The sequence below is a fragment of the Cavia porcellus genome, unplaced genomic scaffold, assembly GCF_034190915.1.
Source record: "Cavia porcellus strain 051 isolate PalLab524CR breed Dunkin Hartley unplaced genomic scaffold, mCavPor4.1 scaffold_19, whole genome shotgun sequence".
Classification (NCBI taxonomy): domain Eukaryota; kingdom Metazoa; phylum Chordata; class Mammalia; order Rodentia; family Caviidae; genus Cavia; species Cavia porcellus.
This window is the reverse complement of record NW_026947502.1, coordinates 27,955,213-28,099,391: the sequence shown is the minus strand read 5'-3', so window position 1 is coordinate 28,099,391 and position 144,179 is coordinate 27,955,213. Positions and strand designations below refer to the sequence as shown.

The window sequence follows — 144,179 nt, the reverse complement described above, 5'->3', positions numbered from 1 at the left end:
GAATCAGTTTCATTTAAGTCTTAGACAACTATACTTTCTATGTCATTCCTGCTATATGACATCATACACAATAAAGGAGATATATATATAATATCATATTGTAATTAATTAATGGATTAAAATTTGAAACCAAGAATATTGTCATTACTTGTATACAACAATATCTTCCTAGCATACCATACAGTACACAGAACTCAAAAGGGACATCAGTAAATAAGGAATATAGATATGTATATCATTCAAAAATTAATTTCCTTTAGCACATAATAATTAATTATAGGTATAATTAAAGTTTCTCTTTATAACAAAAACAGCACAATACCACCAAATATAACACTCATATAGTAGGAGTAAGAAAAATTAAAGTAGTAAATCTGTTACTAAATATATCCCTGAAAAATAATTACATTATTGGACACTTACTGGCATAAAAAGATTTCCAGTAACTAAGGTAAAGTGAAAATTATTGCCATGGTGTAGAGGGTAAACTCTAATGCTATTTCTGATCTGAGATGCAAGTACAGATGATCCTCAGTTTACAACAGGTCTACAGCCTGATATGCCCATTATAAATTGAAAATTTCATTTGTTGAAATGCATTTCTTGCAGCTAATTTACTCAACACTGTATCCTAGTTCAGCGTACCTTACAGCATTCAGAACACTTACACTCACTACATTTGGGCAGACTCACCTAACCCAAGTCTATTTTATAATAAACTTCAGGATAGCTCCTGGAATTTATGGAATGTTTACTGAAAGTGAGAAGCACAATGATCACACAGGTCCACAGTGACTTCTTTCCATGTGCTGGTGACTGAGAGTTAAATCTCCATGCTACCACTTGGCATTATGAGAAAAGATTACATTATATATCAGATCGCTAGCCTAGGAAAGGATTCAGATTCAAAATTTGAAATATAATTTCTACTTAGCATATACCACTTCCCTACCATCATAAAGTTAAAAAAATCCTAAATCAAGTAATCTCAAGTTTGGGGCCATGTGTACATTTGTATGGGTTTAAGTATATTTAAGTAAAAAAGAGTCCAGAAAGTACATGCTAAACTGTTTACCAAGGATACTTTGGGGATAAAATTGGGATGGAGAAGGGGTGTCATAAAATGTCTTGCTTTGCTTTGCATCCTCCTAGATTGTTTTAATCTTTCATGTTGAAAAGGTGTTAATGTATTTCTTGATTTCATACCCTCCATAATAACAATTCACAAGAAAAAAAAAAAAACAAGACTTTTTTCATATATGGTGAGAAAGACCCTGATGCTTGCAAAACTGGTCTGGAGCTGTAGGGAGTTCAGGAAGCTCTCTGAAGTGATCCTCTGTGTTCTCCTGGCCTGGCTGGCTGTCCCCAGGCACAGCTGGCCTCCTTAGAGCCAGCTCTGTCTCTGGTCTCCTGAACCTGCCCTCACTTGGATGCCTGTCTGGTTCCTAGGATACTTCACCTGGACTGCGTTCCTCAACACCCCTTGGCTTCGTCCTGACTCCTCTCTGAGTGCCATCTCCTCCAGCCAACAGAGACTCAGCCTTCCACCTGAAGTATGCAGAGGGTAGATAGCAAGATCCTGGTATCTTTGCCACCAAATAACAAGCAACAAGGGGCCCTGTGCTCTCCTCTCAAATATCCATCCTCATCTTTTGTCATCATTCCCTGGTTTCTCATATCACAATCATGCACCAAACTGTTTCTCATTAAAATGAAGGTCAGCAGGGACTTCATATTTGCTCTTTGCCATCTATGTTCAGCACCTGGAAGCACATCTGACCTCTATCAATCACTCAATAAATAGCTATTGGATGATTTTAAGAAGTCATGTGATTGGTCTTTAAATTCACCAAATGTGATAAACTTCACATACTTCTGGGGATGTAGACACTGAACAAATATAAAAGGAGCCATTTCCTCCACCCAGCCCAGTCCAGAGTGACTGCATCCCTGTAACCCTCATATTTAGAGACCCAGTTGGAGCAGACCCTTTAGTTTCTATCTCCCAGGATTAGACGAAGGACATCCTTCTCTGTCCTTGCAGGTGCCATCTCATTCCTTAACCACAGAGGTTTTAAACAATTCCCGAACCAACCATCTTGTGAGCCTCAGGCCATTTTTCTTCTCTGAGCCTCCATTTCCATTTCCTGAATAATGTAATCCCCAAATTTCCAAGTCAAGGCAAGTCAGGACTGGCTATCAGGCAGGAGTCCAGGAGTAGGTTCCAGGACAGCAGTCATGGGATTTGCATTTTTTCCTGCAAGCTTGATCTCATAAATTCTCTCTGCACACCCTAGCTGAGGATTCATCGGACTAAAGATTTTCTATATCTCCTTTCCTCAACCAAACTCAAGGAGAATTGCTAATGCTCTGGCCAGCCTGAGTGTTCCATGGGTTTCTAGCTCAGGGTTTTGCTTCACCAAAAATATTGATTCCTTGAGGAAAAAGCCACAATTGATTCAGCCTTCCCAAAGACTTTAATGAGAAGAGTGACTGCCAGTCTAAAACACTGACATCTGCAGCCCAGCAAGAATCTAAGAGGACTTCTTACCGGACACAGCCAAACAGAAGCCCACAGGTGGGGGCTCCTTGCTCAACAGCTTGCTGGCACTGAGTGAAAGAGAAAGGCAGCTGCAGTGTGCAAAGCAGAAAAGAAATATGGAGAGGAGGAGCACTGCCTTCATAACTCATGAGAGCTTGAAACAGCGAGTGAACCTCTCCAGCAGGGTCTCCATCTCTTCATCTGTAAAATGAGCATCGTTACACTTCCCTCCTGCCGTCCCAGGCCACTACTTTAAACAATTACTGTGCAAGTCCCCGACCCAGAAAGGGAGCCCTGTTCCTATTTCCTTTCCCTCTGGACTTTTCCTAACTAATCCTGTAGCTAACCCTTCCACCAAGAAAACAAGCATGCCACCATAGAGCTGTGACATGTGCGTGCATGTGTTTTATATGTGTTATGTGTACATGTGTTTTATATGCACACACATAAGTGAGAAAGTATCAATTCAAAGATCTTTTCTGAGCACAGGCTCCATGCTTAGCACTGGGTCAAAGCAGGTAGTGAGAAAATGAGAAACCTAAGTGATGCCTAAAAGTTTATTATTTGCTTGAGGACTTAAAAGTGCTTGTTGCCACTCATGCCCTGTCCAGATCACTCACTCACAGGAGTCCTATAAACAGTGCAGCCTGCTGCTGCTCACTGGATGGTGTGTCCAGTGACTGTGGCTCATGAAGCCTGTTGCCCTCTCCATAGAAATGGCTTTATAGTATCTGCCTCCCCCCGCAGGGGTTGTCACTAAGCTTTTAAAAAGCATAAATAAAATCACATCGGTGAAACATTTAATAATGTGCCCGGTGTGCAACAGACACACAATAAATGTATTTTGAATTTTATAAGAAACAATCCAGGGATAATTAAGTACAACCACAGTCAATAAACAACCTTAAGAGATGGAGCTGAGTGTAAAATGCCTGGAATCCCAGCCCTGCTGGGCTGTCCCCATGTGATGATTCATGGTGGCTTTTATGGCTGCCCTAGATTCCTCTGCAGCCACAAGGCAGAGTGCAAAACTAAGGAGACAGATGCAGGGAGTGAGACACATTGGGATCCTAAATTCAGTTTCACAGTGATCTGCTGTGGTTTGATAATGGTTTCTCCCCCATATTCATGCAGGAGTTCAATCCTCAAAGTCATATGTTAATTATGGCGGAAACCTAATATATAACTGGTCCTTAGAGATGGAACCTTTGAAAAATGATTGGGATTAGATAAAGTCATTAGGGCAGAAGTTCGTGACTGAGTCCTTGTGGCTTTGTAAGAAGGACAAAGAACAATCACACACACACACACACACACACACACTCACACATATGCATGCACGCTCACATGCAGGTATATGATCCTGTGGAACTCTGACAGCAAGAAGGCCATCACCAGATGAGGCTACTAGCACTGTGGCTCCAGAACTATAAGTTAAACTAAACTCCTTTTCCCTATAAAGTAGCTTGTCTTAGGATATTTTCTTATAGTAATGGAAAATTAACCAATTCATCAATTTTCACAATCTCTACATTTCTGTCTATAAAATGGCAGTAATAATAATCAATTCTTCTCAAGGTAGTTGTGAGGATAAGATAGTGTGGGATGCATGGTACTTGGGAATGGTAAGCACCAACAGATGAGAGCAAACATCATCAGGAGTGAGATCATTCCCAGCAACATGGTGAGAAATCACATCCTGTCTCTTTCTAGAGATGGAGTTTCCCAGGGTGCTCATGAGAATCAGGGAACAGATGGGGGGGGGGACAAATGGGCTGCGGGTTCCTCACACAAGCAGCATGAAAGCATCCCTGGGTGACTACCACCTCCCCAGCCCTACTCAACCTTAACACCTTGCCCTGCTAAGTGCCTGGTACTAAGTCTTCCTAAATACGTGAGACATTCATGGGACTGTCACCAAAAAAAGATAAACAATGCTTCAAGGGCTACTGGCCATTCAGTGCCAAGAAAAAAGCACAGACAAACTCAGAAAAGGCAAGACATCAAGACTAGAAGACAGAACAAGAGAACCGAAGCATGTGTCTGGTGCCCAGGTAACGGATGGTTGGAAGGCAAGTGGTAATAATCATGATGGTAGCTAACTTTCCAAGCACTCACTTCTACAAAAACTGTAGAGTTTTCTTTCTTTTGTTTTCTAACTTCACAGCAATCCTCTTACGCAGATCCAATCTCTGTGCCCATTGTGCAGTTTAGAAACCTTAGATTGAGAGAGGCGGCTTGCTCGCCCAAATTAGCCCAAGAAACAGCAAAGGTTGGCGGGCCAAATGTCCAAGTTCTGAGTTTAACTTTTACATCCAGAAATTGGCAGAGGGATGAGTCCCATGTGAGGATCTTGTCTGTTGGACCCAGAAGGAGAAGTATGGGCTCCAGAATGTCCACCACCAGTCCCCAGCCCAGTGTACCTGGAGGCCCATTATAATCAAATGCTTACCTTCAGCACCAGCTGTAGTGAATGAAATCTAAGCTAAAATTAAGCCTTGCCTAAGCCTTTTTGTATTTCAGTTATAGAGTTATTAAAAGTAAAAAAAAAAAAAACCCTCCAGATACAGAATCATTGACCATATGCTCCGTGTACCCCAGCTCCCGAAGGCATGTTTGCACATTTTGCATTCTCCCTAGCTCAGTTAAAATAGTCATTTCTGACAATGGGTAAAGAACTCTCCCTCACCCCACAAGACCAGTTTTTGTCTATTTTCAAGAAAACAGGACAATTATAAGAACCTCATTATCAGATTTTTCAATAAAACATCAGGCTGTTTGGAGCTATGTTTGTGGTGTTGGACTGAAAGGCACCCAAAACTACTTGCACAATATTATAATTATCACCATCAATCATGCTACCCTTACAGTGCTAAATGAAGACCTCTTTTTCTAGAAGGAAAACAAAGAGAATGTTTTTAAATGGCAAATAATTAACAGGAGGAGAGACAGTCAGCTTAGTGGTCTGAGTCAACATGGATCAGACCATTCCCAGTCTATCCCTGACTAGCTGGGTGACCTTGGGCAAGTCACTTAACCTTTCAGAGTCTTAGTTTCTCCACCTATAGAAGAAACTATGGGATTAAAATGATTTCTAGCACATGGATATGTGAAATCAGCAAAATAACACATGTGAAAGTAAGCTTCCCCATATGTTGCCCTAGGTAAGCATTCCCAGCATGCAGCATTATTTTTGTGTTATCTTTAAAATTATTTCATTGAACTAGGATGATGTGTTCCGAATGCTATAAGTTGTGAATTCTTCTTCTCATATTTTTATTCATTTTCCAGGTAAGAAGTTCACTTTGTAGACCAGAGAAAGTCTTTCTTTAGAGAAACCCAGATCATAAAGCTCAAAAAGACCACCGGCTCAACTTTTTGAAACACAGTTTGTTATCTGTGAGACAAACTGATGATCTCAACCTCACTGGCTTGTTGTGAATATGTTTAAAGAGCATGAAATACCCTCCTCAGTGCCCAGCACATGGTCACTGCTGCATAAATGAGCTTTATCCTTCCGGTGCCTACTGGTGCTCTTCACCACTCTCCACCCTGCTAAGATCCTGGCTCTTCTGGACCAGGGAGGTGAACTGACCTCTTTAAGATCACTAATTACATAAAGCTGGAATGCAGATTCAATCTCAGGGCCCCATATTTGTGCTTTTTAGAATACATCACAACCATCTCATTCACTCACTCTCAGAAAACCTCCCACATGTTTCTCACACCCTGGGCAGCGGGCGGTCAGTAAGTGCACAGTAAAGAGCCCCAGTCCGGATTGACTTAAAGGCCTGACCGAGGCCAGTGGCAGCAGAGAGCTTGCCGGGACAGCTTTTGGGCTTCCTGTTTCTGTGCCTCCTCCTCCCTCTTCCCACTTCTTCTGCCTCTTTCTTTTCTCCAGAGTTTCCCACCCACCTGTACAGCCAGCCACATTCTGATGAAGTTAGTAATCAGGATGTCAGCTTTAAATACCAGCTAGTTCAAGGGGAAAATCCCACCTGCCAAGGTGGGGGGGGTGCTAATGCGGAAAATTCCAGTTGGGCTAACCTAGTCCCACAGTCTGAGCCACAGTTACAGCACCTACACATTTGTTCATTCTCAGAGCAGGCATTTATGAACATTTGTCAGGTTTAAACATTGCTCATAGCCAGAGATCAGTCAGTTCTGCTATAAATAACATGATGGTGAAAGCTAAAGCCTGCAAGCTTCTGCTGTGCTTTGTGTTGCTACGACTCCACACTGCTCTATGACATCAATAATACACAAACAAACAGGGGCAGGGCTATACCAATAGCATTTAATTTACAAAACCCAGAGTTTGGCTTGAGTTTGCCCACCTCTGCTCTAAGCACCCAGATCAGCATGAGGATTTTCCTCATGGAAGTCCATGTTTGAAAAATAAAGACAGACCATAAGGGTGTGCTGTGATCATAGACAGGGTAAAGGTACAGGGTACAATGACAATGATAACTAGTGGCTCATTATATGTCTACTTCAGACATTTTACCTAAATGGTTTCATTTATTTTTCCAGTAACCCTGTGAGGGCGATATTCTCTATGAATGTTTAAAGACAAACGTGAAGCTCAGAAAGCTGACCCAACTGACCTGGACCATCTAGCAATGACTGATGGAGCTAAGGCTTGAAGAGGCATGTCTGATTCCAAAGCTCATATTCTTAGAAGCTGCATCCGTGGAGGCTCAGAGAAGAAAAGAGGAATCATAGAAGTCTTAGCCAAAGGGTGATGCTTACGCTACAACTTCAGGCATTGCTGGGCAGTGAGAGGGGGAGCGGGTGGCACATGCAGAGGCTGGGAGTGAGAGCAGACAGAACCTCCCAGCGTGAGCAGGGGGAGGCTCCTCCCCTTCAGGTCTTTGGATGAAGGCAGCACTGACTGGAGGAGCTTGCTTTCCACTGAGAGCATGTAAGCATGGGTGAGCTGAGCTGCTGGGTAGTTGGCTCTTTGTTTCACCAAAGGACACATGGGGTATTTGATGAAATCAGAGAGGACTCCTCACATCCCTATTTTCCCCTTCTCTCCCTCATCTTCCTGAAAGATTTCCAGCTGGCACATTTACTCTCACTATGATTCTCAACTTCCCAGTACTTTCCAACTTACGCTCTACCCTCAGTTGCCATCAAACACCTGATTCCTGAGGCTCAACAAACCCAATTCTACACAGTGCGTGGGGCAGGGGACATTAGTATCCTGGGAACCACATGGCTGACTGAAGACAGTCCCTCTCCAAGGAATTCCCTCTTAAGGGACCAGGTTCTTTCCAGACAAGACAATCCACATAAAGTGCTAACACTGTTTTTGCCACTCAATAAGTGCACAGTAAATGGCACATAATATACAACAGTGTTTGGCCTGTACAGTTACAGTTACTTGAAAAGAAAGTGGATGCTACTTATTTCACTTTGACAGAACTCTTCCCAACCTATATCAGTGTAACTCGTGTCCTCACAACAATTGGAGAAGTAGGTATCATTATTACCATTTTAAAGGTGAGAAAATTAAAAACAACTGAAACATTTGACAAATGTCATTTCATTTATTCATTCAATATTTTATTAAGTATTAAACCTATGGTGAACCAGGAGCCAACAAAAGGACCGGGGATACAGAGATAGACAAAGTCCCTACTCTTGTGAAATTGACATTTTTGTGGGAAAAGGCATGCAGTGAACAAACAGAACTGTGATATATCTGGTGACAGGCAAGTCAAGCTGAAAGAAGAGGACTGTGGTGAGAGAGGGCTTGGGGACAAGCGGAAGAGAGGGGTGAGCACCTGGTACAGGCAACAGTATGGACAGGGGAAGATGTCCATCAGCTGACTGTAATCTAAATTACAGAGGATCAAGTAGGTCATTTTTCAGACTGTATGATTTATTATAAGCAAGATAAACAGTCTCTAAAATGCTTTGTTAAGAGGTTTTGAGCAGGCAGGAAGGTTCAGAAATAAGCCCAATCTTTCACAGCTCATGTTGCCTCCACCCCCACAGAACCAGGTGTATGAGGACACGCTGACTAGGAGTCATAGCTGCGAGTGGAGAGTGACCTCAGAAATACCGTGTTCCTCCGTCTGTTGCACACAGAGAAAGCTGCACCAAGAGTGAGCAGGCTCCCCAGCAGCAGCCAAGTCAGAGGAGAGGTTGGAGTGCATGCCAAGTTCAAACAAAGAAGACCATATCCTCACTCCCCTTGACGGAGGGGAGGCAGGGCAGGTCACCCGGCCTGCACAGGCGTGTGCAGCTTCATCCTCAGCTATCACAGAACAAGCTTGGAGAGGAAGAAGGGTACCCTTTAAAGAAACATCCACAAAGAAACATCCATTGTCTAGTAAAACCTGACTGGTAAAGCAAAAGCAAGGAACACTTCCATAAATAATGTATCACTTTCATCTTTTGTGAATCCGTTCTGATTTCATTCTTTCCCGATACTACTGACAAGAGTGCATACAATAGCAACCAGCAAGGCGTGTTTATTCTTTTATTTTACTAAGTGGGTATGAATGATAATCAAGGTTTTGGCTTATTAAAATTAGTTTTTAAAATTTATTTTAATTAAAAAATGCACAAGTCAAATGGAATGAATCATCTCTCTGTTCACCCTGCAGTGGCACATTTATAAGCATCCTAGGAATGAAATGTAGTAACTTTTGATCGTATGTTATAGGGTTCCAGCCCGTAGGATTGATAGTGTGCAGATTGCTTTTTCTGAGACACATGCCACATTGGGATGGGTAAAGAAATGAAGGAGAGAGGGCTCCAAAGAGGGACACATTTTAAATCATTGACATTGAGCTCGCTGCCAATCTGTTTCTGAATAAATTCATGTGTGTGCTATGGAAATATGCAAAGAATTTTAAAGAGACGGGAAGCAATATATTCCTTTTGACAATATCTGAATGTCTTAAATAGGTTTCCGGACCCAGGCTCAGGGAATGGGCCCAAAGTGTGTCATTGCCCTTCAGGGATGCTAGCTGAAGAGACCGTGTGCGGTAGGGTTTGGTCTATATGCAGCAAGATGAATTTAAAACACTCATTATCTCAATTCTTCTCTTGGAGGAATAAAGCAAGCTGTCAGCATGCCAGAAACTGTAACTGTATCTGTTTGCAAGCTTTTTCTTTTGTGTGTTTATTTAAAGGAAAAGGAACACAAAGGAAGCCTGAGCTTATCCCATTGCTTCCTACTTGCATGGCTTTGTACATACTGCTCACTTTGTCTAGGGTGTTGTTGTCCACTATTTCTGCATAAAGAGCTTCTCCTTAGAATTCAGTTTAGAAGTCACAGTGGTGGTGAGCCTATGGCACTCGCTGCAACTCGCTGTTCGTTATTGAAATCTCTAAAAAGTTTGCCATCACTGAATTAGAGGTTGTTAACTCCTAGTAGATACTCATCCTCCCAGAAACAGCTACAAACTGTGGAAAAAATGTTAACAGCAACTGCACAAAAGACTGCAGAGAGATTAAGAGCAAGCAAAATTTTGGAGGAGAGTTAAGATGTGAAAGGACTAGAATAGGGTCAGTCCCCACATTTTTGCAGCTTCATCCTGGGGATGAGCTAGGACCTTAGAATCGTGTGAAGAACTTTAGCTGCTAGAAAACCCACTACCTTTCTGAGGAGCTGGCGTACAGAGCCTGGGATGGTCCCAGTCACCAGAAAGTGAGCCAAGAGACCTAGAGACGGGAGCTCTAGGTTTTCTCTGTTAGCTTTGTGAAAGAATCTGACCAGCTTTGTGAGCCATACATGCATAAAAGACTCAAAGAAACTCAAGCAAGCTTTAAACACTGATCTAAAAAGTGAGCTACCAACTTTACAGGCAAATCAGAGACAATAGTTTAAATATTAACTTTCTACTACAGCAAAAAATCAACGTTTGGTTGAAATGTCACAAAAATCTTAAATTTCTGTAACATAATAATCAAAATATTCAGAAGTAATTCATATGTGAAGAACAATAAAGTTATAATTTATTAGCAAGGGAAAAGAAAAATCAGTGCTGGTAAACCACAATATGCTTCCAGTGTGTATCAGAAAAAATCTTATTGTACCCAGTGAAGTATAAGACAACATGCTAATGGATAAAAAGGAAATACATCAGAGAAAGTGTGTGTGTGTGTGTGTGTGTGTGTGTGTGTGTGTAATAAAAAATTCAGGCCTGGAAAACACAGAATCTGAAATTAATAAAATATTAGCTGGATAATGTTGGCTTTCCAAGTTTAGCTTAGATATATCGAGCTGGAAAGGGCACTCATCTCACTTTCATGGAAACAACAGAATAACAGCCTGTCTTAAAAATTACCACTTTACTACCTGCAGAACCTGAGGAGATCATATTCAAACAACTGAAAATTTAAGATAAAAATATCTTGAGGGTATCCAGAAGGGAAACTACACATTTCCTTTTCATGTGGTGAGAGATTAAAACTTAAACAAACAAACAACAACAAAAACCTCCACAGACTTCTCATTAGAAACCATATGACTTAGAAGACAGTGCAGTAATCAGTGTGAAATGCTGAAATCAAGATGTTGCTAACAGAATTTTTTACCTAGCAAATATCTTTCAAAAGATACATTAAAAGCCAAGAGTTTTTCAAACAAAAGCAGACCATTGTCTTCCAGCAGACCTTCCCTTCAATAAGTTTGTCAGACAGAAGGAATATGGTATCAGCCAAAAATATGACTCTACAACAAAATATGTAAAATATGGAAAGTGGAGAAAATAGTTAAATATAAAAATCATTTTGCAGAACTTTAGCTGATCAAATGTTAACAGACTATGCAAAGAAACAATTGTAGCAATGTATAATGTGTAGCATAGTTAGAAGTAAATTGTATATTATTAACAGTATAGTAGATTTGGAAAAGACTCATAAGATCGTAAAACTACAAGCAATATAATATTTGAAGACAAATTCTCCTGATTTTTGAAACACTGTTAAAACAGCAAAAGACAAGCCACAGAATGAGAAAAATAACTTGCAAATAATGCAACGTGATCAAGGACCTGAACTTAGACTACATAACAAAACTCAACAATAAGAAAACAAATAGTCCAAGAAAAAAAAACAAATAAAAAATGTGAAGAAACATTTCATCAAAGAATACGTACTGTGGGCTAATAAGAATATGCTCAATATCATTGAAATTATCAAGGATAGCAAGTTAAAGCCACAAGGGATATCATTACAAACTTACTAGGATAGGTAACATGGTTATTTTAAACTTACTAAGTGTTGGTAAGGAAGAGGAGCACCTGGAACTCTTACATATTACAAATCAGAAAATGTAATGGTACAGCCACTGTGGAAAAGGGCTTTACAATATGCTCTAAAGTTAAATATACAGTCATCGTAGGACCCTATAAATCTATTTCCAGATATTCATCCAAGTAATATGAACTGTGCATACAAATTTTAATACAGTGATACCTTGGTTCATGAACTTAATTCCACTACTCTGGTTGTGAACTGAGTTGGGCACAGACCGAATCAAATTTCTCCATGAAGTTCAACGTAAATCAATTTAATCCATTCTGAACCATGTGTGCTTTTAACCACAAAATATGAAACAGTATAGTACTGTAGAGTACAAAGAGAGAGGACACTAATCTTGCTTGGGGTGACTTCCGATGTGGAGGGTGAGTCCCTATCCCTAAAGATGTCAGGGAAATCATCAGAGATTTCTCTTCTTTGTCTCTTGTCTGTATGGTCAGCTTTGACAAAAAAATCTGTCTAATGCTCTGTATAACTCTCCAGAAATGACAGTCTATGATATTGTTCATCAGATTCAACATTCTGTTCATTCTACTTGCATTGGTGGCATGTTTCTCAAAGAAATGCTGGCACTCACTCCATTTTCCCTTATTGGATTTTATAACATCACTGCTAACCTCCTCCCTGTCTTCCTCTTCCTCAGTTGATGCTCCTCAGCAAGTGCCTTTTGCTGCTCCCTCTGGAGTTCAGCAAGTTCTTCCATCATCAGGTCCTCCTTATGGTCCTCCATAAGCTCACTATATCAGCCACCATCGACGTCCAGACCCAAACTCTTGCCCATGGACACAACCTCCTCCACTGTCTGGGCCTCAGACCCTTCAAAATCATCTTCAGTGCCACATGCTGCCCAGTTTCCTCCAGGCTGACTTTAAGATCTGGTATCTGACATCTACCCAGGCTTTGTGTATGAGATTGATACAGGGGAGGACATTGCGTGTTTCTTCCAAAACTCTTTCAACATTTAATTTCAGTGAAATTAAATCACCTGGTGAAGAGGACCTTTGGGTACAGACTTCTGATGTTCCAGATCATTTGCTAGTACACAGGTGCAGAACAGGTGGCATGTTGGGGTGGGGGATGGAACTTGACCTTTATGAATTCGTAGTCAGTATCCATATCATTCACCAAGGTTTGAGGATGTGCTGGGCCACTGTCCATCAGAAGAAGGCATTTCTTTCAGGCAGTGTTGTCATAAAGAGATTTCTTAATGGGGGGTGTGAACGCCACATGCAGCCATTCCATGAGCAAATGCTTTGTGATCCAAAGGATCACACTGACCCTCCACAGGCAGTAGAGATTCATTCTCATTCTGTTTCTTGAATGCATGAGGGGTCTGAAAATGGTACACAAACAGTGGTTTAGTCTTAGGTTGGTGCTTGCATTTGCACACAACAAAACGGTCGATCAGTCCTTCATGCCCTTGTATCCTGGCAGTGCCTTCTCCTCCTGTGTGACCTCAGTTCTATGTGGCATCTTCTTCCAGAAAAGCCCTGTTTCATCGAAGTCAAATGCTTGTGGGAAAATGTAGCCTGCTTTCCTTCATGAATCCCATGAAGTCTTTCTTATAGGCTTCTCCAGTCTCTTTGCCAAAACTGGAGATCTCACTGTCTTTTCACGCTGTGTACGCCACTTCTCTTGTGAAATTTATCAACCGCCCTCTAATGGCTTTGAATTCATCATTTGTGGCACTTGCAGAGGGGTTTTCTTGAAGCAAATCAGTGTGCGGTTTCCTGGCTTTTTCATGGACCATAACTTCATTAGCGCTATCACCTGCCAGCTGTTTCTCATCTGACCACACGAACAATGGTTTTTCCACCTCCTCCAGACTTGTGTGTTCAGCTTGGTTGATATTGTTACTCCTTTTGCCACATCAGCTCCTTTGATGGGATCTTTATTCTTCCAAATAATTGAGGTTGTTAACTTTGCTATCTTATACTCTGTGGCTAGATCAACCACACGAACGGCACACTGATGCTTTTTTACAACTTCCTTCTTCAATTTAATGATTATTTTCAAAAACCTCTTTCTTATCACTTTTGTTCTGCACTTTCTTATTAGCCTCCTTAATTCTCTGCCTTCTTGTCTTCTTTTTCACTGCTTTTCACATTCTGGTTGCCTTCCTTTTATGACTCTGTGAGTTTTTGTCCATCCTTTACCACTCGGGCTTTCTCTCCACCATCATACTGCTCTGCACATTTTTGGAGCCATGCTGGATGGAATACTGTATATGCTAAAAAGCACACAAAAAGTGTCACAGTAAGTGTTCACAGATTTCTCTGTGACCAGATCTCAACTAGAGGAAGTCTCAACCATGTGTCAGAGCAGGGAGGATGTCTGTGGTTGTGTTTGTGTAGGAAAAATGGTTATCGTTGCATTCATGAGCCAATGCAGAGTTTGTGAACAAAAACAAAACTTTGCCAAACACTCTTGTTCATGAATCAAATTGATCACAAACAGAAGTGATCATGAATCAAGATATTACTGCAATGGCTTTATTTGCACTCAGCAAAATCTAGATACAGTCTTAAAAATATTCCGCAACTGATAATGGGGTAAACCAAACTTTGGTACCTTCATGTAATGGAATGTTACTTAGCAATAAAAAGAAGATAACTCTTGATGCATGAATGTATAAGTAAATCTCAAATTCATGCTGGTAAATGAAAGAAGCAGACTCATTAGACTTTGGTAGGTAGATATTCTGAAAAACACAAAATTGTGGAAACAGAAAACAGACCTTTAGATTCCAAGTGCTTAGGGTGGAAGAATGACTAATAGTGTCATAGGGGAATTTGAAGGTGGTGAATGGAACTGCGCTATATCTTGTTTGTAGTAATAATTGTACAATTTGAGACATTTTTCAAAACTTACACAATCACATGCTACAAGGAATGAATTTTAATGTACGCATATCTTACTTTAATCTTTAAAAATTAATATTCTGATCAAATTGTCCTATAAATTCTGCATTATTCCATTTAATAAAATTAAAGGAAAGTCAAAAATGCATAATAATTATAGCCAGATCAACAACACTCTGAAATAGTTGGGAAGGTGAAGGAAATAGAGATTATAACAATAGGGGACCTTTTTGAAGCATTGGAAATGATTCTATATACTGACTGTGACACTGAAATCATAGATGCATAATCTGTCAAAACTCATTGAATTTTACATTTTAAATAATGTATTTTTTATACTCTGACTTAGTTACTTTTCTCTTGTTTCTGGGACAAAATATCCAACACCCAAAATGAAGGAAGGAAAGACTTATTTAGCTCTCAGCTGGTGGAGGTTTCAGTCCACAATCAGCTGGCTCCAAGGCAGCGGGGCACGGCACTGGAGTAACATTTCAAGGCAGCAGCCAGCAAAAGCAGCCAGAACAAACAGAGTGGGGGAAGAGCAAGCCTCTTTTCCTCCCTTCTATTGTAAGCAGGTTATTCCCCTATGGTGGGTGTAGCACTCACATCCTCCCTATGCTCTCCTCTTGAACAGGTTTAGGAGTTTTACAAAGTGAAGACTCTAATATTCTGCTGAGTCTCTTAGTTAAACTTCTAAACTTCTCAAGTTGACTGAATGTATCAATCATTACAATCCACCCCTTGTCAACTTGGCAACCAGTAATATTTCTTTAAACCAGTTTCCAGATACAAAGACATGCTTATTTATCATTTCACAGCTTAAACAATGTAATATGTTTGACAACCCTTAAGAACTAGTATTAAGTCTGTCAACATTACATTACATTACAACCATAACATTTCATCTCTGGCCCCCCCCCAAAGGCTAATGCACATCTCTTTATGCAAATAGTATTTAGTCCATCTCTAAGAGTTTTTCATAGTCCTAACCATTTCAGCATTGCCGAAAAGTCCAAGTCCCAAGTCTCCTTTCAGATGTGAAGCAAATTCTTAGCTGCAAGCCCCTGCACAAATGAAAAGTTAACCCCTTTCAACATTCAATAATAAAAGATAACCATTTTCATTCCAAAGGTTACAAACGGGAATACAATGAATTGCATCAAAGCAAGTCCAAAATTCAGCAGAGTATACATTCAGTCCTGTAGTTTCAAGTATAGCATCTGTAGCAATCTGTGGCAAATTGTGACCACCCAAGGGCTTCTGTGCTTCACTCCTATGGGTAGTGGCTTCTCTCTTAGACTCACTTTGCTCCTTCCTTGTAGATTTCTTAGATGATCTGTGTTCCTGGCTTTTCCAAACTTCTGGGATCTCCACTGTACCTGTGGCTTTACACAGTTGCACACATTGCCCTCTCAGAGGCATGTTGCCTGGCTTCTTAGACCTTCTGAAATCAGGATGGGAGTCTTAACCCCACAACTCTTGAATTCTATGTGCACCTAAAACCAGCACCACTTGGATGATGCCAAGGTCTGCTGCCAGCTGAAACAATAGCCAGAATTCCCTCTCTCTTGGCTGTAGGATTTGAGTGCCCAGATCACTAAACATCCTGAATGCAATTCTGAGAATGTATTTCCTATGCTGTAGCCATTCTAAAACATGGTATGGCCATCACCATTCTGAAACATGGTACTCTGTGGATTTCTCCTCAAAGCAAAGTCTTTCACTTTTGCAATTTTGAGAATGCAAACAGTGGATACTTGTTGCTTCTTGTGATGCTTTCACACCATCTTTTGTATTCTCCTGTTCCTTCTCATCAATCAAGCTCTCTTTTGCTCTATTTTTATAGCCCACAGTCTTACTCGAGCTGCCTTCTTGGCCAAACTCACATTTTAAATCATCCTATTGGGCTCTGTGCTCTTAATTTGCAATACAAATCTGGCTAAAGATCCCCAACAATAATCTTACCACAACCTCAACATTCAACTGCGTTAAAATTTCTTCTGCCAGAACAATTAGTCCACCACCTTTAGTTTCAGTCTCAGATAAGGACTCTGGACATGACCAAAATGCAGACAAACTTTCTGCCAAGCCATGGCATATATCTTTTGGAGTCCAACAATCAATGCTAGTCTTTCTTCCCAGCAGAAACCTCCAAATCCTAGTCTCTACTGGCAGAATTTCTATCAGCCTTCTGATCTTCTGAGTGTAACCAGAATATCCCATACAGAACAGCTGAAGCTGTTATAGAGTTACTTTTGCAGGCAGCATCTCAAAATATTTTTAAACTCTCCCCACAAGCCATTCCCAAAGGTTCTTGAATCACATAGATGAGTATAGTCACAACAAAACCCCCACTTCTCTAGTACCAGATTCTATGATGGTTACTTTTCTCTCATTACGGAGACAAAATACCAACCAAAAAAAATTAAGGAAGGAAAGATATATTTAGCTCACAGTTTGTAGAGATTTCAGTCCATAATCAGCTGGCTCCAAGGCAAGGTGGTATGGCACAGAGACAACACTTCAAGGTAGCAGAAGCCAGCAAAAGTAACAAGAACAAAAGAAAAACAAATCTCTTTTCCTCTCTAATATTATGTTTAGGCTACTGTGATGGTTGATTCGTTGTGTCAACTTGAGAACTTTAGAACACTCAGCAGGGAGCGGGTTCTTACTTTGTACATATACCTCCTCCTGTGAAAGAGGAAGGCAAAGAGATTTTGTGAGTGTGACAACTGCCCTTGAGGAGTTGGCCTTTGTACAGAATAAGGGAGAAAAAGATGCTTGCTCTACCCCCTACCTTTTTTTTGCTGTTTTTGCTGGCTGCTGTCTTGAAGTGTTACCTTAGTACCATACCACTCTGCCTTGGAGCCAGATAATTGTGGACTGAACCTTCACTGAGAACTAAATAAGACTTTCCTTCCTTCATTTTGGGTGTCATATATTTTGTCCCAGCAATGAAAGAAAAGTAACCAAGACAGCTACCTACAGGGTGGGTGTAGCACTCAGACCATTTCCATGCTTAATTTTTTTTTATACCGGAAATCAAACTCATGACCTTGTGCCTGTCAGGAAAGCATTTCTGCTGCTAAGCTAAATCCCCAGCCCTCCATGCCCTATTTTGGAAAAGGTTCAGAATATTTACAAAGCAAGGACCATGGAGCCTTACTGAGTCACTTAACCTTCTAAATTTCTCAAGTTGACACAATGTATCAATCATTACATACACCAATCAAGTTGATTTTTAAATGATATCAAGTAATATCATTTAAATTTTGTCTCCTCTGTGAAGCCCTCTAAGACCTCCCCTACATCATGAAGTTTTCCTCTTCTGAATTCCATAAATATTTTGTATGGCCGCCTCTCACTGCACTGGTTATCTGACTCTAAAATCATTTATCCTGTGTCCCCAGCTTCTCCTTCCTCTCCAACATGGAACACAGAGCCTGGAATTCTTTCTTTCAAGAAATGTGTAATGTACACCTCTTATGGATAATGGCTGTTCCTTTCTGAAGATTACAGTACAGCTAGAGAGAAAGGTAATAATCTAGAAATGGGTAAAATTAATGTTTTTCAGCCTCTATTTCTCCATTTGTAAAACAGAGATGATAAAAACCATCAGGCAGTTATGAAGGTTATTATGGAGTAATAAAAAGTTTCTGAAATGTAGCAAACACTCAGTATGTGTTAGATATTATTTTTACTGAATATTGAATTTATTTACTGCTGCAACAATGAACTGATTCAGTGACAGAAATCATGAAAATAATTATTTTACAAAGGGTAATCAGGAGGCATCATTCCATGATGGGACACTTAAACTGGAATCTGAAACGTGAGCCAGCAAGTGGCCAGGTGAAATGTGCTCTTCACAGGTGGAATAGCCTGTGTGATGTCCCTGACTCAGGGAACTGATTGACCACTTGGAGAAACTGAAAAGCAGCCAAGGAGTTCTGATCAGGGACAGAAAAAGAGAGTAGAGAAAATGAGACAAAGGCTTCTTTGAAACAGCCATATTGATTTTGCTCAATGCCGGGAGACGGATGGATAGATGGATATATGGACAGATGACTCGTCAGAACTCATGCCTATGTCAATATAAGCTCTGTTTGCCTGTTAGCAGGTACATATATAAACTAAGGAATGTATATTATGATGTTCCAATCTCAGCTTCCACTACTGAAAGCAGTGTTTATAAGAATAGCAAGCCCAAACATTTATTAAATTAAATAAGATCACCTACAGAGTCTACCATTCAGGAATCTTACTCTTCTGTCCTATTTCATGTGTACATGCAAAATATACATGCATGTTCATGCACACAGTGTGCCATATGCTCAAGAGCTAGGATTCAACTTGCCAGACACAAATGTATGGCTTGGCAAGGCCAGTTGGAGTTGACAGGCTCAAACTCATCAGACTCACACAGAGAGATGTATAAACCAGAAGCCATGTTCTGTAAAAAACAGAACTCTAAAAAAAAAGAGAGAGAGAGCTGAGCCATCAAGTAGAATACTCTTGCAAGTTATCAGAAGGGCAGTGCAGATGAGAGCCAAGGAATCGATGTATCTGAGCAGCAAAGCCAGGGAAAGGAATAGACAAGATAAACAGTGAATATGCGTTGATGTCTTCTTATGATGGAAGCACTTTATACGCTGATTTTCTAATTTTATCCTCAATAAAATTCTAGGAAGAGAGTGAATAACAGAGATTTATCATCATTCCCATTTCATACCTTATGGAAACCAAGTACAGGAAGATTATGTCACACTGCCTCCCTAGGTTTTCTTGTTGGGTTAGGGTTGTACTGAGGTAGTATTTATGCCATGGAGGGAGATAATGAGAAAACTCTCCCTTTTTCTCCAGGATGACAAATAAGTTTCATCATTTGGTGAGTGCCTTGATGTGGAAAATGGTAGGATGCACCAAGCTAGTTAATTCATTCAAAGTACTCACCTACCAAAGGTAGGCGGGAGATTTGAACACTAATAGCCAGGACCCCAGCAATGCCCTCCATGATAAGGAAAGCCCAGCTATGTACACCCTGGTCCTGAGTTCTTATTCCCTACTCCTACAGTCAGGAATTTCAAGGAAAACAATTACATACATGACATATAATTTATACTGCTATTTTATAAAAAAAAATCACCCAAAGAGTCAAATAAAAAAGAGTACAGGAAATCTATCCACACACTAAGACCCAAGGAATCTAGCTGAGGGCCTGAATCTCACAGCAATGTTCTGCATGAGTCCAGCTGAAAAATGAGAGCCCAAAACACAACACCTCCCACAAATCCAACTGGAGGCCACAACAATGACTCATGCAAGTCTGTTTCATGAATCTGCTCTGGGAAGGTCCCAATGTCACTGGTGGAAATCAGAAAGTCTGTGCCATGGTAATGAAGGATCTGTGCCAGGAGGCTCAGGGTTCCCCATCTGAGCCAAGAAGCAATGCTCAAAGTAAGAACCAGAGGTCCCTGAAAAATATCACAGTCATCCGCAGCAACAATGAAGTCCTGAGCTCCTCTAATTGTAACAGCCAAATTCATATCAGGAAGCCAGCATGATGAGCTCCTTCTGGAGACTGAGCAGCACACCACTTTTCCCTGCAGAACCAGGAAGCGATGCTCAACATCAGGACCAGAGCTCCCCCAAAGGGAGCCACAGTCATTTGCAGCAACAACAAGGTCCTAAGCTCCTCTGACAATGAGAACAGCCAAGTTCATATCAGGAAAGAAGCTCAGCAAGCTCCTCCAGGAGAGCCAATGGTACCAGGGGAACCAACAACACTTCTTCCCCAGTTCTCTGTTTATGCTGGCAACAATCCTCAGGAGGGCCAGCTACACTCAGCACCACGTTGATTCAGTTCAGCTGGTGTTGAAAACTATCAGTTTCCAATCCATCACATCTACTTTCCTTTGCTATGGCAGATGCAGTCAACCACGGTCCTATTCAACCTTCACATAGTTCTTGTACAGAAAATGATTCTACCCACTGCACAGATGTGAAAACTGCACCATCCCTTATACTCTTTTCCTGCTCATCAAACATTGTCCAGGAGGTGCCATGTCTGCCTGTGTAGGACACGGGCATAAGGCTTGGAGCACATGATGCTTAGAATCAGGTCTGTTCAACTTAAAGAGCTAATCACTAACAAGTATGTTGGGAAACTGCTCTTCCCATGCACTTTTCCGAATTTCTGGAGCTCTCTTTCAGCAGCTCTTTTGTAAACCTCCTGGACCAAGACCTTAGCCAGCCTTCCAGGTTTAGCTTAAATGTCCCTATTTCGTCCCATGCTAGGAAGAACTAATGACTGTCTCCTCTTCATGCACCATCCTCCTGGGGTTACAACTAGCTATGCATCAGCAGCACCAAGTACAAGAAAGAAACTTGGGTTGGAGATAGAACCAGAGAATGGAGGTTGTGCACAGGGCTAGTATTTGTTGGAAGATGGAGTTAAGAAAATTTGGTGACTAAGTAGGGAGTGTATTAGACGAAACAGGCATAGATATGACCCACTCTGATGTAAACAAGGAAATAAGATGGTGCAATTACTGAGGGATGAAAGCATGCAACTTAAACAGGAGGTCAGTTAGAAGGTAGAAGGTAGGTAGAAGTCTCACTAGTGGGGAATACCAAAAGATGGTGATTTTCCGGCTACATTCCAGCTAAACCCCTTTCCCTCAAATCACTTATATTCCAAAGACCCCAATTTCAGTGTTGGAAGCACTTAGAAAAAATAGCAGCTCTTTCCCCTCCTTTCTAGCCATCAGAAATTTTATTTTAGGTGAGTTTGGCAAGATTCAGCTTGCTTGAAAAACCACTGCTCATTTTGATTCCAAGTGATGCCTAGGTAACATCCCTGCTAGTTGTACATTATGCAAAAGGGGAGATTTAACAAAAAAGGCAGAGTCCTGGGTATGTAAAGGGATGGTCTTGGATGTAGAAGGTCTCAGGGTCACCTCGAACAATAATAATAAATTAGGAGTTCACTTCACTTCTCCAGGCCCTTTCATGTGAGGTACCCGGGCTTGCCTGAGAATTCTCTCTGTTCTGTTTCTAGGCTAATTTCTGTAACTCTTATCCCCTTCTCAGAAGGCAAGACACTCCCCTTATTCTCTCCTCTATACTCTGTCCATTTGTTAATTACAGCAGCTGTTTGATGTAATTATAGCTATTCCTGGTCAGTATCACAAAGTGAAAAAAAATTAGGAATCAGATGGTTTGGGGCTCCCATCTTAAGCTCTACCTGTCCATGTGGAAGACCTTGAAGAAACTGCTTTGCCTCTTTGAAGTTTCATCATCAATTGTGGTAAGAGTTTAAACATAAGAAAAATGCGCATAAACTGTCATCATGATGAGCACATGCTAAATGTGCAATAAATATTAGGTCGTAGTATTAGTCACTTTTCTATTATAGGATCAAAATACTTGACATACACAACTGAAGCAGTAAAGGTTTATATTATTCAGTGTCAGAGCTTTCAGTCTGTGTTGGCTCCAAGGCAGAAACATCAGGGTGGAAAGACCTGGCACAGGAAAGCTCCTCGCCTCTTGGCAGAAGGAAGCAGAGAGACCAAGAGAGCCAGAAAAAGAGAAAGGGACTGGGGACAGGTTATATCCTTCGAAGTCACACGTTCACTGATCTGCTTTATCCAAATGGGCTCTATCTCCTAATAGCCGATTCAGCTATTAATTCTTTGGTCCATCAGTGAAGCCAGCGCACCCATGATCTAGTCACCCCTGTGGACCTCACATCTGCCATAACATGAGGCTTTGGTGGCACTTTATATTTGAACCATAGCAGGAATCTTCCATACTGTTTGTCTCTGAGGATGTGGACTTCACACCAAACTACACTCATGGTCTGGTTCTGCCACTTACCAGGGAGATGAAACTAAGATCATTTTACTTCCCTGAGCCTCAACTATGAGAGGGTGGCTTTTGTTAGGAAAAACACTGATGACAAATATGAATAGTTTGGTGGTGTCTGGTCTCTAGCACTCACTCCAATAAAAGGTTTGGATTGTCGATCTAAACCTCTTAAACGCTTGGATCTACCCTATTATAAACTTGGAGAGAGTTTGCAAAGCCCACTAGACATCTACTGTTTAAATTGTTCTCAATAAAACTTGGATGCTTGTATACAGTCATGTGGCACTAATGACATTTGGGTCAATAACAGGTATATATATATGACATTGGTCCCATGTAAAAACAATGGAGATGAAACATTCCTATTGCCTTGACCTGTGCAGCCAGGGGTCCAGAGACAGTGATGGGGGATTAAAAACTAGACACATATAAAGGGAAAACGGGCTGAGTGGGACCTGACCTCCCTGATACAGATGCAGTGACAACCCAGCAAGGTCTGTGTCTTTATTTACACAGTATAGAGAGGAAGCTCACAACAGGGCTAACAGGGCAAGGTCTTGGTGTTTTGCTGAGATGACTAAAGCAAAGCATTCTCAGAGCTAGCCATGCTGTACTTAATGGGGAGGAACACCAACACCGGACACGTGCTAGACTGGCTTTGCTGTAGTCCCAATAACTTGTTTAGATGGCCTGCCTCTGTGCTCTATGTTCTCAGGGCTGGCCCTGTTCTAGCCTTGAATTTGTGTCCATCTCTAGCTCCATCACTCCCCACACCTGTCACCTTGAGATGATAAAGCCATCTTAATCTGTAGCACAATTCATTACTCATGTGTACAGTACTGGCAGTTACATAAAGGCATAGCACATGCAGGTCAGGGTGTAGTTCAGGGGTACAGCGTGCTTGAGGCCATAAGTTCCAGCCTCAGCCCTGAAAAATAAAGGAACTACAACACATAGAATGACAGGTTAAATATTTTTGATAATGATAATAAACACTCTTACTGGTTAATGCATTTATTGTACTATATACTTTTTACATTATCTCCCGGCCACTTATAAAAATCCTGCCACAGAACATCGTGCTTCTCTATGTTGGCAGCAACCTCACAACACATCTCATGGTGGGGTTTTGTTTTTGTTCTGGGGTTTTTTTTGTTTGTTTGTTTTATTATCTGTACCAGGAATCAACCACAGGAGCATGCTCTTGCCAGGCGTGTGCTTGTACTGCTGAGCTGTATCCCCAGCCCACAACTCACGTTTACAGCATTGCTTGATCATTTTCTCTTGTGCTCAGTTTAATCTTGTTTTTCTCATTGCAGCCTTAGTAGCAACAGGTGTGTGTGTGTGTGTGTGTGTGTGTGTGTGTGTGTGTGTGTACACGTATATAGCCCAGGTGTATAGTAGGCTATCTGATCCAGGTTTGTGCAAGTGCCCTCTATGACGTGTGCTCAGTAATGCAATCGCTTCATGGTACATTTCTCAGAACGTGCTCCCAGTGTTAAGTGATGCATGGCTGTACCTGAATGAATGAGGGTCAGGTTCCTCTGGAACACAGAGATAAAAGCTTCCTTTTGTGAAAAGGAAATGAGGTTGTAGATGCACAGATAGAAGTTGCTCTGATCCAGTGGCCCGGAAGAGAAGGACAGGCTCCCCATGGCCTAACCCTGAGCTAACCATCCACCTGCCCCTCCCCACTGCTGGCCAACTGCTCCTCTGGTCCCAAAACTCTCTGGCTTCCCTCTCTGGATGTCTGCTGCTCCACTTTCTCAGAAGAGCTCCTCCAGCCTTGGGATTGTCTGGCACCATCCAGGCCAAGAAAGGCCCCGCCCCCAGGGGACAGGCTGAAGTGGGCAGGGCTGCCTTGCTGAAGAGGGTGAGGGGATACAAGCCGTGTAACCCGCCTCCAGACTTGTAACTCAGCAATGAGCTCTGGTCTGGGCTTTGGCCCCACTGAGAAGGGTGGGTGAGAGGTGAGCGGTGGTTGTTCCTGGCAGCATGGAGAGAGGGCTGGTCCTGGTGCTGAATGGGCTGCAGCTCACTCTGCTGCTCTCCCTGTAACTCACCCTCCCTGTTTTCCACACTCTTAGGCTCCTGCTCTCTCACTGGCCTTTTCATTCTCTGGCAGATGCTGTCTCTAAACTGATGGTATCTGCAAAGGCTGGTTATGTGAAAATGTCACTGCTCTTATTTTTGTGTGATTTCATTTTTAAATACTCTTCAGAGAACCCTGTAACTTCATGGCAGAGCTGTGAAACCAAATAAATTCTGGCTTGTATCCGCTCTGTGAATCACAAGTTGTACTACCTAGACAAGTCACTTCCATCTCTGAGTCTCGGGCACCTCATCTACAAAGTGTACTATCACAAGGCATGAGTGCTTCCTTAGTGAGATGCACTGGTCCTCAGCACGATAGCCAGCTCATAACAGAGGCAGATTAAATGCAAATTCACTGCCTTCTCCCAACTCAGACAAACACTTTTTCAGATGCTCATTCATTCAAAAAGGCTTCTCCTGTGAACCAAGTGCTGGGTCAAGTATGGGAATGGATAAAGTGATAAACAAGATGAGAAATCTTACTGTCTTCTAAGGGAAAGTCAGGTGAACAGCTGTCCAGGTGACCTGGAAGTGCCTTTAGCCTTGGGAAGGCTGACAGAAGGGGAGGTCTAAGCTGAAACCTGAAGCAGGAAGGGGACTGCCAAGGTCAAAGTGGGGGCATTTCCTTGTCTGAGACAAGCAAGACCAAACTTTTAGAGCAGAGGAATCAGGCACAGAAAAGAGTGAGAAGCAAAAACAGAGAAGGACCATCATGCCATCACAGACTGCACACTATTGGCCACATCCAGCAAGACTATCTAAGGATCTAGACTTTGTCCCGGGGACACTGGGCATCTGTGGGAGGGCTCCAGCAGGAGCTCAGAATCTCATGTATACATAATTTCTATCTGATTGCTTTGCAGAGAATTAGTTGCAATAGACAGTGAGTGATGAAGGGAAGAAATCAAAACCTGATTCCTCTTCATCATGAGCCTGAAATAAAATGAAACTGTGTTTAAATGTGATCATTACTCCTGAACAATTAGGTGGACTTCAATAAGGCTATTTTCTCCTCTATGTCCTGAGTTTCTTGTCTATAAATAGGCGTCGTTTAGAACATGCACCTTGGGGCTGGTATAAAAAAATGAAATAGTTAATCCATGTACAGATCTGGCACAGAACAAGCATTCGATAAATAGGACCTATTGTTGGTGCAGCTTTCCTCTCTCCATCACACACATGCACAGTCCTTGCCCTGAAACACCCTGGCACTGGTGCAAGAACCCTTCCTCATTGTCACAGTCAATTCCAAATCAATCACTGCCAGCAGCTCTGGGATAAGGGGTGAGTGAAAGAAGCCACATAGGATTCATGCTGTAGCTCTGTTGCCTAGCAACAGCATCCACATCTGCATCACTGCAGAGCCTTGACTGCCTGGCTGCAGTCAAAACAAAGGAAGTAAAAATGAGTCACAGCCAGTCCCTGGGAACTGGTGGGAGCAGGGCCTTGTTTCTGGCAGAGATCAGATCCACCCAGAATTTGGCTTTAGGGAGGATTCAGCCCCCAATTCCCCATTGAGAACCACACTCCTCACAGTTCCTTCTGGTATAAGGATGGTTGGTTGGGTGCCAACTGTTTGCTAGAGTACTCTGCATACATTATGCATTCTAAATCTTCAGAATAACACATCCCCACTTTACAGCTAAGGACAATGAGGCTCAGAGAGGATTAACAATCAAAATTCAAATTTCAATCTGCCCTGGAAAACCCCATGCATTTTACCAAGCCACAAGCATACTGATGTCTCTCCGGCCCCATACCTCACCCTGACCTCTTTATAGAGCTTCACATCCCAAAATCCAAACTCTCTGGGCCTTACCCATGGTTGGATCACAAGCAGCTTTTTGGAGGTGATAAAAGCTGGGGTTTCTACCTGCCCCCATCCAGCTCCTTCTTTTTCTGGGTCCTCAATGGGGATCACTTTATCTCAGAAATCACCCAATGCTAACAAAGTTGGTGTGATATTAGGTGTGTTTGTCATGTCTCCTATTTAGTCAAGAAACCACCCACAATAGGGACCTTCACATGTCCTCCTCTCCATTCTCAATATTAGCCTTGGTCCCCTGGACACAACACTCTCATCCACTGGGTCCCTTCTCCTTTCCCATTCTCAACACTGGAGTTCTTCCTAAATGTTAGCTATGGCCTTGAATTTCCCTTGTTTAAACATCTATCATGGGTCTACCTCTTCTGCAGCCCTAAATCCCAAATCCTTCTAGGAGCCTCCACAAACCTGCAATGCCTACTTCCCAGCACACACACACACACACACACACACACACACACACACACAGACCCCACTCAGCCCCTTTCCCCTCAGTGCTAAGTGAGTGAGCTCCTCTCTCTTCCCTGAGAACAGATGAACCGAGGGTAGCTTGTGACCTGGGCAGCTGAAGCACCTTCTAGGCCTAACTGTTCATGTTCCAAATTCCAGGTCAGGAATAGCTCATCCCTGATTCTGGATGCTTCAGTTACCCTCAGGTGACGCTGACTTGTACTGTGAATCTCTCCAACAGACACCACAACCTTAGGTGCATATGCAGCAGAAAGACCCTAGGCTTGTGGGACAGGAGGAAAAGTTAAAATATCTGCAAGGCCCCTTACTAGTTGTATGAATGTGGTGATTTTAAAATCGTCCACAGAGTTTGTTACAGTCTCTTCAAAGATTAGGAATTAATTATGCACCTTCCTCCCAGTGTCTGCTGGATAGAATGATTTTTTTCCTAATAAACAGGACAAAGTGGAAGTAATAGCATGTGACTTCCAAGACGTCCTCGAATTGGGTCTTTGCCGCCTGTCTCAGATCACTCACTCGGAAGGAGAGTGTCATGTCATGAGATGATCAAGCAACCCTGAGGACAGTCTTGTGCCAGAGTGTGAAAGGACTAACCCAGCAGTGAATTTTGGAGTCCACCAAACCCTCACACACTGGCAGCACCACCTACCACCTTCATTCCATGCCTTTGGGATATCTTGGCCCAAAGGCCTGTGAAGTCATTCTTACTTTCCTGACATGCAGCAGCTTTGAGATAGTAAGTATATGCCATTATAAGCTGCTAAGTTGTGAGGTCAGCGAGGAGTAAACAGTATCCTATGGTAAATCACCTAGCCTCTGTTTGCCTCATCTGTGACATGGGCTTACTAACAACATGTATATAATGATGTCAGAAAGATTAAGAGTTCATGACTGGAAACCACTTAGCACCAATGCTAAATATCCCATAAATATGACTTTGTTATGTTTATCATAAAGTGTGCCTTTTTCATTTCTAAAGACTCCAAGAAAGACTAAAATCAAGAAATTAGCCTCCTACCCACACAATTGTCTTCAGCACCTACCACTTGAAGCCTAGATATCTGACAGCTTGAAAGTCACTGCCATTGCTATGCTGAGAAAGAATTTCAGCCTAATGAGTTCTAGCCAAGACAGTGCTGTTTTCCCTAACAATGGCTAACTGCTGTCATGCAGAAGTCCTGTTTTGCTTAGGTTGCTGGCAACTTCCCTGACCTCGCATTACCCACTGCCTGTATCCCTGCTAGGCAAAGCAGATGCACTGAGAAGGGTACAGTCAGTCCCTCAGTGTCACCCCTGTTTTGCTAAGTCCAGCTTTCCCCCTCCATCCAGGTGACATCCTGGGGACAGCTATCTATGACTGGGAACCAATCCTCAAAGGTTTTCCAAAAATCCATGTTTTGTGACACTTTGTCACGGAGATCTCATATCTCAGGCATGACAGGTTGTGCAGGATGGTGGTCCTGGTTCTCAGGCGATGCTGAGAACAGCAGTTCTCTTCCAAAGCAGTGCACTTCCCATAGAACTGCTTCCCCACCCAGCAGTACAGCTGCCCTCCCCGAGCTTGTGCAAAGGGCAGGCTGACTAGTTTGCTGATGTCACACATAAATGAGGACAGAGGGCCTCCCCCATACCTGGAAGGGTCTTCTTCACAGCCTTTATAATGAGGAACCCAGAACCAAAGAGGAGAGTACAGAGGCCACATGTTACCTGTGACCGAATAACGCCCTCTATCACCTTGTCAAAGTGCATAGCTTCCATATCTACAGATACAGAGCTTACTGCCCGCCAAGACAGTCCTCTCTGTAAGCCAGGATTTGGAATGAGGCTCCTAGGTGGATATTAGTTTCCACCATGTGAGTGCACCAGCCCCATCACCCCAAGTTCCCCCTCCCTTTCCATCAACAAGGCTCTTTATACACAGGACTACAGAGAGACTCTGATGGCTGTGGTTGTACTTTTGAAACAGCAAGTTGTGTGGGAAGGTGAGACTTATTTTTATCACAATTACTGTTATTATGAGGACGTCACATAACACTAATTGTTCCAGAACTTCCCCTGATATTGAATCCACATTTGCCCTTCTAGCACCTACAAACTAGGCCTTTCCACCCGGAGGGTAATGTGCTGATTGGAGTGAGAAGGATAAGTTGTAAGGTTTGTTAAAATGTGGCTCCAACCTAGGAACTGTCATGCTGGGAAAATATGGATGGAGAAGAGTGTTTGCTAAGGGTCTTGTTGCTACCGGTCATAGGCCAAGGGCATTGCAGAGGGAGCGCTGAGGCATCCCTCCCTCTTCTCTCTTCTGTCCACAGCATTCTCTGTCTGCTCTGATCGATAGAGACACAATTTCTAAGACCCCTCAATATACATCCCACACATTTCACCCTAGAAACAAACAGTTCCAGAACTAAATAATTTGTAAATCTTAATTTGTGTGCCATCCCGAGTGTCACGGAGAAATCATGCGTCATCCCACACTGTCTCCTGCTGATTTATTTCCGTGTCTAGAGCTCGTCATCATCTGACAGTTTCCCACTGATCTGCATTCATTTGCTCTTCCTTACTCTTCACTTACCCTTCACTTTCCATGGTTTTAGTTACCGAGGGTCAAGGCTACCCTTTCGGGGATTATTTCTATAGTTAGTTACCAAGGGTCAACTACAGTACAAAAATATTAAGCAGAAAATTCCTTCCACTACTGAGACACTATTCATAATCAGCAAGATGTGGAATCTGTCTCGTGCCTATCAGCAGATGAGTGAACAATGCAAAAGCATTCTATGTGCATAATTGCATTAGTCACATTTCATCACTGGGATGCAATAGCCAACACCCACAGCACCCTCACAGCCTCATGAATCATCCTCCCTGGTGCACTGCCTGGCCTCCCAGGTCTTCCTTTGAAAATTCTGAAGCATCCATGACCCCATCTCTCTTGCACTCTGAATGCTCCAAAACACAGCCTCACAAGAATGAGGCCAAGGACTGCTGCCGGCTCAAACAACAACCTGACCCCCTTGGACCATGGCCTTCTTCCTCTCCTTCTCCTCCTCCTCTTCTTCCTCCCCTCTTCTTCTTCTTTTAGTGCTAGGTATTAACTTATGGCTATACTCTCAGCCAGTTTTCATATATTTATTTTGAGATGAAGTCTCACTAATCAATACATTGTCCTGACTGAGATCAAACTGGCCATCTTCCTGCTTTGGCTTCTGGCATGTGTCACCATGGTCAACTTGGCTTCTTTTAAATGACATTAAACTTACTTCACAACCATATCTTCTGTGGCTTTAATTTCCTACGTGCTCCCTTGCTACCAAACTGTAGTTTTCACACCTTTTGTCTCTGTGCTTTTGCTCCTGATTCCTATTGTAGATCCAGACAAAAGAAGTCCAGAGTAGCCATGCCTCAGCCTGAGTTCTGGACTGCCTTGAAATTTTCTCTGTAAGATTACTTCATTTTCCTCCTTTAAATTTAGTCACCTGAAAAGTCTGTGTACATTAGCAAAATGCAAACAAGTTCTTCGCCAGGATGTAGAACAAATTGACTATAGTCCAATTTCAAACAGACTTCTCCTTCTTATCTGCAACGTCATGAGCCTGAGCCTGGCATTTATCGTCCACACTCTTATTATGTTAAGTCCCTAAGTAACTAATGAGTTCTGTTTAGGGAGAATGTTTGTAAGTTGGATTCATTCCTAGGTCTGACAAAGTTGAGTCTTACATACCAAGGAAAGAAATATGCAATATATAATATACTGTTGGAGACCACTATGAAGGGGCTCTGAGTAGGATTTAAATTTTACTAATTGGCTTTCTATGTTTATCTGTGCATCTGTCCTAGGCCTAGGCCCCTTGCCTGGTGACTGGAGCTGATTCACAGTAAGTGAACCTCTATGAATCACTGGTCTTGGCTGAAGCCTGTAGTGGCGTGTAAGGCCAGAGATACCTCAAAGGGCAAGATAAGGCCACAGCTGCAGACATTCTGGCTCCAACCCAAATTAACAAGGTAGAGTCTGCAGCTGCAAAGATCACTCCTACAGTCTCACTTCTACCATGTCTTCATGATAAGACAGTGCTACTGAATTGACTTGATGCATGACTTGGAGATGTCCTTGAAGTGACTCCCACGGTCCTGCTCATTGCCTGAACATTCCTCAGTCTCTATGCCCTTTGTCCTTGGTCCTAATATAAGTGGACTGATCTAGAGAATCCTTTGTCTTTACTCTCAAAGCCTCGAGCTTAATTAAAGTGTTTTGACCCTCCTGGAGCCCTAAAAATCATACAATTAGTCTCTTTTTATTTAACCTCCGCCATACACTCATTTGGGAGATCAGGGATCTATGACAGAACCCAATAATATACATCGTAAAACATTATACTGTGCAACTTCAGTTCACGAACTTAATTTGTCCCACTATTCTGGGGAAGAGCTACATTCGTGTTCCCCCAAAAAAGATAGCCATGATCATGTTCTTCACTGGATGCAGAATTCATGAACAAAAATAAAATTTTGTCAAACACTTCTGATTGTTTGAAAACAAAACCATTCATGAACCAAGGTGCCAGTGTACGTCTTGGGCCCTGATTGAACACTGTACTACTGTACACTATCGTACTATACAATAAGCACAACTGTGACAATGCCTTGTGACACACAAGCTACTTTGAGGATTAATTTGCATCTACAACATTCATAATACAAGGTCCATCTGTATCTGTATTCAGGAGACTTACTGTATTTTCTTATCTTCTGAAAAGATCTTGGGTCAGAATTATCCATCCAGCTCTCTTAGAGTATTCTAGGGATTCATCAGTCTCTTCAAACTTTACCAAACTCTTCAGTAAGCCAGTTCCAAAAGATTCTAAATCATATGACTAGGATCTGTTATAACAACAACCCCACTCTTGATACTAATTTTCAGTATTAGTCGACCTCCCTTCACTGAGATTGAATACTTAAAACTTAAAAGACAGTTTTATTTTGGCTCAAGCTTTCAGTAAAAGGAGAATAAAAGGATAAAGAGAGTCTGAATAACAGGTTATACACAGAGTTAGGTAGAAATAATAAATTATAGTGTTCTACAGCACAGGGATGGTTGAACTTCATAATACTATTTGTGGTATCAGGCACCTAATAGGGGTCTTAGAAGTACTCAACGAGACAAAGAGAGACAACTGTATTTGTTTACCTCTCTTTACTCTCTTGTTGAAATAGGAATGCCTTCCTAGGGAGCAAGAACCTTGTCTGAGTTACTCTCCACGGAGTTCCCAGTAGCAACCTGGGACCTGGTCTACAAAACACTGAATAGGTGTATGCTGACTAAATTTCTAAGAAAATTATATGAAAGCACAATTTCTGCATCCTACTATCTGGTGGAGTGACAGATTAGTACACAAAAGGTATTGATTCTGTGATACAAGTTCCCTGAGAGCACATGAGGAAGGAAAAACGGAGACAAAAAGAAAAAGGAGAAATGCTGCTTCAACCGGAAGCAAGACAATTCCCTTAAGAGAGACATGAGTTGGTTTTGAGGCAAAAGTAGCAGTTAGCCAGGCGGACGTAGAACTAGGTGTGCAGAGAACCAGGGTGACAAATGATGAAGTGTCGCTGTTGGACATTCTTTCATTATGGCTGGAGCACAGAGTTCATGGGGCATCAGCCAAAAGAAGACTGATCTTAAGATGAGAGATCAGGATGACCACATCTGCTTTCAAGAGCAACAAGGAACTCTGAGTGCTTGGGAAAGAAGCAGGATGAGGTCAGATTTACAAGGGGAAACTCAATTTAGTGCTATGGGGAGAGGTGAAGGGAGGGCCTGGAGGTGGGAGACCAGGCAGGAGAGAGGTGAGGCCTCCAGACTGGAGAGGGGGCAGGAAGCTCATTCCCCAGAAGGAGGAAGCACAATCAAGTGTGTGGAGTCAGGGAGAGAATAAGTTAGGAGCAAGGAGGACCTCAGAGATCTGCAACTGAAAAACCACACTGTTTCATCACAGTGTCACAGCCCTGGATTCCCAAGGAAGAAAGGAAAGGCATGGAATGTCACAAGTTGATATTCACTGCACGTCACACATTTTACATCCATTGCCTAATGCAGCCCATGAGCTGGACTTCTTATCTCCATTTAACAGATGGAAAAACTGAGGCTGAGAGAAGCTGAAAACTCTTTCCAAATTTCTACATATTGGAAAGGAGAGGGAAAGGCATCAAACTCAGTTTCTCCTAACATAAAAATCTGGCTTCCTTTTATTATACTGTCATTTGCTAAAAGGTTTGGGGAACAAGTTTGAGAAGAGGGAAACAGAAAAAATAGTAGAGCACAAAACCATGGCACCTGTGGGGCTTCACCCCCATGGCAACTTTACTTTCTCTTTGTCATACTCAGTCCGTCTAATGGTAGTAGTAAAGTGAGCAGTCATGCTGTTCTCTATGCTGACTTCGTTAATATCAGAGCTTTCTTTTAAATCCCCATCCCCGCACTCAGGCACCATTTCCCTTTCATCCGTGGTAAATGCCTGAATCCTGACCTGCTTTCCCTTGCTCTTGTGGTACTAGTCACCTAAAAATGTAGAGCAGGTTTGCAAATGTGAATTTCAGAAAAGACACCCCAAGCTCCTGAGAGAGAAAGAAAAGCTCAGGCATTCAGCACTCTAGGGGAAGCGATCATCTCTCCTACCATCCTTAGGAGATCACTGGATCATGGCATTTCATCATTCCCATTTGATAAATGAAAAAACCGAGTCAGAGGTGGAATTTTTCACACAGTTACACTAGAAAGCAGAGACGATACTGTCAGTGCGGCTCACCTGGATGTGTCATATAATGGGGGTCACTTGGTCATCACAGGGCACAGTGTGGCCACTGTGTCACTGGCATGCTTGCAAGGTGCCTCATGTACAGATCGATGGATGAGGGCAACCTTTTCACTCTGACACCAAAGTGTGTATCTCTATTTTCCCTTCCAAGCACAGTGCCTGAAACCTAATGTTTATTCCTTCGGAGTTTGTCTGGAAGTCATGCTCCAATCAGCAGAGAAAGCAGAACAGTCTCACAGGGATCCCAACTTTACATTCACAAAACAGAGCAGCCTCCACCACACACAGCCCTTGAGTGACAGAGGCTGAGTGCCATGAAGATGGTCACATAGGGCAGCTACAAAGGGTACAAGTGTGCCCCCATCAAACCCATTCCCACCAAAGCCAGGCCCATGTGCCTGGAAAAAGAAATCAGAAAGCAAAACTCTTGAGGCAGAAACGGGCTCATTTTGCATTTCAGAAATGATAAGGTTGTGAAACACACACGTATATGGTTTGTGTTCAGTAGAATGCTGTATAGCCTTCAAATGAAGACACTCCTGCTGTTTGCAATATGAGTGACTCTGGAGGATATTGTATTAATGTAAAATTAACTGAGTACACAAAGGCAAATACTGCTAATTTCACATGTAGGAAATACTCTAACAGAAGTGGAAGGTAACAGAGGCTGGGGAAAGAGGAAAACAGGGAATCATTCAATGTGTGCAAAGTTTCAGCTACACAAAATGAGTAAGCTATGGAGATCTGGAGTACAACATATTCTTATTATTAACAAGATGGTATTGAGCACTTGGAGATTTGTAAGACGGTAGATCTCTTGTTAGCTCTTAATTTCACAAAATAAAAATAAAAACAGACAAACTCGGAAACGTTGGGAGGTATGGGATTCTGATAACAGTAACCTCAGGGGTTTGCAAGTATTCACACTCCTCAAATTGTGTGCCTCAGATATGTGCAATTCTTTATCAATAAAAATTGTGTAAAAATATTTTTTCAGATCCCAAACAATCTTTTCCTTCATTTTGTGGGTGTTGCAACTGATGTCCCACCCACCCCGCTGTTGCCATTATTTCCCATGCTTGTTGCTTCCCTGTCACCTCAAATTTGGACCCTATTCTGCTGCCTCAGGGAATGGACATGGGTGCTTAAAGCAGAGAAAACGGGAGATTCTTTCTCACACTTCAATTCCAGTTTCTGGAATCCTAACTCCTAGGGGAAGGATCCACACAGCACAAACACAGGAGGCTGTAGGAATAAGGTTTCCTCTTCTGTTATAGGTGATCACCTCTGAATCAGAACAGAGTTCTCTAGACTGAAAGCAAGAGATATTCAGCAAAAATTAAGAGACTTTACATGGGTCTTAAGGAAATAACTTTGATCTTTCCTCTTGAGTGAGTCTCAGAAAGACAGGCAATCCCCAAGGGGTGTGAAGTTCCAGAGCAAAGAGCATGCATACCTTATTTCTCATGGGAAGCTCAAAAGAAGAAAAAGAAACCACAGAAAAGGATGCTCAGTACAGCTACTGGTGACAGACACTGCAGAAGCAACAAAATGGTTCTGAGCACCCTAAGTGTGAGGTGTGCAGCCAAAGACCTGGCGAAGAACTCTGAAAGACAGCAGCCTGGAGAGCCCTGTCTCTGTCTCTCTGTCTTCACCTCCCCATCGTATCCAATCTAGAGGAAGCCTTGGGCTGGTCATTTAAAACACAAGTACAGCCACATACCACATAACAACACTTCTGGGCAATAACAAGCCACATAGACAGTGATAGTTCCTAAAGATGATTACAGAGCTGAAAACTTCTTTTCACTGCATGACACCCAGCTGTCATTACAGCCTGTACAATCCATTGTTCATAAGTTTGTGGTGACAATGTTATAAACAAAACCAGCGTGCTGCCATTCATATAAAGGTATAGCAGCAATATAATTATGTACGGTAAATAATATTTGATAATGATGTTGCATGACTATGTGACTGACAAAGATTTACTACACCACCCTTTTAAACCATTAAAGTAGACTCTTGCTTATAAAAGTAGCTTACTGCAAGACAGCATACCATGTTACACCAGTCTGAGCCTCACCCGGGTGATGTTCACTGCACCTCTCAGCCACATCAAGTGGTTGAGTTGACCCGACACTCAGGCAGGTGGGATCAAGTGCCCTCTGTGATGATCACATAATGAAACCACCCGCTGATTCGTCTCTCAGAATGTGCTTCATTCTTCAGTTGTGTGTGATTGCACGCAGGAGATTGTACCAGTAGTTACTATTTCTGCTGTCATGCTTGTCAGCATCTTCATAACTCAGACTCCCCCAAAGCCATCCCACCACCTCTTATCTAAATTGGGACACAGCATCCTTGCTCACTTCCACCCTCAACCTGTTATAGCTTTTCTTGCCCATAGCAGTTAGTGATCCTTAAAAAAAGAACAACTGACACTCCAAAGCGCAGAATCCCCAGTGACTGCTCCTTGCCCTCAGCTCAAAATGCAAATTCCCTTCGCAACCCACAAGGGTTTACCTACCAGCTCCTCAGATCTCATCACAAGCAGCCTCCCTCTTGCGCCTTTTACAAAGTTTCCCTGCCTTTCTGGCTGTTCCTCCAACACACTGAGCTAGCACTACACCTCACAGGGTCTTTGCATATGCCCTTGAGTGCTCCTAGGCGATGCAGGACTACTTTGAAGTCTTGGTTCAGTATTCTAAAGTCATCCTCAACTGGCTTCTCTTCATCATTTTAAATGCTTTATTTTTCCTGATAGCCCTTGTCATTATCTATGTTCAGTTGATTATTTTCTCCCCTCCATTGGAATGTAGCACCAAAGACATGGCTTTGTCATATCTATTTTTTAATGTCTGTCTCTTTGGTACTTCAAGCCACTCCTACCACTTCCTGTGTGATCAATGGATAGTTATTGCATCAACCAATGACCTGTGTTGACCGATGGCAAAGAAACAATAAAATAGAATCTTAAGTGGGGCTTAGCAAAGATTTTGAGAGCTATAGTTTTGATTCTTGGATAGTAGTTGAGTTCTCCATATCTTACATGCAACTCTAGGAAAAAATGGGGTTTTTTAAAAATGTAATGCCCCACCCTGGAATATGAGCCAAAAAATAACATAAATTAGTGAAAATGAATTTATATTTCTTGCACTAACTTAATGGTCTGAGATTCATAATAGGTATACTTTCTTGGAAACAGAACCCCTTACCAGCGAGCCTCAGTGGCCTTGTGGTTGGATCAGCACCTACTTTGCTTTCATTTCTGAACATTGCAAACAGTGCTGACTCCTCTCAGTGTCAGTACCGGGTCTAGAGGGCAGTAGGTGACTATCAATAATGACTGTGAACATTCATGGGACATTCACAGTTCCAGAACCAGGGCGAGTGGCTCTTCCTAGATGCTCTGTTCTAATCTTCCCCACTCATCTCCAAGGTCTATATGACTTACACTGTTACCAAACACATGTTACAGATGATCCCTGACCTAGAAGCACTCCAAGTTTCATGGGTGAAGATAAAAACATGAATCAGTGATGATCACATGGCACAAGCTCAAATAGAAGAAAGCAGGATGCTGTAGAAATGCAGAAGGGAAGCTGACGAATTCCCTTCAGGATAGAGGTCAATGAAGTCCACTCCTGCAGCTGCCAGAGCCCCATACACTCTTTGCTGTAGGGCTGCTAAGCATATTGTTCTCTTTCATGAGATCTCCTGATCTTGGCTCTTCACATGGTTGGCTGCTCCTCAGGAAACCCAATCACCTTCCAACACCTTTACCAAAAATAAGACCCCTTCTCCACACCACTGATGGTAGTTAGTCTATTTCCTAATTTAGTTTGCTCATTTCCATTCTCCTCTCTAGGAATACAGGCGCCCTAGAATGGAGACCTGCCCGTATGGCTCATCACTTTATCCCCAAAACCTAGAAAACTGATTGACACTGCACTATCTGCTGAACAAAGACTTAGTTGAGTGTGTGAGTGAATTTGTTATGGGCATGTGTTGATTATCAACAGGGACACATTTTGAAAAATGCACCATTAGGTGACTTTGATACTGTACAACTTATTTGAATACACTCAAACAAAGTAAAGCATTTGCAATGTCAGTAGGCCATAGCGTTTTACAGGACCACCTCAGTGTATGGACCGTCACTGACTTAAACCATCATTATGTGACACATGACTGTCATTGAAATTTCAAGACACATAGTAGCCTTCATGAGAAGAAGAATATTCCAGACAGAAAAGACTAGATGGGCAAACTAGAGAGGATTTGCCTGATTTCACAGTGGATAGGAGTATAAAGATATTCTTGGCTTTCCTTTGTGTAGGAAATCTTATAATCAGTACCATGAATTCATCCCCAAGATGCCCTGCAGCCAGTTTCTGAAAGCACACTATATTCCTCCTGAGGATGAGGGAATATGTGACCAAGAATTATTCCAGCTAAGCAAAAGCAATAACTGTCTGTGTTGGGGCTGCCTCTCTCAGCAATCCTTTCTCAGTGAGTCAGATTACTCTTTTTCCCAGCGGTACAATTGTTGGAAGTCCTAATATGAGGCTTAGTTAGATTGGACCCCCACTACTTTGAACAACTTGCTAAGTCACCAAGTCCTTGTTCCTGTACCATAAAATAGAGATAGTAATTCTTTTGATTGCTGTATTAAGTGACGGGGATCTGAGAAAGCCTCTGAGTAATGGGTGGGACATAACAAAGAATTTGGTAAGGGATGAATCGGTTGATTGGTGGATGAATGGATGAAGAATGAATGATGAAAAAGAGGGTGAACTGGCATTTTTATTAAGGCTCTGTCACTTAGGAAATGGGGACAACTGGATGTAAGAGAAGCTACACATTCTCCTTGCCAAGCATGGAAAAAAATGGCATTTCTTGAAAAGTTTGGATGAGCCATGCAGGAACCTTACCCTTTCACTCAGCCCCTTCACAGAACCACAGGAGTTGCTTGGAAGGGCACTGATGTACAGATCTCTATCATCTCCACTCTATGTTCACCCTTAAGATGGGTCAGCCAGCACAGCTGGAAGGATGTCCCTGGTACATAGAGAAAGGACTCCTTAACACAAGAGGAAAACTCAGGGGCTTGAACTCATTCCCCAGAGAGCGTGTGAATTTCTGCAAACAGAGTTCAGGTAGCCAACAGTGTGGCCCCAGAGACCACCTGTCCAGGTTCTGCAGTCTACTCTCTCTATGCCAATAGTTTCTGGATATGCATCCTGAGAATAGTGATAGCACCCAGCTCATTGGTTTATTGGGTGGGTTAGTGAGTTCACATGTGGACAAGCTGAGAAAACCTGGCCTACTCAGATACCAAATATATGCTGGCTGAAAGTAGAAATAAAAGGATGTAGCATTACATGATAGCCTTATTTAATATCTGCTCTGTTACAGGTCCTAGAGCCAGAGGATAGAGAGATAGTGAGATGTGATTCTAGCCCCCATGCTGTGGCATTGCATAAACAGAGGGAAACAGCTGCATAAACAGACTGGACCCCTACAGACATCAGTGTCATGACAGAAAATCAATTAATTGGCTGTGGCCACCCATGACAATGCATCTAACCCCACCTAACAATCCACAGATCTTTCCTGAAGGAAGTATTGATGCTCAAGTAGCCAGGAGGTCAAGAAGGAAGAAGACAGAAAATTACTCTGGACAAAGGCAATGCAAGTGCAATTGCCTTGTGCAGAGGCACAAGAGAGCGTGGCATAAGAGATTGGAAAATCTATGGGTAAGAGGAAATACAATCATGGTTGGGAATTTGCAGGCACACCACGTGTAGGAAACCCTGTACCAGGAGTTTAGATAAAAAAAGAGACAGGAGCATCTCTTCAGAAGCGTACACTGTAGTAAGAGAAATGATAATCTAGATAAGCAATGGTAATACTTGGGTCACAGTGTAGTGGTGGTTACGGACAGGGAATAGAGATAAGGATGTGAAAAGAGCTTTAGAAGAATTCTTGGGAGGTGGAAAATGATAGATAATATATGCTAGTAGGAAGTGCTGTGACATAAATGAAGCAGAGTGATAAGATGACAAGGAACAAGGACAGGCAGACTTGATGGTGTGCTTTTGAAAGGCGTTTTAGAGGAGGTGACGTTAGAGCTCATTGACTGAGGATGAGAAGTGAGCTGGGGAGAGTGAGTTCTGGATGTCTGTGGTGGCAGGCATAACGACCCAGTATGAGTACATGAAAATTCAGTTCAGGCCTTCCCACCTGAAAGACTTCCAAGACACTGGATGGCAGCTTGGCATTTTATAAGATAAGAATGACCACTATGGTTAGAGTCAGTTTCATGAAATCAAGCACAACAGAAGCTGAGGTGAAGATTACAGGGTCTGCAAGTGGGATTGGAGGAGTTGGAACTGCAAGATTAATGGATGGTGGCCAAGTCCAGCACACAAAAGTCTCAGAAATGTGCATTTGGCTTACTCACAGCCAAACTGGGGTTTAATGTGGAGAATGTGGATAATGTATGAGTGGGATTTGGAGAATATTCTGGTCTCCACAGTCAGAGGTCAGAGGAAGGAGTGGTGGAGGATGATGAACCCTAATAAGATCTGCCATGTGCTCCAATGGGCCTTGAGTTGCTATTCAAGCTCAGCTGGTTAGAAGCCCCAACCTGGATGAGGACAGTAACATGACATGAGAAGTAGCTAAAGTCGGAATCCAAACACATTAATATCTACATTAGATAAAAGATACCTGCCAACTCAGAGCAGTCCTGGAAATGTAATTGGACTTGGTAAATTCTTCCCAGGCCTTTGTGTTTGTAATATAGAATAGCCATAGAGTAGCCACTATAAGAAACACTATTCAGTAGCCCAGTATTTCAGCAAATCATAATAAAGGCCCATTGCTCATTTGCACAGAAGTTTGAGTGAGGAGGGGACGTTATCTTTACTATATCAAGCAGCAAGCAAGTTGTCAAGGTTTACGTCGGTGGCCTCCAGGCCTCATGCATTTACACTTTGCATCTATGATTGGTTCATTGTAAAATGCTTGGATTGATGGTGTCAGTGCTACAACTACATATGGGTAGAGCCAGGATGTGATGTAATGGCAGGAAGAAGGCATGTCTCACTCTTCTGCCTGTTTCTGCCTTGTTGTTTGCAGCCGCCATGAACTGTGGTCATGCCATGCCACCCTGTCTTGGAGCCAACTGAGTATGGATTGAAACCTCCAAAATCTGTAAGAAATAAACATTTCCTTTCCCAAATTTGGGCATCAGGTATTTTGTCTCAGCGACGAGTTAAAAGTAACCAAGACACAAGTGCTCTCTGCTCAGAAGTGGATATCATCTTAACCTTCCAAGCCTATTTGTTATACAGGCATCCTGGAAAAAAGTAGTCTAGAACAAAATCTGTTAATCGCTTTGCTCATGACACATGCAAAAATAGTAGAGCTCCACGTGAGACTATCTCCAATGACTCAAGGGTCCTGGTTCCTCTTCTGATGTATCAATAACTTCTTTCAAGGTCTTAGAATATTCTTTATGCATCTAGAGGATGGGAAAAATCATAGAGTATTAGCAGGAGGAAAGAGCAAGCTAGAATTGGTGTACCCATATGGTATTGGCCAGAACTTGGTCACCAAGTCAGTACTGTCCATGAGGTACATTGTGACTGTGTGCCTAGAGGAAGAGAAAAGTGTGCTTTGACAAACCACTAGCAACTCTGCCATTCTTTTAATTTCTAGGCTAAATTCCACAAAATTGTTCCGAAGGTTTCCGGAAATCTGTGACGTAGGAGTATGGGATAGAGCGTAGGGACAGGAAACAGAAAGAGAAGGGGAAGGACCATATTTCTGAGTCTGTAGTAAAATATTCATTTGACAAGCACACAAGATTTGAAAACTTACACGCACAGTTTTAACCCTGCAATTATGCTTTCCTGAGATACCAGACCATCCCAGACTAAAGGGTTTCCTGAAATGTAGAACTTTGTTAGTCTTTTCTCTGATGCCGTAACAAAACACATGAGGCTGGGTAACATATAAAAAGAGGTTTATTTGGCTAGCAGGTTTGGAAGTCATGATCATGATGCCCAGATTTTCTGGCTTTAGTGGAAGTTTTTTGGCAACATCACAATACAGCAAATAACATCATGGCAGAGGTGCATGAAAGAGAGAGAGGTCACTTGGGAAACAGGAAGTTAAAGAAAGGGGAGGGGCCAGGAATCCACACAGAGAATCTAACTGGAGTCCTTTAAGAATTGTTAATCCCTTTCAAGGGCAGCATCCCAAGGACCTGTTTACCTTTCACTAAACCCCATCTCGTAAAGCTTTCACTATTTCTCCATACTGAGCTCTTTGGGAGACACACTCAGACCAGGTCCATACCAGAACAGGAATTTTCAGTGTCAAAACTGACATTATCTCAGTAAACAGAGACAGCTGTTTGCCCTATTTTTTTAATCTACCCCATCCTTGTAAAATCATGTCTCCTTTTGGAACTTTGTTTTCTCACTTTCTTCACTTAGATAGTGAAGCCCAGTCACGTACTTCCTATCTGATGAACGCATGGTGAGGATTCATCAAGGTCATGAATAGGAAAATCTTCGTAAAGGATCACAAACAGGTGATCTGATCCATTTCAGAGGACAGGAAGGTTAGCAGTGGAATAAAGAAACCTGGAATCAATAGAGTAAAAGCTCAAAATCTCCTATCTTTGAACTAATGTGTTTCATAAGTGAGGAAACAGATGAGACTCCAAGAAGTAAGTGAAATTAACTCACCTCAAAATCTTCAAACAAGTTTTGGCATAACTGAAACCCAAGCCTCTTTGCAGTAAGTTCAGAGCCCCAGCCTCCCATTTATTTTTCATTCTTCTATTCCTGACATCTGTAAGGTCTCTATGGAACTTAGTAATTCAACGATGAAGCTTACTTACCTTCAAGTCACTATATATGGTCAAACTGGCATTCCCCCAGCCCCCAGTCCTTCTATTTGCCAACTGCTGCATGAACTGAGAATTTGGGATATGAAATCTTTGTCACTGTCATGAGGATTTATTTCCTTCAATAAACCCTAGCATTGTATTACAAAGGCCCAGCATATTGATATTCATCATGTTCAGCGTCAATGGGAAATAAAATGCTTTGCGCAAATCCCAGCTTATAGTTTAGAAATTTAAAAATGAAGTCCAGCATTTCTGATTCAAACTAGAAATGCAAACCTCTTACTCAGATTGAGTCTGCCCAAGTCCTGACCTTTGCTGGGTATAAATACTATTTGTTCTCTTCTTCAACCCAGAAATTCATTTCACTACGTCATCCTAGCCATTCTGAAAGGTTAATTTAGCACAGCAGAATATATGGTGCTAGGCAGGGAACCTGCTGCAATGTGTTGTCTAAATGTTTATCTGCACTAGAGCATTCACACACTTCATCATGGTCACACCAATGATTTCATTCTACATTGACTACCAGAGAGGAACTCGCTATGTTCACCCCACACCTGGTGCTTCTTTTGAATTTCATGTCCTGGTAATGCCAGCACAGTCTACTTAGCTATCTAGAAACGCAAGAAATATTCTAGATCCTTTCACCACAACCATCAACATTCAACCCATTGAATGTTTCATCATTTCTGTTCCTCTCCTAGATCTCTGAAATCCACTAGTATCACTACATATCAACCTTTACTGAAATAGTTCAATGCTTATCTTCTTTCATCCAAACTATTCTAACAGCCTCTAATGGCCTCTCTGTCCCATCCTGCTCTTATCCCAAAAACATACACAGCCTGCTGTTCAAGCAAACTTTGACAATGTGTTGAGCTGCTCTTTTTCTTTATTTTATATTTCTCCCTTTTCTCCCTGATTGTTAGTATTGCAATACCTGCCTCCTATATGGGTCTCATATGTGGCCTGAAATAGGCACTGATTATGATCAAATAAGTAACGTTGCTCTGTGTATTTTAATGTGAATATATAGTATCATGCAATTAACTTTATTTGGTTTCCCACTTCTGTCTCTCAGTTTTGTTGTATGGACATCCTTCAGTGTAGCTGTGTGCACACCTTATTTGTTGCTCCGGTTCTTGCATAGTATTCTCCAGATGAACTCATGACATCTACTCGTTCTTACCTTTTATGATGGGCACCCAAGTTGCCTTCCATCCTCACCTCTCTTTCCACAGATCTGGGCAGTGTTTCTTCTAGCACATGCGCCTTTACTGACCTTGAAAATGCTGTAGACCTAGGAAAGTGTTAACTGGGGCATGTGGCAGAGTCATGCTTAATTTTGCTTACTAATACAGACCACTTTTCAGAAGGATTTTGCCAATTTACATTTCCACTTCTGCCAAGAGAATCCTGGGTTTCTCACATCCCATCACCAGTTCAAACTACTCACTCAATAACATTTGTGATATTAATAAGTATAAATTGATACCATGATATTGTTCATGCTGCCATTTCCCTGATTTCTAGTGAGGTATTGTTTAGCCATTTGAACTTTTCCTTCTGTGAAAAAGTTGATCTCTACTTTAATGTCAAATATATCAATTTTTGCTGTATATTCTGTGGTAACCTCTTTTTTCTGTCACCACTCACTCCTTACCCCAGTCAGGATGTAGTGTGGTCATGCACCTCAATGTCATCGTTGCCTTTGTACAAGCAGTTAGTGCAACTGCTTATGCCCGACCTGTAGATACAACTGCGCGTGTGAAATTGGAACCAAGAGCAAGTCAGTCAATCACTTCCTTGGTAACTTCACAATTTGGGAGCTGCTGCTGATCATTTTCTGCTATGATTAAGCTGCTATGCCGAGAGATGCCCCTGAATACTCTATTCTCTGGTTCCTAAGGCATAGCTGCTTCAGACAACCTAGTATCTTCTTGACCTGCCTGTTGTGGTTTAGATCTAAAATGTCCCCCAGAAGTCTCATGTGTTCAGAGATGAACACGTGAAAAGTCATTGGATTATGAGAGTGATGCACTCTTCACTGAATTAATCCATTGCTGAGTCCATAGATGTATGTGCTATTGGAAACTGGGTCTGGCTGCTGGTAGGTCCCTGGAAACATGGCCTGGAAGGATACATTCTTATTCCTATTTCCTCTCTTATTCCTCTCTCTCTCTGCTATGGGTTGAGAAGCTTTCCCTGACATACATTTTCCATCATAATGCTTTTGCCTTAGAACCAGCAAACATTGACCAAAACTCCTAAAACTGTAAGCCAAGGAAACCTATTCTCCTTCATGTTTCAGGCGTCAGGTATTGTGTCTCAATGATAGTAAAGTTGACTAATACACTGTATTTCCCAACTAACTTTCCAAAAGGTAGTAGTATTCTGGCATATAAATACTGCCTTTATCTTTGCTTTATAAGGCCTTTACCAGGTGGGCTATTATTTATTTAATACTTTTTGACTTAATATTTACTTAATACTTTTGACTAGATAGAGGTATTTTCTTAATTTTTTATTTGAAGAGGAAACTATATAATTTTATGTAAACATAAAACTAGTACCATCTGCTATAGCTAGAGGTAATAGTGAAATAAATAGAGTTAAAATAATATAAATTCTACTTAGGTACACTCACATCCTCAAAGTAAATACAGTAGAAATATGTTAAGAAAAAGTAGATCTAAAGGGAAATCTTCTCCTTAATAGAATCAAGATACAAAAAATTTTAGAAAAAACTAACTTTTTTGGTGTGACTCATATTATTTAACACTCTTTCTTCAATCTTCTAAATGCATCTACTTGCCTCAATGGTATCTGTAAAATCTAGTGTTCTTATAGAGCCTTCTTTTCTTCTCTTTATTTCCTTTTCCTTAACCTACTAATAGGTTTCTAATCATAAAAAAGCAAAAATGTCATAGCAAAATGAAATGTTTTCATAGACCAAATAGACAGGAAAACAGCATCTTAATTTGTCATTAAGAATGAACCAGATGAAAAATGGGCTTACATCATTTTCTTCTACATTTGATTGACAAAATTTAGTCACATGATGCCCTCCTAGATGCAAAGGAATCTGGGAAACGCAGTGTATAGTTCAAGATCTGCTTCCCTGCAACAACTGTGCTCCATCAAAGGAATGCATGAATCAATCCTTCGTGAACCATATCTGCCACTCACTGTCACCAAGAGCTAGCACAGGAGTGGTGGAATATGGTATAAGAAAAGGAAAAAAGGGTCCCAGACCAGAAGGCTCCCTACACTTTTCCTTTAAGTGAGAAAAGTTCTGCTCATTCTTGAGTCTTTACTCTTTTGAATGACTCTGAACTACTTCTCCCACAGATGTACTGACAGAGTAACTCAGTGAAAGCTTCAATATTACTTACTGAACAGCTTCGTTTTCACTCTCAGTATCAAACTACATCACATATAGGTGATTCCTGAAAGATCTCTGGAAAATAGATTTTAAATGTGATTTACAGGCATAAATCACATCCCTGGCCTTCATTATGCTACTAAGTCAAATTTCTCTAGGAACGTATTTCTTGGTCAAGTCATATTAAAAAATTCAACCAGAAGTATGTCCCCGACTTAAATGTACATGTGCATACATAGTATTCAAACCAAATAAAATGCCTTGACACTAAGAAATACTTTGACTTTGTATTAGCTTCCAAAAGCTGCCGGAACAAAGTGCAACAAACTGGATTATAAAGCAACAGAAATGTGTCATCTATGAGTTCTAGACTCTGGAAGTCCATGATCAATACATTGGCAGTATCCTGTCCTTCTGTTGGTTGTGAGACTGCATTTCACGTCTCTCTCCTGGCTTCTCGTAGTTGACTGTCATTCTTTGAAAGACCTTGAGTTTTATATATCATCTTAATCTGCATTTTCATATGGCGTTTTCCCTAGTGTGTGTTTGTCTCTCTGTCCAAATTTCTCCTTTTTATAAGGACCCAAATTATATTGGATTAGGGTCACTCAATGTTCTTATCAACTTGAAGTTAATTATAAAAATTATTTCCAAACAAGGTTGTATTCTGGGAGGGTATAATTCAACCCATAATGTTCATTTGCTTAAGATCAAAATGTTCAAGAACAAAATAAGGGAACAAAATCCATGGCAGCAAAATCTCTGCAGAGACTTCATGGTTCAGATTTAAACAACAGGATACAGTTTTGCTTTTTCCAATCTTAGTCCCCAAGATATAAAATAGCCATGACCTCTAAAAGATGAGTCTTTAATTTGGTGAGATGACTTAAGTGTGAATGTTAGAGGTAGACCGTGTTAGGGGTCAAATCTTGGCTCACATGGAGACAACTATGGGAATTTGCACAGCTATTTTATCCTTTCTGGAATGCAGAAGACATATACATCACAAGATGTTATCATTCAGTGATCAAAATGCTTGATAAATATAGCTCAAGCATTTCAGATAGTTTTTAAAGTAGACTTTTTAAACATCACTGGTCTTAAAAGTGTGTTGTGGACTGCTGTGTGCCATCACCTAAGTGTAACTACCACTTTGCTGTGCTTCTCATGTCTCATTTCTCTCAGTCTGCTGTCTCTTCTATTCATATACTACTCCATCTTGATTTTCATTCATTTCTAAGTAAGTTTCAGACATCAGTACATGTCTTCTTAAACCTTCCAGCATGCAAATCATTAACTAGTGTTTGACATTTTTTAAGTTCTTTGTTTGAGATGAAATGTAATGTAGTGAAATGCATAAATATTTAAGTGCCTGAAGGTGGGTTTTGGCAAAAATAGCCCTGCAAAATGCAAACACCTATTCAGTTGCAAAATACTTGCATCACTAGAGAAATTTTCCTTGTCCTTTCCCAGTTAACCTCCACACCTAGTCACCTTCAGGAGCAGCCATTGTCCTGATTTCTAACATTAGAGACTGTCTGCCATTGGTTTGTCTATTGCAAAACTCTGTAAATGGAATCATCCAATATGATTTTAATATCCACCCATGTCATTGCATATGTCAGTGACACATTCTTTCTATCGTTGATTATTATACAACTTTATGACTAGTGTGTCACAGTTCATTTGCTCATTTTTCTTCTGTTTTTTTTTCTCATTTTGATCATTATGTAAACTGCCACTGTGGGTAGTCTTGAATTAGTCTTTATATAAACATGTTTTATATATCATGGAATTGTAATTGCTGAGTCATAGGAGAGGTATATGTTTAGTTTCATTTTTAAAAAAGTTCCAGAAATTTTCTCAAAGTAGCAACATCATTCTATACTCCCACCAGCGATTTTTTTCTTTTTCTTTTCTTTGAAAGGAAATAAAACAAAACAATAAAACAGAACAAAACAAGTGAGGACAATGTTGGATTTCAAAAACAAGGCAGAAGAAAATCCCCTGTAGTTGCTCTATTGCATATTGTTATCCTTTAAATAGATGCTCAGACTACCAGCTTTACCTACAAAGTCAACCAGACAATACAAACTTGGAATTGTTTTTGTACTTCAGTTGCTATCAACTCAGACTGTGTTCCTCCAAATCAGCTTGTTGCTTACTTTGTTGGAGGGGGGCTCTTTTTGTCTCCCAAGTATCAGGTGGATCATGGTAGGCGTAGGTTGGCTTCTTGTTTCTTCTTCCAGCTTGCATGACTGACACTGGCTCATAGGATGGGGTTGGCTTCTTGGTTCTTCTCCCAGCCTGTGTGGCTGTTGCAGACTCAGAGGAGGACCAGTATGGCTTCCCAATAGCGATTTCTTAACATTTTGAAAAAGACACCACTCTGGTGTCCCAGAGCAAGACATACCAGAGGAAAAAAATCCCAAACAGGATGATAAGGAGCTGGAAAGATTTTGCACTATCCCAGAGAAGGATGACAGAGTTTAACATGTACCTACCCTATCAGAAAGACTTTTCTCACCTTTTATAAGTATTTGAAATGTGGCATGATTTTGTTTCTCTGTGTATTCTCAGAATAATTCCAAACTACAAAGATACCATATAGGGGTTAGAACGAGAAGACTTAATTCTTAACTTGGATGGTAATATCTTCAGACAAAAAGAATATACAGATGTAGAGTGTTTTAATACCAAGCCAGTACTTCTGTTCTTTTATTAATCATAATAGTTCAGCCTATTTAATACTAGAGGGGACTACTGAAGTCTGAAAGGTAAGGACATTTTGGTGTTTTTTCTCTATTCTTTTCTACCCTACATCAACATCCTTGGCCATTGGCCTTTGTACCAGTTCCCACTGCAGCATGGTTCTGAGAGGTGTCCCAGAAAGCTAAGTCTGAAGCTGGGGTCTCCAGGTCTTTCAGGCAAAATGTAATTCCCTTAGCATACTTTATTCAATCACTTTTCCTGCTGACACTCTGTGAGACTTTGAAGTGGGAGGACAGACTCTTGGAGGATGCACAAAGAGTGGGTTTGTTGGGGCTGGGGATTTAGCTCAGCGGCATAAACACCTGCCTTGCAAGCAGGCGGTTGTGAGTTCGATCCCTGGTACTGATAAAAAAAAAAAAAAAAAAGAGTGGATTTGTTTTAGAAAATACATTTCTAGCTCTTCGGTTTCCAGAAGCATTTGCTTCTAAAATAGGCCCTCCACTAAATTCCATGGGCTACCTGTTTTTCTTTCTTGTCTCCCCTGAGACAACCTCTCCTCTCCCACTTAGCCACAGTAAGGCTGGCTTCTCATCCATCCTTGTTATTACCACAGGGGCTTTCCAAAAAGAGCAAGAAACCTGCAGGCCAAAGGAAAAGGAAAAAGAATGGCTTTTGAGGGGCATGCACTGTAGCAGGCAAAACTATCTGTGGGAAAGAAAGAGATGAGTTTCTTTCAGGCATCTCTACTGACCAGCCTCATTCAATCGCATCCCTGTCTATCTAACATAGGATTCAGAACACAGATACATGTCTCAGAGTAGAGTTTATTTGAACTAAATAATGTCAGGTGTTTTCTGACATTTTTATTTAACTAATGGCTTAAATAGATAGCCTTACCAGTTTGGGTACTTAGCAGACATTTTTAAAAACTGAAGGAAGTTTCTAGTGTTCTGTACCTGAGTAGGTAACTATACTCCATACCAATCTGTAACATATGACAAGATAATTATAAAAAAGAAAATATGGAAGCCCTCAGAACATAGAAATCATCAAAATTTGAAGAGATGGAAAAGCTTATTATTCTGATTTGATCATTATACATTGTATACATGTATTGAATTGTCATACAATACCCCATAAATGGGTATAAGTATTATATCTCCCCCAAATAAAAAGATGTAAAAATATAAGTTTCAAAGCACATATTTAAGTCACATATTTTAGGGACATATTCAGATACCATAAATAGTAAACTATATCTTTTACAAATGCTCAAAACTTGTGATTTAAAGAATGTACATATCATCTTAATAGTGTGTAAGGAGAAACATTTGTTTTAAATTATTGTTATTTTAGGGAAATTTCAAGTAAACATTTTTGAAGACTATTGCCTTATGGTAGCACCTGTTCCTCCACTAGCTTCTTGAGGCATCCATGTCAAATAAATATAGTGCTCTACTCAAGAGGAAATCTGAATTGAATTCTCTTCATCTCATTGCATTAGGGGAGAAAAGCAAGCTCCCCATTTGCTTGTGGGAAAGGAAATTTATTTGCAAATATTTCAGTCAGCCACAATAAAGCTGTCTGATGAATCAAGTGAAAGACAGGCATATCAGGAAGCCACAGAGTCCCATGGTGCTTTCAGCTATGCATTTCCTAGACCTGTGCTGAAAGTTGTTTTCTTCCTAGAGCTGCAGGACGATATTGCATACTAATGCCTAACCAAAAAGTGCTATTTGTTGCTTCTCAATAATGCCAGGTCTGAACTCTCTTGGGGAGATGGGGGTGCCTTGCTTTTACCAAGGAGGAAGAATCCATACCAGCAGCCACATCTCTGCTTACTTAGGAAGTGTGGCACAGAGTTTGGAAGAAATTGGGGTAGGATTCAGCCCAGATTTCATCTGTGATGGTGAGAAAAAGTCAAAGAACAACTAATTAAAAGCACCTCTTCTTGTGCTACAGAAAATACAATAATGATTTAAAAAGATTTTCCAGTATTTTCATTCCAAATGCAATTAAATGTCAACTACCTTTGCTGTTTTCAAGCCCAAATTACTGATGCATTTTTATCTGACTCTGATGATTACAAAAGAGATTGAAAACTGGCAGAAAATATGTGAGAAAAAGGTTCATTTTCCAGCTCATCTAGTCCCAGTGTAATTTAGCTCCTATTTTCCCCCCAGCTAGCTAGTTAGTGGTGGTTGTGGGTGTTACTGTGGGCATAATGGTTGTTGTTACTGACTATGGACGGTGCTTCCCTTCAGTGCACTGCAAAACCCCTGGGACCACACCCGTGGAATATTTCCTTCATTTGATCTCCAAATTTTTTGTTATCACATGTCCTGTCTCATGAGTATCAATCTGGGAGTTTTGTAGGGTCAGGACAAGATCCTTCCCAGCAGTTCATTCAGGCAGAATAGGCACTTAGTGACTGATTGTGAGACATTTAAAACAGTGAAAGAGCGTCACTTTGGGGCTGTGTGTATCTGACATGTGTCACTGTCATCTTGAAGGTGAGGTCTGCATTTTAGTTATCTCTCTCTGAACAGTCTTTAGCAGGTACTCTGCATGATAGTAAAGGCTAGACTTGGATAAAACACTGACTTAGATAAACTCATTTGATTTTGTATGTATTTATTACGATATCTATACATGAACACTATCACATGCAGTTTAGGGCATAATATTCAAACACTGTATTAGTTTACTGGTTATCATACCAAACATCATAAATGGTGACTTAAAATTTAAGCCCAAAATTTATTGTTTCCATCCTGGATGATAAAGTATAATATCAAGATGTTAGCCCGGTTGGTTTCTTCTGAGAGTTGCAAGGAATAATCTTCCTTGCTTTTCCTCCAGCTTTGGGTAGTTTCTTGGCGTCTTCAAGGTGCCTTGGCTTATACAAGCATCACCTCAAAGGCCTTCACAAGACATTCACCCTCTGACCTCACGAATGTGTCCAGTTTTCCCTTTTCTAAGGACACCAGTGCTATTGGATCAGAGGCCACTTTAATAGCCTTATTTTAATTTGATTATCTCTGTAAAGAGCTTACCTACAAATATAGTAATATTCTGAAGTTTTGGGGGGTAGGGACCTTAGTACATCTTTTGTGCATTACACAATTCAGCACATGACATAGTTAGAGAGACCTACATCAAACCATGGCTCCATGAGTTTCTATTAGTGTAACCATGGGCTCTGGAGTCCTTAAGAGGATATCTGAGTCAAAGTGTACAATCTGCAAATTAACATAATAGAATATTCTTCTCCACTTCCAGAGCACCTTAGAGTTCAAACAGCATGTGTGTATTTTCTCAAATAATCTTTACAATAACCCGGTAAAGCAAAGATTAATATCCTTACTTCTGAAGTGTAGAAAAGGAGGCTCAGAGAAGAAAAGGACAGCCAAAGGGCAATGGACTGGGACTCCGAGGTAGGTCTGCCTGACTCCAAATCCAGGATTCTCTAACCCTTGCCAACTTGCTGACAGTTTCTTCTTTTTTCTCTTTCAGGAACTCACTGGTCTGAATTGTGTTTTTTTTTTTTCAATGTTAATTGGACAACTTGCATAGAAGGGAATAAATTACTAACATGGAAAGAAGTATCTTCCTAATCAAATGTGTTTACTTAAAGTTGAAGACAGGAAAAATCAGTCCAGAGGAGATGTCAGTCCTGAGCAGGTGCAGATGGTGGAGGCCTGCAGGGAAGGTGGAGGCAGATGACTGAAGCATGCAGACTCCGTGCTAGGGCACAGGGGTACGTGCCCAAGCTCTACAGCAGCAGAACTGAGTAAAACCCGGCACTCAGTCTCTTTGAAACTCTGTTTCTTCATCCATTAGATGAAATAATAATATGACTCTAATTTCTACTTTAAGTAAGCAAATAGTTGGTTATAGCATCTTCTAGTTTAAGGGACACATGAAATAAATCACCCTAGGAGCAATTGGAAACTTTTGGTGAATGTGTTAAGTCTAAGGTGCCCAAAAGGATAGCCAGTGGTAACTAGCAGAGAGAGGTGTGGTGACTGTAACATTCAGGAAAAAGACATGGATGATGGTAAATATTTAGAGGTTACTCACATATAAATGTTTTTGTTCACTTATCAATCACCATCCACTCCAGGAACCTACATACAAACAGTGATAAAGATTGTGATAGTTCTGTGACAAAGGAACATAAGGATCTGGGATGTCTACAGGGCAAAATCCTACCCGCTTAGTTGAGAGAGGTCAGGGGAAAATTCATGGAACAGTGATACCTGGTCACTGTTGATGTCCAAATGCAAAACAGATTTTTACTTGTAAATTTGTCAGAGCAATTATTTCCACTGTAATATATAAAAACCAAAATTTCACTAAGAATGAAAAAGTCGATTTTTACTTAGGTAATATGAGTATAAAAGGTTTGTGTCCTATATGGAGACTCAGGGATCCAGGCTCCTTCTCTCTCACGGCTCCATCGTTCCTAGAAGCCTGAGAGATTTTTTGCTGCAGACACTGAAAGAAAAGAAAGCAGAGACACTGTTCCTTGAATAAAAAGTCCCAACCCAAAAGTGATTCACATTACTTCCACTCATGTTCAAATGGTTATTGTTAGTGTGTTCAGTGCCTCAGAAGCTTTAGGCATGATAGGATTGCCTCTGATCGCAGCTACTAAGAAGGCTGAAGTTGCAGGATTGCAAATTCAAGCCAAATCTGGGTAAATTAGCAAAACACTATCTCAGAAAAAATATTTTTAAAAATAGAAAATAGGTTAGGTATGGTAGCACTTGCCTATAATCCCAATAGTCCGTGAGGCTCAGGCAGGAAGATCACAAGTTTGATCCCAACCTGGGCAATTTAGGAGCTTAATGAGATCTTATCTGAGGATAAAAAATAAAGAGCTGGAAACAGCCCAGAGTGAAGGCCATAGGCTTAAATCCCAGTACTGTGAAAATTAAAACTAAATTTAAAATTAAAACTAAATGAATAAAATAGCTCAGAAACAAGAAAGGCTGTGGAAGATAACTCCCTACCAGTCAAGGCCGTCTTGGTGACAGCTCTGCACTGGAAAGGGATGGTGGAGCCTTCTAAGGAGCCAACAATCTCAGTTGCTATCAGCATCAAATGGAAAGGCAGAAGGAGGATAAGGAATAAAGTTGGGGAAGATGATTTGGCTGCAACAAGGCTCAGTGCACAAGAGTGATGTGAATGATTTGCTGAATCTGCCATGGTGAAGACAGAAAAGTTAGAATGTGTGAGCTATTTACCTACAACCCGAGCACTACAACCCTTGCTTAAATCCGTCCTTCAATGTGCAAACCCTCTGCATTGATGAATGGGTCCCTTATAGGATGAGGCAGAGGTTTAGGGTTCAATGAATAAAATAAAAACACATAAAGAACTATCTTTGTTGGAACATGATAGGGCATAGGAGATACAAGCAGTCCTACAGTACACCCTTCATAATAGACTGAAATTCAAAGGAAATGGAGTGCTTCTTCCTTTACTCCTCCAGAGCCTGGGACAGCTGGAAATTACAAGGATTCTGGAGCAACCACAGAGCCATCCATCAGCCTGAGAACATCTGAGGCATCCGTGGAGCTCAGCTCAGCAGGTATTCACTGGTTCGTCAGCACACGTGAGACTCTACCTGGGAGCTCCCAGAAACACCTGTAGTAATCTGGGAAGTGATACCCTCACAAAGAAGTCAGGATCCTGCACAGGCAGGTGATGGTAGATGTGAATGACACTTACACCATTACGATTAATAAGATTTCATTATTGGTCTCAGTGGTAAGGTCTTTGTAAATCCAGGTATAACACCATGCATTACCTACCACCAAAAGTGTTAACTTCAGAAAATAAAAGTTCCTTTATGTATGAGTGCACTCTCTAAAACACAGTGCTATATGCCCCCAAAATTTGTCTGTAGTAATGTCCAAAATTCTAAATATCAAAAATTGTACATATCTGAAGCAACTTTATATATATATATACAACTACTGTGGATAATAAAATCATTTTTCCTAATGTCCATGAAAGAAATGACAAGCAAGCAAAAGGTATTCTACAAGGAATTCTATGGTGGTGCTACAGTTGTGTTTGGAGTAAGTAAGTAAACACATATGAATTTGAGATGGCTAAATGGATAGAAGGATGGTGAATGGCTGGATGATAGGTAGATAAATGATAGATAAGTAGAAATGTAGCTAAGTAAATAGATCACACACATATGAGAGAGGGAGAGAAAATAGATAGGCTGACTTGATAAATGATAGATGGGTAAGTAAATAGATAACAGCATATGGAATTCATATTCATAATATTTAGCTCAGCCTAATAAGCTTGCAATCAAGGACATCTATATAGTAATAAAAGGAATCAGGGCTGTTTGGTGGCATGATCAATTTCAGGCATGATCAATTTCAGGCATGATCAATAGGCTTATGTGATAAGCCTAAAAGATCTTGTGATGCAAATAGATAGATGATAGATAGATAGATAGATAGATAGATAGATAGATAGACAGATAGACAGAGATAGGGGCTAGCATAAAACAGCTCTTAATGACAAAAATCAAGACAATTTGAGGAACAAGACAAGATAATGTTGAATTATAACCCCCCAAAAAGTAAAGATTCGTGAGTTTATACTAATATAAAGAAATGAATGGAAAAATAAAGGAATGTGGAAGAGGGACAATCAATGTAGAAGAAAGAGGGGAAAAGGAAATTATTATTAACTTTTCAGTGTCATAATTGCTGCAGGAAAAATCTGCTGATAAATACTAGAATGTGCATGTGAAAATTTAAGGAGAAACAAGTTGTCTTCATTGTCCTCAGATTTTCCATAATTATGATGGGGGAAATGGTAATATTGTAATAGACAAGCCTGACAAAGATCACTTCAGCAAACACATTAAGGAGAACATCACCAATCGTAAGCCCTTGACATGAATCAGTGTGATTCTCTACCCTGAATACACATCTTCAAGGTAACATGGGAAAACATCAGACACACCAAATTGAGGGACACTATGAAATAGCTTACCAGTACTCTTCACCTAAATGCAATGTAGAATCTCAAACTATATCCTGGAAGAGAAAGATTATTTTAGTGGAAAAACTGGTGAAGTCTTCAGAGAGTCTATGCTTTCTTGCTTGCTTGCTTGCTTGCTTTTATTTATTGTTTTTTTTTTTTTTTTTGCTTTCTTTTTTCTTTACAAACATGTGTGTAAAGAGTTTTATCAAAATTATTTCAGGATATGTGATGAGAACTGAAGCAATAGTTTATAATAAAAAATAATATATCTGTGTCACTGAATTTAGCAACTAAAAACTATTAGTACACAACAGACATGGAGAACTGGAGCAACCGTTAGCTTTGTGCAAAGATGCATGTGACAGATCATGGAGGAGGAGCCAGGGCCTGGGACTGGGGACCCATGAGCTTCTAAAGGCAGATAGGAAGTGATCAGTTCCTATGTTATAGACACTTGAAGGCTGTTAGTTATATGTTATCCCATGGAGACACTATATAGGGGCTGAGACTAGAGTGTAAATAATTCTAATCTGCAAATGAGGAACCTGGGACAGAGTAGGAATTTTATCCACAGCAGCTACAATGTCAAATGCCTGCTATAGGTAAATCTCTAAATATCTATCATAGAATCTTCACACAGTGATGAAGGATAAAGACAAGGAGGCTGATGTACAGAGGGAAAAAGGAGTTTGCCAAGGCCAGACCTAGGGGTAGCTGCCTTCCTTCCAGGGCATCTTCCCCTTCTACCTATTCCCCCCTCTACCCAAAGCCCAAACTCAGCACAGCATTCATCACTGGAACATCAGGGCATCTGAACACAATTCTCTTGGAAGGGGACAGAGAAAGCCAGAGATTAAGAAGGCGAAGAGACAGAGGGAGAGTAGAGAGGCCAAGGGTATTCCGAGAGAATGTACGGCCATGTTTAAGAGCAAATTTAACTAAAGCAATACTGACTCTGTGTGCCCAGGGACAGATCATCTCTGACAAAAGGACAGAGTGGGATAAACACCCCATTGTGCTAGAGTGACTCTGATCTATGGGAAACAGCATTGAAGTCGCCATGGAAACTAGCGCTTCTCATTGCAACTGTTCAGGAGCACTGTTCTTTAAATAAATGGCATTGTATGCATCTTGAAAAATTGCTTGGGATCTATTTCTTCTTCCATTTGACTCCCCAGTTGGATCAGATCACACTGAGGACATGGAGGGCAGATAAGTCAATCCATAATAGTTCCAATAATTCAGTCTTTGAATTTCCAGAAAAACATCTCCTCCTAAATGTCTTCTGATCTGACCGACTGCTGGAACCAGGCACCATGATGTACCTGGGCCACCATGATTGCTTCTCCTCAAAAGGCATAAATTGTTCCTTCATTCATCCCCCCCCCCGCCACCTCTACCCCACCGTAGCTTGGGCGATGAGCCCCAGAGGAGCAGAGGCAGCTTCTTTTTGTTTTTCAGCTTTGCATTCAGCACTGGTAAAGGAGAGCTATACCACAGCCCTCATGAAGGAAGCCCTGGAGTTCCCTCCTTCACATCTTACACTTCCCATTTCTCCGGGAGGAAGGCATTACAATGTCTTTCCTCCGGGCTTCCTGTTGGAATGTGACCTGACCTGCAAGGCTCAGTTCAAAGGCCAGGTCAGCCCTGTTAGGTGACACACTAACATGCTCTCTCCTCTTAGAAGTTCCAGAGACAATCACAACCTTGACTCCATAGCCTTGGTCCTGTATTATCTGGGAGCCTTTCAGGATCACCTTCCATTCATGGTGGAAAGATTCAAAAGTGTTCAAAAGTCACAAATGCAGTTTTTCTACTAACAAAGGTGCTGTTTTTATGATCATTCTATGTTTATCCTGGCTCCCTTGTCAGCCAGAAGAAACTCTGCACAACTCCGCTTTCCAAAACTCAGAGGAGCTTCCTCTTCACTAAACTTGCTTTGGTTAAACTCTTGAGTGATCTTCCACTCCTTGGATATCCATGTGAGGAGTTAGGCAACCTCCTTTATCCTGATATGAAAATTACAATTCTGCCAGAAATAGCACATGGCTTCAGGGTCACTCTTGAAAACAAATAGCTTCACACATCTCCTTACCCTCCCGTCCTCCTTTCCTTCTATAACACACCCATCACCTGTTTGTTGCCAAGTAAAGTTAGATTTAGTTTGTTTTTAGAGTGAGAAATTTATGACCGAATGTTTGAACATCTATTAAGTCTTTACTTGACTTGGTTTAGCTGAACAGGACATTGGGTGTTTGTATGGTGGCTATATGGATCAGTCGGTCTTTGTGATAGAGATGCCAGACCTGATCCTTGCCTGGGCCTTTCCAGCTCAGTTCACCTTACCATCTCCTAAAGACATGCTGGGTACCTAAGTCCATATTGTGTGCCGAAGGTTGTCTGATGCTTGGTGCTCATAGCCTGTGTAACCCCAAAGAGCAAGAGATACTGTATCTTCTTTCTCCCCACTACCACCCAGGCCCAACTACACACCCCCAGTACAGCAATCCGTTTAGAGCCTTTACTCTCGGCCTACCCATACCACTTCTGCAAATGGCCTGACATCTAACATAAAGAAAATGGACACAAACTATGAACTTCAGAGCAAACCACGAACTATGGGTGGTACAGTGGTATGACATTGGTTTACCAAACTGCACAACTTGGAATCGCTGCTGTGCCATTTACTAACCAAATGGCCTTAAGCAGGCTGCTTTCCTATTCTGTCTCCATTTCTTCATGTAGGGCTGTAATGGTGATGCTTGTGCTGATGGTGCTGAAGACGGAAGTATTCATCTCCTGGAATTTGTGGGTAGCTCTGTGAACATCAAACACTTGACTACTTACTGCAGAACACAGATAGTTAGGTGTTTGCTCTTTTGACATTAACCACTGAGACTAATTTCTGGCCAAGAATAAGTGAGTTTACTTTTATGATAACTACAAATTGACTTTATGAGGGATTAACTGTGACTCTGACAGCATTGCTTGAGGTTTTACACAGAAGAGGCCGAGAGAAGTAAAAGCACCCCTCAAATCCAGGTTTAGATCCCAGCTCTCCTACCATCACCCTGAAACAGTTTCTTCATACCTCTGAGCCACAGTCTCTACCTGTTTAATGGGGGTCAATGACTCCCACATGCCCAGGTCATCCTATCCCTTAATTATGAGGAGAGCCCCATTCACAGTTCATTATCTTCCTTCTCAGGCTGCTGGCTGGCCACCAGCTGCCTGCTATCAAAAGTAGCATCAGACCCTCCTCCTGCCACTATTTTACATCGTTTTGTTTGCAGACTTCAGAGTCACCTTTATGTGCTATGACTTGAATGGGTTACCCCAAAAGCACCTATTAGAAGTTTAAGCCCCAATGCAACCGCGTTGAGAGGTGGGGCCTATGGAAAAGTGTTTAGGTCATGAGTTCTCCCCTCATGTGAGTGGGCGATGCCCATTATAAGAGGGTTTGAAGCTGCCAGTCAGATCTCTTGCTGTCTCTCACCTTCTCTTTGCCCTTCTGCGTTGGGATGATAGTTGAAAAAGACCCATCCTTTATACAGGATGCTGGCTCCCAGGCTCCCGAACTGTGAGAAACGAATTTCTTTTCTTCATGAGGAATACAGACTATGTTCAGTTGCCACAGAAAAGAGACTGATGCACTCTACTCTTTGACATCTAGTGCTGAATGCCCCACACCCAGCTCAGCCTGGTCCTCTGGCTGACCAGCAGAGGCTCAGAGAATGAAGGGCAGTGGACTGCAAGCCCATTGGCCAGGTGCAACTCTTCATCCGTGCTTAGGATCCCAGCATCATCTCAGGCCCCAGCTGCCTGGAGATGTAGGGCCTGCATGTCACTCTGCCTCACAGGTCACTCTGTCCCCAGGGCTCATCCACCCTCAAGGCCCTTACCCCCAGCATCTTCCTGGTCATCTCACTGAGCAGAAGACAAAGAAAGTTGCAAGGGAAGGTCAAGACTCTCAGACACATCTATCTTTATTTGTTTTCTGTCAGAAAATTTCAAGAATTACACCAAAAAATACTTCAGACTCTGCTACCTACTGACAAAAATACACCACGAAATTATAAAGCGTTCAGCAGTTTTGCTAGGGACAACTTGTCATTCTGCTTCAGATGACAAGTGAATTTACAGGTTACTCAAGGTGATGGGAGCATGGAGGAGGATAAAGGAAAAATCAGATAAGAGCGTTTGGCAGGATAGTTTGAGCTATACTAGTCTTATTTCCCAGCTGTTGTGTACAATGATTTCAGCAGCATAGCAAGCCACAAAAAATCCCTTTTAAATGGCCTATTGGAGACTCATGGGGAAACAGTAACACATCTCACATCACCAATTCTCCTAATCAGTTCTGGCCCTGTTGGGCCTAGAGCCAAAACCCGCACAGAATGGGCCTCCCTGAAACTGTGAGAAGGCCTGGGCTGCCCTGTATGTTTCCATGGAGCAGGAGGCCTGGTCAATGCCGGATGCTGCCTCCTTGTCAGGAGCATGTAGAACTTGATTGAGAAATTTGGACCAATATCCCCTGTCAGTACAATGCAGTGAACAAGTCACCTCTTCCAATTTCTTCCAGAAATGAGTTGGGATTATTGCAGCCCAAATCTTCAGGACTCTTTCTGGATACCGCTTGAAGTTTCTGCTTGTAATCCAACTGTCACTAGTGCTGTTAGCATTTTGGGAAACACAGATAAAATTTTTAAAAATTATGTGCCTGTGCTTCTGACTTGGCCAAGGCTCATAGCCCTGCCTTGTACCTTCTTTTTTCTCACCTCCTTACCTCCCTTTCTCCCTCTCTACCCTTGCTGTCTCATAAACAAAGGTGATATCCAGGCATAGATCTAGAAAAACAAAGCACTGAACAAAACCTGCCCACATCTCAGTGTCTGCTGAGGCAAAACACACTGCCACTGGGTGAGCATTCAGAGCCCAGGCCATGAGGGGTTGGCCTAGGCCATGTGGGTCTGCCCAAGCCCTAGCATCAATGCCCAGCTGAAGTTTGTGCTCATCCTGCCAAATGTACCAGTGATCAGTACATTTGGCTCCAGGCCACTTGCGTCCTGGGTTCAGAAATGCCAAAATCAGTTCTTTTCTACAACTCAGCCATTCCCAGCCTCCAGGGCTCCTATCCTGCAGACTGGAAGCTCAGTCCCTGTCACTCACATGTTCCAAAGCCCACAGTGAAGTTACAAATTCTTGTTTAAGAAGCCCAGACTCTGTGTTCTTTACTGCTGTCTAACATCTTCCAGGTGGAGCCTGTTTCATGCTTTCTACTTACTTCCTTGTATATCTTTTCTGTTTTTAAATTTTCCTAACAAAGAATAAGCAGTGGCTTTGAAAATATCTTACATGGGACGATCAACACGAAACATGCCTTTGTACATGAGCCTGACTTAGGGACGAATCAACAATACCAAAGGACAAAAAGAAATATCGATTCAGACAACTCCAGTGCACGATATTTTCGGAGAGTGCCACCCCCACCCTACCCTGCCCCGCCCCCACCCCCATATCCCAGGAGTACAGTGTTGTCTTGTAACTCAAGCTTGGCTTAGCCGATGGGGAAGGCCCCTGCCCTATCACACCACCCCCATTCTGGCTGGGGTAGGCCTCTAATGGCCCTGGGTCTTGGGCGGCTTAGGCTCATGGATGACAGCGGCTGCCGACAGCCACGGCCCGATGGCCCGGGCAGTGCTCTGCTTGGCCACACTGTAGTGGCTGATGACTGTGTAGAAACGGCTTCTGGAGTTGGGGTCCTGGGATGAGTAGTAAGCATCCAGGGAGGCTGGGATGCAGCGCTTGTGCTGGGGAAGAAACAGACAGAATCAGGAGTAGTTTAGTGGGCAACTTCCAACCCCTCTTGAGACATACTATCCTACCAAGGAGCCCTCATTTATCAGGCTGTCATCCACACTGGCATGTGGTAACACCCCACTGGGCCTGGCATACAGCAGAGAGTCCAACATCATCATCATTATTCCATCACCAGAGCTACTGAGCAGAAGCCAGAAGGAATGAACTTGGCGTTGGCACTGATTCAAGGTCAGCCTTATCTGCTCATTGACCTTCCCGGTAGCAGACGTGGTTGGTGCTATCTAGGCCCCACTTGCTTCTCTGCGCTTTGTCCACGGGCCACAGCTCTTTGTGACTCTACACTTCCACCTCTTGTTTACATCAAGTATCTTGGTTCCTATCAACTTTAATGTGGTCATGCATTTTCATTCTCCTACAATTTGTGTCCTACAGAAAAACACAAATATTCCTACTCAGAATTAGCATACTAAAGGAATTCAGGTATTTCTCTACAGAAATCTGTGTCTCTAAGGTACAGACAATCCAGGGTTTGACTGGCTGACTTTTTACTTTATGATGACATAAAGTACCTTCAATGTACTAGTCAATAAACTCCATAACAGATCCACACTTTATTATAAAGTAAGTTTTGCATTACATGATTTCACTCAAATGTAGGGTAATAATGTAAGTGTTCTGAGCACATTTAAGATAGACTGGGCTAAGCTATGGTTTTAGTAGGTTGGGTCCACATAAGTGCATTTTAACAGGACATTCTCAATCAGTGATGGGTTTATCAGTCTACCCTACCATTGTAAGTAGAGGACCATCTGTACTTAAATCAGAAATGTAATTGGAATTTTCCATTTGCACCATGACTAAACTAAGCTATGATGTTTGGTCGACTAGATATATTCAAAATGTTTTCAACTTTTGATGTTTCAGCTTACAATGGATTTATCATGTCATAACTCCATTATAATTTGAGGAGCATCAGAATTTTCCATGACAGTGTAAAGTCAAAATCCTGCATTCTACAGTCATTTTAAATTTATTTATTTTCTTTGTAAACATATGTCCTCAATGTGATATAGAGCCAGCTTCTTAGTTTACTTTGTTTTTAATGTGTATGGTTTATGTTTCAAGCATATATTTATTTTTAAATATGACAACTATTTACATGTTTTGAGAACAGACATATAACAAGGTATATCCTGAGAAGCCTTGTTTCCATCTCTGTCCGCTGTTCCCTCTCTTCTTCCTGGGTAATCAATTTTACTGATTTTTAAATTTATCCCTCAAAAAATTTCTTTCATAAAAAAAGAAGCAAATATTTTCACCTCCTCTTTTATTCACATGAAGGTAGACCTTTTCCTCTGTTTAACCAGATCATCTTAGAGGATTTTCCACGTTTATGTCTCAAGGCATTCTTTGCTTACCTTCACACAGCTGTAGAATTCTAACTTGTGAATATTTTATTACTTTATTAAATTGTATTTAGTGATAGCTGTTTTCAGAACTTTCCCATTAAGAACAAGGTCTTAGGGAATCATGTAACAGAACAAAAGAGGACATATGCTCCCGAGTTGAAACATCACCCATTTGATCTTCTACTGTGGAATTCTCAAAGCTGTGATGTCTTGGAAAACCTTAACTAAATGTTTTTAACATGTATTTTCTCATATGTAAAATGGGAGACAATAAAACTTACTTTGCAGAATGGTTGTGTGGCCTGAGATAATGCTTATAAAAATGTCTAGCAAAGGGCCTGACACATAATACTTAGTAAATGATAATTATAAATATTAGTGTAGGAAAGAGGAAGGTAAATCTTTTATAGGCTGGGAATTTTGGGAATTCTGGGAGGGAAAGTAAAAATAAGAGGATTAAAATTTGATAGCTACAAGTACGAACTCCTCATGGTGAATATATTCATTATCTACCACAAATATGTAGCAATAAAAATAACTTTAAAAAGAGACCATCAGGTCATGATTCCAGCTGCAAAACTAAAGGAGGAAAGCTCAGTAGTATAGTTCCTTCTATTTACACTTCAGGGCCAATGTGAAGGTTAGAAACCAGCCGTGTATCCATGAAGACTAAGTCAAGGCTCAGAGCATTGCGAGCAGAGGTTTCTAAAGATGGAAAAGCCAATGCCCAGTGAAGTTGAGGTCACTTCACCACTGATAAGCAGTTGGCAGCTGGACCACCTCCCAACCCCTGGGAGAGGAACTCCACGGTCACTGAGTCTTTCAGGAAAAATTCTTTTCCAAACCTGTTGCATTTTGCTTTTTCATTTCTCTATTTTATGAAAAAAATGAATCAAATTTTGATAATCAAGTAATAAAAGAATACCATAATTATTATACTGCTTATCATTATGTTCAAAGTACTCAGTGCAAGACCTGAACCAAAAGTATTTCTTACTACAAGGAAGAAAGAAATAGACAATACCATGAATAGTCTTTTCAATGATCTAAGAGAATTTAAAACAGACTGGGAAGAAGTTGTCATGCCCAAACTTGGGGCACAAACAAAGACATGAGGATCCTTTCATACGGAGCTACAGTCAGAGCCCCTTACCTTATACACAAATCCCTCTGGGCAGCTGTGGTCATAGGTGAAGGCTTTGTAAACCACCAGGAACACAATGCAGGCAAGGAAAGCAAGGGCCAGGCTGACAAGGATGGTGACCTGGAGGAAGATAAAACTGAAAGTCATCCAAGTTGTTTTTTGCTTTTAAACAATTTCTTCCCATTTCACAATATCTATTGTATACGTTGGATCTTATTTACTCTCAGTTTCTCACATCAGGGAGAAAATACAATGCTTATTCTTGTGAGTCTGATTTATTACACTGATGAATATGGTCTCAAGTTGCATTCATTTACCTAAAAAAGTCTCAAGCTGATCCTTCTTTGTGGCTGAGTTCTATAAAGTCCATTCTATAAAAATATAACATCTTTTTAAACCCTTCCTTGTTGATGGGCATTTGGGTTGTTCCCACGATTTATCTATTACAAATCATGGCGCTATAAGCATGAGTGCACATATATCACTTGGTACATTTTTAATTCTTCTAGGAGGATATCTACGAGAACAGCTGGGTAAAATGGGATCTGTAATCCTAGTTTTTTTGAGTAATCTCCACACTGATTTCCACAGTGGCTGCACCAGTGGAAAATGATTTCTTTTTCCCTATAGACCTTCCAGAACTTGACTGATTTCTTGATGTTAGCCATTCTTTCTGGGGTGAGATGGAATCTCAGTGTTGCATCTCTCAAATGGTCAGTGATGCTGAATATTTTTTCATATATTTATTTGAATATATGTATTTCTTCATCTGAGAAGTACGCATTCATCTCAGATGCCCCTTGTTTTATTGGGTCTTTGAATTTGGAGGAGGTCTGATTTTTTTCAAGTCTTTACATTTTCTAGGAAAAATGCAAGTCAGTCATGCACTTAGTGTCTCTTAGTTCATTAAAAAGAAATGTTTGTGTTAATATCGATTGGAGACATTTTTATTCTCTTATCTTTTTTCAAATCCATTTTATTTCAAAAAGAAAAAAAATTTAAAACACGTCAATCAGATGGCAACAATGGTACATGCATTGCTCATTGTCATCCCTAAAAGCACAAGACATCTGCATTCAATTTCCCAAACAATACCAGCACAAATCTTTCTCTTCAATGAACTCAGAGAAATCAGTAGTATACCTATCTTAACTATTTTATACACATATACATATGTTGTTTCTTTCAGCTTCTCATACTAGTGCATGATGATTTATCTCACTTATGAGTATGGTCTCAAGTTGTATTCATTTATCTACAAAAGTCTCCAGTTTATCATTCTTTATGGTTGAATAGTACTCCATTGTATAGAAATACCACACGTTTGTATCCATTCTTCAGGTGATGGGCATTTAGATTGTTTCCAAGACCTAGCTATTACAAATTGTGCTGCTATAAGCATGGATGTACCCTGAGTAACTTGTACCCTGAGTAACTACTTTAAAGATAACATGTAAAATATTAACAATTGTTATTTTCCTACTATTTTGTTATGAAATTTTGTTTTACCTTTTTTCCATTAAATAAAAAATAAATAAGTAAAAAGTTGAAGTCACTCAGCCTCAGCACACCCACCTTTAGTGCATGTGTGCAGCCTTCAAAGCCTACAGCTCATAGGCAGCATGGTCACGGTAGTACAGAAAGAGGAGAGGGTGTGGGATCCAGTGGATGGGCTCTGTACTGACTTCATCACTCTCAGTGTGGCCACCACCATCTACAGTCTTTGGGTCTTATTGTCCCCATCCTACAGGATAATCTATGAAGTTCTTTCCTGACATGACAACATATGGCTTCCCCCTTGTTTTGTTTTTCTAGTTAGCAATGTGTGCTAGTAGAGGAGTAATTAGTAAACTATCCCTTCCTCTTCTTCCCGCCTTCCATCACCACCACCTCACTCATCAGCACTGAATTCCAACCTCAGACATCAGCTGCTGGTTTCTCCTCCAATTGAACACTGAAGATACACTTGACCACATTCCTCAAGCCACTGTTCTCCTCCTACTCCAGCTGTGCTCCACCTGCATTCTTTTGCATGACGAGAAACATAGGCTCCACCTTTGGGAGGTCTTTAGACAAAAAGCTTGAAGTCATTCTTGACTCTCCCTCCTTCTCTCACTGTATATCCAGCCAGCCTGTCTGGAGAACCCATCATCTCTGCCTTTAAATACATCCAGAATCTGGCCACTTGTCACCACTTCAGCCACTCCCAAGAGGGCCCAAGCTATCATCCTCTCTCAGCTGCAGTATGAAAACAGTCTTTGGCTGGCAGATTCTTCATACTCTGGTCTACTTGACACACAGCAACCAGAGAGATATTTGGAAATCTAAGGGAAGGCACAAAATCATGCCATATAACCTCAAGTTTCTTAGAGAAAAATTCAGCTCTTGATTATCTATCTTTAAAAATAAGCACAAGCACCTGCCTGGCAAACACGAGGTCATGAGTTCAATCCTCGGTAAAGAGAGAGAGAGAGAGAGAGAGAGAGAGAGAGAGAGAGAGAGAGAGAAAGTAGTTGTTTAAAATAAAATACTAAGGTGGAGGCTCCATCAGTATTTACCAGAAAGGAATAAACATCTAATATCAGAAGTACCTTCAGGTTTCTATTGGTGCCATCCCACCATCTGACGCCCATATTTGGGATAAGCAGAATTTTTAGCTATGCTATTTTAAATGCTGATTCTCCTTTGTGTCAATCAACCTCGAAATGTGACAAAATCCTTTTCACACAGAGAAGGTTCCTTTGGACTAAGAAGAAAAATACAATAAAGCTTGAGGAGCCAGATCACATCTCCTTCCCAACCCAAGACATGTTTATAAGGATAGGAGAAGACCGGACTCTAATATTCCAGACAGATGCAATTCCTTGTTGGAAGCTTTAAATACTGGATGGGAGGAACGTGAAAAGGAAAGGGGGAAGATGGAAAAGGAGGGAGCCAGTCTGTACCCTCTGGGCAGACACAGTCTACAGTAATCCCCCCATGTGTGGGTAGTTTTAAACTATTGTTGACACAATGCGTAGCCCACACCTCCCACCTGCTGTTACCTCCAGTCTTTGGCTGAAACCTGTTGTACACACAGTGGCCTCCCGCCAAGGATTGGGGTGATGATAGTGCAGGGTGAGATGATAATCAGACCAGAGTCACCCAGGCTGCCAAGATGTGGAGCCCAGATGGCTAAGTCCATGGACACTGAATCTGGACCAAGAGAGGCGCTCAGGACACTTCACCCTTCTAGAAACCCCAGGGATTGAACTGGAGTAGTGTAGGGAAGTAAGATAGTGGCACTGCTTACCTACTGAGGCCCCTGGCACCTTAGAGCAGCAGATGTTGGAATATAGATATAAATAATCTAAAAACTGCCAACATTTCCAGTAGTCAAACTGTAGGAAGATCCCAAAGTCCTATCGAGTGATGGACAGCCAAATTGTTGTATAGCCAGTCCTCCATAATCTATGGGTTATACATTCACTGACTCAATCAAACACCTCCATGGATTCAATCTATCGTGATTCAAAAATAGTTAAAAACATGTAAGTTGGAAAAACATATAAATTGCTTCTACACTGCACACGAGCAAACTTTTCCCTCATTACTCCCCAATAGCAGAATAGCACTTATTTTATAACATTTATATTATGGGTTATAAAGAATATAGATGATTTAAAGTACATGGGAAGATATACATAAGTCATACACAAATACTATGCCATTTTATATAAAGTATTCACAAATTTGAAGTCCCCCAGAAACTTTGAGGTATGGCTCTGTACCTATAGAATGGAACATGATTCAGTCAGAAAAGGGAATGAAGTATATACTACCAATGTTGATAGACCACAAAACTATGCTAACCCAAAAGAAGCTACATACAAAAGGACACATACCATGTAATTTCATTTGTGTTAAATATCCTGAATAGCTAAATCTAAATTTCCAGGGCTGAGGGTAGTGTAGAATATGGAATGTCAATTCATGGGGTACCAGGTTCTTTTTACAGGGGTGAAACATTTTTGGAACTAGATTCAGGTAATGATTGCACAGCACTGTGAATGTGCTAAGTGCCACTGAATTGTTCACTTTAAAGTGACTAACTTTGAATTATGTGAATTTTAACTTGTTTTAAAAATAAATCCCCAGAGCCCAGGCAGCAACCTGGTACTTACAGTTCTAACCCAGGGTAGGAAGATTTGTTCCTAAGTGACTGTGGCAAAGGAACATTAAAATGCCACAAGCATCCCTTTACCTCACAGAGTATTACTGGATCCAGCCAAAAGGGTTGCCCTCAATGCCAGGACACAGATGCAATCACAGGTACACTCAGGGCAGCAAAGCTGCTGCAGACTTCATGCATGCTAAGGAAGGAGCAGAGAGCTGCGGCCCCACTGTGCTGTCTGTCACAAGTTAGCCTGATGCAAAATGTAGGGGAACTCCCAGAAAATCTCTCATCCTCCCAGCCATTCGCAATCCTATTTACTGAGCAGAGCTCCACACCTCTTGGAAAACTCAGAAGCAAGGCAAGATGTATAAATGTGGGGACAAGTACGTGCATCATCAGCATTGCTCCCCAGCCAGCAGCAGGCTAGTGAAGAGGGCTCAGCAGCTTCCCTCACAAAGGTGGGCTTTACATTCCAAACAGTTCCCAAATTAACAACCTCCTCTAGGAGAAGCAGGGACTGAGTCACCAAAGTGTCACCAGAGCTTGACAGTGTGGGCAGAGAGGAAGCCTTCAGCAAATGCCGCTGGGAAATGAAAAGGTGGAAAGAGACAAAGGGAGGGAAAGATGGTGGGTGCTCTCTATAAGTGCAATGCTTTTAATTTCTGTTTACATTAGACATATCTAAGGGACCCTAGATGCACGGATCTAGGTTGCTGTCACCCCTCCAAATTCTAATTTAATAGGCCAGGGGTGGGTGGGACTGGTAGTTCAGCATTATTATAAATTATCTTGGTGATTATAATGTGTAACAGGAGAAGAGAGCCACTCCCCAAGGATGAGTGACTCTCAAGCTGGCTACACATTGTAGGATCACCTGGACAGCATTTTAAATGATCCTGATACTTTAGCTTCACCCTGATCAACAGCATCAGAATCTCTAGGTGTGGAATCCTGCTCAAAGGTGTCTGGAAGCCCTGAGGTCGTTCTCTACTAAAGAGAGTGTGGAATGACTACTAGTAGATGCTAGACAGGGTGACGCCTATGACAGTCACCATGGAAGACTTAATGCTAAGTGGATGGATTCTGCATGACATGGGGCTGCAACCACAACCCATGTATGGGATTCTGCCCAAGCAAGACTAACTTATGCCAGGCTGGACTACACCCCTGGAATTAGCGTGAATGGAGGTTGCTTTGATGAAGGAAAAGTTTGTTTCCTTTCCTGAATTTTGGTAATTTCTGCAACTCACACCAACCATTCGCTAAGAGCCAAGGAGACCAGAGAGTGCACTGCAGTGAATCAAGGAGAACCCAACTTGAAGCTCAGTCTACGGGTGAGGTGGAGGTCGAGTGAGGGACACGGGCATTGTAGCACAAGGGGTGACATCATAATTGAGGAAATCTGCAGAGGGAATCCTAGGCTTAACCACCCTGGGGGTAGAGGACCAGGAAAGGCCTCCTGGGGATGTGACACCGGAAGTGACTTCCTGGACACATATCAGAATATGGGAGGCAGAAGCCACCAGGAGAAGAAAGTGCAGCTGCCTTAGAACAGAAGCTGCGGGGAACATGGGCAGATCTGACAGCAACACAGGGGGAGGGAAAGGCTCTGGGGGCTGAGGAGGACAGGAAGAGGACGGGTTAAAACTTGAACTTTAACTCAAGGGTGGTTGGGATAGGGATAAAGGAATCAGGGGGCCAGTGGCAAGGCTGATGCAGTAGGACCAGCTCCAGAGGCTAATGCCAGACTTGTGTGATGCCATGGAAAGAGGTGGTGACTTGAGGAAGCCTGGAGGTGGGCACTGTGCTGTGAAATAGGAGGAAGGGACTGACTCACAGGAGGAAAGTGGGTAGGTGAGCTAGGACTGGATTCTTAAGGAATACATCTGGCTTGGTTTTTGGAGCAGGTAAGGAGTTGGTGATTTCTTATTTGGCCCAAGAGGGGCCTGCAGGCCATCTCAGGAGGCACCCTGCAGACCTGATTACCCAGAACCTGCCTCTCTTTTCTGGCAGATTTGTGGAATTCAGACCCTTACATGCTTGATGAGGCAGCAAAGCTCCTGGACACAGAGGGTCAGAGCAAGAAACTCCTACTTCCTCCAAAGCTCCTTGGAACATGAAAGGCTGACTCCACATCAATATTTATTGACTCAATTTATATAAACTCGCCCCTTGGAGACACTGTAAAGGCCTTAGCTTCACCACTTGAATTTAACAACCTGAGATTAGCAATAAACTGCTGTTAGTTTTCTGGTGCTAGATGTGAATGTTTCAGTAGTCATGACCCCACTACATGAAAATCCCTCTCTGTTCCCCGTCTTCCTGCTCACTTATCCTCCCTCCTCACTCACTCAGTATGGATTCATCAGGAGGTCTTCTCTGAGCCATATTCTGTGATAGTCATAGCCCCAAGGAGTTTATGGTGGGCATAGACAGGACCTGAATGCACAAATAGCCAAATAGTGACAGAATGGGAACTGGAGCAGGATCTAGAACAGAGACTGCAAAGGGAAGAGCTCAAATAGGGATCACAAGAAAGGAAAGAGAGCCAGATACAAGATGGCCCTGGGTGGTAGTGGAAACCTTGAAAAGGAGAGGAGCACTGGGTCCCAGAGGGCCTGGAAGGAGCACCTGGCTGTGACAACGGGACAAAAAGACACACAGCCGAGGATGGGGACACAGCAAGACTCATGAAGCTGCAGAGGCTGACAGCACCCTTGTGCCAGCACCCTCCCTGGTGCTTTCAGTACGACCATCCCACCAAGCCTGGCCCCCTCAGCTGCTCTCCGGCTTGTGTACCGCCCCTCCCCAGCTAACATTTTCCTGTCCATGCTTTGGCTCGGCCTGGAAATCCCTGTGTATCCTTCCTAGAGCATCATGAAGAGTGTCTCTGCTGCCTTCCTGCCCAGTCCTGAGCACCTGACTCCTCTCTGGTCAGGAGCTGAGGCTCTGTTTAGCTCCTCAGTCACCACCGTCACATCCCTTGGGATCCTCCTTTGGCTAGGAGCTGCCTGGGCAGCCAGCAAGTCTCACTTTCTGTCTTCACCAAGCTTAGGATGGCTCATGCAGGGTGAGGACCAGCAACAGATCCTGAATTGCAATACTGAATTGCATTCAAGGTAACACACATAGGTGCGCACACACACACACACACACACACACACACACAGATCTACGCACATGTGCCCTCTCCCCATAAATACACTAGCAGAGATGTGAAACCTGGTTCACACTGCTTTCAGGTGGGATGGGGCATGAAATGTACATACTTCACCTTCTATTATTTTCTATTGCATCTTTTCAACCTCCTTCCCCTCAAACCTATACATACAAAAACTGAAAACAAAAACCCATTCACCTTGGGAGGAAGAGTGAGGGTTTGGGCTAGTATCTGCTCAGACAGACCCAAGAGTTGTCTTTAAACGCTTGAGTCAGAGAGAGATCAGAGAAAGCATTTAGAACTGAATTTAGACTCGGCACATCTGGCACATCTGTGCTGAGACTGGAATCATCGTAACCCCTCCCATGATCCACACATCTGTGGAATGATAATCACAGTAGTCAAGGTAGTGATAAAAGTAATAATAGATGCTAAGACTTTGGAGGAGCTTACTGAATACTCAGATCGCAATCATACAGCATAAAGTGTTTCACTTCGGTCTACAGTTGGTGAAAGTCCAGACAATGAGCTGAGATGGCTCGAGGGTCCCCTAAACTCATCGTGTGCACATCCAGCCTCAGCCTCTTCCTACCAGCCACTAGGAGGCTGCGCTGCCACCCGCCCTTGTGGATGGCCTCCTGCAGCCACCACACTCTCTTTGCTCCCAGAATCTGTGCCTCCGACTCGCTTCTCTATCTCTCCCACTACTTGCAGCCTGAGTCCCCATCCAAGACCGCCTCTGCCACCTTGCCCCTGGACATGCCACCTCTCCCTGCTCCCAAGTCTCCTGGCTCCCAGACCATGCTGGATTTTCTAACAAGCCAACTTGGCCATGTTGCTTTCCTGATGAATAAGGACTTCACTCCTAGATCACCAAATCTTGATACTGTAGATCACACCCTACCCCACGTAACCTCTCTCACAGCTGCTGTTCCCAGTCCTGGAATGGCATTCCTGCCTCCCACACTGCTAAGTCCCTGTTCTTTATACAGCCAGTTCAAAGTATCAATCTCCCCCTGCCCTATATTCCTCCAAAGCCCCCAGGCAATATTTAACCCCTCCCTGTCTGCAGTTCAAAGTATCAATCTCCCCCTGCCCTATATTCCTCCAAAGCCCCCAGGCAATATTTAACCCCTCCCTGTCTGCCCGTGGCTTTCTCTAAGTGACCACCTCCCAGTAGGCAGTGTACTGTGACAGCACTTGGCACTCCACTTACTATGCACTGACTGCTGGCCAGGCACAGTTCTCAAGGCTGTGCGCAGATCTGCTCTTACAAATCCCACATCAGCCTTACAAGATAAGTACTACTGTAGCCTCATCATCTCAATAAGGAGACCAAGACTAAAGCATCTTTGTCATTTTCTCAGACACACAGATTTTAAGTAATACATTCTGGAGCTCCAAGAAGTGTGCACTGGGCACTTAGTTTATGGTACTTTACTTATATAGTGTATTTATTGATTTCATTAACTGTGCACCTGCATACAGTGTGCTAGAGATAATCCCACATGCTAAGCAGATACTGCTAAAGAGGACAAGAGATGCTCTGTCTGCCTTTACTGCTTTGGAATAAGTTCTCACTTTTATCTCTCAGAGTTTATAGGATTAAATCAGATAATGCACATGAAGCCCTATAGTGGGTTGAGTGGTGGCCTCCATACATAAATCCACATCCTAATCTCTAAAAACTATAAATGTGACTTTGTCTAGGCTATTTTAAAGGTGTCTGTGTAGCTGAGATTTAGTTAAGGAATTTGAGAAAGTGCCCGCCTGGGAGATGGATGCAGGGAGGCGAACGTGCAGGGGCAAGAGAAGAGATCCGAGTGACGCATCTGCAGGCCAACGAGTACCCGGAGCCACCAGAAGCTAGCAAAGGTGGAAAGACATTTCTCTGGAGACTCCAGAGGGGATGTGGCCACTGCCAACACCTTCACCTATACTTCTGGCCTGCAGAACTGTAAGTGAATAAATTTACGTTACCTTAAACCACGTGGTTTATGGTAATTTGCAATGGCAGCTCCAGGAAACTAGCACAATGCTGTCCCACAGTGCTTACCGTACCTGCTACACAGCTGAGCTGTGAGCTCTTCCCTTCCTCCATGTCACCTGCCTCCTTTCTCAGCATTGTGTTAGTTTCCTGGAGCTGCCATTACAAAAGGTACACATGACGAGAACACAGTAGTCTTTAGAAGTATTTGGATCTTCTGAAATATATACTGAAAAGCAAAGCAGATGACATGGAGAAAGCGAACTCATCCATATAACACACACATTAAGCATATACTTTAGAAGATCCAAATAACTTTTCAGCTCTTGCTTCTTTGGTGAACTCCTACTCACACTTCAAAATACAACACGCCACATATTACCTCCTCTGGGAAGCCTTCCCTTGCCTACTTGAGCTCTCATTACATTTTGTGCCTCCCTCCACCATGCAGCACTGTGTGCCACAGATGCAGAAATCATGTCTGTGTCCCTCCAGTCCTGGTTCCAGCTCCTGCCCTGGCAGTATGACCATACATTCCTCACACCCTACCCCTTTCATTGTTTTTGGCACAAAGCTGTGAGCTTCCAGAACCCCTCTTACCTGCTCCACAGCCTGGTAAGGAAAAGAAGGAAGAAGAGAGAGGGGAGAGGAGGCAAAGAAACAAAGGAAGAGCAGAAACAGCCCAGCTGAATAAAATCAGTGCATAAGGTCAGCTGAAGTCTAGTCCGGCTACAGAACAGACCCCTGGAGTGGGGTCCTTTTCTTCCTTCCTGCAGCGCCCCTAAAAGATAGGAAGCTTCTGTGCACTGGGAGAGCTGGACCTGCCCTTGCAGACATCTGTGGGCAGTTCTCTGATGTCGCTATGGGCCACACTCCATTCGGGCTCCTCCCTTGTTTTTGCTTCTAATGAAGTGTGTGATCTTGGGCAAGACACTTCATCCCTCTTAATCTGTTTACTCATCTGTCAAATGGGGACAAAAAAAATCGCACCTTACAGGGTTGATGTGAAGATTCCATGAGATGACGTCTATAAATTGCCGAGTGCTGTTCTGACTCATGGGTGGAACAGATAAGAGAAACCACTTAATGGCTGTTGAATAACAGGCTGGGTGCTATGGAACAGAATGTTTACGTAGTCTTTCCTCTAAACTTCATAGTAACCCATATAATCCTACTTGACCGCTATAGAAGCTGAGGCCAGCAGGACCTCAGCTTCGTGACTATCAAAGGAGCAGGTCTTAATAGTATGTCCACAGCAGCTGATGCTGAAAGCCCTAATCCCAGCCCCTGCTGTGTGCTGGCCTGTGGATAGCACTTCTCTATCCCACAGTTGAAATCTCTTTCAGCGTTGCAATGCAACTGATGCTATATGCAGGACATACTCTAAATTTATTCATGGGAGACCCATCATTGCATATGTGGAAATCCCAGGAGTCAGGAAGAGAGCAGAGAAATATAACACCCCTCCCACTGTCTAGCCAGGGAAGCCACTTATTCAGGACCCTCAATACACTAGGAAACATGAATATCATTAACATTCAGGTATGCCACCTCTCAGCACCACGACACCAAATAAATAAACCTCCTTATGAAGAATACAGATCCTAGAAACCTCAAAGTAACAGAACAACTCAGAACACATTCATCTTCCGTACATGGCATCTGGAGTCTCCAGAGACAGAACCAGGTGCTCAGTGCCTTGCTCTTGACTTGGCCCCAACGATCCTGACGATAGGGCTTGAGTGGAAGGGGTAAGAGATCACAGCCTCTGTAACTTACGACACCCTGGTTTCCTCATCCCTTTCCCTAGAACAGTAGTGAACAAAGCAGAGCTTTAGGATTATGAACAGAAGCCCCAGGTCAGCCACTGTCCATGTGAACCTGAGCAGGTTGCCTGCCTCTGGGAACCCTCAGCTTAATTCTCTTTTAAATGGTAGTGATACTGGTAGCTTCCTTACACTAACAGTGGACAGGCACATCATGGTAGTACATGCCCCATCTTGCATGCTCAGCCACTCATGAAAATGACCTTGGCACACATAGTATACAACACATATGACATCACTCAGGGTCCTCACAGCGCTGGGTCGGGCAGGCACCAGGGCCATTACTTTGCAGATGTTATTTGAACTCAAGTGTGTTTAACCCAACTGCTATGATTTAAAATGTCCTCCCAAAACCTCATGTGTGTGGAAGGCGAATGGGTCAAGGGGGATAAACCCACTGATGCATTCAGTAACTGAATTAGCTGTTAGGAGGTAGGGCCATGTTAAAGGTAGCTTACTTTGGGCAAGACCTGAAAGGGCATATTCTTGCACCTAGCTCCTCTCTTCTCTCTCTGCTTTCTGGCTGCCATCGGATGAGCAGCTGTCCTCTTCCCAGGCCTTTCTACTATGCCATTTCTATCTGGCAGCCAGCCAATCATAAACTGAAAACATGAGCCAAAATAAATCTCGCCTCCTTTGAGTTGTGGGTGTTGTGCGTTTTGTCACAGAATGAAATGACTAAGACACTAACCATAGATTAGAATGCCTACGAATCTCTAATACACTAGTTTATTGGCATTAAAAATATATTGCAGCTGGGAGCTTAGCTCAGTGGTAGACACTTAGCTACCACGCCTGAACTCTTGGATTCAAATCCCAATAATATCAATCAATCAATCAATCATGGAGCATTATTTTAAAAGCAATATTGGAAATCTAAGAGGACATCTATAATAATCCCCCATTATTCTTAAATCATTTTACACACTTGCTTCTTGTTCCTTTCTCTATATACTATAGCGTGAATCCTGAGCCCTTCTGTTTCATCTCACTTTACATACTTGTGTTGGCTCCAGCTTCCTGTGATCACACGGAAAATCCTCACAACCAAGTGTGGGCCACCTGAAAGCCTCAACTTTACCATCTGTAAAATGACTCTGAATCACTACACTAATCTTCATCAGACTGTAAGGAGATAAAACCAACACAAATAATGCAGAAGAAGAGTGCCACATCAATTCTAACATTATCAGCTAGTGATTCTTGCTATTGTTATTCTGGTTATCACTGTGCATCAGCAGGGGTGAATTTGGTTCTGTTGCTGCCTGGGCACCAGGGTCATTAGGTGTTACAGTATCACCTTCTGTCTGTCCTCTCAGCTAACTGACACCCTCTCAAGGGCAGGACCCATTCCCAGTCTTTGAGATTCCCAAGTCCCTGAGGGTCCTATCTTTAAAAGTATTGACAAGCCAGAAAAAGCATTTTGGGTATGTATCTCTTCATTGGCCCTTCCTGTCTCCCCTGCCCAGTCCATTTGCCCTGACCACTGAAGGATCTTCTTACTTTTCTCAACATTGGAGGTAAAACTGAAAACGTTCCCTGACTTCTCACCCTCTAGCACGGTGGATTTGTGGTTTCACTGAACATTGGAACCATATAAGGAGATGGATCAGGTGCAAAGCCCTGAGCACTACATCAACAGCTCCTGCTAACTCTGCCCCAACATCCAGAAATCAGTATATGTTACAGCTACCCAAGTTACTGGAATCACGTCATTAGCTCAAGCTAAAGTCCAATCTTCTTTGCCTGGCATTTTAAAAGGAAAGGTCAAGGAATTCACATCCTTTTGTTATCATATATAGTTGTTTTTACCTATCTTTGGGGACTGGTTCCAGGACTCCCAGTGGAATGAAAATCCTTCAGTATTCAAGTTATAGTATTTCACGACATTAATGCTGCTGCCCCAAGAACACACACACACACACACACACACACACACACACACACATACACACACAGAGTCCTTGTTCTTGGAAGTTCTAAACTTTCTACTATTGGTGTGCCTTCTCTGCCTTCCCTTTCAAAGGTACCCCAACTTTCCTTCATGAGTAAGGTCTAGGTGGGGCTTCCACGGCTACAAGTCCTGAGCATGCTGGTACACTACTCTATAAGACTGGGGTTTCTTGACCTACCAGCTTGTATCAGCAGATTGTGAGCTTCCCAAGAGTGGGAACTGTACACCAGTGACCTCTCACTCAGTTCTTGGCCTGGGCTTGGCATGCATATAAAGGACTGATACCCTTTAGCTCCAGCCAGTCCCCATAAGCCCTAGAGAAGAGCCAGGTTGTCTCTTCCGCCTACAGCACTCTTGACACAGTTGGCATGATTGGAGATACACAATCATCTCACTGCGTCTCAGTCAGTCTGCTGGTCTAGGCTCAGTCTGTACTCTCATCTCCATGGAGACACAAATTTTCTTGCCCAAATGACTTGTTCCATTAAGCTGCTTTCATTCCCCGATCCCCTTTCTTGGCAGAATAGTTACTGTTAAGAAAAAATAAAAAAAAGACAATGAAAACTCAGGTCAGTGAAACTTGTTTGAAAATTTAGAAATCATTTCCAAATTTCAACAAATAGTGCTGGTAGGCATACCAGTGAGGGGGTTCCCAAACCAGATAAACAAATCGAAGCCTTCTTACAATTCCTACTAGTGTGAAAAATAATGCCTGTTAATGCTGCTATCCAGCCCGTACAGCAGCACATACGTCCTCTGCCTAAGTCAGCAGTGTTGGGGGCGGGCAGATTTTCAGTCCTTCTACTCAATTTTCTACCTTTGTCCATGAACAGGAAAAAATTCTTCTGAATCTTCTACTTTTTCATGCTTCCTTCTCCACACAGGCACGCAGATAACAGATACTGTACTTAGAGAGATGATTTGGAGGGTTAACAGAAAAGAGCCCATATGCTGGTCCTATGACTTTCTCGCCTTGGCAGGGTCTACTTTTAAGGCTGGCCTAGCGGGGGGCCTGGAACTTAGAAATGTTTCCACCATTCCTCAAACAGTAGTTCCCAGTGACTAAATTGGACACAAATATGTAAATTCTCCTTCTTTTCAGGAGGCTGGAACTTGGGTATTGCTGATCAGAGGGTAACTGTGAACCAATCCTCAGTAAACAGCCTCAGCACTGAGTCTCTAACAAGCTTCCCTTGCAGACAGTGCATCACCCATGTTATTAAAATTGAGAAAACTGAATGTTCTATGTGTCACACTGCGGGAGGACTCTTAGAAATTTGTGCTTAGCTTACTCTGGACTTTGCCACAGTTTTTCCTTCTTTTGAATGATTTTTCTGGGAATCCTCTTATGGTAATAAATCACATCCATGCATATAATTGTACACTGGATCTTATAAGCCCTGGTGAAGTAACTACTGACCCCAAGGATGGTCTTGGAGATCTTCAACACAGCCCCACCCCTGTCTTCTTTTCTGATTTTCCCCACAGAACAATGTCCTATGTGTCCTATTTTTCAGAGCCTGGCAGGCAGTTAGCCAGACTTTATTAGGGATCCTGTGCCTTAAAGAGTATTTGTCTTCCCCTTTCTGCCACCCAGGGTTCAGAAACACTGACATCTCTTCCTTTCCTTCTTCCCTCAGGGGTCAAGATCAAGGTGAAACTCCTATTCTTTCTGCATGATGGAGCTTGCCCATCTGCTTTACAGTCTACCTCTCTCCTCTTCTGCAAGATCCTGACCTAGGCTATCACTTGATGAGTCTCGTGCTAGAAACTGGGAATAAATGTACTTTCTCCTATGTTTTACCATAGATATTTTTGTCTTTGGTGATGGCACTTCTCTGGGCTACCACTATGGTCTGGATATGGTCTGAGTTCATGTGTTGGAAGCTTTGTCCCCAGTGATATTAGGAGATGGTGGAACCTTTAAGAAGTGGGCCTCATTGGATATGATGAGGATATCTGAAGGATGTTACCTTTGGAAGAGATAAGATAGTTCTCATGGGGCCCTGGTTTGTTCTCCACAGAGGGATCACAGAGGCCATCAGTCTGACTGAAACAGTACTTTGCTAGGTAATACCTAGAAGCTGAGTTTTCCTTCAAAGCCTAAGTGTTCACCAGTCAGCGTATATATTTCAAAGTGATCTCAGGTGGAGTCTTTCCATCAGTTTGTTCTGTTTTGATAAAGGCAGAAAAACAAGGAGGTGACCAGATTCTTGGCTTTTAAACCAGAAACTTCCATACTCACACTCCAACTCTCTAACTTTCTGGTTCCCTAATTATATTTCTGTGACCTCAGCTGTCTCCCCTGGGAATTGGGATCATACCAGCTGCCCAGAAGCACTGATATACAGGGGAAATGAGATCACTGTGTGGGAATGCTGAATGCGGCGCCTGGCACAGAACAAGAGGCCAGAGACCAAAGAGCAGGGAGGAATAAACATACATTAGGATTTAAATCTTATTAGTATTGTTTTGAGTCTTTTTAATGGCTCTAAGATTGCATTCATTCAATGCAAATGAATTTATTCTAACTTGGATTCATCAGAGTCTTACACATACCTGGAGGTAAAAGATAACTAAAGTGACCATGATATAGTTTTGGGGCTGTTTTTTTTTGGTCTGTTTGGCCTAATCAGAAGAAAATAAATAATTTCTTGGGACTTTATAAAATTCTGAGATAAGGCTAAAGATAGATATGGCTACTAGCCAGAGCTGGGCTGAACCAGTACAGACTCTGAAGACAGACGTATTCTCTAAGAGTCATTTCTTACGGTAATTTTCATGATTTTGAACAGGTTTTGTGACATCTTTATGCCTCAGTTTGTTTACCTATAAAATGGGGATTATAGTGATCCCTGGCATTTGAGGATTGAAAGATGAAATGGGACCACAGAGGTCAACTGTCTGGCTTTAGTCTAAAAGTATACAAGTTCAACTAAATGTCATCCAGCTCAATGTATCAGAAAAATATCTAGAAAGATACTATTTGACTAGAAAATTTAATCATAAAATGACAAGACAGATCTGGGAGAGAGCATCTAATAGATGGCTCTGTTTCCTGCCTGTTGTTTAATTCCTCAGTTAAAGGGAGATTGGCTTTGGTCTGCTCTGCGGTAGCCAAAACTACATAATTGGAATTTTTTTTTAAAAAAAAGCTTAAAATGAACATTACAATTCGTTAAACACAGTGATTATTTTGCTTTCATTTCTTATTAATATTTTTAAAACCAATACTATGTTATAGGTCTTATCACTTTTTCTGTTTTATAACTGAAAATAATGAAGCCCAGAGCAGTTAAGTCAACTGCTCCAGGAAACTCAATTTATTGAAATAACAGAGATTCAAATTCACATCCAATGCCAAGCCTGTGTGTGCCTTCCATTCATATACCTCCCTATCTGTGGGGTGACTGCTTCTAGAATGGCTACCTGGAATACAGAGATTCTCTTTATCCTCAAACCAAAAAGATTGTGTTATCATAATGTTTGGCCAGCGCCCAATGGAAGCCCCCAAAAACTCATTAAAGAACCCCATTCCCTAGGGCCCCAATGAATCCTGCTGAGTAAATTGCCTTTTGAAAGGAAAAGAAAAATGAAACATCTGTGGCCTCAAACTTTATATGAGCAATAATTCAAGAGTCGCTTTCAGAACTCAGAGAGGAAAATTCCCCACAGGATGGAGGAGGTGGTGTAGAAGTGTGATCCTGAGGTATAGAGCCAGGAATTCATTAATATCTGTGGAATCCTTGAAAGAGAAAAAGCACCATTTAAATTGGAACATTCCAAAGCAATAACTCATTTCCCAATTTAATGTGCTATTGGCATAATCATTAGAAAGAAGAAATGAGGGTCTGGGGCCCTGCTTATATAGGAGATAAATCTCCAGTCTCCTGAAGTATTTTTCATTTTAGAAGTTCAAACCATCACTCAGTTTGGGCCAGAGGGTATTTGACAGTGAAGCTCTTATAGGGTGGAGGAGCAGAGGCCTTAATCTACAAGGTTTATCTTTATAAAGCAAAGGTAAAAGCAAAATATATCCAAATATGTTTATTCATATTTTACCAGCCTATCAAGATGTGCAGAGCCGACCTCCCTGGTCATCTCCTCTGTGCAGGCAAAGAACAGAGAAACAACATAAATAAGTAACGGGCTAGACAGGGGGTATTAGACATGCTGGAGAGACTGAAGGGACCCATCTCCAGGGCACAGCAGCTGCTCTGCTTCAGAAAATATATTGTCAAGGATGAAAATGAAGTCCTACAATAGCTGACCTTCTGATTTTTTCAGGAAAAGGCAGAGATAATGTACTTACAGGAAATTTCCCAAATTTTACATTGGGGGCAACAGATCCAAAAATGTTTTCAATGTTTTTGTTTCATTATTCATTTTAAATGTTTCAACAACTCTATAAATTAGAGTTTATTACTTCTATGTTATAAGGAATAAGCTTCCAGATGTGGTTAGTACAAGGTCAGATAATTAGTAATCTGTCAGACCCGCTAGTCTGTTTCCGACAAAGTTCCTGTTGAGGTAGGGAGTTTGACTGGCATGGAGTTAAGTGTAGAGCCAGTTCTTGAGTGGCATCATTGATGCTATCATCAATTACTACATGAGACAAGGTAGGAAGATAAAGGGGTCTGGAGCATCTATTCACAAAACATCTTCAAATAAGTATAGGTCTACCACCTCCTACCACAGTAGGAGAGTATTCAGGGGGGAGCATAAAATTTATTGAGTACCTACTACAAATTTATTGAGTATCTACTGCAAATTGGGCACTGAGTTTTACATGTACTACTTTAAGCTCACAACAATCATGGTCAGATGGAGATATTATGCTTGTCTTACTAAAGCAAGAGGCGAAGACTTCCCAGGATCACACTCTGATCAGGTAGGGCCTCTTTTTACCTGGCATTTGCTCAATATATGTGGGATGTCTTCTTTCCAGGGCAGTGAAATTACACCATAACCTTGTCTATCACCAGTTTTTCGAACAAATGGGCCAGACAAGAAAAACACCCACGGGTCTTAACACAGTCATCTTGCACTATGTGCAGCTCAGGATATTAAGAAGTCATACAGCCTTGTGATTTCTGCAGGAAGTGATCATAGTTACAAATATTCCCATCATGCCAGCAGGGGGGCTTTGAGAAGCGAAGTCAGGAAGTTTATTTACTGCTTCCAATAAAATGATGATTTTAATTTATTATTAAGACAATGAAAGACTGCTGAAAATTCAGGCAGGGTACAGGTGGTGTGGAATTTGGTTCTGGCTATTTAGAGGCTGGGAGGCAATAATTTACAAAGGATGCAGTGGAAGCTGGGAGAAGGAATCAGGCTCTGACATCAGACTGACCTGAGATACAATGCCTTTTCCAACATTTACCAGCTATATTACCCTAAATAAGTGGTGCTATCTCTCTAAGCCCATCTCCTTATCTGCAAAACCAGGTACCTGTCTATCTACCAGCTATATTGGGAAGACTTCCAAAGGCAATGAATATAAAGTTCCCATAATTGTTGAATTTCATTATTGTCTTTACTGTGTAAATATATTCCTGAAGCAAACATCAATAAAGTCAACTGCTTCACTTCCTATCACAAAAATAGCTATCTGCCTGGCTTCATTTCATTAAGATGGCCTGGTGAGTCACAGCCATAATCAGTTTTCCCATGGTTTTACTGGCACAAGAATCAAACCCTTGCATTTCCTTCACTCTTCCTGGCTGTAAGCAGTGGAAGTGCATGTCCTTGTAAGCCATTTTGATCTAAGACATTAGAAAATCATCCCATAGACACAGGATGACATATGTAGCAACCCTACAAGCCCATGGCGAGGCATCTCCACACAGCATTTTCAAAGCAAGGCCCGGAATCTAATGAAATTTCTTTCCCTCAGTGAGCTCCCTACATTGGTCACAATTTGGGTACCTGAATTTTGTGTTTGTTCAACCATGACTTCCACAGCCCTGGCAGGGTAAGGATAGCACCATGGCTGCAAGGGAGGAGATGTGTCCGTGCTGTGGCCTTTATGTGAAACTGTCTTTAAAGGACTGTGGCCAAACCACAGGTCTGGATGTGAGGTTCTAGCCAGGGATCCTTTCTCTATGCAGAAAATAAAGGCAGACAGGAATTGGAGGGAATGGAGAATATGCTTTGCTACAGGCTCCATGGGAAAAATTCAACCAGCTGGTTGAGGTCTGTTTGGCATTGGCTTGGGCCAGACCTGTGTTCACTGGCCTGTGTACTCCCTGAAGAGTGAGGCCTTGGGGCTTCAATTCAGAAGCCCTCCTGTCTGGCCAGGACTTGGTTACAGTAGGAGATCAATAAATCTGTGCTTAGGAAATAAATGTCACCTATCTTCATTCATCTTAATTTTTCTTATACACCCATCTTTTCCAGAAGTGATGTAAGGCAGCTTTCTAGGCTATGTGACTTACTAACATCTAACATTCATTGAGGGCTCATCTCATATCATGCTCTGCCCTCAGTGCTTTAAATGGCTCCCCCTCCTGCCTTCACCATATATAGAGGGAGCATCACTAATCCAAACTCACAATACTCCAAAACCTGAAACTTTATGAGCACCAATATCATGCCACAAGTGGAAAATGCTAAACCTGACTTCAAAGGATGAGTTGTAGTCAAAACACAGACACAGTAAAACTATTGTATAAAATCATCTTCAGCCTCTGTAGAAGGCATATAAGAGGCATAAATGAATGCTCGGTTTAGACTTGAGACCCTTCCTATGGTATCTCATGATGAATGTGGAAATATTACAAAATTCAAAATCTGAAAAACTTCTGTTGCCTACATTTTGGGCAAAGGATACTCAAGTTGTGACAGGTATTATTAAGGTAATGAGGTAATTACAAGGAATAAGAATGGATATAAATTGAAGGAAGGTAGGATAACAGTGCCTGCACTAGAATTGGACAATAAATTAGCTCAAGGTTTTCTAGAAACCTGCCCAAAAGTGAGAACTAGATCAGTGATCAATTTACACAATGGAGAAAACAAAATCAAACTGATTTTTCAGAAGGTGCACAAAGGGCTCCTATCTAACTTGTATGGTCTTGGGCAAGCCACTTCTCCCTGTCTGTTTGTCCAAAGGGAGGGATTCTAATAATGTCCCCATTTCAGGGCAGTTACAAAGCACAAAGGAGATGACAAATACAGGAAGCACAGGTCCTGGAACTCAGAAGAGGTATTCTGTCAATATTCGTCTCCTTGCCTTATTCCTGGCTTTTTTCTCTCTCCACTTATTGAAGGAGATGTCATGGAGTGTGGGTGTTAACTGTAAAATCACTAGCATTACTGAAAAAGAAGAAGGAGCTGTGGAAGAAGAGCTTTTCAAATGCACCTGCTCCTGGATTTCATGAGCAGTGGGCGGCTGAATGGTTTGATGAATTCTAGTCCAGGCTCCAACTGAAATATGCATTTAAATGAAAGGGGCAAATGGCTAACAGAAATATGAAAAAAGGTTCAACATCAATAAGCATCATGGAAATAAATGCAAGTGAAAATCACAGTGAGATTTTACCTCACCAGAATTTGAATAGCTTTTATAAAAAAGACAAAAAAATTCTGGCAAGAATGTAGAAATAACGGAAGTCTTTGTAAATTACTGGCAGGGATGTAAATTAGTACAGCCACAGTGGAAAACTCAAAAAACAAAAACTGTCACTGCCATGTCATCCAGCTGTCCCACTACTGGGGATAAAGGAAATAAAATCAACATGCCAAAGACACAGTTGCACTACCGTGTTTATTGCAGGATTATTCACAATAGGCAGGTTAAGGGATGAACCTGTGTCCATCAAAAGACAAATGGATAACAAATACAGTATTTATACAATGGCAGATTATTCAGGTGTCAAAAAGAATGAAATCTTGTCACTTATGATACATGCATGAACCTGGAGAACATTATGTGAAGTGAAATGTCAGGCACAGAAAGACAATCATTCACATGTGGAATCTAAAAAGCTGATTTCCTAGCAGTTGAGAGTGAAAGAATGATTGCCAAAAACTGGAGACAATTAAAGCAAAAGGAAAGAGGTTGGCACTGTTACAGTTAGAGAGGAGGAATAAACTTTGGTGTTTTATGACACAGCAGATAGATGCACAGAGTATGGGATGAACTAATCATTAAAAATGATGCAAGCTAAAGGTGATGGACATTATATGAGGTGATTATTTATGCAACTCAAGTATACAATATATATGGATTGAAACATCACAGTGTACTTCATAAAGAAATATTAAATGTGGTAACCAAAGCATCAAATTTTAAAAACCTAATAAGAAAAACCAAGAAAGTGATTTAAGGATGTATGAATGACTGATACTCAAAAGATTTAAATTATTGTAATGGTATAAAGAAGAAAGAAGTCTCCAGCTCCTAATCATAGTGCTGTGCCCTGGATCTGCTCAGGAAGGGCACACTTGTCCATCATCACCTTCAGCTGAGAAATGCAGTTGATTTTCATTTGCTTTAATGGATAATTTCCCCAGGCTTCTTGGAGAAGTAAAACGGAGAAATATTCATACTTTACCATGTACCCCAAAGCCTAGCCTTCTAACAAACTATAGATAAAGGCTGAATTCCTAACTCATAGCAAGTCTAGAGTCAGAAGTATGGGATGCAAAGGTGATATACGCAGATTTTTGCTCTCAGACAAGACATTAGAAGGAAGGAGAAGTAATGTAATGAAGATGACACTCCTGAGCCAGCCTGAAGCAGAGGGGATAGGTCAGTCCAGGCAGAGAGAGCAGACTGCCAAAGGTATGGGAGTGACCACAGCACATTTCAGTAAATGACGGAACCTCAGTGGTAAACAAAGGCAGTATGAAGTCATTAAGCCTCAGACTAAAGAGCCTGACAACTAATAGGTGTTTAATATCCAACGCTCACTGACATGGTTTCATTGGAATTTTAAAGACTACTGTGGTAATTAGGGTGGGAATTGAGGTAGAGGTGGTAAATATTGGAGGTAGAAAAGCCAGCTGAAGGTGTTAAAAATAATCCAGACCTAAACAAATATTCCACAACTCATGGTCCCTTCACAGCTCAAGACTGAACCAGATGTTTAGGGAGGTATCAAACCAAAGAAGTAAGGGCATATTTTCTGATGCCAACTGCATTTAAATGCATTATATGTGTTGTCTAAGCATCCTGAAAAATAAGATTATTGTCTCCATCTTAAAGATAAAAGAGCCAAAGTTCAGGGAGCAAGAGAAATGACTCATACAGGCAAGGCAGGTCTGATGTGCTCTTGAACGTAGAGACCAATATGGCTTTCCTCTTCAGAACAGCATCGGAAACCAGAGTCAGATGCAAACATAAAGGAAAGACAAGTTGTTGCATTCGTGTGTACAGCCTGGAGGGAGGTAATTTGCTTTACATCTAAGAATGACTAGTGGATGTCTAAAGGGGGATCCGTAAATACAGAACCCCAAGCTTTGTTAATCTATAATGATAAATGATGTTCCTTTGGAATCAAATTCACTTAATTGGAAGTTTCCACTGTACAATAGCATCCTGAGAACCTCAGATTGTGAACCCTGCCTTGTGTTTCTATGAATCACCTATACTCAAAGGTTTGGCACATGGTGCCAGCCATTCTACAAATATGTATTGGCTGAATGGGGCCATTTGGAGAGAAATTGCCGAAGAGAGGTCTAATTAAGGGAATGACAATGGTGCATTTCAAAATGTAATCTTTCAAGTTTCATATTTACTGACGATTACTATATATCCCATACCTACTAACTCAAATAATTATATTGATTAATTCTATTTTGGGAAAAAAACTTAAACATATTATTTACTCTTTCAAATTTGGAGCCAAAAAGAAAGAAATATACCTGTAATGCTTTTCAAAGGTAGTATAACCCTATACAAAACAAAGATAGCACAAAAAAATCCTCATAATATTGCTTAAACTAAAATTTTAGTCAGTGTATTAGCAAATAGTTCTCAGTGGTACACCATGAACAAAATGACATGTAAGAATGGCTTAATATTTGAAAATCTACTGGACAAATTGACCAAGACAAATACAATAACCATATAGTCATCTCCATAAATGCAGAGAAAGCATAGGGGAACAAAGGAGAATCCATCAAAATTTAATCGGTAAAACATTAGAAACAGCAGTCCTGAAGTTACTGACCAACGTGATTAGACATGAAAGTGACGACGGGGCCCAAATATTTGAAAGGAAAAATAACATAAGAAAATATTAAATGTCAGAAAAGGGGAACAACAACAGCATTACATTATAATCTATATCAAAAATCTAAAGACTCTAAAATTTTAAACAAATCATTAGAAACAATAAAGAAATTGATAATTGCCTGGGAGCAAATAGGTGTACAAAATTCAAAAGCAAAGTAAAATACAAAGAGCAAAATAAAGGATGGATAGAGAAAACAAAGAATAGAAATCTTGCAAATGAGAAGGGGTTCCAGAGACTGAGGATGAGGAGAGAAGCACAGGACAGGGACAGTAGGAGGACTTAAGATACGCCACACACAGGAACCAATACCCACAGTGAACATAAACATTATATGTCATAAATATGAGCTAAGAATAATAACGAGAAAATGGAAATGGAGAAAGAGAGACAGATGGGGAGGGTATTAAAAAAGAAACAAGTTGCATTATGTACATTTATCCACTCCCCGAGATGAACACAAGCTTCATGTATCATAGGCCAGTACTAATAAAATAAAAAGAAAGGACTGGAGATGTAGCTAAGTGAGGATGTCAGCATGTGTGAGGCTCCAGTTTCAATCCCAGCACCAAAAAATAATTTTTATATAAATACAATAATAACTAGTTAGAAATATAAAGAAAGAGAAGATCCATTTTAAAATATAAAAAGAAGCAAATTCTTTGGAACATTGTAACAAGAATTTAAAAGATAAGCAAAGTATGAAAGCAAACACCTGTAACCCTAGAACTCAGGATGCTGAGACTGGAGAATGAGGAGTTCAAGGCCAGCCTACAGTACACAGTGTGACCCTGTCCAGAGAGGGAGAGGGAGGGAGGGAGGATGGGAGAAGGAGAGAGAGAGAGAGACAGAGACAGAGATGCAGAAAAAGACAGAGAGAGACAAGAGAGAGACAGAGACAGAGAGAGAAAGAGCGACAGAAAAAGAGAAAGAGGGAGAGACAGAGACAGAGAGACATAGATAGGGATAGATGCAGAGAAACAGATGATTTTAAAGCCCAACCAAGACCCATGGAAAAATTCCACATATGCAAAATGAAATTTCATTTACAGTTGAAGTTTTAATATTTTGAGGACACAACTTCTTCTCATCTTAGTCTATAAATTTAAGTAATCCAAATCAAACAATAGCAGGAGTGCTTTGGCAACTAAAAATATGGTAGGACATCCAGAAAAGCAAATGTGCAAGAATGGGCAAGAAGTTTCTGCAAAGAATCAAGAAATAACAAGAAGCCAAAAATAAAGAAGTATTTTAAAACTATTAAATAGAAAATGAATTGGGATGCAATGTCAAATAAGTGTCAGAACTATGGAAGAAAAGAGATCAGATGTAAACTCAAAAAATATGGAAATACAGTCTCGGTATAAAAAATGTTTGCACGTCAGGTTAGAAAGCAATGGGTTTTAAGCAACTGGCAAAGAGCCACTTGAAAGCAACTTGGATTCCCAACCGACTCTTTACTCAAAGACAAATTTCACATGGATCAGCATTTTGATATAAAACATAAAATGATAAAAGCATCAGAAGAATACATGAGTTTAGGATGGGAGAAGACCTTAATCTTTATATATCAAATGTATCAGTATTTTCTTTCATGCCTTCTGGAGTTTGTGATTGAGTTAAAAATAAAATCTGTGGGATTAAAAAGGAAATTATACTATAAACAAAACCAAAAGGCAAAGGATAGCTGAGAAGAAACCAAGAAAGTGAGAAAGACTAAGTTTATAGCTGGAGGAAGCAGCCAGGCAAGTCAGTACAAAGAAATTATTAGTAGTCTACCCAGATAGGAAGCTTTCTGCAAAGACCTAAAGGTCAAAGAGTAAATATGAAGCTAAAACATAACAAATGCTAGAAAGGATATGGAAAAAACAAACTCTTATGCACTGTTGATGGGAAATGTTATTAGTACAGACATTACACACAACAGAATGGAGGCTCCTCAAAATACCACATGACCCAGCTGCCCCATTTATGGGAATATGTCCAAAGGAAATGAAGACAGTGTATTGAAGAGACAGTGGCACTCTTATGTTTGCTATAACTATTCGCAATAGCTAAGGTATGAACTCCACCTAGGTACCCATAAAAAGATGAATGGATAAAGAAAATGTGATAGATAATAGAAGATAGATGATTGATAGATAGATAGGAATGTTATTCATCAGCAAAAGGTAAATATCTTATAATTTATAGCAAATACAGATAGGACCACAGGGTATTATGTAAAAGGAAATAAGCCAGACTCAGAAAGACAAGTGTCACATGTTGTGTCTTATATGTGGAAGTCAAAATGTCAATCTGAGGGTAAACTAGTGTTACAGAGTGCAGAGGTTGGGCTTGATGGAGGAAGGGTCGATCAAGGGAGGTTACATTTGATTTTATTTTTTTCTTGACAAGATCTTGCTATACATTTCAGGAATCCTTGAATGCACTATGTGGCTCAGGCTGGCCTCCTACTCATGGTGATTCTCCTGCCTTAGCCTCCCAAGTGCTGGAATTACAGGCGTGTGCCACCACATCCAGCTTGGATCTTATCATTGCTTACTGTCTGCATGAGCGGAAATATTACTGAGCCCTGTTTATAAATTCAGTTAGCATATGTTAAGCTAAAAAAAGAGATGGGAAGAGGCTGAATTTCATCAGTAATACAAGATAATGCAAACCTTTAAAATGAGGTTTTATTTTCTAACTGTATTACTGGAAAACATTTAGTCTTAGTCTTAGTCATAGTTTTAGTCTTAGTAGGTGGGAGAGAATGGCCCACTCTTAATGGGATAATGGGAAATCTCAAAAGAGTGATATCAAAAATCCCAAACCTCCATTCATTCCTTAGGGAAGTATAAAAAACTAGCCATTGTAAAATTTCAGTCTCCAATATACTCGTACCCTACAAATATACTTCTGTAATATATGAAATGGATGTGTGTGTGTGTGTGTGTGTGTGTGTGTGTGTGTGTGTGTGTGTGAAGATACACAAGAAAGTTCACTGCAGAAGTGTTTGGTAGCAGGATATCGAAATCTAGACTAGTGGACTAATTGAGAAAGATTAATGAAATGTCCTCAGTCTATAGTAATTAACAACAAGCAAAATGGTTTTAGTGTGCTGGTGTGGAAAAATCGATGAGATACATTAAGAGAAAAAATAGCAAGATATAGAAGAATGTGTATACAATCATCCCATTTGAGGAAGTAGAAAAGATGTGAGGTGTTTATGCATACATAAATACAGATGTGGAAAATATCCCTGGATAGGCACATAAGGAAAAGATTTGTGGATGACCCGATGGAACTTCTCACTGACAGAGACCCTAGGCTCATGCAGCTGCTGAGCACTTGAAACATGGCTCATATGACTACAGAATTAAATTTTGAATTTTATTTCATTTCGTCTTGATTCATTTAAATGCATATAAATATATGTGGCTACAAGTTCCCAATGTGAACTGTGCAAATGTGAATGATTGATATTTAGGGTAAGAAGGATTATAAAGAAAGAAAACTGTTATATATTATGTTTCTATTGTTAGACTATCATTCATGTGTGTGCTGCTATTGTTGAAGAATAAATGTCATGGACTGTCTACTCTATTCAAAGTACATCCTATTCAAAGCCCCAGAGTACACAATTGTAGAAGTTATTGAACTGAATCAGGAGCAGATACCATTTTTGAAAATTAAGCTTTCCTAGAATCAGGAGAAAATGCATGCAAGGAAATAACTGCATGAATGAGGTAAAGGTGACACAAGCTTCTACCCAGAAGAAGTGATCAGTCCCATTCTACCAACATGAAAAAATGAGATACTACCAAGAGAGTGTTTGAGCCATCCCACAAGATTAGCGGGTGTCCACCAGACCACAGGGGAAAGGGAAGCATGCACAATGCGGGATGAGTGCAAATGAGATGGGGCAGAATACACTGGGAATTCTTCAAGTAATTTGGAGTGATGAGAAGAGATGGAAGCAAATAGGAGGAGAGACCGAAGACATGAGCAAGGAACGGGATCTGAGAAGCAGAGTCAGCAGCCTAACAAGTGCAGACTTTACCATGAAGCCAAGAGAAGCCCCAGCATGTCTAAGTAGGGGGAGGAAGCAATCACATATGAGCTTTAGAAGAGATACCCTCTGGCTTCTCTTGAAATATCAAGACCCAAGACAGAAGCTGGAAATGAGGAGGCAGTGGAAATATATGCAAGAGTTATTTTTATCTCCCTCTATAGAAAATATAATAAAGCTATTTATGAACCTGAAATTGCATTCAGTACATTTCGCTTGAGCATGAAACAATCATATCCAGTCTATTTAAAGTTATACAGTACCAGGCTGGGGATTTAGCTCAGAGGCACAAGTGCCTGCCTGGCAAGTATGAGGTCATGAGTTTGATCCCTGGTATCAAAAAAAAAAGTTATACAATACCTCCCACAGCCATTCCACTTTTTATGAAGCCCTCTATAACCTTGCAAAATCATTGTCTCTTTCCTTTTACTAATTTTTATAAAGCGTCAAACCTGTAAGAGATTGCAAGGATATGAAATTGAAATATTAGAAATATTAGATAAATCTGACTTATTTTGGTTGCCGTTATACAACTCCGGTTTTTTAAATCCAATAAATGTGGTATTAAATTCTAGACTACGATTACTCAGTCTTGACACTACTGACATTTGAGGAAGGAAAATTCTTTGTTGTAGAGGGCTGTTCTGTGCACAACAGGGTGTTTAACAGCATCCCTAGCCTTGCTCACTAGATACCAATAAAACACACACACACACACACACACACACACACACACACACACACACAGTTGGGAGAAGGGAGAGTTGTGACACCTGAAAATATCTCCAAGGCTCCTTGGGCAGGTTCTCTGCTTGCGAATCACCATCGTAAAATATCACCACCAAAGTTCCCTCCAAGATCAGCTCATTCAACTATCCATTTTACAGATGAAAAAACTGAAGTACAGAGATAGACCAAAAACTAGCTTCTCTATTTAATGCAGAAAAAAAAATTTTTAGCAATTAGGGATTTATCTCTTAGTCTCAAGGAAATTAATGAAAAAGAAGAATTTTTAAATTTAAGCCAGTTTTATCTAGCTTAATATATCCTCTCTTCCATCTCTATGTCTCTCTTCCTCCTTGTCTCTTTCCCTCTCTTCTTATATAGTGGATGATTCAGTCTAGAATTTCTATGTAGTAAGTTAATTTTCTACCCATAATTTTACCAAAATCAATAATATTTTTTAAAACTTGTTTTAAAAACAAACATCCTTGGGGCTGGGGATTTAGGTCAGCGGCATAAATGCCTGCCTTGCAAGCAGGCAGTTGTGAGTTGGATCCCTGGTACTGATAAAAAAGAAAAAGACAAAAAAAAATCATCCTCTCTATTTTCAACATTTTCATGTGTTCAGAAAAGAGATCAAGATATTTAACACATAACTGGGGCTACTGTATGCCAGGAACTGTGTGATTATCATATACATAATCATTACAAAACAAAGTCCTAACAAAAGAGAACCCCAAGGCTCCTGGTGGCAGATGACTTGCCCAGTATCACACAGCCAGTAAATTATAGAAGCAGCACTTGAACTCATGTCTATCACTTAAAGAAAAATGCAGATCAGATTGCAAAGAACTTGGATGAGTTAATGATGATCACCCAAGTACTGCATCCCCTTTAAAGAACTCCATTTTCTCCCAATTGCGTGGCATCCTCAGATGAAACCAGGCTTTTATGGCAGTTGCCATAACAACTAGTTTTCTTATAATTATAGAACATAATGGAGACATGACAACTGTACATACACTCACCTTGTTAGGGCCTGTCTTCCTCTGACAGTTACAAGATCTTAGAAACCATAAATTTGAATTTTAAAAACTGAAAAAGTAAGTAAGATCCAAAGTTATAATAGGTTCAGGAAAAGGTAAAGAAACTGCTCAAAGGGAAATTTTATTGTCTGATCAATCTTGCATGCCTGAGCAATTATTCTGAGGATAACAATATGAGATATAACAACCATTGTTAAATTCCTATCATCTTGTTTTGAAATCCTGTATCACCACTGTTTTATTGTTGTTGTTGTCATTTTGCTTTTGATGTTGTTTTATAACTGTTTGTTTTTTGATTTCTGTTTTTTCTTTTTAAAATAAATAAATATAAATAAGTAAATCATACTTAATATAATCACACGTTGAAGTAGTGGAGGTCAAGAGACCAAGAAAATCAGGAGGTGAACATTCCAACTTTGCAGCTGGGATAATAAAGCAGGTCATATGACAAGCATTGAGAAAAATGGCATTTCTTCTTAGGGAAGTGTTTGCTAGTCCTTTTTCCTTTTGGGCCGGTGTACTTCAAGTGTTAACCGAACAGTATATTCAAAGAGAATAAAAAATAAAGAACAAAATCAATATAGTGCTTGACAAGTAACAAGAATATGCAGCAAAATGTAGGGATTATAGCAAACACTTTTTAGCTTGGTTTCATTTAAGCCATTCTTCAAATGGAACATAACGTTGATGAGAAAGAGAGAGAACACAGGAACATATCTGGACATGTACTGTTCTTTGGAAAAGCCTGACTCTCCCCCTGGTACTGGCTGTGCGACCCTGACTATCATAATCAATCATGCTTTACCATTTTGTCATCTGTACATCGGAAATAGTACTTACTTCATAACGTAGAACATAACTAGCATACTACCTGGCACATCACAGGAGACCAATAAAATAACGGTTATTACTGAACTATAAAGAATCATTTTAAATATTTTACTTTCTGTGAACATCTTCCTTGTGTCACCCCAATCTGAGATCTAAGATACCTTTATGGAGCCTTCAGAACTACCTCCAGGGGCCCAGCAGGCAGCAAGAGGGCTCTATGGAAGCAAAGATGGCATCTCAGGCCACTAGAGGTGCAGGAACAGAGGGAATTAGGACTGTGGGACTGGCAGAAGAGAAACTGACTTGCAGCACCAAGACTATTTTCAGAAGGAGGTGAAATCTGAGTTGGGTCACAGGCAGGAAAAAAGAGAAAGGAAACATCATGGTCAAAGAGCTACAGATGTGCAGAGGCAGCCTGGTAGGCTATTAGAGTGCTGAGTCTTACACATTCAGGAAGTCAGTGGCAGAAGGACAGGAACTGGAGGCAAACAGCCTGTCGTGCTGTGCAAGGATTTCACCCAGCTGCCTATAGAAATAAGGCAACCATCAAAGATTTACCAAACAAAAGAGGAATTTGATTATCTGCCCACTTTGCTCAGGTAAGCAAAGTGAGTGAAACAGAGACTCAAGAGTGCAAAGCTGGCACTCTGGAAATGGTAAGCAATGGAGAGCAATCGAGCCAGGGCAGTGCCACTTGAGAAAGAGGGCTGATGGGTACCATGCATGGCTTCCCAGCAGAGACTCAAAATGGTGTCAGCATTTCATCTAGTGAGATGACCCACTCCACAGAAATGTACCTATCATGTAAGGACAAGAGGAAGTTCACATTTATAGAGCCACTGGGGACCAAGAGCATGCATTCATATTATGTTTTTATAGGCCTTACAACCGGTCTATGATATAGATAGCATTCTTCTCTTTTACAGACTGGGAAACACCAATTCTAAGAAGTGAAATGACTTGCTTTAGTTTACAAAAACCCACGATGTCAAACTGTAATCAACATCTTCTCCCTTCTTGTATAATGCCTTCCACAACATGGTGTTCTGGTTAACCAGCTCTCAGCAGGGGAAGGTGAATTTATGTGGTGGTTGCTGGTTTCTTGATGTAAAGGCTCCCACCATAGTTTGTCTTAAGCTTCCAGCAGTTTAACCACTGGCTTGCAATCTTTAAACAAACAACTCTTGGGAGGGAGTGAGAAGTGGGTCCAGCTCCCCTCTGCAGGAGTCCCACAGGAATAAGAACCATCTCAAGGTTCTGGAAGCCTTCTGTGTGCTATTACCCAGTGACTTGCTTCACTGCACCAGTTATTTACCAGGATGTGTTTAAATCAGTGAGAAAGAGGAGCAAGTAATAAAAGCAGCCCAGTTATTTAGCTTTGAGGTCATTAAATCTCTTAGCTCCTCATCCAAACCCTGAGCTCATTTCTCCTAAGACAGCATTATGTATATCACTCCCCAGGAAACATTTAATACAAAAAATCAGGCCACATTTGCTTTTCAACTATCAATTAATATCAAAATATATTCTTGAAAATCACTCTCCTATGCCCATCAGGCCAGGAGGAAGCAACCAGCATATTTATTCTGATTTTCAATAAAACTCTAGCCAGAAATGAAATAATAAACATACTCCTGCAGCCTTTCTCCACAAGTACTCATGTGCAAAGTCTTTCTGTGCCAAATAATGAATCTGCCCCCAGCCCAGCAGGCAGTGTTTTTATTAACTTGCCTAAAAACGTTCCTCAAAATAAAAAAAAAGGACAGCAATAAAAACCAAGGCAACTGATAATAAAGTAAAATCTCTATCTCCAGTTGCTTCTGTCAGCAAATATTAGAATCTTACAAATGGAAAGCAGTCTCTGGAGTTCTAATGAAAAATCAGTAGAAGCAAACAGCAAAGCTATAAATGAGGTCTCACCTCCCCAAGAATGCAGGGTCAGGAAGAAGACATTTATGAGAATGTGTCATTGGCAAGAAGCTCAGAAGAACACATAAGGCCCTGGTTTTAAACAAAGATATTGAAAATGAGGCAGCAAAAGCTGTCAGTGCTATCAACACTAACTGGAGTGTCTCAGTCAGCCATGAGAGTTTTTGCTTGTTAATTTATCTATTTATTCATTTATTAAAGACATCTTTTGACGCTTAGTCAGGTGTAGTGCAAGGATAAAGAGAACACCATGTTTTCCCAAAGGAGCTCACAGTCCAGTCTGTGTGTGACCAGATGGTTACTCATCATCCCTACACTTGGTAATAGGTGCAGGGTCCCCAGAAGGAAGGAAGGGGTAAGTACCGAGTGCAACACAACTGCACAACCGGAGAGCTATTCAGGTTAGATGCTGAGGGATGAATAAGGAGGTGGGCCCGTGGTGAAGGCAGCAGACGCAGGCAGCTGGAAGGGACAGATCTGGACAAAGGCATAAAGAGCAGAGTGTCATGAGGAAAGTGTGAATGTTACACCAAGGTCAGGCCACCTATCAAGGAGTCAGGTCAGCAAAAGAAATCATGAAGAGTTCTCGGAACGGTGATGTCCAAATGAGATGTGAGCTTTGGAAAAGAATCTCCCATGGAGCAATGAGAAAACAGACTTGAGGGGGCCAAGAAAGGGGGCAGAGAGACCAGAGAGGAGCAGGATAGGAGATGATATGGCAGAACTAAACCAGGAGAGTGAGAACAGGAAAGAAATGACTGCCACTAACAACTCTCAGGAGGAGGAAGGGCCTAGCCTTGACAACTGGCAGACATAGCCACCAGCTCTGGGAGGCTGCTTCTGATGTTTCTTTCTCAGTTGGTGTTAGAAGGAACGTGAGCAAAGGTGTGGCCTGAGATAGACTGCCATAACCTCACCCATTGGCCTTATATTATAAAAGCAAATGAAGAACAACTAGAAGCTTAGATGGCTCAGCAGCATTCGCTAGGGAACTCCCCATGTGTCAGTGGGGCTCCCTTTGCACTCTGCTGGGGGTCCAGTGAGTCATCTTCCCAATCCCTTCCTTCCTGGGGCAAGTGGTTCCATGCCTAGGACCGTGGAACACACCCCAGCTCTGCAGGCTGCTGGATGTGGACTTAGATAAATTACCAGCTCCTCTGAGCTGTATTCTTTCTTCTCTGTGGGACAGTGAACCCATTTAGCTTTGTTTCTGGAGATCAGTCAGTGGGACAGTGTGTAAAAACACCAATCATAGGATGAGGATAGGAGAGGAGCCCAGACAGGTGAATGTATCAGTGAACAGATGAATTAGTAGAAGGTGCCACACTCTATAACGTCAGGTCTGAGTGGGGAAGGTTTTGCTTCATTTCTGTTTTGTTGGTTTCAGTTTGATTTTTGTAAGAGCCCACTGATGCTAGTTCTTTAAAGACATTCGTCCTCTCACTTCCAGTCTCCCTGACTTTACTCTTTTGTCCTGTGTTCATTTGCCTGACAGAAATTATGAATTCCAGTCCCTTTTTTCCCCTCAAATTCATGAATGCCCTTCCATCTGAGCCTGCTCAGACCAAAGTCAAAGGATCCAAGTCTTCTGACTCCTAAGTGAGGACCTGCAGTCAGGAAGATATACTGAAACCAGCCCCCAACACCGAGCCCACTCTGCGATATAACCAATGCCCACTCTATGCTGGGTCCTGCGCTGAGAAGTGGACCAGGCATTTCCCAGATCTGGCTGCAGGTACAGAGCACTGGGTAGAGGTCACCAGTGCTGGATCCTGTCGCACACTCTGCAGAGCTCAGAAGATGTCTGAAACCAGGCTGACAAGACTAGAGAAGGGGCTGAAGATGAGGTGAAGAGTCAGCCAGAAAGTGTGCTGTCTGTGTCATAGTGTGATGACTTCCTTGACAGCATGGATTTTGTTTTATCCATTTTATTGTCTCCCAGTAACAGGCACTGAGCCTGGCTCAGAGAAAATACTAACAAAGATGAAGAACAAAAGGACAGAGAAAAAGACTAGAAGACAGGCCCCAGTGTAACAAGGACAGTGACAAAGTGACAGCCAGATGTGACTCTAGATTAGGATACTGAGTCACAGAGATGGATTCCTATTTTGCTCTAACATTTTCTGGCTTGAAAAACTCACTTCACTTCTCTGGACCTCTTTACACATTTGCAAAATGGGAGTAATATGTCACAGTCACAATCACAAGACTGTTGTTAGACTGAAAAGCGGAGCCAAAGCATTCTTAATACATTGTAATTATTCATATTCTAACTAATGAAAAATAGTCTACAAAGTATACCCTGTGCTTACTAATAGAAAAGCATACGACGTCAGAGGTCACTGTTAAGAACCAAAGGCCACCCACGGATCCTGCTGTTGAACTGACTAAAACCTTGAATGGCTCCTACGGGTTTTCAGTCACATTTCTGTGAGAGAATCCACATGGGAAAAGCCAGGAGAATGAGGCCCAGAACCCGATCAATAGTTAAAATCCAGCTGATTATGCAGGAAGACAAAAACCCAGGAGAAATAAAAAGGATATGAATAGGAAATCAATAAAATACTCACTTATTAAGCCCATTGAGTGTGTGAAGTGTTTATACTATTTGTTATCTCAAAACTAATGCTCAAGTTTTATTGATGAAGAATCAGAAACCTAAAGAGGTGAAGGACTTCCCAAGGTCATGAAGTTAACAGAGGATGAATTCATGAAATTTCCAGGTGAGCCCAGCCTCCAAGTGCAAGTGTTCCCCCAAATGTCTTTTATCCTCTTAACACAATAGCTTCCAGATACAACATGATTCCCACTGATGAACCAGTCCTGGAACAACTGGGCATTATCCACAGCAGCATCACCTTCACCAACACATGCATCAGCCATACCACTGGCACGCTCCACACCATCGACACCTTCCATAGCACCTCTCATAGCCAAGAATCCTCCATAAGCCTAGCACTTTCCACAGCACCAACATTCTCCACAGGATCTGCAACTTCACCACCACCTTGCAAAGCATCACCACCTTCCACATCACCAGGACCTTTCGCAAAATCATCACCTCCCTAAAACAGCCACTGACCACAGTCCCAGCACCCTGCACAGCACCATGCTTCCTGCTGTGCCAGCACTTTCCATGACACCAGCACACTCTGTAGCAAAATCAGCGTTAGACAATCTCCCAGTTCCCAAGCTACAGAAAGAAGGGGGAGTTTCCTCTCTAGACCCTCTCGTTGGCTCAAGTTATACTGATGAAAATATTACATGCACATGATCTTTTACAGTGACTGCAAGAACGTCTTTGGCTTTAGAAAGGACAAAACTCCCAGGTAATTCCTTCAGCCAGTCTTTCTCTGTTCATCTCTCCCCGCCCTACACTCATTTCCCTTTCTTGCAACATAATTGCTATAAACTGCTCTCTCCAAGGCAGTCTTCAGATTTTAAGTCACAAGCTTCTTAAAATCACAAGTTTGAAATCTGAAATCACTCAGTGAAGTGATGACAGTGACAGGGATGTAACTTTGTCATCTCTAAAGTTACCTTTACCCTAGACAATATATTCTATGGACCGACCAGAAATGATTTGCCAGCACAGAGCTGTCTAAGACTGACTGCAAATTCCAACCTCCGGCCCTCGTCTTCTGGCTTAAATCTCCATCCTTTGCTGCAGACCTCTGAATGACATCTGAGGGTAGAAAGACCCCACCCACAGCTTTAGGCACCTCACACACACTGCATCTCCCTAGCCTTCTGCTTTACTAGACCCAGGCAGACAAGCCAAGTGCCAAGGAGTCCCCCAGGCTCTCTTTTCCAGCAGAAACGAGGCCCATGAATTTTAACTCCACACAGCCCCACGTGGCTCCCTGAGTCTCAGCGAGCTGACTCAGCTCAGACCCTCAGTCTCTTCCTAATTATCATGGCAGCCTTCTCCCTGCTCTCCCCACATCCACCCTCCAGCAGTTGATGTATCCTCCACAGGGACACAGAGAGCCCTCTTGAAGAAAGCGGAAAAACCAGGCTAATTAATGCTTCAAGCTCTATTTAAGCAAACAAGAACTTGCTTCATTCGTCCTTTTTTTTTTTTTTTTTTTTTTTTTTTTGCTCCAAGTGGCAGGGCCCTCCTCCACTGTGCCTGACAATGCTGACAAACCGCTGCTGTGGAACCACAAATCCTTTCCTTTCAGACTTCTAGAACTAATTGGGCCAAACTGCACCGGGGACTTCCACAGGCCCTGCACCCTGACCACACCATGCCTTTTCTCACAGCTGACTCACTTCTGTACTGACTGGTAGTTACTGTTGGCGGTAGCACGGTTGAAAGGAAAGCCCAGTCAGGCTTCACTCTGAACATTAGCTCTGCCAGTGGGTGCCTGGATGAGCAGATTATGTCAGCTCTCTGAGTCATTACTGCCCCTCGAAAGATAGAGTTAGAGAAGTCCCTCTTAGGCATGGGGAGCAAACACCCACTGCCGTGATGGCAAGCCTATGGCACATGTGCAGCAACTGGCTGTTTAAATCACTGAAAGCCCTAGACCCGGCATGGATCTGGTGGAAGCCTGAAACTTCAAATAATACTAAACCCTAAATGATAAAAATTGGATTATAAATTTAGTACAGTAAGGGAGTAACAATAATAATATGCCGTAGATTTCAGCAACTTTAGTATATTTTTTTATTAAATTAGGAGTTTTCATCTTTTCACGTAAAGGAAACACTTTATATTCCCACTTTGGCACATAAAAGAATTTCCAGACTCATTACTCTTGTATTTTGGGGCCATTCTTAAATAAAATAAAAAAGGTGATTGAACCCAAGCACTGTGATAGCATGATAGTCAATCTAGTAACTGGGACAGCTACTAAATCACTAACAGGTAAGTAGTATATACACTATGGACACACTGAAAGAAAGGATGATTTTCAGGGTGAGACATCATGGGATTTCATGGCATGGGCCAGATTAAAACTCATGAATTGTTTCCTGCTGGAACTCCTCATATAGTATTTTTGGACCACAGTTGGTTGTAGGTAACTATAACCAGGAAAAGTGAAACTTTGGAGGTGGGGCTAGTGTCAGTATCTCACATTTACCTGTTAAAAAGCCATAATCAAAAGCTGTCAAAGAAGAAAGAAAACTACAACACTGTCCAACATTAAGACTGGTAACACAGCCACAGACAGCACCATAATAGATTTTTTTCTAAGCTTTTTTCCCATATACTTGTGCGTTTCTTCATAGATCCAACACTAGAAAACATACAACTTTAACCTCTGCTTTCTTTTACTCAGCATTCTCTCTCAAGCCCTTCCTAAAACTGTGTATCTTCATAGCCAACCTTTGAAATATTCTGGGTAAGGAAAGATTTCATTAAAAACTCCTAAAATTCTAGCAAAAGAACAAAAATTTTTAAAGAGTAATTATTATTGTTATCTGATTATTAGGGCAATGCAAGTCTGTTGTAAAAGTATGGAAAGCATAAAACAGAAGACAAGACTATCTCATAAGACTGTGAAATTACTCTGAAAAAAGTGATTCTTAGAACAGCAAAAATGACTCTGTCACACAGTTGTGCTTTTCTTTATGGAATCACAAGAAAGTTGTTGAGAAGTATAACAATGTCCAATACTTTGATTTTTATAGATAGCATGGCAATATACATTCATGTCTAGGCATACTTTTTCTGACCTCCAGTGCCAGGAAAGACCAATTTTACTGCTTTCCTGGTTACACGCATTATCTACCGAGATACCGCAGCCTCCGCTCAAAGCTGCGTGTTCATTCCTGCTGGAGCGGACTTGTTCTTGCAGGTACTGATGTGTAGCTGGACCAGTTCTATAATCACATTGTGTGGCAGACACCAAAGAAACATTGAAAGAGCAGTCATTGTCCTCAAAAAGGAGACTGACAATGGAGGTGCCACATTCCTACTCAGGCTCACACACCCAACTGCTTTAACCAGATTTAGGGTGCAGAAAGATAGCTACCCCCAGATAACCAACAGAGGGCTGACTTCACTTTCAAAGCCACTAGTCAAAGATGACACAAAATAGCTACAATTAACTGTGCCATTTAATCTGTATGTGTTCTATACTTCATCTTCAAACAAACCCTACTATTATCCTTATTTGATAAATGAGGCTTTGTGACTTACTTGTGGCCATGTAGATAATAATAGTGAAAACAAGGCTCAAACCCAACCAGCCTGCTCCAATATCCATCCATAGAACCACTTTTTTCTACTGTCTTCCTGACTGATTTTTGCCTCCTACCAATCTTCTAGGTCGGCCTGCATTTCTCTACCCACTCCTTGTCTTGTCTGAGCTACTGCCCTTCCTTCCTTGGCTGATTATTGCACCTAGTAGTTGCCCCATTTTCCCTCTTGCCCACTGCACCCCTTAAGCCATTTAAAACACAGCATACTTTTTGCAAAACCCTAATTCAGTTATATCCATCGTCTTCTTAAAGTCCTTCAGCATCTTCCCATTGCTTTCCAGGGCTGGAACAGACTGCATCCTGCCTACTTGCCCAGTCTTATCTCTGATACTCCTCACCCCTCTTCTAGAGCCGAATCTCCCCTGTCCTTGTTCAAACTAGAGCTACCATTTTGATAGCCTCAGAGCCTTTACACAGGTTATACTCTGTTCACGCACCAGAAACCTCGTGTCTACTTAAATTCATTCCCTGCTCCTGTCTCTTAACTCCTAAATGATCTCTTTTTTCATCCTCTTAGAGCTTGCATCATGGCTCTATCATGCAACTCATCACATCAGGTGATGCATATTTATCATTGCTTCAGACTCTTCCACTAAGAAACAGAAAATCAACCATGAGGGTTGCACTACTATCAAGTGAGTTTTTCTTTCCCTTTGTCTATTTGGAATCCACTGACAAAGTTTTGAGTTTTTTGTGTATTTCCATCACATTTTCAAAAGATAGTGATGAAAAGGTAGGAAGGAGGAGATAAGAATAAATAAAAGAATAAAAGAAGGGCTTATCAGAACATCTATATAAAAGTACATGTGTAGAGCTCTTATCCTTTGATTGAATTCAGTTACAGACAGAGTGGCTTCAAGAAAACCTCCAAAAACAGCCTGGGCTACTTTTATAATCCACAGTGACACCTGTTTTCCCAGCACAAGGCTGCTGAGCTGGCCGCTGCCAGCCTTACCTTTACACTCTCCTACACCAGCAAGAAACTGACCGTAAATTCTGCGATCTTTGGCACCCGGAACTTCCCTTTGTTCTTCTGTTCTGGTTGATACTCTGTTCTTGTCTTCACAATTACCTGAAATGATCAAACAGTGTCAGCACATATGGAAAGGTGAAACATTTCTCTTTCTCTTTTCCTTTTTCTAATAACTAGAATTTATTATCCATCATATAAAGGTCAGAAAATAAAGAACCCCCCTTCCAAGCACACACAAGTGAAAATTCAAATTACCCATAATACTTTCCCATTTTCAACAAAGACAAACACAAGTAATTTTAACTCTACCTTTCCAAATGCTTTTCTATGCATATGCGTGTATTATCTACAACAACATGAATTCTGTTTCATGAAATGAATTCATCCTTCATGACCTAGTTTTTGATCTGTTTTTATCATGCAACATTATACTTTTTCCAGTATAGAGAAATGTAAGAATTAATTTTGCCTTTTTTTTTTTTTGCAATGCCAGAGAAGAACACTAAGTCCAAGTGCATGCTAGGCAAGCTTTCTACTGCTGAGCTATCTGCCAAGCCCTTCATTTTGCTTTTTGATGCAGCATGATATTTCCCTGTGTGTATGTACTACAACTGAACTTTAACTGTTGAACATTTCTAAAGTTTAGATTATATAAACAAGTTATGATGAACATTCTATTGCTAAGCCTTTGCACATATTTTTTTAAAGAGAAAAAAGAAAGATATTTAAAAAAGCAGTAAAAGGGTACATTTAATACAGTATTTCAAGGAAAAAAATATACAATAAGAAATCACCAGTTAATAAGTTACATATTATCTTCCCTTGAAGTTGTACAAATTACAAAATTAAAACATATAAAGTGGACATTCATACAGTGAAATTGGAGACAGTTCTGTTCAGTGATCCAACAAAAGCTCAGTAATATGGTTTTCCATCCTACACACTCGAACGTACCTGCAGTTATATCCCTTAGTCCACCTTCCTTTCCTCTCTTTTTTACACTAACAGTTAGACTTTTTGGGTTTTATTACTCCCACGGTTCTTATTAATTTTTTTGAAGAGAATAAAACCAAATGTGACTAAGCAAAACAGAGTCAGTTAGAACAGAAGAGTGGGCATAGTACATGATGCAAAAATAGAATACCAGGTGATCAAAAGTGGTTACCATTGTGCCTCTTGCTATTTTTAAACTGAGTTATCTATATCATCAGGTATAATAGAATTGATCAAAACAGTACAGAACAAGACCAATAAAACCCACACTGAAGAACTTGCAGGACTTCAAAAAAAGGATAATAGTCAAACCATAATGGGCATCATAGTATATCTTATTGTCTTCAAAGTGGTTGCCTATACCCTCAAACTTGATACTATCAAACAAAATAGAATATAGAATAATCAGACAGAACAAGATGGGGAGAGCAATACTGGGGTTCAAATCAGGTTAATAGGAAAACCAAGAAAGTTACTATAATATGCCCCACTATTTTTAATTTAGTTTTCCCTTAATTAAAAAAAATGAGAGAAAATAGATTAAGTTTAAAAAAAGGGGGGGTGGAGATTGAGATAAGAGAGGACATTGTAACAGAACAAAGCAGGGCAGAACCGAACCATTCAAGCATCATTGTGTTTCACCACCAAATAATCTAACATAATAGTAGTCGCCATAGTGCCTCTTTCCTTGAATTATTTGAGTGTAACTTCGTATGCTATAACATCAAGCATATCAAGACAGTGTGAAGCCATTCAAGAGAATGCAAGAATTACAGGGTATTTAGAACCAGCTAATAGAAAACGAACAACGGTTTCTTTATTATCTCTTTGCCTATAAAGAATTTTGTTTATACTATAGCAGATAGTGAAATATAGTAAGATACAACATGTTAAAACCAGTGGAAATAGATGTACCACAGCTAGATGGGACTTCAAAACAAGATGATATTAAATCAGCACTAGCTTTTATGTTGTGTTGTTTTCTTCAAAATAGCTATTTGTATATCATAGATACTAAAATCGAACAACCAGGTTTGCACATATTCTTAATTCCAGTTTTATTTGAAGATCTGGACAAAAAAATATCGAACTCTATTCAGTCTATTGTATCATCTGGTATTTCTATAGCTTGACTGTTTTTTGCAGAGTTGGCTAATCTCTTCCTAAGACATGCTGCCAACCTAGCAAGACATTTATGAAATTTCACCCTACTGTGCAGGTACAGTGGAAGAAGCCTGACATATAATCAACTGTCACAAAGTATCACAGTATCATGAGAAACACCAAAACTGTCAACTGCTGGGGATTATTTGAAAATATGGAAAATAATCATAATCATAATTCTGATTTAATAAGCTTCCTTGGAAAGTTAAGTGAGCTGAAAAAGGTTCAGATTTTTAAATCATTTATCATGCATCTGAGCTAGAAAAAGCACTTCATATACTTTACATGCATACTACAATTTATATTCCCCTGACAAAGAAATTGAAGATCAGAGATACTAAGTCATTTGTCCAAATTTACATAGCTAAAAAGAAGGAATATTCTAACCATGAGCACTCAATCCTCATGGTGGCTTAAATTAACAATTTTCACTGTAAGTTCCCACCAACGTGTCCTACAGGCACTGTCATTAACTAGTTTAAGAATTCTTCAAGAAAGCATGTTCTTTGGCATTCATGAGGGTACCCTTGATTCAGTGGAGCTCAAGGAAGGAGTGGGAAAAGCACTGTGGTATAAAGAATGTCAACTATGTGGGACTTACTATACAAAAAAGAGGTCCAGGTCTCCAGCCCATGCAGAACTTCCCTTTTCCTTGACCTTTAGAACTCATATCCAAATGCTCTCTTTGCAGCCTCCTTCGTTAAACAACATAAAAAGAGAGTCTTTGGCTTCTTTAAATAAGAAAATTATGCAGGCAAACTCAAACACAGACTTATGGGTAGGGAAGGATGTTTTATCATTGTGTTTTTCCTACCTCCTGTATCAAAGAATGAGGAAATAGAAACATAACGGAATACAGACCTTCCACGATGCTTTATGCTTTATGAAACTGTGTCATAGCAGACTGGGGAGACATTTTCCACTGACCTTGAAGAATTAAACTGATATTTTGTGTCAGGGTCACGCAGCAAATACCAGAGGGTAGCCTCTAGCTGACAGCCAGCAAGAAATCAGACTTCAGCCCTATTACCACAAGAAACTGAGTTCTGCCAACAACTTGAATGACCTGGAAGAACAGCCAAGTCCCAGACAAGAATGCAGTCAGCACTTTCCTCGAGCAGAGATCTTTAAACTGTGTTTGGACCTCTGATTTACAAAAACTGGGAGGTAGTAAAACTAGGTTGGCTTCAGACAAAAATTTTGTGATTTGTTACACAGCAACAGAAAAGCAGTTTATCTTCCCACATTGCCAAGCCCATCTTAACCACCTCTTGCTTTTTTGATCCCTCCTTGTATATATCCTTGGTACACCCTGATGTTGAACCTCTTCACACAGAATACTAGGGAGCATTCACTTCTTGAATTTCCCACCTTCTCTTTGTTTTTGTAAACATGCTTCCTAACAGTTTTCCAAAAACCTAAAGGCATTCTCATTTTGTGTAAGTTGAAAGACTATATTTTGGCCAACATGCGAGTCAAGACACAGAGCTGAAAACTACTAATGTTGAGATGATAAATAATCCTTATAGGCAATATCATTCTACTTACTATAAAAACAAACATGGTGAGGTTGCTTCTTCAGTGTCACTTTCCTTCTTCAATAGAAAACTTTCTATAATTCTTTTCAGGATCTCACTCCTGGAAGTCACATGATTTAGTAAGAACCACCTCTCAGGGCGAAGATGGTCCCACTTAAATTAAGCCAATTAGGGAGGACTATCCTATCCACCACACCATTTAATTGGCCTATACATTGGAATATCATCTAATTTGAACCAATGATATTTGAATTAACTAGAGACTTGAGCAAAATTCTAGTATTAACTAGAGACTTGAGCAAAATTCTTCTTTGATCTTCATTTGTGGCCCTCACAATGAGCCTTTCTTCTGGATGCCGTGGTGAGGACATGAATTCTTGAATTGCTGTAACAACTACTGCACCTAGTAGAGGGAACTGCTGTAGCAGTTGTTATCTCTGTGAGGGAAAATGCTGTGGCAGTTATTTCTCCTGTGGAGAGGAGGACAAAGTAAGCACACAAAGGAGGGTAAAACCAAGAGAAACCCAAAGAATGGAGATAAGTGCAGATGACAACCTGCTCTCTGGATCACACTTTTCCAGAAGCTAGATCCATGCTGAACTCTGCAGTTATAGGGGCAAATATATATTCTTTGGGCCTTGATTCCATTTGAGTTAGCTTTTCTGTTACATGACACTAAAAGCTTTCAGTATCATGTAAATATGCTCCAAGAAAATGAACTGAAAAGTACATTAGAATTCACTAAGATAGCCAAATCTAAATAAGCATACCAAAATCAATAGATTTAGTAGGTGTCAGCAAAAAGTCAGATCAAAAAAATATAATGGATCCACCAAAAGATACATACCAAGAGGTTCAGAGCACCTTTGTTCATAACCCCAAACTAGAAACAATTCAAATGTCCATTAACAGGAGAATGCGTGCATTGTGGTTTATTCATAAGATGAGAATACTACATAGCCTTCTTCCACATGCATGGATGAATCTCACAGACATTATGTTAAACAAATCAAACACGAAAAGGCCTTACATATACTGTGATTTCACTTACAGCAATTTTAAACATCAGTTTTTATATGGTATTTAAGTATAATGGTATTTGCCAATTGCAGTAATGTGGTTAGGATGTGCTGAATTTAAACAGAGTCGGGGTCACAATTCTCTCTTCAAATTTATATTGTTTTACTCTGAACTCCTCTGAAATATCGCTCATTCACTAGATGACTCTCTAACAAAAATAATTTTTTTAGCTTCATTGTCTCACTCTGGAAACCACAGAGCTCAAACAGACTAAGAGACAGCTGAATACCTTACATTATGTGATCCTCATCATGTGACTCTCTTTTGTTAGCTAAGTCATATTTTTATTCCAAAAGCAACCCCGAACCATATCCCTTGGGAAAGGCTGAGACTTAACCAACAGCAGCCCTAGAAGGGTCCTCCCTGAGAGTAGGGAAGGTGAGGTCCCGGAGAACAGAGACTTTGCAAGAGTGCAGGCAGGGCAGGAGTTGCTGTGAAGTCTGCCCTTAGGGTGGGATCTGGCCAATGCTTCTTAGCCTGAGCTTGGCACAAAAGAAACTCAGGCTCCTATATAACATTTTACTTTCACCCCTAAGGAAGTATTAGCTCTTTAGAACTCACCTGTATTTCAGGAAGTCTTGATCTATTTGCTTGGAACAAGTAGAGACTGTTCTGCCTTTTGTCATTTTTGACCTCTTAGAGCTCTGCATGGTCCCTAACTTACAATGATTTGATTTACTATTTGTGGAACTTTACAATGGTATGAAAGTGGTGCACACATTCACTAGAAACTACTTTTACTTTTTATCCTTTCCCAGGATATATATGTGCTCTCCTTTCCCATGATGGACAGTAGCAGCAATCAGTCAGCCCTGTAATCATGAGGGCAAATGGATGCTCTGCAATGCGCTGTGTTATTAAGTCACAATTGGTAGGCTAAGTAGACTATATACATTCCTGACTTTTGATACAGTCGACTTACAATGACTTTATCTGGGCATAGCCCTATTAAAGTTGAGAAGTACTTATATTTGACGGACTTCTTCTACCCTCCTTCTTGATTCTCTTCCTTTGGGTCCATTAATGATCTTTCTCTTGGTCTCTTCCTACCATACTAACTAGCTCTCCTCAGTCTCCTCTTCATACTCCTCCTCTTTTACACAACCTCTCAATGATGGAATTTTTCAAGGAGAGGTCATAGATATTCTCCTCTCCTTCTGTAACCCCCACCACAGGAGTCCTTACCGACCCCAATCATTGCCAAGTCTATCTATTTTTATGACTCTCAAATGTATCTCTCCATTCAGACCTCATCAACTCAGTTTAACCTACTGGACATTTGTGCTTCAATCCACACCACTCAGTTGTTCATGGCCACAAGTCCACCTCTTGGTCTCTGATCAATCTTCCCCATCTACCTTGCTATCAATATTTTAAAGCCCACAGAATCTCCAACTCAGAAAATAGCAGTGTTGTTCACATCATTGTTCTTATCAAACCAATCCAGAAATCTTTCATGAGCCTTCCATATTCTTCAGTTCGAAAATCCATTCCATCATTCCACTTACTGTATCTCCAACTTCCTCAAATATTTCTCTTGAACTGATCATTTTCCTAGGAGGCTACCCTGTCTCTTCCCTGATCTGGAGTATGTTACCTTTCTGTGAGCTTTCACTCTTGGCCAAAGTCCTTGTTTCCCCAAGCCCAAAGAAAAAAATTTCTAGACCAAAAGAGAAGTATATACCAGCAAATCTTCAGAAGACACTCAAGAGGCTGGTACCTTGGGAAAAACCAGAAAGGCAGCTTTGAGAGACCAGAGAATGGGGCAGTGAAGGGAGAGAGGATAGAGATGGAGTTAGAAGAAATAGACAGACCTGAAGACCACATTGAGGACAGTGAGGAAATAAAGAATGATAAACCAAATGATGGTTTTCTATATGTGCATTCCATGCAGTGGAGAACTCTCAGCTACAGTGCAGATACACTGGAGCAGGAGATGTAGAAAACAAAGATAATACATTCCTAAGAAGTTACTGAAACCAATCAGGTATTAGGAGTTGCAAGAAGATTGGCATTTGGTTTGATGGAGTGGAAACACAAACATTTCCCTTCTGTATATAAAAGATACAGTATTAGTTACTGATTTTTTAATACTGTGAAAGGGAAAGAATAATAAATGTTAGCCAATCATTGTTCATTATTAATAATTGCACCTTGGAGCAATCAGCTTGCATAAGGGGGAGTAAAGAGAGACAAAGAGATAATTCGCAAAGAATGGGTCTACTCTATAAATCCTTCTTTTTATGTAGTTAGAAAAATGGGTCAAAACAGAACCCCAAGTTCTTTGATTTATAACAGAAATGGGAGGAGAAAAAATTGCTCTTAGTTTTTTATTATTAAAATTATAGTTTCATAGATATTTTGAAAAATGAAACTCCAAGTTTTCAAATATTATTGTGGATGTGGCACAGTAGTAACTTTGTTTTCTTTTCATGTTTACACTTTGGTACCCCATTGTTCAGCAGCTAGTATCAGGAACCTAAGTTAATGTAATTGACATTTTGAAAATGAAATTAATTATTCATCCCCAAAAGGACCCCTCAAGTCTGGCTATCATTCCCCCTTCACTGAAAAGGCCAGATAATACATGGTATTGCAGATCGCACAAAGTACAGATCATAAAAATTTAAAATACTACTTCCCAGGATTATCAATAATGAAGAGGTTCCCACATGGAGAGGTTCCAGGATTGGCAGGAACAATAAATAAAATGGCAGAAGTGCTGACAGGGAGCAATATTGTATTTTTATGGGCTGGACTTGCACGGGCCAAAAATAGATCTACTCTCTATTTTTAGCTCATCCCTGCAACAAAGAGAAAAATTCAGGGCCAGGACAATGAGCAGTTGACTGCTGAGCACCTAGTATGTGCCAGACCTCATTCTAAGTACCCCACAAATGAGAGGATCTGTTTCATCCTCATAATTCTCTTGACCACATTTTCTTCAAACTTCATGGCTCTCCCTCAAAATCCCTATTATTATTCTTTTTAGTTTTCCTGAGGAAAGTTAGATCCAGAATGTTCCCGTGTTTTTTATGATCAAATGACTACTGAGTGGTTATACCAGTATGCAACCTCAGCACTATTAGGGTATTCCCTATCAATTGTGCTTTTAAGGCACCTACTATGACCCTGGCTATGTATCAAAAACATACTTCTATATCTCAGAAAACTCTGCCATTCACTCTATGAAAAATGGGCATTTATCTGCATTTTACAGATTAGAAGCCTGAGTCTGAGGGCAGAAACAACTGCATACCCTCACATGGTCACTATGAGACAGAGACAAGACTTGAACCTAATCTCATATTCAAGTGCTACCTAACACACTCTGTTTCTATGGAAATGGGGATATAAAAGGAGCTCCACAAATACTGTTGAATGAGTGAATATATGAATGAATCAATCAATGAATCAAAGAATAAGTGGATATATCTCACCTTTATAGAGAAAGTGAGTAAAGCTTCCCAGATTCAGCCTAAGTCCTCAGTTGAGAACTCACCCTATTTGCCTCCCTTCATCTAAACCCACACTCTCTTCTTGAGTTTGAATCTTACCCTGGCCCCTGGACCTTGGAGTGAAGTAGAAAATAGAGTTAAAATATCAGAAAAATCAGTGCTCAAAGCAGTATGGTCCAATTCCATAATTTATATGTAGAAAACTGTAATTCAAAGAAGGACTTTGGTATAGGCCACACAGTGAGACTAAGAAACAGATCTCTAAAATGAATCTGCCAAATGTCAGTTGGTTCTTCCCATGAGTTCAAGTCTCTTTTCCTTGCTGACCTTTGCTTTCTCAGACAAAAAACTGAAGTTTGCCCAGAAGGGTCTCAAATAAATGTCTAAATCAAAAGGTGCAACCATCCAGTTCCTTGGCATTGCAGAGTATGGGGTGTGATGAGAGACACCATGGGACCCTCCACGGCACCGAGGCCCAGGGTACTTTACAGGTCATCTCTCTGTGCTGCCTGGGGCCACATTATTTGTTTCTAAGAAGAGGGGACCTGATTCAGAAACTGAGTCAATGAGGAAAATCATGTTAGTCACAACAATAATGATGATGGCTTTGCATGAAACATTTATTATGTACTGAACACTATGACCAACATGTAGCATGTATTTGTCTCATTTCATCCTCAGAATATTTAGAGGACAACATTATTGTCAAGAGGAAACAGAGGTTCACACTGACTAATAAAATTCCCAAGGGTCATGCTGGAAGGAGGTGGTAGAGTTTGTGCTTGAATTCAGACTGGGCTGCTATAACCTTCTCGGTACAAATAGGGACACTGACAAATCTCCAGTGTGCACACTTTCTGGGTGTAAGCAGGCAAGTTACATCAGCTCTTCCAGACTGTCTTACTATCCATGAAATGGGGATGATTTTTAAAGAAAAAACTAGATGTCTGATTATTATTAAAAGGGCAAAAGTTACATTTAAAAAGTCTTCAAATGGATGCCACTTACCCCATCCTTGCTTCCTAAACACTTAATGGCTTATTTTATGACCTTTCAAAAACTATTTTATGCACTATAAGTTAAAACACATGCATAATGTCCTCCAGATTAATCCATGGTTTTAAAAATGACGAGATCTGTGTAGATCCCATTACATAATGTATACATTTATCAAAATGTCACATTGTACCCAATATATGTGCCATAATGTTTCAATTAAAAAAACAGTAAAATGAATAAAACGTGCACACACTGTATGTTTCCACCCCATTTGGAGTGGTGTTAATTCTAAGCACTGTGCCTAGTGCTTCTTTCCACGTTGGAATAGTCAGCTCTGCCTCTTTCTTATAACCACAGCTAAATAATTCAATCCATGCACCAGAACTGATTTAACCAGTCCTTTTATGGGTTAGTTCAAGTTATTCCCTTTTTTTCTGTTTTTGTTTTTATTTTGTTATACCTATAAATAGTCTTTGAAATCTTGGAAAAAGTTTATCCAAAAGAAAGCTTCCTATCAGTGAAAAATATATCAATAAAATAAGTTTAAAGCTTATAAACAATGTCAAAATATTTCCTGAAAATGTTACATAACCTGACCTGTGTTGAGGTTGGATTTGTTCCCAGCATTGTCGGTGCTAGGTATTATTTTTAACAATCTGAATAAAATTTGTATTGTTTAAAATTATTGATTTTAAATTATATGGCATTGCTGACGCATTTATTGATCATTCTATATCTATTTTCAGGAATTGCCTTTGCCCCTCTGTGGGCTGTTTTTATACCCCATGTGTTGGGAAACTCTGAAAACAGGAGCTCTACAGGTCTAGACTCTGCAGAATGCATTTTTGTAGCTCCCTAGGGAAAGGCTGACATTTCTCTAATTCCATGTCTCAGAGAGCAAAGGAAGCCATGTGAGGGACCAAGAAGGCAGAGATCTCAGGGATAGAGATGACATCCTTTCTGCCCAATGTCCTTTCAGATCTTCCCTATGTAGCATCAGATGCCCAGATCAAGAGCCACACCCTTGAGATTTCATTTATTCTTAGCATCTTGTTATTTTACTGTTCTTCCAAACATGTAATCTTAGGCTACATATTGTGAGAGTCCAGTAAAAGAAAGGAAACTGTATCAGTGAGTTCTCTTCATATGCCAGACTCATTAGACAATTTTCACATTATTTCCTTGATGGTAACCATTTTACAGTTGAAATGAAACAAAATAAAGTCCAGAGCGGCTAAGTAAATTGCCAAAGCCACGTAGTAAATAAATAGCTTAGCTGAGGTCTCCAGGACTGCAAAGTGCATAGGATCTACCCGGCAACTTGAAGCATGCCAAGCATCGGTAATTGGTGTCTAGATGTCTGCATTCCTCTTATCCCAATGCAGGTGAACTAAGCTCCTCTAGGACTCACACAGGCATAGTAATCCCAAGAAAACAGAGGAGCATTCTCCCAAAGGCTGGCAGCTGGCTTGCCACATACACAATTCACCTGGGCCTTTGCCAAGGTGGAGTTGTACCATCTGTGGTTTGTTTCTGCAGACCTGCCATCCATTAGTTAGCATCTCTAGGCACACCTGCATGTGGGTCATGGCTGCAGTTTCTCTAGGTGTGTCCCACAACAGCAAGTAACCTCTCTGAGCCTTCTTTTTACCTCTATTGAATAAAGGTAGAAACCTCACAGATGCACTGTGGCAATATATGAGCTGTTGTAGTTACTTAGATAAATGAAAGGCCCTAAGGCCCCAAAGGCATGTCCCAGCATATGGATGTCTAACAATTAATGTCCCAGCTTCTCCAAAGCTTGCTCCTGGTTTCTAGAGAAGCCCACTCACCTGCTTAGTTTTGAGTCTATTTCTCCACATATCAAATGAAGGAAATGAGGCCAGTTTTAACTAGACGGGGAAGAGGTTACCTCCTTCAGCTAGTGTTTCTCATTGCCTCTGCATGTCAGGACTGAAACTCCTGAGGTGATCCAGGTAGTGGGAAAGTGGAGCAGAGAGACTGAAGTACCTCACAGCCAAGCAGCACCAACGAATCCAGCCAAGTCCCCAGTCCTACCACGCTAGCCCCAACCACCACCATTAACACAGCAGTGCTCTTCCAGCGGGCACCGTTCCTTTTGCACTGTTCTTCCACTGTCCTTGGAGGGGGGCAGCCACAAGAAACAGGCCACTTTTGTTTCAGGGATAAATGTCCTGGTGATACAAGTAAGAATGATTGGAGAAAAGAAGAAAAGGAGCCCTGAATACCAATCATAAAACTGAACCTGTGCATCCCTGGTCCCCTTGGGTGGTCCAGAGCAGTCAGAATACACTTTTTTCTCTTTTTTTTTTCAGAATACACTTCTTAAAATAAGACTAAGATCCTTTACTCTTTATATTCCTTCAAAAAGTAAACTGTACACCATGACTTGCACCTATCCACCTCATCTCCTACTCTCTACCCCTCTCTTGGCATCCCTGGTCAATCCGGCTCCCTGACTGTTCCGCTACCCTCCTTGGGGTAGCTCATGCCTGCATGTTAGCCCTCTGCCTCACCCACCTTACCTCACTCAGCCAGGGATGCTTCTTCACAAACACCTCCCTGACCGTCCTCCCATCACAATTAGATTCTCCTCAGTTTTACCCTCTCTTACATTATAGTACCTTCTTTGTTCTCAAAAGCACTTCTAGTAATTTGCCTCTATGAAGTTTTACTTGTGCAATCACTTGTTTGAAACTCCTCTTCCCCTCTGGACACAGCAGTCAGTGGCCAAACTGTCTTTTACTGACTGTATATACATAGTCTAGAACAGTGATTATGCATAGAAGGTACACAACAAAATTGGAAGGAAAGAAGAGAGGGAGGAAGGAAAGGAGGGAGGGAGGGAGAAGGGAAAGAAGGAGGCACACATTCCAGCATATAAATAACACCATAGCTATAGTCACGGGTGGTCAAGAAAGCTGTGCAGTACATCTACTATCTGAACTGAGTTTTAGAGGATGTGTACTGTCTTATCAGACAGCAAAGGGTGAGAAGGGCATGTTCAAGGAGGATGAGGCATACAAAACTCCCTGAGAATGCAGGAAAGTCTAGGTCAGGGTTTTTTAACCTCAGCACTGCTGACATTTGGGTAGAACAATTCTTTGGATGAGACGGCAGGTGAAGGCGTCATGTGCATCGTAGGATATTTAGTAGCATGCCTGGCCTTTACTCGCTAGATTCCGGTAGAATTACCCCTTCACTGTGACAACAAAAATGTCTCCAGACATTGTTAACTGTCTCCCTGAAAGGCAAAATTCTTCCCACACTGAAAACTGCCACTCTAGAGAGATGTGACATGCTGGTGTTCAAGGGACAATGTAGAAACAAAATAATGGAAGTCAGTAGTTAGACAATTCAGGACCTGGAATGCCAAGGTGAAGACCTGAGGATGGTACCTTGTGAGAATAAAAAACTAAAAAAGGTTTCCATGGGAGGGGATTGGTTATAACTCTGAGGAGTCTCGGGAGTAGTGAGGAGAATTAAGTAAAGATAGCAGAGGCAGATGATCATCCTGAGGCTGGCCATCTCCTCTTCCAAGGTGGACAATCTCCATTACTAGACAGGGAGAAAACATACAAGTGGTGACATTTTTTTCTGGGAGGCCACCCCCAAGGCCTCAACTGCATGTACAGGAGTCTGTCTGCGAGGAAGTTTAAGGAGTTATAGTCAAAATAAAGGGAACATAGAGTTTGAGGAAGCATTCTCCCAGGGAGGGGGGTTTCTTAGCACCGAAGCTAGAATGATACAAAAGAAAAAGTTGGGGTGTCAGAAACAGTTACTCTGGCTGCTCTGCCTGTAATCCGAGGAATTCTGAAGGATCTCTCCACTGACCAGAGCCTTGTTCTCCTCCTTAGTGAGATGGATGCACTAAAGCTCACTTCAGACACCTAAGGGAGAAAAATCAAGGCACACTGTGGGTTTGTGACTAAGTTAGAGCCAGAGACTAACTCTCTGGATTCTCAGGCAAGCTCACTCCTCATTCTTGCTGATGTGGAAGGTTCTAGATGGAACAACATTGCCAAGTCCATAACCAATGCTTTGTTTTTGGAGTTGACATTACTTCTCTGTGTCTGAGTTTCTCTACAATTTGGATTTTTAAAAGTTACAATTCCTTTGTTTGGTTCTGTTAACTTTTGAAAGAATGAAAGATGAGTGCATGCGTGCTCATGCATATGTGTGTGTCTCTACATGTATATATGCCTCGGGACATCTTTTAACATTGAGGAAGCACTTGGAAAATGTTAACCATTGTGCTTTCATGGTCAATTTTGTACTGGAAATTTTATAAATGAGGCCACATCTGTCTTTGTTCTGACTATTTAAGTTAGGTGTGATTCCCCTGACTTCACAGAAGATAAAACTAAGCTCGACTTCATAGAAAGATTTTTTTCAATGTAAGTCTGAGGGAGTCTATAATGTGCCCCTGTTCCAATGTGTCCCTTTAGGAATCTGGAGTCACAGTGGGACCCACAGCACTTTTTAAGATGCATGTTTCCATTTCCACCCAGGTACATCCGACCATAGAAATAAGATAGTTATGGTTCACACTTTGGGTGGCTTTCTGGTTCTGCTGGATGGGATGCTGAGTAAACGCTGGGTCAGTCTCTTCATTTGAAAAAAATCTCAGGTGGACAGGGAGAGAAGAGAAGAAAGAGATCACAATCATCTCTTCTTGTAGGATGGTTGGGAGAAAGGCAGCCTCATCACAGTCCTTTTTCATTGCACATCGCTCAGGGCTGCAAAGCTGTAGCTTTGTATTGGCCTCACAGAACCTCAAGACAATATCCTCCTTCTCCAGTCCAGTTTCCTCTTATGTTTGGATTCAAACTGTAACATTTCTATTTACTCCTTCTGGTAACTTGGATAATTCACCAAATTTTAACTGTATATGTTCATAACTCTTGACTATACAGGGGTATCATCCATCTAAAACAGTGGTTTCAACTTTGAATACAGGTACGAGTCACTTGGGGAAGTATCATTAATATAGATACCTGGCTCACACTGTAGACATTCTGATACACTTATTCTAAGATGTGGATCCAGATATCAGGACTTTAAAATCCTCACGATTCTAATATGTAATTGAAAATATGTCTGATAAATATCTAACAAGTACTCAATACTATCTCTTCATGTTTCTTTAGTGTTAACTGTATGTTCAGAATTTATTTTTAAAGGTTTCATCAGTTTCTCAGGACTGCTCAAGAATTCTTTATTTCTGCTACTCATCCTGACACATTCTCATATTGATAACCTTTGCACTTTCAAAACAAATGACTCAATCCCCAACCAATCAGCCATGCTCTTTATCTGGCTTTGGTTCCTCTTCTGTTGGTTGGATGTAGCCAATTGGTTAAGACACACAATGCCTTCCTAGACATGCCAATGAGAAAATCAAACAGATGGAATGATCCATTGTTCACTCTTCAGCCAGGGAACTCCATCATTTACCTCCAAACTCTCTCTCTCTCTTATGATATGCACAAGCTCATATTACAAAATAGCAAGTTCTCTCAGGTGGATCCTAAATGACAATATTTCTCCCATCTTTGTACATGGCACAACACCCTCTACCCCAACCTTTGTATGAATGCCACCTCCGTTCTTCATGGACTACTCCCATGTCAGGAGATGTGCCATCAGCCAGTCACTCATTCCCAGCCACGCCTCCCCCAAAGACACTCTACTCCAGTCATGCTGTTCCCCAAAAGCTTCCCAGGTGTGCATATGCATGCTCTCTGACTTAATTATATTTTTCCCCATGGTCTACCTGGAAGGTTTTTAGCACCTTCAAGAACCCAGTTCAAATGTTCCCTTCTGCAGCTTATCTAACCTATCCTACCAGTCCTATCCCAAAATCCCCCTCTCTTCCAACCCTGACACAATTTAATTGTTTCCATGCATTTACTCTCACAGCTTTATAATGCTCAGGCATAGCATTTACATGATGCATCACATTCATTTGTCATACAGAAGAAGGCTTTCGTATTTTTGCTTTTTACAACCAACTCATAGGATAGGGACAAGATCTGAGCAGGTCCAAACTGAATGTTTGTTGGACTAAATCCAATTCTCTGTCCAAAATCTACACCAGCAAATTTTTGAAACACCTCTCAAAAATAATCAAGACAGGCTTTTCTCTGTCACCATTTAGGAGCTTATTTGTATTCATCTGCTATGATAAAACTTTAACAAGGAAAGGGTAATTTGCTCACTCATGTATGTAGATTTGAGCCAAAAATAAACATCATAAATCTAAAATAACAAAAGAGCTGTCATGTCTCTGGAAACAATAACTACATTTTATAAGAGAGGGAGTATATTTGGCTGATTAGGGAATGAAAGGGTTTGAGGTGGAATGGTTTTTGCTGTTTTATTTCCTTGGATGGAGGGATTTTGAGAGGCTGATGAGAGGAAGAGCACCTGATTTACCTTCTCCGGAGCAGGCAGCTGTAAGTGATTAACCTCCAAGGGAGTGATGAGAGGAACGGTCTGGAAGCCATCCTCAACCGAAGGTGGCTTCGTTCCCTTCTCATTGGGGTTACTGTTCAGCTTCACCATCCTTACGTCTTTCTTCCCAGACCTAAGGCAAGCAGCAGGATTCTGGTTACAGCAGTAGGTGAGGCAGGAAAGGAGAGAGCTGATGACAGAGAAAATAATGCTGTCCTCAACAGCTCCACTTGGGTGGTTTTCAATCTAGTGATCAGTCATCGATCTTCGCTAGATTTCCTGACATGATTTCCATTGTCCAGTAAAACTTCTTTAATCACCAGAACATGCCACCTGACCACTGGGTTCATCAGCCCTCAAATGGGTGGAACCAGGGAAAATCCCAGACCTACATAAAAAAATACAAGCTTAAAAATACCCAAGACACTACAGTTAAAGTGTTCATATAATCCTAGTTGGAAGTGCAATCTTAGTGCAAAATGAAATCCTGCAGTAAGATAAATTTCACTTCACCATCTGGTTTGTTATTTTATTGTATGGATTTTTCTTCACCAATCCCCCGAAAGCACAATAAATACATGCACTATCTCTAGGTGCACCCTTTTACATCATATGTAGATTGTACACTAGATTCAGTTTCCTAAAACAAAATTTAAAAATGGGGAGCTGGCATGAGCCTGATCCTGTTATTCAGCTATGGAATGCCTCCATTTCCTCAATAGCAAAGGGCCATTTTTTTGTTGTTATTGTTGTTCCATGGAAAGTTAGCTGCCCCTGCACTGCAAGATTGCCAACTAGATAAACAAATCACATTTATTCCTGTTCAGCTCCCTTGGAAGTCAAACAGTGTTTCCACCCCACCCTCAAAACCCCAGCGCAACTGAATTTCTCTTGTCAAGACAAAACAGGGTTGTTGAGGGGAAATCAGGGGTGGAAAGGGTTTAGAAGATAGTGGAGAATGGTTATAACAAAAACAAATGGCTACTTACTGCGCTGCACTCTTGGGGGTCGCAGCAGATTCAAGCCAATTTGAAGAGGAGGACAAGCAGCAGTCCTTCCTCCCAGAGCCCCTAGCTTGTGGTGCTGAAAGGACAGCGCCTCGTGTGCGGGATCCCGAGCTTCTGAGAGCGAGGCGCCAGCGAGCAAGCGGGGAAGATCGCCTCTTCTTGCAGCTGCCTGCTCGCTGGCTCGCTCGCGCCCCCTCCCACCGGGAAACAGATTCCACACCATCTGTCATCTGGCACCACCTGCTGTTTCTCATGCATGGCCACAACCACTGCATGGTACAAAACGGTTTCAAGAAGGTGGGAGGACACGTTATTAAAAAAAAAAAAAAAATATATATATATATATATATATATATATATACACACACACACACACACACACACACACACACACACACATTCTTGCAACTTTGGGAAAACTAGAAACACTAGCTCACTTTAAGAAAAGGAAGGTGATCATCTCCTAACAGCTTTCTGAACAATATTATGAAACAGTGTTTCAAGAGTTACACCATAACCTGACAATCATAGAGAAAGAAAAAACAATATTTACTGTATATTCACCATGCAATGAGCACTTTTCTAGGCTGAAAGAGGCTCAAAGCTATTTCTTCCATTTGCAAAATGTGGCTTCTAATAGTACCTACATGATGAGGTTAGTGTGATGCATAAATGAGATAGCACAGGGAAAGCAATCAGTACAAGAACAGCAAATGACAAGCATTGCATAAACATAAGCCACTACCCTCACAAGTGTACTGTGATTGTAATCATACTGATTAACTAAGGTCACTGAGCTGAAATAGCATCAGAACTGGGATTTGGACCCTGATCCATTGCTACCAAAGTTTATATCCAGCACACAACACTATATAACATCCAGTTACCATCCAAAATCAGAAAGGACGAGATTCTAGTGTCAGTTGTGCCAAATTCTGGCTATATGATGTTTAACTTTTTGTAAGCCTTTCCCAAGCTTTCATTTCCTTATCTCTGGCTTCTCCTGCGAAGTAGTTGTGCACATGAGATCTTATGTTCAAGGAAATTTCTTTCAACTTGGGAATGAGATTCTAAATGACAGAATTATTTCAATCCCAAAGACTGATCTTACACTGTCTTCAAATTCTCTAAGGTCAAAACCATTGCACTGGTTTTCTCCTGCTGTGGTTCAAATAACTGCTGGTTATTCATCCTCAGCTACAGTACTGTTTATGATGCTTTTTATGGGGTTCAGCTGTCTTGGCACTTGTACCATTACCCCCTTTTGCTTCAAAAGTAGTATTCCTTGTATGATAAAGTGTTTGGTTACCCTCACTAATGCTTACATGCTAAGAATGTTCACTTCTAGGTAAAACCCAGATGAAAGCATACATATTATCTGTATAGTTCAATAATGAAATTGTGTGTGACAGACAAAGAGGGAGAGAGAAACAGAAAGAAAAAGAGAGATTTCTGAGGCAATAAAGGCTATAACACACCATGGCCAAATGGAGCATTATTAAAACATGTATGCATATAGGTGAGAAGGAGGATTCTAATTAACGTTAATTATCTAATCCCTCCCCCAAAGGCCTGGATGACTTTTAAGCTCGAGCATCATCTAATGACAACAGAAGGTAGCCAATCACATGTATTTAATTGTGAACACTTGTATTCCATCAGATAATTGCCACCCCTAATACAACCCCTCAGAAAAACAATATTGCACCAATGATTCACAAGGAGAAGTTTCACATTTAATAGCACCATATCAGAATTTATGAGCGTTATTAAGGTCCAGGAGAAAAGCTTGTATCACAACAACAGGAAATCTTAATGTGTGGGGCAGGAAAGAGGCCACAGGGATAACCAGGGATTTGGAGCAATGTGGAAGGTTTTCCCCTTCTTAGAGAATGAAGCTGAGCAGTTCTTAATAAAACAGACTGCTGTTCTCATATGGATTTCTTTTACATTTGATGTTGAAAGTGAAAATATTTCTTGTGATGAGGTTTTCAACGTATGTAGATGCAATATATAATATAAAAAATTATACAAAGAGTGGAAAATATAGGGGTCAATATGGTGATAATGTTTCTATGTTCCACTTAAAAAGGTAAAACACTGTTTGCAACTAATTATGAAGTTAAATATGTCTATAATATTCTTGGCATGACCAAAAAGACACAAAGATATATAGGCAAATGCAATGGATAAATCAAAACAGAAGAGAAAAAAGTTCAAATAAACAAAAGATAGTAAAGAGAAATTAAATAATGAAGGAGCAGAAATAACAATGAAATAGTGCACTTACATAATCGTATCAATAATTACATTATATTGAGACCATACTCATAAGTGAAATAAATCAATCTCGCATGTGTGAATACCGAATAGTTTCCCTAATGTAAGTAATGATTCAAATATATAAAAATATGTGGTAATCATGATTCCCCATTAGGTGGCCTTGAAGCCTTATAAAGTTTTCACTCATTAATTAGAAAGGCTTTATTCTGGGCTTCTTGATATGAAAATATTTGAAGCTAGAGTATATGAAGTTTTACCCAAATATTTCAAGGAAAAAGACACTATGGTAACTACTATTAAGTCAGGTTATAAAGTGGTGAAGTACTAGGTTATTGAAACAGTCATGCTGTGACCTCTATTGTTATATTGTTATGTCCTGTTTTATCTCAATCTCCCCCTTATTGTTTCAAAAAAAAATTATTTAGTCATTTCTTATGTTTGTCTTAATTAAAGAAAAAATTCAAAAAAATTAGGATATATAAATAGTAACTCTTTTCGATTTCCTATTAACTTGTTTTGAAGTCCTGTAGTACTCCCACGATCTTGTTTTGACTGATTAGACTCTGTTCCATTCTATATGATAGTATCAAGTTTGAAGACATAGGCAACTACTTTGAAGACAATAAGATTCACTAAGATACCCATTCTGGTTTTACTATTGTCTTCTTTGGAAGTCCTGTAATGTTTACAATGCCTAAGTTTTATTGGTCTTGTTCTCTACTGTTTTGTCCAACTTTATAATATCTAATAAGATAGACAATTCTTTTTAAGGAAACAAGGGACAACGTTGATAACCATTGTTGATAAACTTGTACTCTGTTCTACACCATGTGCTACGTCTATCCTTGGTATTGACTGACAGCTTTGTTTTGCCATATTTGACTGTATTCTCCCCCCCCCAAAGAAAGTAATAAGCACTAAGGAGTAATAAAATCCAAGATGTGTAAATTTTGTTGTAAAAAAGAGAGGAAAAAAAAAAAGAAAAGGAGCTCTAACGGATATAACAGCAAGTGTGTTTGGGGGTGTTAAATAGCTGACTTTATCAATGTTTTTGGAACATTGAACACAGCTGTTTGCAGTCTCCCTGTTTGAATGTCCACCTTGTGTTCTTTGATACTGTGATTTGAGGAACTATTTTCAAGAAAATAGTGTGTAATCTACTAGCAGGTAATTTCTTACTGTTATGGTTTTTTGTTTTGTTTTGTTTTGTTTTGTTTTGTAGTTCTGTATTGCGTGTACCCTTACGCCGCTTTGGTTTGTTTTGTGTTTTTCTCTTTTTCCTCTTAAATAAAAAAAAATGATGAAACTAGCCAAATAATAACAGTTTTTCAAAATGGAGGAAAATATGAACCAAATATATGCTATCACCCAGATACACAGTTCAAACATAATACTATAACATTAAAAATAAAAAGATGGGCTTTTGGTTTTACAAATTTCTTGTATCACTTCATTTCTAATTTCATCTAGTATCAGTCATCTCTTCCATGTCTTTCAGATTTAATCACAATATTAGTCATGTGCCTGAGACATACCAGTGGAAAAGTCAGTGCCATGTCTTCCCTGGTCCCTAAAATGAACTTTCCAGGTCTTACTTTCAAATGCAGATTAGATCTTATGTATTGTTTAGCTGATTGGGAGAACCTAAGGGTTACAGAAACACTGACCAGTATGAACACATAAACCTAGATTACAACAGAACAGTCTACCATTGTTCTGATCAGTAAGGCCCTCAAAGAACTACCCAGAGATAGAAAGATAGAAAAACAGTAATTGGAGTAGAAACACAACTTCAGTGTGTTTGTCAACATTGTCTGACAGATACAACACTAATGTTTACCTAGCAAACTCTCCTGAATCTTTTAACAGAGCCTAAAGATTTGCCATTCTAGTGGTCTGCAGTATGGACAGTCACCACTTTTCAAACATGTAGGTGATATCAATGATGGTGCAGTGAAATGTCCACCTGGCTAATAATTACAAAGGAAAATATTTCAACAAAGGATCAGTTGACAGTAACAATCAAAAAGGTAAGGATATTTTTTAAAGATATATCATGATAATTCAGATCAATAAAAAGATGAATTAGCTATATTAATATCAAAGTAGACTCCATAACAGCAAATTACTAGAGATAATGAAGGATGCTGAATATAACAAAAATAGTAATTCTCAAGGATAACATGAAAATCTTTAATGTGTATAAACCTACTAACATGATTCAAAATATATTAAGCAAAACAAATGATATAACTGAAAGAAGCATTGACAAAGCCACAATTACAGTTGGAGACTTGAATATTTCTCTTTCACCCTGTGTATTGTTTAGCAATATTCCTATTACCTGCTTCTGCAAGTTGTGAAAATCAAAAATGTTTCCAGACATGGATGAATATCCCCTGCGGGAAGAAAGGCAAAACCACCTCCAGTTGAGAACTTTTGCTATGAAAGAACCGAAATCACCATCAATCAACTGGATCTAACTGATAGACCACCTCATCCAAACAAAGAAGAAGCATGGTTTTTAAGTGAGCATGAATCACTTACCAAGAGTGATTATATCTAATTATAAAACAAACTTGAACATTTCTTTAAATTTGAGATGATACAAAGAATATTCTCTGACCACAATTGGATTAGACCACAAATTAGTGACATATTAACAGGAAAACCTCCAAATATTTGGATATTAAACACACTTATAAATATTCCATATGTTAAAGATAAACCTCAAGGAAAGTTAAAAAGTATTTTGAACTAAATAAAAATGAAAATATGAAATGTCAGAATCCTGGGAGTGCAGCTAACAGTACTTAGAAAAAAGTGTACAGCATTAAATGTGTATATTATTTTTAAAAAGTCTCAAATAAGCATATATTAATATGCTGTTGCTCAGAAAAAAAATAAAAGCAAAATAAGCTCAAAGCAAACAAAGGAAAAGAGAGAAAGCAAAGAACAAAAATCAATGAAATTGAGAATCAAAACAGTTGAGCAAATAAATGAAACCAAACCTGGTTCTCTGTATCTTGTGCTCCGAATAACTACTATAGACACAAAAATACACAATATATTAGTTACTGTAACTCTTACTAGTCTATTTGGAAACTATTTTATTATTTCTATTTTTTCTCTTTAAAATAAAAAGTAAAAAAGATCAGAAAAGTTGACAAATCTGTAGACTGAAAGCCAAAGAGAAAATAGAAAATGCAAAAATTATCATTATTACTGAAAAAGGGGACAATGCTACAGAGCACAACAACATGAAAAGAACAGCAGTAGATGCAGTAGATACAGTGAAGTAGATGCAGTGGACAAATTCCTCAAAAACCACAAATTATTAAAACTTACCCAAAATAAAATGACAGCCTGAAGAATAATAAGCATTAAGGAAATTAAATTTGTAGATAAAATATTCCCCACAATAAATCTGCAAATACAAATCATTTCACTATTAAATTCAACCAAATATTTTAAAATGAACAATACCATCTTATGTAACCTTTTCCAGGAAACAGGTAAACAGTTCCTTACTCAGTGTGTAAGTCTATCAATACACTAGCATCAAAACCTGACAAGGCCAGGCCAGGCCAGACCAGACCACTAATGGAAAATATGCCTCATAAATCTGGGTACAAAGTCTTCAGAAAAATATTAGAAAATCAAATCCAGCAATAGGAAACAAATACACTGTGAACAAGTGAGCTTTATCATAGCAGTGCAACTGAACAGGGAAAAATCATTTAATCAAATTTAACATTTATTTTCAGTGAAAACTGTTAGAAAACTTGGAATAGAAGAAAATACTCTCTACCTAAAAAGGGCACTACAAAAAGTGAATGTCATGAAACAGTGAGTGCCTTCACCCTAGTATGGGGTATGAGGCAAGAGCGTCCGCGCTCTTACCACACTATTCAGCATTACACGTGCAACTCCCAGCCATGCAGGGAGCAAGATTGATAAATTGTAGTTCACTAAAATTTTTGAACTTTTTGTTTTCCAAAGATATTGTTAAGAGGATGAAAAGGCAAACGGTGACTGAGGAGAAAGTATCTGTGAATCATATGCCTTGCAAAAGACTCATTTAGAATAAACAAAGAACTCTGAGAACTCGAAAATAAGAAAACAAACAACCCAATTAAAAATTGAACACAAATTTGAACAGATGCTTCATCAAAGAGGATAGATAAATATCAGATAAACATACTAAAGGCTACTCAAACTTATCATCTATCAGGGTCTTGAATACACTGTGACTATGTTGATGGTATTGGCTAAATCAATCAATCTATCACATTCCTACCCAGGCTGGTTTTTGTAAGTAAAGAAGAGGGACATAGATAAATAAAAGGTGAGGAAGACATGTTTTAAAGGCAAACTTTCCAATGTTCCAACTTTGTTCATAAGGCAACATGTAAAGTATACAGAGTATATGAATTATGGTGTCAGATATGAGATTTTTAATCTACCAGCAAGATTGTAGTTCTTGAAAAATTCACAACTTGCTTAGTTTGGATGCTTAATGTGCCCCCGAGAAGTCTGTGTGTTGACTTGGCCCATACACATGTGCTATTAATGGTAGGTGATGAGACCTTTAGAGATGGGGTTATTAGGAGATGCTTAAGTGATCAGGAATCTGTGGGACTCCTGCCATAGCCTCTTTCTTCATAGCTGATGAGATGGGCTGTTTTGCTCCGCCATGGGCTCCCAGCTCCACAGGCCCAAGCAAATAGGACCAAGTGTTCATGCACTAGAACTTCCAAAACTGTGAGCCAAAACTGTTACCTTTATAAATTATTTGAAATATTTGATTACAGGGACAGGAAGCAAACACAGTAGTGTCTCATAAGTGTTTTAAACAGCTATTTTTGTAAAAGTGTAGTTGTTATCAGCAGAAGTACTGCTAAGATAAGCTTCTCCATCATACTAAAGATGAATTTCAGGCTTTCTCAGGTGGGAAGTTTAAAACTACTGACAAAGGGCTCTTCCAAGTAGAGTCCAGGGACCAATTCTAAGAAAGAAAGTGAAATTGGCAAGAAGATGTAAGAACCTGCAAGGTTGAACCAGGCAATAGCATTTCTGGAAAGAAATGAAGGGGACATTTTAAAAAGTGGGAAGGAGTATTGCACACTTTAAGCAACAGTCATCTATCCACCACTGGGCCGTGCTAAAGAGTTTAAACTTTATCAGTTTCACCCTTAACCGAAGGATGCATCCTTAAGGCTATGCATTGACATAGACCTAAAAAAAAACACAGAAATACTCACTCTTTTGATAATAATCTAACTGACATTTCTGGTGACTTTCACCATCAATAATTTACAAAGAATATTTTTAAATTATAGTACATTAGTATAGTATCATATTCATTATTTGCCATTAGGATTTTAAACTAATACTGTTTCTCTGAGTTTGAAATGGTTTTTCTTAAAAATTGCTAGTATGGAAACTAAAGATAGACTCTGGAGCCAGACTGTCTGGGGTTAAAGTTCATCTTTGACACATGACATATTTATGGTTGGAGGTAAGTAATTTAATCTCTCTGTGCCTCAATTTCCTCTCTGTAAATTAAGCAAACTTCTAATACTTATTGGGTCATTATGAAGAGTAGATGAGCTAATATATATAAATTGCTTATAACAATACCTGTAAGTGCAAAACAAATATTTACTGTGTTATTCTATTAAAATTTATGTCATTTTCTTTTTAACATTGTGGGAAGATATCTAGCTTATTCATTTACCTCTTTCTTATTTGATAATGAAAAAGTTGATGTTATTGGTTAATTTATCTCTGATTTTTGCTACTTCTTCATGATCATTTTTCAAGAATTATGTAAATGAACATTTGCTTCTCCCTTTGCTACAAGCATTGTTCAGAAAAATATTTGGTTTTATTTTAACCCCTAAAAGCTTGGTTTTCAGTGTTACCATAATGTATATTATTTGAGAGTAGTTTCTAGTTTTATTGCAAGTAGTCCAAGATTGTGGTTTATATATTTTCTGCTCTGGGGGAATGTACATTTTCTTTGTGCCCTAACATATGAACTCTTCCTATTGAAATTCTGTAGGCATAAGGAAACAAGTCACACCTTCTATAAATACAGATTGTTACACATAACTATTAAATTATATGTTGTTATTTAAATATTTTATGCCCTCATTTTATTTTGTACTTGCATGATATGTCAAGAGAAGAGAGTTTCAGTTTTTCATTATTGTTGTGAAATTTCTTCTTGCATTAAATATTTGGCACATAGTTTTATGGTATCATATCTTCTTATGAATTTTGCTTTTATGGATGTAAAATGATTTGTCCTAATTAGCATTTTGTGATTTTAATTCTTTTTGTAAAATACAATTACAAACTCTCATTTATATGGCTTGTATTTCCTGTTCTCAGTCTTTTATACTTGGATTTTTTCTTGACTAGTCATTGTAAATAAATTTTTAATATGAAAATTTAACATCTTAAATTAACCATATAATAGCATGTACTGTTTTATATCTATTATTTTTTCTGACTCCTCACTATTACCTTCATTTACCTGTTTTCTATATAAACTTTTTGTACAATAATTTAGAAAGTACACATAATTATTTTAATTATGCCAATTTATAATTTAATGTATCAAACATAATGGAATCAATATTAATCTCCCAGGTTCAATAATAGGACAGTTTTGATCTCCCATGTGAAATAAAATACTCAACACACATTTATTTCTCATTTTTCTGCCTCTCCTTCTTCCATATTTAGCAGCTAAATGTTAAAAGTCAAACTCCAGTATTTCTTTTCACTAATGCATATTACCATTTCCTAAGACACTATTGTCAGAACTGGAAACAGAAAGAAAAGTGAATACAATGTGAGATTTCTTCCAGAAGGCCTGAAATAATGCTTTATCTAAAAATAATTATTATACATCAATGATTCAAAGGATCTAAGGTACTTCTGAAACCAGTTTTCATCACGACTTAGCATTTAGTGTTTTGTTTCCATGAATAAGTATGCATCCAATGAAAGAGATAATAAAAGCATTTTAAATGTTTGACTATTAATCATTATTACACTGTCAGTTTAAGTAATTCAAAATTTAATGTTCTGATCAGAATGTAAGCTTTTTAGAAATTTGTTCTGAGAACCTCCCAGAGGCAAGCGTAAAAGGAACCTCTGCTCCCACGATTGCTAGAAGAAGCTCTATATTTAAATTTCAAATAAAAGAATTCAGAAAGCTATGAAAAGCATGATATTCTCTTTCTTCTTAAAAAGGAAAGACAGCATTGTCTACTTTTGATTTAAAAGAAGAAAGGACAAGAGATAAGCAAAATTTCTCCTCTGGCTGGATAGAAACAGAAAAAGGAGGAAATTTTCAAAAAAAAAAAAAAAAAAAAAGGAAGCAAGCCCTAGAGTGAAAACAGACATCAACTTAATACAAGTAGGATGACTTACAAAAATTTCTCTCAATTAAAGTGTAGGAATCCATTCATAAAGTCATGAGTTTATTTTATTAAAGAGTTTTTGAGAAAGTTTTTTAACTTTGCCTAGAATTTTATGCCCTTAAAAAACAATTCCAGACTTCCGGGAGAACATGGTGGACAAATAACAGCAGCCACGGAGGCTCTCTGAGATTACCAGTTTAGAATCCAGGAGTGGTGCCCTGTGAGGAGTCCTACGTGAGGGGAGATGTACTCTGCCAACCCAGGAACGAACTAAGCTGAGAGAAACCAACTGGAAATGCAATCCTGATGCTATAACAGGAAGAGTTAAAATCTGAGTGCAGAAGCTGGATCCCGCGCCATTGGAAGCCGCAATTTGAATTTCCTTCTGCTGATACTGCGTCCCAATCTGCACAGCAGGGAGAGAGGCACGCCAAAGCTCTGGGAGCAGGGATCGGCCCAAACGGTGTTGAGAGAGGGACTGGCTAGACCTGCAGTGAGTGAAATGGGGATCCTTTCATAGACTAGGAGGCTCCAACAGAGGACATTCTGGGAATGAGCAGACTAGCCAGAACAGGGCACTGCAGTGACTTTAGTCACATATTCCCCTCTCAAGCGGGAGTGGTGGGGAGCGCTTGGCCTGGTTACGCCGCGGACTAAGATCCAGTAGGCTAGCCCAAATCACGTCCCTGCACCTGGTGGTGCACCCTAGCAGTAAAGCATTCAGTAGGTTGACCTGGAGGGGCGGGCCCAGAAGAGGCTGCCCAGGTCTGTGTCTCCCTAGTACACTGCAGTGGGTGTGAACACCTAGCTGGCGGATTCAAACAAACTGTAACAGACAAAGAGAAAAAAAAAAAAAAAAACAACTGGGCCTCCTACATATGCTTGTACGGAAGGAACAAAAAGTATGGGAAAAGGGAGCAACAAGAAAGGGTCCTCAGTCCCCAATCCTGAGAACACTGATCCAGGAAAGGTAAATGCAAAAGAGAATGAAGACATAAAACATGCAATATCAGACACGGCACCTATAGACATAAAGCAGTATCTCTGGAGCCTCATAGACGAGTTCAAAAATGAAATACTTAATGAAATAAAGCAAGAAATAAGTAGAATAGTTAGAGAAATGCTAAGCACCACTCAAGAAAAAACAGATGGTGGAATGGAAGAACAGAAAAAAAAAAGGGGGAGAATTGTTTGATGGAGAAAATAGAGAAAACATAGAATACGTGAAGCAGGTTCAAAGAGATTACCAGCAAACTAAAAACTCTATTGAAAGCTGGCATAACAGCTTGAAAGAACCTAAGGATAGATTATCAGAACTGGAGGACAGATTTGTAAGGTGGGAGCATGAAATGAAAAACTTCTTAAAAATAAGAAGAAAACAAACAGCAAAAATACAAAGACTAGAAGATGATAAGAGGATCTATAACTTAAGAATTAAGAACATAAAAGAAGTAGGGACTCAAACAAATGAACTACAAAAGCTATTCACAGAAATAATCCAGGAGACTTTCCCTAATTTAGCAAAAGGTAAAGATACTCAGATGTATGAGGCAAACAGGACCCCAGCCACCTACAACCCAAACAGAGCTACACCCACGCATATAATAATCAAAATTCCAGAAATCCAATATAAGAACAGAATATTAAAAGCCGTCAAAGACAAGAAACAGATCACTTACAAGGGAACACCCATCAGAATTACAGCAGACTTCTCGGCACAAACCATCAAATCATGAAGAGCATGGGGGGAAATAATTCAAACTTTGAAAGATAATAACCTCCGGCCAAGATTGATATATCCTGCACAGCTGTCCCTAGAAATTGATGGAAAAACAAGGTGCTTCCAGGATAAAGAGGAACTAGGGGAATTTGCAACCACCAGTTCAACTCTACAGAGATTACTGCAGGATATTCCAAAAATGAAAAATACCAAGATTCCAGAAACAATGGCAGAGAATGGATGGAGCAGAAAGCAAAATGAAGAGGACAAACTGACAACTAATGACAGAAAAAGAGTTCAACAGAAATGAGGCAGAAAAGGTTTGATGGTAGGAACAGCCATTTTGGAGAAAACAAGACATCATAATAGGTAGTGCTGATTTAACATCCTCTTGTTTTGAAGTCCCATCAAGCTTTTGTTCTTCTGTCTCCATAGGTTTTAACATGTTGTATCTTATTGGATTTTATTATATGTGATAATATAAACAAAAACTTTTATAGACAAGGAGATTATACAGAAACCATTGTTCATTTTTCTGTTAGTTGATTCTAAATACCCTGTAATACTGTCGTTCTCTTGAACGATTTTACATTGTCTTGCTATGTTTGATGCTACAGTATTTGAAGTTATACTCAAAGATTTTAAGGGAAGAGACACTATGGTAACTACTATTATGTTGAGATTATCTTGTGATGAAACACTATTTTGCTTAAATGGCTATGTTTTGACCTGTGCTGTTTTGTTGTTATGCCCTCTTTTTTTATCTCAATCTCCTTTTTATTATCTACTTTTTCATTTTTATTCTTTTAATTAAGGGAAAAATAAATAAAAAATAGCAGGATATATTATAGTAACCCACTTTGATTTCCTATTAACTTGATTTGAAACTCTGTATTGCTCTCACCATCTTGTTGTGACTGATTTTCCTCTATTCTGTTATGCTTGATAGTACCAAGTTTGAAAGTATAGGCAACAACTATGAAGACAATAAGATTCATTGTGATGCCCATTCTGGTTGACTATTATCTTCTTTTGAAGTCCTCTAATGTCTCCAATGTTTTGGTTTTATTGGTCTTATTCTTTACTGTTTTGTTCAATTTTATTATAACTGATGATATAGGCAATTCTTTTTAAGATAACAAGAGGCATTATGGTAACCATTATGGATTACCTTATATTTTGTTTTTACATTATGTATTATGTCCATCCTTTTGATTTGACTGACTCTGTCCTGGTATGTCACATTTGGTTTTACTTTCTTCAAAAAAAAGAAAATAATAAGAACTGTTGGAGCAATAAAACCCAAAATGTGTAAATGTCATTGTACAAAAGAAAGGAAAAGAGAGTTCTCTAAAAGATATAACTGCATATACATTTAAGTGTATGAAATAGATAACCATATTACTGAGTTTTGTTGGATCATTGAACAAAACTGTTTGCAGTCTCACTGTTTGAAAGTCCCCTCTATATGCTTTAATTTTGTAACTTCAACAACTATTTCTAAGATGACAATATGTAATTAACTAGTGATTTCCTACTGTTTATTTTTTCTGAAATTCTGTATAACTTGTACCCTTTTTCTGTTTTTTTCTCCTTAAATAAAATTTTAAAAAAAACCAATTCCAAATAAGCATAATTTGACTTCCTTCTTTCCTGTATCCTTTTTATTTCTTCCTCTTGCCTGATTGCATTGGCTAGTAATTTGAGTACTATGTTGAACAGAAGCAATGATAGTGGTCATCCTTGTCTTGTTCTTAATTTTAGAGGGAAAGCTTCCAGTTTTGTCCCCATTTTGTATTATGTTAACTATTGTTGTCATGTCTTTAATCATATTCAGGTTGTCATGTCTTTAATCATATTCAGGTAAGGTCCTTCTTTAGGGTTTTTATCATGAAGGAATGTTGGATTTGTTAAAAGCTTTCCTGCATACATAGATAGAATCATGTGGTTTTTGTCCTTGCTTCTGTTTATGTTATTTGTTATACTTGTTGATTCGCTTATGGTGAACCATCCTTGTAACCTTGAGATGAAACCTATTTGGCAATGATGCATGCTCTTTTTGACAATGTGTCGCATTCTATTTGCCAGAATCTTGTTGAAGATATTTGCATCTATAGTAATTAAGAGGGTGGTCTGTAATTTTCTTTCTCGGTTGGGTCTTTGTCTGGTTTGGGGATTACAGCGACACTGGCCTCCAGAAATTATTTTGGAAGTACTCCTTTCTTTACAATTTTATTGAAGAATTTGAGAAGTATTGGTGACACAGTATCCTTAAAGGTTTTGTAGAATTCAGCAGGGAATCCATCAGGTCTTGGACTTTTTTCATTTGGTAATTTTTTATTACTGCCTCAATGTCATTGGCTGTTATTGGATTATTCAGTATTTCATTCTTCTTGATTTAGTTTTGGTAATTCACATGAGTCTAGGAATCTGTCCACTTCTTCAAGAGTTTCCAATTTCTTGAAATATAATTTTCTATATTAGTTACTATCTATCATCCAGATTTCAACAGTGTGCCCTGCATATCTTAGAACCAGTTTCAGCACTGTTAAAGATTACCAAATCAACACACACATAAATTAATAGTATTATGGTATGCTGATAATGAACACTGATAAAGAAATTAGAAACACAATTCCATTAACAATATCATCAAGAAAAATTAAATATCTAGGGATTAACCAAACCAAGGAAGTAAAAGATCTCTCCAGTGAAAACTGCAGTACTCAGAACAATTGAAGAAGACATCAGAAAATGGAAAGATATCCAGCCAGAGGAGAAATCTTCTGTTCCTGCATAGACAGAAACAATATTGTTGAAATAATCATGCTCTGAAAAACTAATACAAAGGTTCAACACAACCTCAATGAAAATACCAACAGCATTCCTTAAGATCTAGAGAAAACAATCCCAAAATTCAAATGGAACCAGAAGAGATCCATGATACCAAAGTAATTCTGGGCAACAAGATCAAAGAAGAAGGCATTACAATATCTGACCTCAAGTCATACTAAAATTCAACAGACAAAAAAAGCATGGCACTGGCAAAAAAAACTGACACAGAGATTAATGGAACATAATAGAGGATACAGAAACATTCCCAGACACACTCAACTATTATTTGATGTTTCACAATGGGTCCATAATATACATTGGAGGAAAGATAGCCTATTCAACAAACAGTGATGGGAAACTAGTTATCTACTGTAATTATATATTTGCTTTCTAAAGTTAATGGTGGTATATTGTTGGTTCTTACAGTATGTCAATATCAGGTTTGTCTTTTATGATACCACTACTACTGGTTTACTTGATAATACTGGAGTCACAGTTGTTGCTACCAATAGGTTTTCTCCACATATCAGTATCTGCATTGTCTCTGTGACATTAGCAATACTGCAGTCCATTCCTGGAGAACAAAGTGCTCATCCAGTTATACTGAACCCCCCTACACTGACAGAGGTAATCAGATCTTGGGATAGATGCAGAGGACTATAGTTAGTCATGCCCTGAGTGTATCACTGAAATAAACTAAACAACAACAATATGTTTCCACTGAAGTACAAGCATACTTAAGCACAACATGAAACAAACAAACAAAATACAATAGAAACATGAGAAGACAACAAGAAAAGACCTCCCCAACCTCCAAACTCTGCATAGACCATTGAGGGGGAGGAAAGCAAAAGGCACATAGCCAAATTATTTAAAGGGTAAAAAAAGAAATTAAAACACTTTGATCAATGAGATGCTCAGTGTGCTAACAGAAAATATAACTAATCAGATTATGGATATAAAAACTAAACAATCAGGTAGCTTTCAAAAGATAATAAAAAGCCAGGTGAGCTAAAGAAAACTATATGAAACATGAATACCAGTTTAGAAAAAAAAGTAGAGCAAATTAACAGGTTACAAACAGAAATCCAGAAGACCAACAATAATATTGAAACTATGAGCAGCAGAAAAAGACTAAGTACTCGGAGACTAAAAAGATATCTTAAAAACAACAAAAGAACATGTGAAATAGACTCAACAATTGCTAGATGATGCAAAGAAAACTAAGATTAATAGGAATTGGAAAAATCAGAAGACACTAGGGTATAAAGGGATATGAAACTATTTTCAGAAATAGTAACAGAAAACTTTCCAAATATTGGAGAACAATTAGATGTACAGATAAGGGAAGTATACAGAACCCCAAAAAGCCATGATCAAAAGAGAACCTCATGACATCATAATCATGTAACATCATACTCAAAACAGTAGAAGTCTGCCACAGGGACAGAGTCTTAAAAGCTGTTGGATTTATAAGCAATGAATCACTTATAAAGATAAATTCACTATAATTACAGCACACATTCCAATGAAAACCTTGAAGACCAGGAGAAGAAAGGCTTTGAGTGACATGTAATGTCCTAAAAAAAAGATAACAGCTTCCAACCCAGACTTAAATATCCTATGAAACTGTCTTTCAAAATTGATGGAGAAATATGGTATTTCCATGACAAGGAACACCTCAAGAAATTCATGACCACCAAGCCAGCACTATGCAAATTTCTCAAAGATATCCTAGAAATAGACAATGAAATAAACCATGCCAAAAAATTAATAGAATTAATCCACCAGGCAGGGTAAGCAGGTAAACAGAAAAGTGGGAGATGAATCAGCAACAAGAAAATAAGGCAATGCCAGAAAGAAGTTACTAGCTATCAGTATTAACTCTCGGGGCAAATACTCTCAATTCCCCAACCAAAAGACACAGATTGGCAGAGTGGATCAAGATGCAAAACCCAAAAATAGGCACTCTACAAGAAATACATTTAATTTAAAAACAAATAGACAGATGAAAATTCAAGGATGAGAAACAATATTCCATGCAATATTCCAGCAATCTGGAAAAAAGCAGAAGTTGCTGTCCTAATTTCAGACAGTGTTTCATTTTGAGCCAAAAATGACCAGAAGAGAGAAAGAAGGTCACCATATATTGGTTAAGGGAACAATTCAACAGGAAGAGATAATAATTATAAACATATATGTACCACACCAAACACCAGCATGCCCAACTTTATAAAGCAAACACTTGGATATAAAAAAATCAGATAAATACCAGCAAAATTATAATTGGCCACCTCAATACCCAACTTTTACAAATACATCAACTAGACAAAATTCAATCAATGGATTTAATAAATATCTAAAAGTGTCCCAGTCAATAACAGAATACACATTCTTCTCAACAGCACTTGGGACTTTCTTCAAAATAGACAACATACTAGACCATAAAACATGCTTAAATAAATACAAAGAAATTAATATTAACCCATGCATTACATATTATCACATCATAGAAACTAGAAATCAATAGCAAAAGAAATCATAGAAAGTATGTAAACACATGATTACTGAACCATACCTTCTTTGGTAATCAATATGTCAGAGATGAAATCAAGGAAGAAATTAGACAGTCCTTAGAATTAAATGACAATGCCAGTGCAACATATCATAACCTATGGGACACAATGAAAATCCTAAGAAGAAAGTTTATAGCTGTGAATGCCCTAATCCAGAAAACTGAATGAGCCCAAATAAATAATTTAACAATGCACTTCAACATCCTAGATAAGCAAGAGCAATACAAATCCAAAGGTAGTTGAGGGAAGGAAATTACAAAAATCAGAACAAAAATTACTGAAATTGAGACTAAAAAGCAGTGCAAAGAATAAATGAATCAAAGAGCTGATTCTTTGAAAGGATAATAAAAACAAACCATGCCCTAGCCAATCTTACAGGAAGGAAGGAAGGAAGGAAGGAAGGAAGGAAGGAAGGAAGGAAGGAAGAAAGAAAGAACGAAATAACTCATATCAAAGCAATTAGAAATTAAAGAGGTAAAATCAAACAGAAAAAAACTGAAATTGTTATTTAGTAACTACTTTGAGAATCTGTACTCTAATAAAGTGAAAAATGTAGAGGAAATGGGTAAATTTCTAGATACATAGGAACTACCACAACTGAACCAAAAAGACCATAAGACCCTTGAAACATGGTATCAGGCAATGAGACTAAAGAAATAACAAGGCTTTTTCTGCATCTATAGAAATGATCATGTGATTCTTACTTTTGGCTTTATTGATATGGTGGATTATATTTATTGATTTATGTATATTGAACCATCTCTGCATGCCTGGGATGAATCCCACTTGGTCATGGTGTATAATCTTGTTGATGATTTGCTGCATTCTATTTGCCTATATATATTTTATTGAGGATTTTTATATTTGTGTTCATAGGGAGATTGGTCTATAGTTCTCTTTTTTAGTTGGATCTTTCTCAGGTTTTAGTACTAGAGTAATATTTGCTTAGGACTCAGGAAGGACTGCTTCCCTTTCAAATTCAATGAAGAGTTTGAGGAGTGTCTACAGTGAATCTGTCTGGGCCTGGGCTCTTCTTTGTAGGTAAGGACTTAATTACATTTTCAGTTTCATTAATAGAAATTGGATTATTCAGCAATTTTACATCTTCTTGACCTAGATTTGGTACTTCATATGTTTCTAGGAATCTATTTCTTCTGTGTTATCAAACCTTTGACAGTAGAGGTTTTCAAAATAGGTGTTGATGATCTTCTGTATTTCTATAGAGTGTGTAGTGATTTCACCTTTTTCATTTCTTATTGCATGAATTTGAGCTTTTTCTTCCCTTTTTTAATAAGGTTGGCTGGGGGCTTATCAATTTTATTTATTCTTTCAAAGAACCAACTCTTTGATTCATTGATTCTTTGGATTGTTTTCTTAGTCTCTATTGCATTGATTTCTGTTCTGATTTTTATATTTCCTCTCTTCTTTTGGCTTTAGGCTTGACTTGCTCTTCTTTTTCTAGCTGTTTGAGGTTTAACAGCAGGTTATTTATTTGTATTCGTCCTGTTTTCCTGATGTGGGAACTCAGTGCGATGAATTTTCCTCTGAGGACAGCTTTCATTGCATCCCACAGATTCCAGTAAGTTGCATTTGTATTTTCATTTGCTTGTAGGTATTTAATTTCTTCTTTAATTTCCCCTGTGACCCACTGATTACTCAAGAGCATGTTATTCAGTTTCCACGTGTTTGTGGGATTTTATGCAGTATCTTTTATCATTAATTTCTAATTTCATAGCACTATGATCTGATAACATGCAAGGGATAATTTCACCTCTTTTGCATTTAATTAAATATGTTCTGTGAGATAATATATGGTCTATTTTAGAGAATGACCCATGTACTGCTGAGAAGAATGCGTGTTCTGATGTTGTTGGATGGAACACTCTGTATGTGTCTATCAAGTCCATTTGTTCACATGTGTGATTCAGTTCTGTTATTTCTTTGCTGATTTTCTGTCTGGTTGATCTGTCTCTTAGTGTCAATGGTGTATTAAGGTCTCCTTTTACAATTGTGTTACTGATAATTTGATTTTTCATTTCTGTTAATACTTATTTTTATATAACTGGGTGCTCTGGAATTTGATGCATATATATTTAAGATGGTTATCTCTTCCTCTTGAAGTTTTCCCCTAACCAGTATGTAGTGACCTTCTTTATCTCTTCTGATCATTATTGGTTTAAAGTTCACCTTTTCTGAAAACAGAATGGCTACTCCCTCTTTTTGGGGGTTTCATGTTGTGTGAAGTATTGTTTTCCATCCTTTGACTTTCAGTCTGTGAGTATTTTTTTGGGTTAGATGGGTTTCTTATGGACAGAATATGGTTGGATTTTTGTTTCTTGATCCATTCTGCCAGTCTGTTTAATTGGTGCATTGAGACCATTTACATTAATGGTTATAATTGTTATATGTTGGTTTATTGTTGACATGTTATCTTTCTGCTGTTGCATCTTTATCTTTCTGTCCTGTTTAATTGTCTGCTTTGCTTAGTGGTTTCTTCCTAAGTGTATCTAAACTATCTTTTAGTATTCTTTGCAGGGTTGGCTTGGTGATCATGAATTTCTTCAGGTGTTCTTTGTCATGGAGAAATAAGTATCTTATTTCTCCATCCATTCTGAAGGACAGTTTTCCAGGGTACATCAGTCTAGTTTGGAAATCATTTTCCTTTAGGATCTGGAATACTTCACTCCATGCTCTTCTTGACTTTATTGTTTGTGCTGAGAAGTCTGCTGTGATTCTGATAGGTTTTCCTTTATAAGTGATCTGTCTTTTCTCTCTGACAGCTTTTAATATTCTATTCTTATGTTGGACTTCTGGGATGGTGATTATTATATGTCTGGGTGTAGTTTTATTTTGGTTATGACTATTTGGAGTTCTATATGCTTCACTGATCCTGATGTCAGTTTCCGATCTCACATTTGGGAAATTTTCAGCTATTACTTCTCTAAATATCCTCTTGACATCCTTTATGTTGTCCCCTTGTTTTTCATTAATCCCTATCAATCTTATGTTTTCTTTGTGTCATTTTGCAGTTGTTGAATTGTTATTTCCTGATTCCTGATCTTTCCTTTCCTATTCACTAGCTGCAATCTTGTCTTTGTGGTCTGAAATTCTATCTTCATTTTCATTGAGGTGGTTTTTACACTTTCAATGGAATTTTTGATTTCCTATATATCTCTGTGCATCTGCTTTATGTATTCTGTTTGTTTCTTATATTGCTCATCCAGGGATTCTATCTTTTTGTTTAGTTCCTCCAATTTTTTAACTGTGTCTTCTTTAGATATGTTCAGCATCTCCTTCATTTTTTATTGTTTCTTCTTTTACCTGGGAGATTATTTCTAGTTTGAATTCCTTTAAAGCTTCCTGGAGTTGCTTCTTTATTTCATTTACTATTATGACCGATATTTCAGGTGTATGGTATATATTTTCTTCTATGCACATCGCTCCTAAGGTTTCTTTGGATGGGCAGGAGGTTTGAGATTGTAATTTGGTCTCATTTTGTCATTTTCCTATATTTCTGTGTTTGAAGTGTTTCAAGTGTTATTCCAAGGCTTCTCCTAGGGAGAAGCCTGTTGGGAGGGAACCCTTCTCCTGTTGGAGATCCTCTTCTATGCTGTCAGCTCCAGGGACTCTGGCCACCCAGCTCCCCTAATTGAGAGAGGGTCACTGGGGGTGGGGCAGGCCAACCCAAGCCCAGCCCCTGGAACTGATGGCGCCTGCTCACCCAGAACTCCAGAGTACTCCAAGCACAGCTGGGAGCGGGGAGGCTGTGCTGCCACGCTTGTCCAGCACACCAGGAAGCCACAAAGTTCCCTCTCTGGGGCTGAGCAAGGGTCCCAAACTAGTTGGACTCGGAGAAAAATGCGTGGGACACTGACACCAGGCTGCCCAGCCTCTGGAACCGATGGTACCGGCTTGCCTGCTCAGAACTCTAGAGTCCTCCAAGCACGGCTGGGAGCAGGAAAGCCGCCACAGTCCGGCCTGAGACTCAGGAAATCTTTTAGAAGAAACTGATGAATGGATCATTTAAGAGGATAAATAGTCTTTGGATGTGTCTTCTATAAATAGAAAGGGGCCCAAGGAATGGAGGAGAGAAAGGGAGGAGGAAAAAGAAGGTACATAAAAGAATTAAAATGTCCTATGTAGATATGCTAACTACCCACAATGAAAATAACTATTATGTACTGAAAACCAAACTAATAAAAATTTTAAAAGAAAAAATAAAAATATTTTGGAATGTTTCTTTTTCTTGTAGTCATTGTTGCTTTTGTTAGCACATTTGTAGTAATATGATTATATATTTACATAATGTAAATTACATTCATTGTGAGGAGTTGGTACATGTACATCTTTTCACCTCCTTTCCCTCCCAGCAGCATTTTCCCGACCATCCACCCACCTGCCTCTTATTTTTATGATTATTTGCTTATTTTGCTCTTTATCTTTTGAATATTCCACATAAGAAAAACTGTACAACATTTAAACTTGTGTGTCTGATTAATTTCACTTTATATGATAGCCCCAAGGCACATATATTTATTTTCCTGTAAATGACTTGAATTGATTTTTCTTTATGGCAAAGCAGTACTTAAATGTGCATAGGTATACATTTTCTTTATCCATTCATCTCTTGATGGCAGTATAGGCTGCTTCTAAGACCTAGCTATTATGAATGTATTGGTATAAACATGGTTATACATGTGTCATCTTACTTGTTATGGTTTGTGTCTAGATACCCCACCTCAAAGCCTCATGCTGTCATAGGTGGTTTTTCAGAGATGGTTAGATCGAGGGTGTGTGATGCTCATTCGATTCATGGTTCAATGTTAGGTTCAAGGGCACTAGATTAAGGGGAGATACCCAACATAAATCTGGATAAAAGGTGTAGAAAGACATTGTTAAGCTCTCTTGCAGCTATTGTCTTCTGCTGCCATGAATGGTTGCCCCTGGGCCATGTGCCACCCTACCTTGGAGCTGATTATGGACTGAAACTTCTACAAATTTCTTCTGTGAGCTAAATAAACCCTTTTCTCCTTTAACTTTGGATGCCAGGTATTTTGTTGCAGCAACTAAGGAAAAGAAACTAAGAATGTGTTACTAGAGAAGTAGGGTCATTGCTGTGATATTATCTGGCCATGTGGCTCAAGAGCCTTTGGAACTAGCTTGTGGGAAGGGGAAGTTTTAGGAAAGCTTTGTAGCACTGGAATGTCTTAGGCTGTACTTTATGGGAGATTCTGATTAGAGCTCAGAAGACAGGAAGACTGCTAGAAAACCTGCTAGTAAAAACCAGGCTCAGGAGTTTTTTGTTGGGAAGGACTGGATTGGTAGTTGGACTTCAGGCAAGGTATGTAATACCTTGGCAGAAAGTTAATCTGCATTTCCCTCATGTCCAGAGACTTTTCCTGAGACTAACATTAAGGGCAGCAGATTAATTAATCTTACAGAAGAAATTTTAAGACAGTTTAATGTTGAGGGGGCTTTTAGCCAGATCTATGTTGAGACTCAAGAGCAAAGAGGCCAGCAGAATGATTTAAAACTTTGTGAGTTTGATCAGAAAGGAAGATCCATAAAGCTCTGGACCTGAAAGATAGAGTACAAGAGATCTAGATTGCTGAGAAGAAACAAGAGACTAGATAAGATGTGGAGGACATCATCGGAAGCAGCAGGTCTCCGTCGCTTATGGCTTCAAAATTGCAGAGTGAAAGACTTTGCTTTGAGAAGAAGACCAAGAGCTCTATCTCTTGGTACCTATCTTTTATTTAGAACTCTATCTTAAAAGATATGTGCAAGATCTGTAGGTTTCTGAAACACTATACATTCAAGGTCTAACAGAATCAAAGAAGATCAACTAAATGAAATAATATACCATGTTAATGAATGAGATTAGATAGTGTTGTGATGAAACTTCCACCAAACTTTCCTATAGGCACTTAAATAAAAATACTAAGGCTTCCTTGCAGACACCCTTTAACTGATTCTCAAATTCATATGAAAGGCAAAGGAATTAGAAAAGCCAAACAATTTGGGGGAAGACAAACTATTTTAAGTTACAGCACATACTATATAACTTCTAAAATTACTGTACCTTGTTGTTAACAGTTTGTGTTAAAAAAAAAACACTACAGTGTCAAGACAGTGTACTATGGGGGAAAGAATAGACACATCAGTTGATGACAGAATATAGCACCCTGAAATAGAAGCACAGGGATATGGTCATTGATATTTTTAAAGAAAAATATACTTATTTTGTATTATTGTAATCTAGTAATCTAGCCTCAGGATTAGGATATAGTATTTTAAATTATTTTTTTGTCTTGAAACAGTTGCAGATCACAATTATAAAAAACAATGACAATACCTCCTGTACTCGCCCTGAATTTCTCCGATAGTGATACCATACAAAGTTATAATGACAATCACATGTAGAATACAGCATTGATAGAGTGAAGATATAGAACATTTCCATCACCACCAGAAACCTTCCGATTGCATTTTTATGGCCACCTACATATATATCCAGCCTCAATCCCCCTTATTAGCCCCTGGAATTTACCAACTTGTTTTTTAATTTAATAATTTTTCGGTTTTTAGAATGCTATGTAAATGAAGCAAGATGGAACATAACCTTTTTACTTGGATTTTTCACTCAGCATAGTTTGCTGAAGATTCATCCAGGTTGTTGCATACATAAATGATTTATCCTTTTTATTAGTAAGCATTCCATGGGTTTAGAGACACCTTGTTTAATCTCTCATCCATTGAAAAACATCTAGGTTGTTTCTACTTTTGACTATGACAAATGAAGCTACTATATAAATATTCATGTATGTTTCAGGTCTTTTTTGTGTGAAGGTTTAAATTGTTTTTTCTGGGTAAGTGCTCAGTAGTTCAATTGCTGAGTTTTGTACAGTTGCTTATATAGTTTTTAAAGAAATTGTCACACTATTTTTCAAAGTGGCTGTAACATTTAAATTCCCACTAGCAACTCTCTGTCCCAAATGCTCTGTATCCTTTTCAGATTTTGATATAATCTGTATCATTTTGTCCATCCCAATAGGTATATATTATTGTATGTGGATTTCATTTTCATTTCTCTAAAGATCACATTGAATATTTTATAATGAACCTATCACCTCCTTATACCTTATTTCATGAATAGTACATTCAAACTTTTTTGTTCATTTTTAAATGTAGGGTTTTCTTGCTACTACTGCACTTAGGGAATTCTTTATATATTTATTCTAGACACTAGTCTTTTATCAAATATTTGAGTATCAAAGATCTTCTCCCAGTCTACAACTTTCAATTCACGTAACAATGTTTTTCC

The 144,179-nt window shown here is 40.1% G+C and overlaps 1 protein-coding gene across 1 annotated transcript; it reads right to left on the bottom strand.

Moving 5' to 3' along the window:
• Positions 1–59,787: 59,787 nt before the first annotated feature.
• On the bottom strand, positions 59,788–120,183 carry Nsg2 (neuronal vesicle trafficking associated 2). Its single transcript, XM_003473220.5, has 5 exons — positions 119,985–120,183; positions 118,978–119,128; positions 103,302–103,385; positions 64,200–64,310; positions 59,788–61,627 (listed from the first exon to the last, which is right to left on the bottom strand). Exons 2-5 carry the CDS (start codon positions 119,104–119,106, stop codon positions 61,436–61,438), a joined length of 516 nt encoding a protein of 171 aa, XP_003473268.1. The 5' UTR covers positions 119,107–119,128; positions 119,985–120,183; the 3' UTR covers positions 59,788–61,435.
• Positions 120,184–144,179: the final 23,996 nt, after the last annotated feature.

Coding starts and splice junctions, on each gene's coding strand:
- Nsg2 (XM_003473220.5), bottom strand. CDS start 119,106: ATGGTGAAGCTGAACAGTAACCCCAATGAGAAGGGAACGAAGCCACCT. Junction 103,386..118,977: donor AGCTGCCTGCTCCGGAGAAG/GTAAATCAGGTG, acceptor TGATCATTTCAG/GTAATTGTGAAGACAAGAAC. Junction 64,311..103,301: donor CAAAGATCGCAGAATTTACG/GTCAGTTTCTTG, acceptor ATCTTCCTCCAG/GTCACCATCCTTGTCAGCCT.